General features: G+C 37.5%; 15 protein-coding genes, 4 long non-coding RNA genes, 1 other non-coding gene and 4 pseudogenes across 26 annotated transcripts; 16 read left to right on the forward strand and 8 right to left on the reverse strand.

The window, feature by feature from the left end:
* Positions 1-2,752: 2,752 nt before the first annotated feature.
* On the reverse strand, positions 2,753-3,118 carry LOC147942144 (uncharacterized). The gene has a single exon (XM_087455938.1). It carries the CDS (start codon positions 3,116-3,118, stop codon positions 2,753-2,755), a length of 366 nt encoding a protein of 121 aa, XP_087312064.1.
* A 2,566-nt stretch (positions 3,119-5,684) lies between these two features.
* Positions 5,685-6,284, reverse strand: LOC104793874 (uncharacterized). The gene has a single exon (XM_010520299.2). The coding sequence runs from the start codon at positions 6,282-6,284 to the stop codon at positions 5,685-5,687; it is 600 nt and encodes a 199-aa protein (XP_010518601.1).
* Positions 6,285-8,621: 2,337 nt separating this feature from the next.
* Positions 8,622-9,105, forward strand: LOC109133267 (putative defensin-like protein 56 pseudogene; annotated as a pseudogene).
* Positions 9,106-12,110: 3,005 nt separating this feature from the next.
* On the forward strand, positions 12,111-12,640 carry LOC109133442 (putative defensin-like protein 60). Its single transcript, XM_019246559.2, has 2 exons — positions 12,111-12,223; positions 12,364-12,640. The coding sequence occupies exons 1-2, from the start codon at positions 12,136-12,138 to the stop codon at positions 12,501-12,503; spliced, it is 228 nt and encodes a 75-aa protein (XP_019102104.1). The 5' UTR covers positions 12,111-12,135; the 3' UTR covers positions 12,504-12,640.
* Positions 12,641-14,932: 2,292 nt separating this feature from the next.
* On the reverse strand, positions 14,933-16,300 carry LOC147942145 (uncharacterized). The gene is made up of 2 exons (XM_087455939.1): positions 15,844-16,300; positions 14,933-15,735 (listed from the first exon to the last, which is right to left on the reverse strand). The coding sequence occupies exons 1-2, from the start codon at positions 16,298-16,300 to the stop codon at positions 14,933-14,935; spliced, it is 1,260 nt and encodes a 419-aa protein (XP_087312065.1).
* Positions 16,301-16,386: 86 nt separating this feature from the next.
* LOC147942146 (uncharacterized) lies at positions 16,387-17,911 on the reverse strand. Its single transcript, XM_087455940.1, has 3 exons — positions 17,807-17,911; positions 17,642-17,722; positions 16,387-17,532 (listed from the first exon to the last, which is right to left on the reverse strand). Exons 1-3 carry the CDS (start codon positions 17,909-17,911, stop codon positions 16,387-16,389), a joined length of 1,332 nt encoding a protein of 443 aa, XP_087312066.1.
* A 3,194-nt stretch (positions 17,912-21,105) lies between these two features.
* LOC109133437 (putative defensin-like protein 60) lies at positions 21,106-21,696 on the forward strand (annotated as a pseudogene). The gene is made up of 2 exons (XR_015560360.1): positions 21,106-21,300; positions 21,455-21,696. The product of XR_015560360.1 is annotated as a putative defensin-like protein 60 (transcript).
* A 2,996-nt stretch (positions 21,697-24,692) lies between these two features.
* LOC104790149 (uncharacterized) lies at positions 24,693-25,599 on the forward strand. The gene is made up of 3 exons (XR_768629.3): positions 24,693-25,002; positions 25,247-25,306; positions 25,421-25,599. It is a non-coding gene; the product is annotated as an uncharacterized LOC104790149 (long non-coding RNA).
* Positions 25,600-33,071: 7,472 nt separating this feature from the next.
* LOC104790150 (protein neprosin-like) lies at positions 33,072-37,379 on the reverse strand (annotated as a pseudogene). Its single transcript, XR_768630.2, has 8 exons — positions 37,107-37,379; positions 36,792-36,887; positions 36,535-36,620; positions 36,240-36,407; positions 35,252-35,409; positions 35,093-35,146; positions 33,714-33,859; positions 33,072-33,615 (listed from the first exon to the last, which is right to left on the reverse strand). The product of XR_768630.2 is annotated as a protein neprosin-like (transcript).
* A 3,735-nt stretch (positions 37,380-41,114) lies between these two features.
* LOC147942147 (putative F-box/kelch-repeat protein At1g12870) lies at positions 41,115-41,838 on the reverse strand (annotated as a pseudogene).
* A 3-nt stretch (positions 41,839-41,841) lies between these two features.
* On the forward strand, positions 41,842-43,090 carry LOC147942148 (methylenetetrahydrofolate reductase (NADH) 2-like; the record flags this gene model as incomplete). Its single annotated transcript, XM_087455941.1, has 4 exons — positions 41,842-42,181; positions 42,283-42,365; positions 42,474-42,647; positions 42,821-43,090. Coding segments are annotated over 4 exons (867 nt in total), but the record flags the coding sequence as incomplete, so codon positions are not given.
* A 5,493-nt stretch (positions 43,091-48,583) lies between these two features.
* LOC104793878 (GDSL esterase/lipase At2g03980-like) lies at positions 48,584-52,160 on the forward strand. Of its 2 annotated transcripts, XM_087452915.1 has the most exons (6): positions 48,584-48,752; positions 48,893-48,955; positions 50,193-50,543; positions 50,783-50,913; positions 51,015-51,242; positions 51,527-52,160. In XM_087452915.1, the coding sequence occupies exons 3-6, from the start codon at positions 50,261-50,263 to the stop codon at positions 51,992-51,994; spliced, it is 1,110 nt and encodes a 369-aa protein (XP_087309041.1). In that variant the 5' UTR covers positions 48,584-48,752; positions 48,893-48,955; positions 50,193-50,260; the 3' UTR covers positions 51,995-52,160. The 2 variants fall into 2 exon arrangements, with proteins under 2 accessions (XP_087309041.1, XP_087309040.1); XM_087452914.1 differs by lacking the exons at positions 48,584-48,752; positions 48,893-48,955 and having other exon boundaries at positions 49,950-50,543.
* Positions 52,161-52,795: 635 nt separating this feature from the next.
* Positions 52,796-54,991, forward strand: LOC104790151 (GDSL esterase/lipase At2g04020-like). Of its 2 annotated transcripts, XR_015559594.1 has the most exons (5): positions 52,796-52,981; positions 53,367-53,700; positions 53,816-53,894; positions 53,987-54,211; positions 54,403-54,991. XR_015559594.1 is itself a non-coding variant. In XM_087454069.1 (4 exons), the coding sequence occupies exons 2-4, from the start codon at positions 53,424-53,426 to the stop codon at positions 54,862-54,864; spliced, it is 1,158 nt and encodes a 385-aa protein (XP_087310195.1). In that variant the 5' UTR covers positions 52,798-52,981; positions 53,367-53,423; the 3' UTR covers positions 54,865-54,991. The 2 variants fall into 2 exon arrangements, 1 of the variants encoding a protein (XP_087310195.1); XM_087454069.1 differs by having other exon boundaries at positions 52,798-52,981; positions 53,367-53,894.
* Positions 54,992-55,105: 114 nt separating this feature from the next.
* On the reverse strand, positions 55,106-56,394 carry LOC104790152 (protein GOLVEN 7). Of its 2 annotated transcripts, none has more exons than XM_010515858.3 (3): positions 56,220-56,394; positions 55,843-55,889; positions 55,106-55,553 (listed from the first exon to the last, which is right to left on the reverse strand). In XM_010515858.3, exons 1-3 carry the CDS (start codon positions 56,293-56,295, stop codon positions 55,341-55,343), a joined length of 336 nt encoding a protein of 111 aa, XP_010514160.1. In that variant the 5' UTR covers positions 56,296-56,394; the 3' UTR covers positions 55,106-55,340. The 2 variants fall into 2 exon arrangements, with proteins under 2 accessions (XP_010514160.1, XP_019102041.1); XM_019246496.2 differs by having other exon boundaries at positions 55,843-55,886; positions 56,220-56,380.
* A 5,531-nt stretch (positions 56,395-61,925) lies between these two features.
* LOC104790153 (heat shock protein 90-5, chloroplastic) lies at positions 61,926-66,382 on the forward strand. The gene is made up of 19 exons (XM_010515860.3): positions 61,926-62,446; positions 62,593-62,666; positions 62,778-62,903; positions 63,003-63,096; positions 63,188-63,271; positions 63,362-63,505; positions 63,590-63,706; positions 63,790-63,825; positions 63,929-64,009; positions 64,085-64,189; positions 64,278-64,418; positions 64,510-64,602; positions 64,677-64,754; positions 64,836-65,090; positions 65,191-65,293; positions 65,370-65,544; positions 65,627-65,732; positions 65,825-65,914; positions 66,008-66,382. The coding sequence occupies exons 1-19, from the start codon at positions 62,186-62,188 to the stop codon at positions 66,194-66,196; spliced, it is 2,352 nt and encodes a 783-aa protein (XP_010514162.1). The 5' UTR covers positions 61,926-62,185; the 3' UTR covers positions 66,197-66,382.
* A 1,422-nt stretch (positions 66,383-67,804) lies between these two features.
* Positions 67,805-68,389, forward strand: LOC147942149 (uncharacterized). Its single transcript, XR_015558998.1, has 2 exons — positions 67,805-67,914; positions 68,019-68,389. It is a non-coding gene; the product is annotated as an uncharacterized LOC147942149 (long non-coding RNA).
* A 593-nt stretch (positions 68,390-68,982) lies between these two features.
* On the forward strand, positions 68,983-69,503 carry LOC109133417 (defensin-like protein 293). Its single transcript, XM_019246517.2, has 2 exons — positions 68,983-69,120; positions 69,212-69,503. The coding sequence occupies exons 1-2, from the start codon at positions 69,072-69,074 to the stop codon at positions 69,436-69,438; spliced, it is 276 nt and encodes a 91-aa protein (XP_019102062.1). The 5' UTR covers positions 68,983-69,071; the 3' UTR covers positions 69,439-69,503.
* Positions 69,504-70,130: 627 nt separating this feature from the next.
* Positions 70,131-71,201, forward strand: LOC147942150 (uncharacterized). The gene is made up of 3 exons (XM_087455942.1): positions 70,131-70,692; positions 70,770-70,795; positions 70,839-71,201. The coding sequence occupies exons 1-3, from the start codon at positions 70,131-70,133 to the stop codon at positions 71,199-71,201; spliced, it is 951 nt and encodes a 316-aa protein (XP_087312068.1).
* A 567-nt stretch (positions 71,202-71,768) lies between these two features.
* Positions 71,769-72,964, forward strand: LOC147942151 (uncharacterized). The gene is made up of 2 exons (XM_087455943.1): positions 71,769-72,234; positions 72,474-72,964. Exons 1-2 carry the CDS (start codon positions 71,769-71,771, stop codon positions 72,962-72,964), a joined length of 957 nt encoding a protein of 318 aa, XP_087312069.1.
* A 4,560-nt stretch (positions 72,965-77,524) lies between these two features.
* On the forward strand, positions 77,525-77,710 carry LOC147942152 (uncharacterized). Its single transcript, XM_087455944.1, has one exon. The coding sequence runs from the start codon at positions 77,525-77,527 to the stop codon at positions 77,708-77,710; it is 186 nt and encodes a 61-aa protein (XP_087312070.1).
* A 4,361-nt stretch (positions 77,711-82,071) lies between these two features.
* Positions 82,072-82,178, reverse strand: LOC147942153 (small nucleolar RNA R71). The gene has a single exon (XR_015560521.1). It is a non-coding gene; the product is annotated as a small nucleolar RNA R71 (small nucleolar RNA).
* A 9,427-nt stretch (positions 82,179-91,605) lies between these two features.
* LOC147942154 (uncharacterized) lies at positions 91,606-92,310 on the forward strand. Its single transcript, XR_015559605.1, has 3 exons — positions 91,606-91,820; positions 91,998-92,069; positions 92,233-92,310. It is a non-coding gene; the product is annotated as an uncharacterized LOC147942154 (long non-coding RNA).
* Positions 92,311-98,416: 6,106 nt separating this feature from the next.
* Positions 98,417-98,854, forward strand: LOC109133268 (uncharacterized). The gene has a single exon (XM_087455945.1). It carries the CDS (start codon positions 98,417-98,419, stop codon positions 98,852-98,854), a length of 438 nt encoding a protein of 145 aa, XP_087312071.1.
* A 5,374-nt stretch (positions 98,855-104,228) lies between these two features.
* LOC147942155 (uncharacterized) lies at positions 104,229-106,331 on the forward strand. Of its 2 annotated transcripts, none has more exons than XR_015559552.1 (5): positions 104,229-105,013; positions 105,131-105,165; positions 105,258-105,309; positions 105,468-105,559; positions 106,142-106,331. It is a non-coding gene; the product is annotated as an uncharacterized LOC147942155 (long non-coding RNA). The 2 variants fall into 2 exon arrangements; XR_015559551.1 differs by having other exon boundaries at positions 105,258-105,305.
* Positions 106,332-107,162: the final 831 nt, after the last annotated feature.

The raw sequence follows: 107,162 nt of genomic DNA on the forward strand, positions 1-107,162 counted from the left end.
GCTGAACCAAGCTTTTGGGATTCAAGATATAGTGCGGTATTTGATCGGAAAAGGGATAGTAATTCCTGAGGAGCAAATTGCGAAGATCAACGAAAAGAAGGCAATTGCCCAGGAAGATGTTGATGCGCTGGACGTCATCGAACTAGGAGAGAATGACCTTGTCATGTCTCCTGATCAGCTTGGCTTCGGACTTCTCCGTCCTGGGGTTATGGCTCCGACTTCCGTAAGTCACCAGCACGGATCCAATGCTGCCGCTTTTCAGGCAAATTTGTCGGACGATCTAGATGCTTAACTGCTTTTATTTTTAATTAACTCTAAACTCTTTTGGATCCGTTATTTTGAAAAACCCTTGTAATAATATTACTCCTTTTATTTTCAGTCGGGCTTGGATATATCATTTTGTTTTCTTTTTTTAGCAAATTTCCTTTCGGCATTGCGATGGAATATTTCCTTTCATGTAACAAGGAAACTTCGACGAAGAGAAAAGTTATTTTCCTAATTCGCGAATTGGAAATCCATCCCCGGGGGCTAGTACAAATATCCCAGAATTCTCTCCGATTCTTAAACTCGAAACGAAGCTAAATTCATAAAGAATGTCAAGCTCCGTCAGCAGTGTTGATTCCCCAGTCGAGATTGGTAATAATGTTCCGACGTTTTCGAATTATGAGGCTATCGAAAGGGGAATGCTTTTTTATCCGAACATTCGAGCTCCATGGATGCTGATGTTCCGTGTTAGTTCGGAGGCGAGATCGGAACTGGAAACTTGCCTTCTTCGGATCGAAGAACGTCATGCCGAATATCGCAGCCGACTTCCTATAGTGGAACAAACGCAAAACGATTTGTTATGCAAACTCAAGCTTCTTGAAGCTCATCCAAGATTCTGGATCGAGAATGGTCTCGACAGAGTGGCTGCTATGCCACTGTGCTTGATCGAATATTGCAAAGAAAGCTACTACTCGGCGAATTTGGTGCCAAGTGAGCCAAGTTTTTCTCAGAGCGGTGAATTCATGCCATCCAAAGTGAAACCCCTCTATATGAACAAACGTGCTGATAACATAGAGACCACTGCAGCACATGCTTTTGTTCATCAGGTAACACTCTTATACTTAACTTATAATGTGTATTTTCCTGAATCCATCATAACTAAAAATATTTTGGCATGCAGATCGAATTCGTTCATCGAGAACAGAGCCATAAACTCTATTATCATCGTCTGAAGAAGAACGAGATTGATGACCGTTTAGCTGTACTGGAAGCCGAAGTCGCCACTTTGAAAGTGAAGAAAAAGAGGACCATCAGCCGTCTCGACGAGGCCGAACAGAAGATCAGGACACTAGAATCCCGTCCCGACGCCTGAGGACGGATACTCGAAAAATTGCAGCTGGGATTGCCCTCAGTTCCGAATAACTGATGTACTTGCAATTAGTGATTTGAACCACTTTATATTAACACTATTTTATGAAATACTGTCAAACTTAAGACAGGTTGCATTTGCAATAAATAAAAACTTTCATTCAGTAAATGTACAAGAAGCAGGACATCTCCCGGCTTATATCAAGTCATTTTTTGATGTTTTATATGTGAAAGTAATCACTCTCGGCTTCGAGGAGATGAATTCGTGAGGTGGGACTTTTATCCCTAACGGAATGTGTTTGTTCGGAGGGCGAGATGTTGGGCTCGACTTGTTTCCTTTACCTTAGTTCGGAAGTCGGACTGCGAAATTATTCTTTGGATTCTGCTAACAATTCCGTCCAAACTAAAGGTCGGGTGCAAAATAATAACTATGGGTTTGGCTTATCCCTACAAAAATATAGACGTTGGGTGCGAAGTAAATACTCTGGGTTCAGCTTATCCCTACGTGAATAAGTTTGTGCGCTGTGAGGCACTTTGATCACCTGGCCAGGGTGTCAACGAATGAGTTCGGACCGAACTGAAGTAGATTTATTTTGGATTTGAATATATACATATATATTCTCTTTTTTTTTTTGACACGTGGCGAGGAACATTGAATGCTTGCACGGTCTTTAATAGCGACTCTCGGGACGCATCAAAAAATCTGCGGCACTCTGATTGGTCAATCAATGGCGGTTGTTCGCAAAGTCTAGGTATAAATAGAGGAGGGGTTGGATCTTTGGTAGACATTCGCAACTTCTTTGAAAAATAACCAGAAAAGATGCCACTTACTACCCGAGCTGCATGGTTAAGGAGGGCCCGGGAAAGGATAGCCGCCGCATCTAGCAGTCGGGATCTTAACTTGCCGGATAACCCCCCCCCTTCAAGAAATAGGAGACACGCCCCGATCTCGTGAGTTCGCTCCGAGCTCCGACCCGATCATGCCGTTGGTGTCTCCTTTACAATTGGAGCTCCGAGGGTACCGTGCTCATCGTAAAAGAATGGATGTGTATATCAAGGCGCTTCGCTCGAAGCTTACGGAGCTACATCGACTCTATCATTTGGAAGGGACCATTCCGGTTCTGGACGGGCTTATTGACGAGGGTTTCTTCCTGGCGCAGTGGCGTATGGATCGCTTAACTCATTGAGCATGCAGCGTGTAAAGAACTGGTCGACCGTATGGAGGTGCCTGATCTACCTGAAGGTGACCGCGAACCTCTGGGAGAAACTACCTTCCCGTTCATAACAGACGTCTAGGCCTACCGAGCTTGTCTGCAGAGGCTGATCCGGTTCGTCAATTATCTGTAGTCGGCGGGTCAGGCTTTCCGCGAACATCATCTAGTTGAAGGCCCGTGTGCCTTCATAGAACACATGATGTCCGAGGGTTCCGGGTTGCCAAGTGTGCCGCATTCCACGAGTTCCGTATTCGTTCACCAGACATGGTCATAAGCTCGTAAAAGCCAGGGCAAACTGCTTTGGATATGAGATATGGCCCTTCCCACCGAGCGCCGAGTTTACCGGCGTTGAGTTCTTTGGTATTCTCGTAATCTTCTCGTAGGACCAAATCACCCTCGCTAAAACGCCGTTGACGAACAGTCTTATTATAATACCTAGTTGTTGCATCTTGGTAGTGTTGAATCCGAATTAAGGCCTGGTCGCGTAATTCCTCAGCGATGTTGATATGATCGACAAGCTTGTCATTAAGACTGGGATTATCAACTATCATGGTTCGACAAAGTGTTGGGACACCTACTTCTGCTGGGGCGAGTGCCTCAATCCCATATGCTAGAGAAAAAGGGGATTGTCCTGTAGATCGCCGAGGGGTTGTTCGGTAAGACCATAATACACCATCAAGATGATCTGCCCACGCGCCTTTCTTCCGAACAAGTCGTTTCTTCAGCCCATCAACAATCTATTTGTTCGTTGCCTCGGCTTGACCATTCCCTTGGGGATATCGGGGAGTCTATGTACTTAGGCGAATTTGCCACTTACTCAAGAAACACCTGGTAATGAGCGAAGTGAACTGTGTACCATTATCGGTGACGATCTCGTAAGGTAATTCGTGACGACATATGATGTTTTTCCATATAAAGTTAGTCACGTCCAAAGACTGGATCTTGGTGTATGATTCCGCTTCTAGCCATTTGGTGAAGTAATCAGTGAGTACCAGTCTGAACTTTTTCGATCTTGACGGCGGCAGAGGGCCTACGAGATCCATGGCCTAACGCATGAAAGGATACAGAGCCGTAACAGTGCTTAGCAGTTTGGGTGACGTGTTGTATTGGCTCGTGACGTTGGCAAGCCTCACACTTCGCTGAAAAAGCTTCGCACTCAGCAACCATGGTTGGCCAGTAATGACCATCTTTGATTTTTAAAGCAAGCGCGCGTCCACCGGAGTGGTTACCACCGTCGTCCTCGTGTACCTCCATCATGATTCGCTCGGCTTCTTCGCGACTAACACAAGTAAGGAAAATGTCGGACGAACTGCAATCCAAGAGAATGTATCTAGCACTTCGAGCCTTCAGACGCCGAGCTGCCCAACGATCTAGCGGGAAAATTCCTTTGGAGATATAAAGCTTAATCTCAATTTGCCAATCATCGGGTGGCTTCGTGACATCCGTCAGGTCTTCTATTGGCTCGTCAACCTCCATCGGAACTGAATCGTCGTTGATAACGGAGACCAGGCTAGCTAGATCGATGTTGGGTGTCTCGACGCACTCAACAGGAATTGTGCGCCGTAACTCTGGATCCGAGCAATTTGCTAAGGATGCAAGAGCATCCGCCGATGTGTTCTCGCTTCGCGGAACCTTTGTCAGAGAAAAATAGATGAACTCCTCAGACAATGTCCGGACCAACTGGTGGTATGCTCCCATTCGCTCGTTCTTAGCGTCGAACTCACCACTGAACTGACTTGCAGATGTGTTACTCCGAGTCCCCTTGCTAACCGGAGCCCTGCGAGAACAGCATCATATTCTATTTCCTTATTGGATGCTTTGAAATTGAGCTTCAATGCTTCTTCAAGCACTTCGCCGCTTAAAGATCGGAGAATGAGTCCCACATCAGATCCCTGATGAGATGATGAACCGTCAACGAACGTGGTCCAATGAACAGGGGAAAGCTCGGTAATGAAATCAGCTAGGACTTGTGTTTTCAAGCTTGGTCGAGAACGAAATTCGGTGTCGTACTCGCTCAACTCGACCGCCCATTTTGCCATGCGTCCGGACTAAAGGGGACTATGGAGGATAGTTCGGAGCGGCTGGTCGGTAACACGATGATGGAATGTGACTGGAAGTATGGTCGAAGTTTACGCGCAGCGGTGATCCCAGTGAGAGCCAATTTTTCTAATGTAGGGTATGTTGATTCCGCAACGTTGAGGGCTTTGCTAGTATAAAATATTGGTCTCTGGTCACCGCGGCCGTCTCAGACCAGTACGCCGCTAACTGCCGAGACAGAAACTGAAACGTAAAGGTATAACGTTTCACCGTCCTCCGGTTTGACCAGCACTGGTTGAGTGGTCAGATATTCTTTCAACTGCCGAAAGGCGATCTCGCAATTGTCGTTCCAATGATAGAAGGGAAGGCATTTATTTGTTGATCGGGCGATGAAACGATTAAGGGCAGCGATCCAACCCGTCAGGCGCTGCACCTCCGTTTGTTCGTAGGGGACGGCAGGCCGAGTATTGCTTTAATTTGCTTGGGGTTGGCCTCTATTCCTCGCTCGGTAACGATGTATCCTAGGAATTTGCCCGAAGTGACGCCAAACGTGCACTTCGTCGGATTCAATTTCATCTGGAATCGATCCAAAATGTCGAAGCATTCAGCCAAATGTTGAATGTGCTGCTCCGCGAGCAGAAACTTAACCAACATGTCGTCAATGTAAACTTCCATAGTTTGTCCGCGCCGATCGGCAAACATCATATTGACCAGCCGTTGGTAGGTTTCCCCGGTGTTTTTTATTCCGAATGGCATAACTTTATAACAATATGTCCCTCTGTCGGTGATGAATGCCGTTTTTTCGCGATCCGTTGAAATCATAGCGATCTGGTTGTATCCTGAAAAAGCATCCATGAACGAGAGGAATTGGTTCCCTGTTGTGGCTTCGACGAGTCGGTCTATGTGCGGCAAAGGGAAGCTATCCTTAGGACATGCCTTGTTGAGATCGGTGAAGTCCACACAAACTCTGCATTTTCTGTTCTTCTTTTTTACCACGACCGGCTTGGCCAACCAATCTGGGTATTGGACCTCCAATATTTGATATGCTTTTGCCCGATCTGGACCCAGACGCCTGCGTTTCTACCTAACTGGTTTGAATGTTGGGTCGATATTGAGCTTGTGGCAGATGACGTCGGTTTGATCACCATATAGGGTACAAATCCATGTTGGGCCAGGGAATTTAAGGCAGAGATGGTAGGTTGACGGTACGGCTTGCATTGCGTATATCCATGGTGACCCCAGAAGGGCGTTGTAAATTGGGGGTGCATCGACGACCACGAATCTAGTTTTTCGGGTCACTCCTCTAGCACGAACTTGCAGTTTTACATTGCCCATCGACATTTTGACGATCCCGTCGTAGCCGGTCAATGTTCGGGTCTCGAGTTTGACCTGCTCGGGTGTGATGCCCATCTTCTCCAACGTTTGCCAGAACAGAACATTTACGGTGCTTCCAGTGTCCACCAAGACTCTTTCGACGTCGAATTCGCCCATAGTTATTTCAACGACCAGGGGGTCCGAATGAGGGTGTTGAATCCCTTTGGCGTCTTCCGCGGTGAACGATATGGCATCCGAACAGAGTGGGGGCTCGTCTGAGGCCGCTTGCAGACTGCAAATCTGGCGTGCCCTCTTTTTTAGTTCCCGAACGGAGTCAGCGCAATCCTCTGGCGGGCCAAGTATCATGGTTATTCGACCTCGGTGAGGAGTGTTAGCTCGCTCGAGGTTCTTTCCATGTTGTCTTTTTGGGGGAGCGGGTACCTCGCCTTCCTGGGGCGTCTCTTCTTGATGTTCGACGAACACTTGATTTGCTGGCTACGGAATATGGTTAGTCGGGCCGCCGTTTGCATAACCACGACCGCCTGCCCCGCGACCACCATTAGATCGACCACCCTGCCAGCCTCTACGGCGACCTCTTCCCCCTCGGGAACCTTCCACTTCGCCCGAAAGATATTTTCCAAAGAGATAATTCTTTAAGTGTATACACTCGTGCGTGGAGTGGCCAAGGACCATGTGGAAGTCGCAGTACAATTCCTTTGGATCGGGTGTCAACTTATTTTGTCCGTCGACTTTGGAAACTGTGTGAACTATCCCCTTCTTTTGTTCCTGAGGATCATGGTGTTTTCGGGGATCGTGATATTCCTCCCGATTCCTGACTTTCGTGGGAGCTGGTGGTTCAGGTACACTTTTTGCGGCCAACCGAGCATCTTCATCGTCCACGAGTGCAAATTGGGAGGCTTGATGTAGCGCGTCGTCGAGGTCTTTGGGTTCCCGGATATTGAGGTCTTTTCGTAAGGTCGAACCGGGAATTAGTCCTTTTCTGAAAGCGGCGATTGCGGCATCTTCTGGGATGGAAACGTTTGCCAGCTTTTCTTTAAATCTGCCCAGGAAGCTTCCAATGGGCTCGCCTGGTTCTTGTGCCATCTCCCAGAGGTCCGCACTCGTGACGCCTCGTTCGACAAAAATTCAATATTGCTTGAGGAAAGCTGTCGACAATTGGGTGAAGTTATCGATCGATTTCGGTCCAAGTCTTGTGAACCAAGTTAAGGCGGGACGGGAAAGACTATCGATGAACAGTTGGCAGTATCCAATATCCCTCTGTTCGTCAGTAAACCGCGCATTGGCCACGGTTGCCATGAACGCATCATGAAAAGGACCGCTTGGTCGACCGTCGGTATGTCCGAGAAGTCAAGACAACGTGTGAGATTGCCTGCCCTGGTTGCGGGCGAATGCCCCGCAGAGAGTGGTTACGGGGTTGTCTGAGTTGCGACAGCATCGACTCTTTGGTTGGTGTCAGAGATCATCTGGTAGATCTCCTTGGTCATGGTACCGAACAAGATCTTGAAGTCTTCCATGGAGACAACCTGCGGGATTGGTACTGCCATCGTCGCACGATCGGAGGAATCTTCAGTTCGGACGCCAGGTTGCTGCTCCGTAAGAGGCGTCGTTTCCCCATTTGCAGGGTGTTCGTTCGAGCGCTCTGCTTCGAGATCGTCCGGGTGTTCACGGGCTGACTCCATCCCCTGACCGAGGGCACGTTCGACTCCGGTTTCAGCCGGGGGTTCAGTGCGGCTATCGGTCAGATCTACCAAAGTGGTAGTGTTGCGACGGACATAGACGGCGGTGCCTTGCGTGGTTGGAGCATCACCTCTTGCTACAATATTATCCTGAGAAGACGCGAGGCCCGTGACATCGGATACGTTTGAGGAGGCGCGATTTGCCTCTGTGTTGGTCATCGGAGACATCATTGTTAGTTCTTGAGAAATTGACTTGTAAAGACGATTTTGAGTCCCCACAGACGTCGCCAATTGTAGAAACTGGGTTTCACACAATGAATTTGTTTGAAGGGGGAAACAAATTCAGTAAAGTAATCTCTCTAAGAACTCGAATTAAAGCTAGTAAGCAAAAAAGAATTGAAATCTCTTGGGAAAGAAGTTAGGGTTTTCTCTCAAGAACAATGATAAGCTAGGGTTTTTGTATTAATTGCTGGATGATTTACAATGGAGAAGTCTCTCCCCTTTTATACAGTTTCGTCGATCACAAAATATATTAACTTTCCTTGTAGCCCAAAACGGGATATGGAAAGTTCTCATCTCTTCCTCAAATCGGTCGTCGGGCGAATCAGAAAGTCGGCTTCTCATTGATGGGGCTGGGCCTCTTTGTCTGAACAGGCCTCAAGTAGATCATCAGTTAAGATCTTTAACCGGATTCCCGGTTAAGTAATCAATTTATCTTTCTGGTTTAGATCGGTATGTCGGGGTGCTAAATCCCACACCAAAACACTGTATATTTCCTTTAACAATTATATGTGAATATATTCTTACCACCAAAATAATATTATCAGCATATATGGAAGATTCATATGGTCGAACTAAATAAATAACTAGGTTGAAAAATTAAGACTTCTCGACTAACAAATCCTATATATAAAACATTTCTCTACAGAACTAGAGAATTATCCGCATCTTCTACTTTTTTTCTTTCCTTTTCTATTTGAAAACGAGACTATTTTTTTTTTTACACCACAGAATTTACAGTACGAAAACAAAAAATGAACATCACAAAAGCTTATGTGATTATTTTCCTTGTAGTGATACTAACAAACTCATTGTCCAACTCTAATGTTTTGGCTTAATCGGGTATCTAGTTATTGTCCAGTTGCTTTTGGTCATTCTAAGAGAAACTATTTAATAGTTTCTGTTCAGAAAAATTTGTAAAATCGATTTTATGTATGTGTTTGTATATTTTACCCTAAAATAAGTTGTATGTGTGTTTTCAATGATCGAGACATCAAAAATGATGTATGCTTTGTACCATGCACGATTAGGTATGGAACATTTGAATGCTTTCATGACTGTATTCTCAAGATGTACCGTGATGGAAATTGTGTCCATGGACGATGCTACAAACTGAATTATGTTTGTAACATGTTTGTAACTGAATTATGTTTGTAACGTAATAGATGTACCGTGATGCTCAAAAGGATAGAAATCGATCAGCAATTTGAAACTGAATTATGTTTTTACTAGCACAGAGATGTGTATGCTCTTCAATGAAATAAAACTAATTTTATTATATTATCTTAATTACTTGATTTTTGTTTATAAAACAAACTAATTAAGTTTGTGTGTGATGCAAGTGCCCAAAAATCATTATTGAAATTTAACAGTTAATGTAATAATGTATGATAACTATTATTTCAAAAAACCAAAAACAATTTGATCGGTCTAACCAGCAAGAGAGAAATGGGCGAGTGTGCAGTGCTGCGAATGAGTCATTCAAGGGTTTTGTTATGGTTCTCATCCCTTACAAGATTTTTGTCAAAGCCTCGTTCGTTTTATAAAAGAAGAAAATTAATCCAAGTGAGGAGTAATAAATATCAGTCAAACTCCACATCATTCTTTTTACTCTCATTAATGGTTTTGCAGTTAGTCAAAGACTCAAAATTACTTACTGTACTAGTATTTTATTTTTATTGGTTGTGAAACTCCAAATAATGATAGTCATTAAGTATAATCATAGTCATACTCCAAATTAATAAAATACTGTTGTAAATCACTTAGGATGGATCTCCATAACCATTCCATATATATGTCCAAGTCCACAAAGCCCATCAACCTTGTTCTCTTATTCTAAATCGGTTTAGGAATACCATTGTACTTAGGGCTTTATCCTTTACTATATAATGTACTTATTCGATTGAATCAATAATAAGAAGAAGAGAATATAACCTCTAGTTTAAACTCCACACTCCATTTCCAAATATTAAAAATATGGAGTAGTCATTAAGCATAATTATAGTCAAACTCCAAATCAATATAGTAATTAATTATCGAATAAAGAATAAAGTACTATACTAACATAAGTTGTATATGTGTTTAGTGATCGAGAGATAAAAAAATGATGTATGCTTTCACTACAAGAAATCAGCTTAGAACTCACAAGCATATCCGTCAGTTAGCCGTTGGAAACACCTATTACCGACAAATCACAGATGAAAGCGTCTGTTGGTTCTAGAGCGTCGGTAAAATAAATATGTCGGTAATTACAAACAGATTTCCAACAGGAGTTTATTGTTGGTTGATTTGTTGATATACATCATATTTTTATAAACAATTTTTGAATATTATTTTTATACATTATATTTTGAAACTTTTTTTTAAACATCATATTTTTTATCTATTATAATTTTCATTAATCATATTTTTAAACATTATAATTTTCTGTTTTTCGTTTTTTTATTTTTTTTGAAATTGAAATAATTTTTTTGTAGTTTGTTAGTTTTTCTACATAAAAATTGTGTCATTTTAGTAATTGGATAGGATGAAGTGTTAATCTAGCAAAAAAACAAACAAAGATAGGAAACAAGCGATTATGTAACTGCCTGGTTCTGAGCGTTTTCTTTCCGATTCAATCTGGCCGGTGGCCGATGCATCTATTGTGTCAGTACCGTGTCCTGTTTTCATATTTGTAATTATGTATCTACACATATGTCTCTTCATCTTCTTCAATCCGGACCTGGTTTTTAATATTTTCTCTAGTTTGTCTTCAGTCATCCTTACAAAAATTGAGTGATATTGTTTGTCTTGAGTGCGATGGTGGTTTCCTTGCGATGCAGCGGCTTTGACACACATCCACGGTGGCTTCCTCAAGCAAAATTGTTGGTGGAGTCTCATAGTGACTATTCGTGATGATGCTTTGCAATGGTGGCTACTCCCATATCATTCAAGCGTGGTCGTTTCCACTGGTTTGATGAGTATGGGATCCAAAAATCATCATCATCATAGATAATTTATCCACCAATTGGAAACGTAAGTTGAAGACTAAGAAGACTGAAGATAAAACTCGATATTGGAGTGAAGATTGAAGTCTATGGATTATATTAGTATTAGTAATTATTATTATCAGTTTATGTATCTCTTTCGGTAGAGTTTGGTTCTAGCGAAAGATCTTCTGTCGGTTTCTCTGGTGGTTTGTTAAAAAGCGTTGACAATGTGTGAATCATGAATTATGTAGTTTTTTTCAGATTTATGTTGTTCATGGGGAGGATGGTACAAATCACTACAGAGGCAATAATGTTTTAAAAAGATTCCAAAGTGAATTTGGTATTTTCATAATTGAATCATAGCCAAAAATTGCAATGACTTGGGTTCGAGTACAAAGAAGGAATAACAGATTTTATAATCTGTTAGCGAGTAAGAGTCTTCTGAACAAAGAGCATAGTGTAATTAGCTTATTAAGTTGTATCGTTCCTTAGTTTATTGTTTATGTATCCATGTGTGGATATTCTCAGTAACTTTGTAAACTCGATTTGGAAGAAATAAAAATAGACGTTAAACAAAAAATTACCAAATTTGTGTCAAACCGGTGTATTTTCACTATTTATTATTTGTTTTTTTTGTGTGCTGTACAACTCATACATTTTTTCAAACAAAATTATGATTCTACTCCTTATGTATTTTTGTAATACTAAAATGGTTACCACTTACCAGAAGAAGTTTTGACCATATTTTAATGATTTGGTACCAAAAATCTATAGAATCATGCCATACATGCAAATATACATACATATACATACATATATATATATATATATATATATATATATATGTATATGCTAATGTTGACCCAAAAATAATAATTTTCAGTTCATTTTTTCTTACACTAATTTATGCACTCAGATCTTGCATTGAATATGATGTACTGAATGATAGGAATTGTGTAAGATTTGTTTTGAAAAAACAGAATTTCCATTTTTCTCATATATCTCCCTTACTTTCAAAATCATCTACAGTATATTATTACTTAATTACAAAATAATATTGTTGACTATATATATTTCCATGATTTGGTATCATTGGAATCATGCCATATCTACCACCAAAATAATGTTATCAACATATATGCTCGATTCATTTATGGGAAATAAATAAATAACTAGGTTGAAAATTAAAACTTTTCTTGGCAAAGAATCATATAAATATAATCTCTCTTTGTTTTTTTTTTCTTACAACAGAGAATTAATAGTGAGAAAAAAATGAATATCACCAAAAATTCTGTGATTTTATTTCTTTTAGTGATACTAACAAACTCATTGTCCAACTCTGACGTTTTGGGCTCACCAGGTATGTTGTTATCGTATGTCCAAATGTTTTTGTCAATTTCAAATTAATTATTGAACATTTTACTTAAAGAAAAGAAAAAACTGAAAAACCTATTTTAATGACTATATTTTGTCTAAGTTGTCGTGTCTCACGTGTTACAGTGATGGAAACATCAAAAAATGATGTTTGCTTTATTCCATGTACAACAAGGTACGGAGAGTATGAATGTTGGTGTGACTGTACTCACAAGAGGTACCATGATGGAGGGTGTGTAAATGGACGATGTTGTTGCAAAAAATAATAAAAACCCGTCGACAAAAAAAAAAGAAAAAAATAATAATAATAATAAAAACCGATCAACGATTTGACCAGTTGAAATATGTCTTTTTAGCCTCAAATTTATGTATGGCTTTTCTATGAAATAAAACTAATTTATTATATTGTCGCTTCAAACTAAATGATTTTGCCGTTAGTTAAATTGATAAGTAATGAAACAAAATAGTAATAATATTTTATGTTGTTTTTATTGGTTTGCATTGTAAAACGCAACTTCATAATTTTTCAAAAAAAATTTGATCATACAAATTTTTTTTTTTGTCAACTAAATTTATATTTAACCAACCGGTGAGATTAACTAGTTACCAGATACATTCAGATCAAACACCCTATACCCCCTGTTTTGCCTACTCTAGCCCACTTCCACCGTACGACAAGTGGTCTATACAAAAAACCAACTTCCCCTATACCAAAAACCATAGCTCACAATTCAAACAGAGGGGAAACCTCGTTCTTCCAAGAACAGCGTTCAACCAATCTGGATGCCCTGAAGCAACATAATACTGAATTCTTAGATCCCCTGTGACGCTTTGAGCAATGAGGTTTGCTCCTCTGTTTGTTGCAGCGACTTCCAATTCCAATTTCCACTCCACAAAAGGTCGTAAAAAGCGTTGAAAAGCCACCACCTAGGGTTTAAACGATGGCCATGCTGCCGATGGGTAAATCCTTCAGTGCATAACACGAACAGGAAATGAGATAAGGAATCTCCCTGTCTTAATCCTCTCTGTGGGACAATCATTCCAAAGGGACAATCATTGATTAGAACTGAAAACGTTACCGAGGATACACAGATCATGACCCAATTAACCCATTTTTCATGAAAACCAAGGGCAAGGAGAAGAGATCTCAGATAACTCCATTCTACTCTATCAAAAGCTTTAGACATGTCAGACTTTACCACTGATATGTTACGGTTTTGACTCACTTTGACCCCGTTTATTTGATAGTTTTGTAGTTGTTTGAATCCTTTTCAGGTTATAATAAGAGGCTAGGAAGCTAAAAGCAAGGATTGGAACCGCAGGAGCAATCGGAGCAGAAAGGAGTTAAATTGGAGCAGAAAAGCTGATTTTAGACCCAGGAGCACATGCTCCCAACTCTACGGATTCATGACGACACGTGGCAAGCATCTAGGCGCCGATTCCATGCCTAATTCCCCTTATTTTAGGCGATCCTTTGTGGGAGAAAGAGGGTTGAGATCGCTTTTAATAGGAAGATTTGAATTTGGATTCTTTCCTTATTTTTCTCTACTTGTATGCTATTTAACCTAGGGTTTTTAGGAGAGAGAATATACCTTTTCTTTTTGGTTTTTGAGCGACGTTTTTGTGAGAGGGAGAAGAGCGGCTACCTTGTGAAGCATATTCTGAACCCTTTTTATTTTTATGTCATTGAATTTCTCATCTTATGCTATGATTCATTTCTCTATGTCTGAATAGTTTTCTTTGCTAGATTAGGGGTTTCAAAAGGGGTTTCATGGGTTAGCAACAGAACACAAATAAGGCTTTATATAATCGATTATCTTCACTATTGTTAGACTTAATGCTTAGGTTGATTTGATCACCCAATCTATGATTCTAGGTTTATCTATTCATCAAAAGTGTAATAGGTTGCTAGAAAAGACATTAGTGGTAAATTATCCTAGACCTGCGAAAGTTGATGTGTAGGTGATTTGTGAACTTATCATTCCTGTTCTTTAATGCTTGTCTGCGATTCTGGGCTCAAACGACAGTTTAGGGTTTATGGACCGCCGAGCATGTGCTCCGGATGTCTGAGCATGTGCTCCGCGTTTCCGCACAGAATCGATCAGATAGAGTTATTGATACCACGACAGTGGATCAGTTTTTATTTATGTTTGAGTTCTAGACTGGTACTAATCTATGCCCTGAATAGTTGTTTAGTTGCTATCTCTGAAATTCTTGAGAATTATCCATGATCTAGTGTTTTGCTTATTGCCTTTTTATACCGTTTTAATCGCGTTACTGTTACCAAACAAACCCAACTTCGAATTGTCTTAGCTTGAAATTGAACCAATAGAACCATAGAGTAAAACTTGGTCTTCGTGGGATTCGACCCCTAAGTACTACTTCTTTGCTGTGCACTTGCAGTAGGAAAATAGGGTTTAAAACTCTGTGTATCAACCACCATAAACTCACTTGACATACGAGGATGCACCTTTAAACTATGGATCAACTCGTGAGCCACCAGAATATTATCGGTAATGAGTCTCTCTGATACAAATGCCGATTGCGTGTCAGCCACTATGTCGGGGAGAAATGGTTGAACTCTCTTCACTATAATCTTGGAGACAACCTTATACAGAACTGAGCAAAGACTAATGGGTCTAAGGTTTGCCATCTCAAAAGCTTATGTAGTCTTTGGTATCAAACAAATGTGAGTCTAATTCCATTCATTAGGCATAACCCCATCAGAGAAGAACTTCTTTACCTCTATCGACACCTTTGATCCTACAATATGCCAATACTGCTGGAAAAATAATGCCGACATGCCATCCAGACCAGGAGCACTGGCCGGTTTAATGGAGAAAACCGCCTCCTTGATTTCTTCATCAGAAACCTCATTTAGAAGGCAATCATTCATTGCATCATTGACTTTGGGAGCCATGTCATAAAACCACTCATGGAAGCTAGCAGGGTTAGAAGATTTAAAAAGCTTTTGGAAATAAGCACTGGCTACCTCTCCTTTTGCCGCTTCAGACCTCTGAAAATTCCCATTAATGTCCTTTAGTTTTTCTAGCCTTTTTCTTTGACGATTAGCTTTAACCGAAGCATGAAAGAATTTCGAGTTTCTATTTCCACATCGCAGCCATTTCTGCCTGCTTTTCTGCTTCCAATACGTCTCTTCTTCTCTATAAGCTTTTGCAAGGTCTCTTTTCAGATTTCTCACCTTGAATACCGGAGGCCACACGTCTGTTTGGACTTTTTCTAGTTCTTGTTCCAGGATCTGGATTTTGTCTTGAGAGTTCAAGGAGTTTTGTCTCTTCCACCGACTAAGAGATTTCCTACACTCCCTCATTCTCTCAGCGACTGACACATTTATTCCCATGTGCTCTCCACCCCAAGCAACCGCTATAGCTTCTTTCACTCCTTTTTTCCTCAGAAATCTTTTGTCAAATTTGAAAAGCCCTTTATAGCTCTGCTGAGAATTCATTAGTTTTACATGGAACGGTCTGTGATCAGAACCTTTAAAGTCCAAAAAAGATTGGTTAGATACAGGAAAATGCTTGAACTAGTCACTATTCCCATAAGCCTTATCCAACTTGCATTGAACCCAGTGATCTCCTCTTCTACCTGCCCAGGTGAAATTGTTTCGCTGACTGGTAAGTTCTGCCATATCGCAAGCTTTTATCATATCATTATAACTCTTGCACTCAGTATCACTTCTTCTTGGACCTCCATGTTTTTCTCCATTATGGAGTAGATCATTAAAATCGCCAAGCATACACCATATATCCCTTCTTCCAATCCCTAATGAGGTAATCCTTTCCCACACTTGAGCTCTCGACTTTTTATCAGGATCCCCATAGACATAAGAGATAAAGAAGTTGATAGCTCCAAACTGTACTTGAGCATCCATCAGATTCTTGTCTACATACTTCATATTTACCGCCACACTACTCTTCCAAAAAAGCGCTAAACCTCCACTTTTACCCACGGGGTCCACCGTATATACATGATCATATCCCAACCATACTTGTAAATCCACCAAAACAGTCTTTTTGTGCATTGTTTCCATCAAGAACAACATCTACGGAAAATGCTTTTTACGCATCTCCTTGAGAATTGTCAAGTCATGAGACCGTTCCAGTCCTTGACAATTCCAGCTGATGATGCTCATTGGGTGTTAGGCAATCCTCCCTTTGGGATCACCTCTTGAGGGTTAATCTTAATCGATTTCACAGCGCTTGTACCCACATCAACTGCTTTCCTTTTCTTCTTTGTTCCTTTTTGAAGACTTAATCTCAGATCCTTTTGATCAAATCCCAACACTGGTGCGGAATTCTTTGGCTTCCTCTGACTATTTGGAGGTCTATTCCTGTTGTTACTCTTTACAGATTTCAAACCAATTCCGGTAGGTCCTGCTGCAAAGGAGCAAGAACCCTCCATTGAATTGATCTGAAATGGTTGGGATAAAGCAAATAATTTACCAGGGCCCGCATTATCCGAGAAATAAACGTTTTGAGAAACGACCTGATCCTCCAGTCTTGTCCTTCCCAAGGACTCTGCATAGTTTCCTTCTATTTCGTGATCAGCAACACCTTTCTCTTGGACTGTCTCAGCAACACCTTTCTCTTGGACTGTCTCAGCAACACCTTTCTCTCTGACTGTCTCAATATCAAAGTTGAAAACCACGCCTTTTCCTTTGTTGAGATCTCTATGGAAGATTGGCAATGGTTCAAGCCTTAAGATCAACTTTTGAGGCAAAGGGTTCTTTTCCACCTCCCGAACAGAAGACTTGACCCTATCCTCTCTAATGAGTCTTTCCTCTTCCGTTGACACCCTCAGATACTGCCTCATACTTTTTAGAACTACTGGAGCAATACAAGATCTCCCTATCGCAGGATCCACTCCCACCTGGTTTTCCTTGAGAACTCCAAACAGAGGATCTGTTTCTTTTTGGACCGGATCCTTCCTTGGATTTGCAAGAGGAAGCCCTACTAATCTAGCATCCGCAATCTCTTGTCTTTTCTTCATATAGATAAGACAAGTCTCCCTATCATGAGTCATTCTTTGACATTCAAAACACCTCTTCTGAACTCTTTCATACTCAAAGTTTATCGATGTAGTGCCACCCTTGGGGAGGTTAACAATCTTCGATCTTCTCAAGGGCCTTGAAACATCAAAGATGACCTTTATTCTGATGAAGTCTTGCAGTTGACGCTTCTCCGTGTCAAAGGCCACTTCAGTTACCTGACCAATTAACTCTCCCAAAGCCGTTAGCGCCTGATCTGTGTAGAAATTGATTGGGATGTTCCAGAGCTGGATCCCACATGGGAGTGAATTGTAGATAGTTATCTGGAGGGTCTTCCACCCATCTATCAACGACAATGGTCCAATCGTTGAACGTATGAATCCCTTTTTCTAATACCTCAACCAAATCAAATTCAGACTTGAAGAAGAACTGAAACAGTTCCTTGGATAAGGCGACGCCTCGAACTCTACCAATCTTCTACCATTTGCGAGGCATATGACGAAACAGTTGGTCCATTGGTTGACAATATGGATTTAGCGTGCGACCAACTAAGCTCAGGACACTCCTTTCACATGACGAGAACTCAGGTAGATTCGGCATATTGAAAGGTAAATCCTCTTCCTCAAGAGACATCGCCATCAGAGCTTTATCGATAGCAGACGACATGTTTGAAAAACGGAAACCAAACACAAGATCTGAACCAAAATAACACCCAAACTCTTCAACTTTAACCAGATCCGCTAGCCACAGACAAAGTAACTGGTGAGACTGTTAAAAATTCCTACTTTGGGTAAAAGAAACATTTCAGACGAAGAACACAGCTCAAACCCTAGAGACCAATGGAAAAGATGTTTAGAAACCCGACAAAAACACACTAAAGAGGATAAATCAGCTAAAGGAGAATGTTTTACTCTGGTCAAAACTTTATTCTATCCCTAGGAGAAGACTCTAGATTAGAAAGAGACTCTTAAGCGATTTTTTGCTCTTTTTTTCTGTTCCAACAGTTTTATTCAGGAAAGTAATGAGCTTGCATTTAATTGATAACTAATATTAACTGTAAGAGTTTATTTGACAAGCCTAAATACTAACAATATGTATACGTTGTTTGGCTGGTTGTATAATAATTTGGACAATGCAGAGGATGTTGCGGCCTCGGGTGGTTCACATTATTTGGTATAGGATTGAAAACGTCGGGATAGAGTACAGTTTATATGGAATCTGGCGAGGGAAATTTGTCAAGCTAATCAGGCAGTTCAGGATCAAGAGCCTTCTACAGAACAGATTGTAAGGATGGTTGCCTGGCGGACACCAACCAAGGGATGGATGAAACTAAATTCAGATGGAACATCCCGTGGCAATCCAGGACTTGCAACAACGGGTGGTGTTTCGCGAGATCATTTAAGTAGGTGTTGTGGTGATTTTGTTCTTAACTTAAGTAGCTGCTTAGTCCTGTCCGAGGGTCTACTCGAGGTGGTGCACGAGGATCTAGTTGGGTAGTTCCTCGGGTAGGTCTTCGGGTTGTTCTTCCTGCTCTTAGATCCTCTTTGATCGGGTTGAGGTTTGGACTATTCTTCTTGCACAATTGCTCCTTCGGGTATACGCTCGATTTTGACCTCGTTTTCCCCCATTTTAGGCTCTAAAGCACCTGTTATCATCCAAAATGCATAAATGCAACAATGCAGCACCCTAAATGGCCTAAATGCAAATTCCTACAGTAAAGGACCTAAAAATGCTAAGATTAGGGTATATATAATGCAAAATATGGACAAAAAAGGGTGTCTAAAACATGTAAATTGGAGAGTTGTCAACATTTCAAGAGAGAAAGGAAGAAGAGAGCGTTTCCAGAGAGCGTTCTTGAGATTTTTGGAGATTCTTGTCTCTGTTGGTGAGTTTTCTTCCTGGAGAGTGTGGATTCAAGGCTAGGGACGTGTGGCGAAGGTTGCTGTGGTACTAGCTTCGTCGTTTTGGGCTTAAGATCTCTCTGTATTGGCAAAGATGGGTGCATGAACATGGCTTATCTAAGCTAAGATCTCTGTTTCTGTAACTTTGTGTGTTGTGTGATTATTTTCCTTTGAGTTCTATGTGATTAGTGTGGTTCCCGAGGCTTGGTTTCACTTCTAGAAATGCTTGAGAGGTGTTTGGAAGCGAGATTTGGTGTTTCTGATAGAAGAGATTCGATGTTCGATATCAATGTTGATCGACATAAGGAGTCTGTCGATCGACACTGATGTGAGGACAACGCTCTTAGGTTTCTCGCGTCGATCGAAGCCTTGTGGAGGTGTCGGTCGACGCGAACTAGGGTTTTCGGGAAATATCAAGTATCTGTCGGGCGACACCAAGAGGGTGTCGGTCGATACTAGGGGGCTGTGTCGATCGACACAACCTTCGCCTGGTGTTAGTGTTAGAAAAATTTGTGAAATCGATTTTATCTAAGTGTTCATATATTTTACCCTAACATAAGTTGTATATGTGTTTTAGTGATCGAGACATCAAAAATGATGTATGCTTTCACTATAAAAAAAACAGCTTAGAACTAACAAGCATATCCGTTAGTTAGCCGCCGAAAATACTTATTACCGACAATTAACATATGAAAGCGTCTGCCGATTCTAGAGCATCGGTAAAATAAATATGTCGGTAATTACAGACGGATTTCCGACAGGAGTTTACTGATGGATAGCCGACGACGAACATATTGACGGTCGATTTGTTGGTATACATCATATTTTTATAAACAATTTTTTGAATACTATTTTTGTACATTATATTTTATTTTTATAAATCATATTTTGAAAAATATTTTTTAAACATCATATTTTTTATACATTATAAATTTCATCAATCATATTTTAAATAATATTTTTAAACATAATAATTTTTTTGTTTTTCGTTTTTATTTTTGAAATTGAAACAAAAATTATGTGGTTTGTTAGTCTTTCTACATAAAAATTGTGTCATTTTAGCAATTGGATAGGATGGAGTGTTAATCTAGCAATTAATTGTCAAATTTGTGTCAAACTGGTGTATTCTCACTTTTTATTATTTGTTTTTTGTGTGTGTGTCCAACTTCTTTTTCAACAAAACTATGATTATGCAAAGAAAGCTTTCATTTAATCTGATAAATGAAACTAATTTTAAGACTTAATGCTTAATGAAATCTCTATTTAACAAACACTCTCTCTCTTTCATAAAGAGTGTAATTCTAGAGTTTTTTCTTTGTTTCACAAAGACTGACACTTTATATTTTTAATGTGATTTTTTACATCAAATTTTCTAATTTACCTTTAACCCAAAACTCTTTAATTTATTTAAATGATAAATTACTCATTAAATAGGAGATATATGTATAACTCAACTTTTTCTTAATTTGTGTTCAATGGGTCAAAATGACACTATTTGTAAAACAGAGGAGAGTATGTATTATAATAATATTAAAATTGTTACCAGAAGAAGTTTTGACCATATTTCAATGATTTAGTACCAAAAATCTATAGTTTTAGCCATACATGCAAATATACATACATACAGTATATATATATATATATATATATATATGTTGACCCAAAAATAATAATTTTCAGTTCATTTTTTCTTACACTAATTTATGTACTCAGATCTTGCATTGAATCTGATGTATTGAATGATAGTAATTGTGTAAGATTTTCTTTGAAAAGCAGAATTTCCATTTTTCTCATATATCTCCCTTAATTTCAAAATCATCTACATTATATTATTACTTAATTACAAAATAATATTGTTGACTATATATTTTTCCATGATTTGGTACCCTTGGAATCATGCCATATCTACCACCAAAATAATGTTATCAGCATATATATGGTCGATTCATTTATGGGAAGAAAATAAAATAAATAGGTTAAAAATTAAGACTTTTCTTGGCATTTGGCAAAGATGGAGAGAAGTATTTAGACTCCCTTCTTCTTAAAAGAGAATTACTAGTAAAAAAATGATGATCACCAAAACTTCTGTGATTTTTTTTCTTGTAGTGATATTAACAAACTCACCGTCGAACTCTGACGTTTTAGCCTCACCAGGTATGTAGTCCAACTGTTTTTCGTCAGTTTCAAATTAATTATTGAATATTTTACTTTTAAAAAGGAAAAAATGAACAGCCGATATGAATGAATATGTACGTGTACGCATATAATTTATTTACTTTTGGTTAACATACGTTGTCATGTGTTACAGTATTCGAAACATCAAAAAATGATGAATGCTGATAACATGTTCAACAAGGTACGGAAATTATGAATGCTGGTTTGACTGCACTGACAGGCGGTACAAGGATGGAGAGTGTGTTAATGGACGATGTTGTTGTAAAACATAATAGAAACCGATCGACAATTCTAGCGGTTGATTTATGTTGTTATGGCAATGGCATCATCAAATTTATGTATGCTTTTCTATGAAATAAAACTAATTTTATTATATTATCGCTTCTATGACTACGATATTCTCATACTACTAGTTGTTTTTTTCTTCCTACGAATACCCATTCAAGATAAATATTAGATTTAATATAAGTGTTAATATGTATCGCCTAATTTGTTCTTAAACTTTTGTTTTATGTTGCCAAAAAAAAAAAACTTTTGTTTTACTTGGTCAAAACGAGAAAACTGGCATAATAATAATTAAACCCAAATCGCTTAATCAATTATTATAGTCGAGTAAGGTGTTGACTGATTGTCCCGCTATCTCCTACAAAAGCTGCGTTTGCGGGTAGTAGCGGTTGCTAACGATTAGAATCAATCATACAAACCACTCATGATTGGTCACAACCGTTTCAAACTACTGAATTCCAAAAGTTGCTTTCTGCAAGTGTTTGCGGTTGCGAGCGATTGCGGTTGGAATTTTTTTTTTTTTGTAAAAAAACTTTAAAGAAATCAATGATAATGAAAAAATTTTTTGTTATATTTTCTATCTAATCATTTTACTCATTAAGGATGGGAGAAAATGAAGTACGGATTCGATTGCAGAGATTATAAAGTAAACAATTAGAAGAAAATAATATTCCAATTAACAATAATCCGGAAAACTTGATGTAAATTTAATGGCACATCCCACATAAGTTTAAAAAAATCTAAATAAATATAATATTTCATCAGAAATTTAAGAGAATAAAATTATTTGTGAAAAATATTAAAAAAATCACCAGTGACTCTTCTCAACTCTCACTTGACCATTCCTACCAATGCAACTACAGACCCACGATCTAAGAGAAAAGAGAAAAGATCTATGATCTAAAGCATATGTTTTGTCGTTTATCAAATTACTTGATTAAAATTTTGGTGAAAAACCATATGCATAAAGGAATAAGTATTTCAATATGAATTTTTTTTTGAATAATTATTATTTTAATAAATTTTAATTATAAATCAAGTTTAATAAAAATTTTGGTGTTTTAAAACATTTATATATTAGATATCACATTTGTTATGTTCCAACCGCTATTGCACCCGCTGGTCAACAAGTCATAAACCTCCCGCAAACGCACCAACTTTAAACCGCTAAACCAGTCATTCAAAACGCTTAATAACGCTTGAAACCGCAATCGTCCGCTTCCGCAATCTCCCGCAACCGCAACCGCAGCTTTTGAACCAGTCAAGCCTCAATAACAAGAATCCTCTCGGATCAGCGAATGCAAAAACATCATATGAAACCAAGAGGGGGTATTTAACTCGGTATTTTAAAAGATTTTAGAGTATTCTTAAAATTCTATGTTATTCAATTGATGATTTAAAAAAAAAAATTAAAATCCTATGTTGTTCTTTTTTTTTTTGAACACACAACACCTTACTTTTCATTCAAACTGAACAAAGTAGCATGGTTACAAGGGTGAAAGTTTTCAAAGCAAAGCTTGATAAACATGTTCAACAAAGGTAAAGATAGATAAATCGACAAACATGTCCAAGAGATGTTGGAGACTTGAGCAAAGGAGCATCAAACCGCAAGCTAACTCCGGGGTAGTCGACGCCACACTCACTAATACAGCGGAAGAGTGGCAGATTGTCTTTATCAAAATGACATTGGGACGTTGAGAGGGTTTCCATAGCCGAGAGACTAGATGGTTTGATCTGCTCATTGACAAGGAGGAGGGTGAGTGGTGGGTTAAGGTTGGACATGGCTTACTTGAGGAGGTGTCGGTAACCATATTCCATGGAGCTATGGTCATAATGCCGAAACTCATCAGATTTTGCCAAGGGGGACACACTTCCTGTCATTGATGAATGGAACTTGGGAAGATTCAGGCCGCATGGGAAGTGTGTAGAGAAGACTGGGAAGGTGTCGGTAACATTCTCTTCTTGAAGAGAAGGTCACAATGCCGATCTTCGAATAGCTTCCGGTTTCAACACAAATAAAGCAGAGATGCAATTGAGATAGTTCAGGGAACAGCTGAAACAATGAGGTTAGATCCAAGAGGAGCCGGTAACCATTGCTCGGTTGAGACGAGGTCATAATGCCGGTCCTCATCAATCGTTGACAGTCAAAGGTAAGGAACCTAAACTGAGCTAGAGGCAAGGTTCTCAAACAAACTTCGTAACAACAGAGCATACATGGGTGATTATGTTTCAACTGTAGTCTTCGGACAATTGATTCCATAATTCGACACAGGGGTATGCTACAGGAAGGCGGAGGAGGGTTGGGAACAAACCTGGGACTTTGAGGTACATAGGTTACGGGGCCTTGGCAAAGTCTTGCACAGCTCCAAAGTCAATACAGAGCTCCTGTCCAACTGCAACCGAGCCAAACGCTTGGTGAGGGGATCTAGATCCAAGGAGCAGAGAGATAAAAAGGTTGACATAGAGGGAGGCGCGTGACAAAGGCGAAACGCAAGGTTGAATATGCGTTCTGAAATCTCAGATGTAGCAATGAAAGGCTGGAATCTCGTGAGAATCACCTCATTCAGAGGAACAACCGAGAGAGACGGAGGGGGGGGAGAGGGAATGAAGCTGGAGCATAGCCGGACTTGCAGAGTGGACATGTGGTGAACCTCCGGATTGTTCACCGCCGAAACAAAGAGAAACATGACTTAAGAAGAAGAGGAGGGCATGGGGATGCAGAAACAGTTTCCCAGCGACGCTGATCGGAGTCGACGCCGCCAAGGAAGAAAACATCGGGGATTGTGCCAGAGAGAGCAGCAGCTAGGGCGAACTCCTATACTAAAAAAATGTATATGCTACATATACATTATTTCCTTAAAATCCTATGTTGTTCAACTTGAATTTATGTAAACTTATTTAAACTACTCAAGAATCTCTTGTTATTCAATCAATGATTTATAAAACCTACTTGAAATTTACTGTTATTCAAAATTTCACAACTTTTTTAAAAACTTATACTTTGCATGATTCTATGAGATTTTTTTCTATTTTTTAGTTGAAAAATAAGTCTTATAAAATCACACCTTCTGAGGTAGTTTTTAAAAGGATTTTCGGTTACTACTAAGCTTCATCTGTCGTTTCTCTCTGGGCAATTGAAATTTCTACAGGTTCCTCTTCTTCTCTCCTTCATCATCATCAAAGACGCCTAACAACTGTTCGATATAATTCCTCATAGAGAGAAAAATAAAAATGTACGTGGTGAAACGTGACGGGAAGAAGGAAACTGTTCGCTTCGATAAAATCATTGTGCGGCTAAAGAAGCTTAGCTATGGTTTTAGTATCGATCACTATGACCCTGTCCTCATCGCTGAGACTGCTGCTTCTATGACCACCAACCATCCTGATTACGCCTCCGTTAGTTTTTCTTCTTTGTTTTTTCACCTTTCTTTTTATTTTTTAGTACTATCACTACGATTTGATTTAGTTGGTGTTTTCTTGATTTGATAGATCAGTTTCGGATTTACATGTGAAATTGCATATTTGTGATTGACTGAGATTATTACTTGATCTGATTCATGTTGTGATGCTTTCCAATTTTTAGATTGTTATTGGACATTAGGCAATAATTTAACAATGGTTTCAATGTTTATAATTCCAGCTTGCTGCTAGAATCGCTGTCTCCAGTCTCCACAAGAATTAAGAACTCATTTTCTGAAACGTGAGTGTTCTTTTTTCTGATCTCTAGACGTATCAGTGACTATTAGTTATTCATATGTGTTGTTGACTGTTGTTAAATCTCAACACTAACCTCGATTTGTTTTTTCATTGCAAGTGTTGCCCATATGTTAACGCAAGATGAATACTTGATCATTGGCGTAACATTCTTCATTTTAGAGAGTATTGGGATAAGAGAGCCTGTGACTTGCGTATGACTGGGATAAACAATTTTTTTTTGTGTTGTGAGATATTCTAAAATCACCCAAAGTTTAATAACAAAATCTCATCGATTCACTGTTTTTTAAATATAAAAACTTTAAAAAATAATCAAATTTCCTTAAAACTCAATGAAATCTTTCAAAATTCTAAAATATTAAAATCCTACCAAATACAAGTTCAATATCTCCCTCTTAAGTGTTTAATCATTATACAATAATAGTGTATGTTAAACAAATAGCTACTGTACTAATTATACAGCCTATACACATAGGCTTATGTGTAAGCCACAATTATTATACAGTTTGTCATGTTCTTTTCTCGAAAAAGACAACAGACGATTACACCATCTTCCTCTCGACCTTTTCCTCTTTGAGAAGCCAAGCTTGGTCCTGATAAGAATCAATGTGTAAACTCTTACCTATTACTTCCGATGCACTGTAACAAAGAATAGATCCACCCGCACATCACCGGTTCATCAACTCTATCTCACTCAACATACAACAAACAATGCATACCTTCTACAATCCTTTCTCCTCTGTAGTTATATACAATAATAGTGTGAACTAACTCATCTTCAGCCCCACACTTGCCTCTCATGTGCTTATCAATACTTCCCCCTTTGAAAACAGCTTGAGGGGAACAAAAAAAGAAACCTAATGAACTGTGTCGTATCCTCATATCGCCCTTTCCTAACTCTTTCTTCGCAATGTCTTGCTAAAAGATGTCAAAATATGTTGTCTAGCAAGATTGTATTATTATAAGCAGAGGTTTCCCTGTTCCAAACGCTTCGCTAGTCTCTGTGTTGTATTTTGAACTTATACCACTAGTTCTTGCAAAATTTTCTCTTCCATAAATCAGTTAAACATAAGTGAATGCCACCCAAGCAGAGCATAGAAACAACTTTCATCCTAGTCTCTCCAAACTCTTGAATCTGTTCCAATGCCCTTTGAATGATAACATCATGCTCCAAATTTAGGTAGATAAGCTGTTGCGGAGTTGTTGGGATGATTGGCAGAGCCAATAACATAGATGCAGAATTTGCAGGTTGAATGACTTTTCCAATCTGAAACCACCACACATCAATCTGTTGTTTAATTTGGAACTTGTAAACAAGCACGAATCCATGCTATTTGTTCTGTCCCTTATCTCTCCAACGATGCCACAAAGAAAAATAGTTTTTCCTGGCCCCATTTGTTGAGTATAGTCCTATAAACTTCCCTTCATAACTCTGTTTTGCAGTAATGTTGCCAACACAATGCAGTTTTGATCGAGCGTCAAACGTATACGCAAAGATCTTCATATACCAAGCTTTCCAACAATGCCAAACATGGTAACTTGCAATTCCATGCTGCATCTTTCTACTTTGAACCATAGACTCTTGTACTCTCTCCCTTGATCTCCCCGCTACCTCAGTGTTCTGAATTCCAGCCATGAAAACAACATGATGCTGCTGTATTGACGTGACACTCTGCTTTTGTCTGTTCACACTTAGTCTAAAGCAATCCACCAATATAGACTTCTGCTTCTTCCTTTTGTGCAGCCTATCAACATGAGACAAAGTTTCACCTTCTGGAACATGAATGTGCAGTCTCTTTAATCTCTCTTTAACATGCTTGTATTTCCTAAGCCTTACCTTGTTTGGCTTGTATTTGAACATCCATGATTTAGGAGACAAATTCAGCTTCATCTGCTGATTTAATTTGTTCATTCTCTCACACAATCTGTCGAACGCATGGTGTGTACTTTGCTTGCCACTAACACATTCAAGACATTGTGAACTATTGAACCTCATACTAGCAGATGGCCAATCCCTAAGAACACCTGGATATTCATTTCGAAATCTAAGGCTAGGTTCCAACGTCGGGATTGTTACCTGTAGACGTGAAAGCGCTACAAGCTGATGAGATACTTGTGGAATGGATTCCTGTTGATTACTTTCTCATCCGCCGTGAAATTCTCACGAACAAATAAATCCTCTAATCATGAAAGCCATGGTCGCAATTCACCAGCCACATAATCTTTTGGTGGTACCCATGGCTTTTATGAGGAAGAAGATGAGGTCCAAAGGTAGAAGAGTGAGACAGTGGGAGAAGAAGATACAAGAGAAAAGTGGCTAAGGAAGAAGAACCTGAGAGTGAGACAAAGGGTTTAGGGTTATGGTTATCAAATGAAATAATATCAAGTTTTCCTATCGCCTCCTTATCCTCTTTTCTCTCTTATCTTAATCTTCCTCCTCTCTTCCTTTCTTAATCTTTCTTGGTGACGTTGAGTTAGGACCATCCTAACATTTGGTGCCTTCATTGTTTGAGCTAAGTCGTCGATGGCTTCGCAGAAACAAGTAGACGATTCAGAACTCGGTTCCGCCGCTTCGGAGACCGCGGTTCAACCCCGTTCGCTCGCAGAACGCGTGGATGAGCACGATAAGACCCTGGAGTACCTCAAAACGACGGTTGAGAAGAACCTTCGCAACCAAGTTTTTGGGGTCACCACAGAGTCTCAGATTCCGGGATATTTGAGTCCAGCCGCAGGAGAGTAGAGGCAGGTCACAATATCGCCGACTGTGGATTCGGCTAGTGTTCAGCGTGAGGGGATCCTTCCGTTACCGCCGCGTGAATCCCAGATGCGTCCGATGGAACTCCGCTACAACACACCGCCAACAGACCTAAGAGGGTTATACTCTGTCACCTGGTGGAGGTGGGTACATGGTAGGCTGCGCATAAGGTCGTGGAAGGACTTTTGTGACACATTCAAGAGTAGATTTTGTCCCGGAAGAGGCCAGTCGACCTTGGATCACCTGCTTTCCATAACACAGCAGGGAAGCGTTGCGGAGTACCGTGAGCAATTCGAGGAATTGGCAGTAGAACTACCACATGTGACAGATGATGTTTTCGAGTCCGCCTTCCTAAAGGGATTGAAACGCAGCATCCGAAATCAGGTGGTTTTGCTTCGTCCCATGGATATGACGGAACTGGTGGATAGTGCGAAGTTGGTAGAGTCGCAGGAGAACGAGAAAGCTAGCTATCAAGCAAAAATGGCTCAGCGAAACTTCTCTGGGGGTCATACTAACCACGGTTTTTCTCAGTCGCGTGACACCAAGAAGGTGAGCGAATATAACAAGGAGACAAAGAAAGGATTCCTGGGAGCTGAGTCTCGAAACACTAATCCTTGCCGTAGGTGTGGAGATAAGTGGGTTCCTGGTCACAGATGCCAGCAACAAAAGCTCAAATGCTTAGCTGTGGAAGAAGATGATGAGCAGGAGTTCTATGAGATTGAGGAAGTTGTAGAGGAACCTGAGGAGATTCAGGAAGTGGTTACCATGGGGGCCATGTCAGGTTTCACTGATGAACAGTCTATGAGAGTGATGGAGAAGATTTGTGGACGAGCAGTTGAGGTACTCATAGACTAGGGAGCTACAAGTAACTTTATCTCTGAAACTTTAGTGAAGGAGCTAGGGTTACCACTCTCTGGTAGTAAAGGATTTGGGGTTCGTCTAGCTAGAGGACGAATTCTCAAGGGGCGAGGCAAGTGTGAAGGACACTTGCTAGAAATACAAGGCATTGACATAGTGTAGGAGTTTCGAGTATTTGACTTAGGGACCACAGATGTAATACTCGGTTATGCTTGGCTGGTGACGTTGGGAGATACGAAGATCAATTGGTTAAACCGTACACTGAGTTGGAAGATTGGGGTTCAGTGGGTTACAATAAAAGGTGATCCATCTCTTAGCAAAGCACAGGTGTCTTTAAACTCAATGGAACGGATCATCAAACGTCATGGAGAAGCATACCTTTTGGAACTGACAACACTGTTTGAGAATCAAGGTATAACAACCAGAAGAGCAGAAAACATTGAAGCAGTGGATAAGCTCATTGCTAGATTTGGGGTTGTCTTCAAGATGCCTAATCTGTTGCCACCGTCAAGAAACAGAGAGCATGCGATCAACCTCAAGGAGGGTACAACACCAGTCAAATTACGACCTTACAAGTACTCATTTTCTCAGAAGAACGAGATTGAGAAGCTGGTACAGGAAATGATTGAGGCACAAATCATTCGTCCCAGTGTTAGTCCATTCTCCAGTCCCGTGTTGTTGGTTAAGAAACGAGATGGTGGTTGGCGATTCTGCGTGGACTACAGGGCCTTGAACAAGGCGACCATACCTGACCGTTATCCCATTCCAATCATTGAGGAATTATTGGACGAGTTACAAGGAGCAGCAGTCTTCTCAAAGCTAGACTTAAAGTCCGGATACCATCAAATCAGAATGAAAGAATCAGACATAGAGAAGACAGCTTTTCATACTCATCAGGGCCACTATGAGTTTTTGGTAATGCCATTTGGGCTTACGAATGCACCATCAACGTTTCAGAGCATCATGAATGACCTCTTTCGCCCATATCTGAGAAGGTTTGTTCTGGTGGTTTTTGACGATATCTTGGTGTATAGCTCCACGGTGGAGGAACATTTGGAGCACCTGGAGGTTGTGTTGCGCATTATGCAGGAACATAAGTTTTATGCCAATGCGAAGAAGTGTTCCTTTGGTAACAAGGAGGTTGCATATCTGGGACATGTCATCTCATCAGAGGGAGTAGCTGCTGACCCTGAGAAGGTGGAAGCTATGCTCAGTTGGCCAACTCCTAAGACAATAATAGAACTGCGTGGATTTTTAGGGTTAACTGGCTATTACAAGAGATTTGTGAGAAACTATGGGCAAATCGCAAGACCCTTGACAACCCTATTGAAGAAGGATGGCTTCATCTGGAACACAACTGCTACAATGGCCTTCCTTGACCTTAAACGGGCAGTAACAAGCATACCAGTGCTGGCATTACCAGATTTCACTAAGGAATTTGTGGTGGAGACTCATGCATCTGGATTGGGGATTGGTGCAGTCCTCTCACAAAACCAAAGACCACTGGCTTTCCTCAGCCAAGCATTCTCTCCAACGGGTAGAACAAGATCAGTCTATGAGCGAGAAGTTCTGGCTATCGTGCAAGCAGTTACTAAATGGAAACATTATCTGGCATGTGGCGAGTTTGTGATTAAGATGGATCAGAGAAGCCTCAAACATTTGTTGGACCAGAAAGCGGTATCCACTGTCCTGCAAAGATGGGCCTCGAAATTAATAGGGTTAAACTACAGGATTGAGTATAAGCCTGGTAGTGAGAACAAGGTTGTAGACGCTCTGTCAAGGCGCTCACATGAAATGACAGAGTTAATGCAGCTTACTCTGACAGCTCCTCTCAACCTGGACAAGGAAGAGTTGAAGAAACAGTTGAGAGAGGATTCAGATTAGGACCAATTGCCACAAGCATAGAAGGTGGACAACAACACCCGGTTTATCAGCTGAACAAGGGGTTGTTATACAGACAAGGTGGCTTGGTTTTGCCTTTGGGATCTCCCTTCATTCCAAATATCATTGAGCAGTTCCATGCGGGGTTGGTTGGAGGTCATGAAGGGGCCCTTAAGACGTACAAGCGTTTGCTGCAAGAAGTGTACTGGAAGGGCATGAGGAAGGATGTCATCCAGTACATTACCAGATGTCAGGAAAACAAATACTCCACCTTATCTCCAGCAGGCCTATTAGCCCCATTGCCCATTCCTCAACAAATATGGTCTGATATTAGCATGGACTTCATAGAAGGCCTACCAAACTCAAGAGGGTTCAACTCGGTGCTGGTTGTAGTGGATCGTTTGAGTAAGTACAGCCACTTCATAGGGTTGAAACACCCTTTTACAGCCAAGTCAGTGGCAGAAGCGTTTATCCGGGAAGTGGTAAGGCTTCATGGGTTTCCTGAGTGTCGGATCGTGATCGAGTGTTTCTCAGCAGATTCTGGACGGAGTTGTTTTCTCTGCAAAGCACGACTCTCAAACGTAGCACAGCGTACCACCCCCAAACGGATGGACAAACAGAGGTAATAAATCGCTATTTAGAGACATATCTCAGATGCTTCTCGAGCAGACGACCCTCCTCGTGGGCACAGTGGCTACCGTGGACGGAATACTGGTATAACACTTCATATCACTCCTCCATCAAAATGACTCCCTTCTTTGCTGTATATGGGCGAGAACCTCCTAAGCTGCTCAGGTATGGATATACTCCCACCCCTAATGCTTGTGTTGATGAGTTGCTGAGGGACAGGGACAGTCTACTAGTGGAACTACGTGAAAACATGGAACTCGCTCAAGTGCGAATGCAAAAGGAAGCTAATAAGTATCGCCTCCAGTTGAAATTTGCAGTGAATGACTGGGTTTATCTGAAGCTCCGTCCTTATCGCCAAAGTTCAGTGGTGGAGAGGAGGAAAGTAGAAATTTTCCCAACGCTACTTTGGTCCTTATAAGATTATCCAGAGAGTAGGAAGAGTTGCTTACAAGCTCGAGTTGCCAAAACACAGCAACATTCATCCGGTATTCCACATATCACAACTGAAGCTGGCAGTTCCAGACTCATTCACTCCGCAAGCCTTACCTCCCATTCTAACCCACAATTTGGAATGGGACACGGAACCCGAGACCTTGTTGGACATCTGTAGGTCGGCTGACGGTAACAACACAGAAGTGTTGGTACAGTGGAAGGGCTTACCAACTCTGGAATCGACCTGGGAACCATTGTCGAATCTGATGCAGCAGTTCCTTGAGTTTGACCTTGAGGACAAGGTCTGTCTATTACGGGGGAGTATTGATAGGTTGGTGGTACCTATGGCTTTTACGAGGAAGAAGATGAGGTCCAAAGGTAGAAGAGTGAGACAGTGGGAGAAGAAGATACAAGAGAAAAGTGGCTAAGGAAGAAGAACCTGAGAGTGAGACAGAGGGTTCGAGAATAAGTAATAAAGGCTTTGTTGTGTGTTCCAAAGTGTTGTCGTTTTATTAAACAAATAATATCTTATGTGTATTAAACCTTGAATCCCTACTAGGGTTATGGTTATCAAATGAAATAATATCAAGTTTTCCTATCGCCTCCTTATCCTCTTTTCTCTCTTATCTTAATCTTCCTCCTCTCTTCCTTAATTTTTCTTGGTGAAGTTGAGTTAGGACCATCCTAACATAATCGAAGATGGGAAATCCCTCAAGACACATTGCAATCAAAATCCCCAAATCGTATAATCACCAATTCGTCGAACCCTAGTCCTTCTCTCGCGTTACACCTCCGATCACAGTTTCACCGTACCATTTGATAAGAATCAATGTGTAAACTCTTACCTATTACTTCTGATGCACTGTTACAAAGAATAGAGCCACCGAGTCATCAACGATATCTCCCTAAGCGACACATACGTCACTAAACATACAACAAACAATGCATACCCTCTACAATCCTTTCTCCTCTGTTCTTATAGCAACACGTTTGATATTTCAATCTATTTGTAGCAAAGAATGTGTTTTGTTGACTCGATCGCCCCAAACCATACCGATGGAAGAATCTCGACACAAGTTTGAAGAATGAAACCAAACTGTAGTTATTAAAGACTAATTAAATAGATAGACCATGATTGGAGTGCTTTAAAGTGCAAAGAGATCACTAATAATTATCAACGAAAGATAATTTAGAATTACGAAACTTTACTTTATTCTATCAAATTAAATTCCATTATTCAAATTACATCTAACATCTATTCAACATTTATTTTACAACTTGTGTTAAACTGAAAATAAATATATGGAAATAAATTAGATGATTAAAAACACAATGAATCTTAAGTAAAAGAAAAATGAACTAAATGATAGAGAAGAGACTCCTGATGAGTTCCCACCAAAAAATATGTAAGTACCCCAATCATCTCTAAACATGTGTTTGACGTTGTAGAACTTAGGGTCGGTTGCTTTTACTGATACGTCTTGAACACGCAGGAATTTGTTGTTATTGACGATCTCCAAGTTGCGAAAGTAGCTAGCTTTGCCAAAACCTTCATCCCGAAAATGACCGGATCCCATTTCCGTTGTTGTGTGTCGACCAAAACTTTGCGAGTTCACGATCTCACCTCCCCTTTGCACCTCTGTTGCATAAGTTAGATTTGCAAAAATTTCAGCTGGCCAGTATCCAACCAATGAATGGTTGGATCCCAAACTCAGCCACCAGTTTCCGGACTTTTGATCCTGCATAATAATTTTCCAACGATAATAACTAAATATTACTTGCATATGTCAAATTCGGTAAGTAAAATTAAAAGTTATTCACTAACAAAGTAACGAACCTTCCAAACTGATACCGTGATCTCAAACTGGTTTCCCTCAAATGCAGAGACGGGGTAATAGCGCCTCCAAGAACAATGTTGCTACTTGTTTGTATGAAACCGGGGCACATGAGGTTGTAGCAGCCAGTTACATTGTATGTGTCGCTCTGCATACAGTTTTATATTATTTTTATTAGTAAACTTATCGAAATCATCTTATTGTACATGATTTCAAATTTAGTTATCAATAAAAGCAATGCATTGGAACTTGTTGGCTTTAAACAGTAAATAAAAAATAGTCTAGTTCGTCGCGGATTTATCCGCTCTAACCGTTGTCACCATTCAAACCCTTTGCATATAGAACGGTATGTAGTTGGTTTACATCGGTTTTTTATTTTATTTTTTTTGAACCATACCACAGCAAATTACGATTAATAAATAGTAAATAACAAACGTTCTAATCAGTAGACAGATTTGTATGCCCTATCCGCTGCAACCATTCACACCCTACATCCCTACAAAACCAATTTAAATTTTAAACCAAATAATATCCATTTGAAAACCGTCGTGAGAAGGGGTGAAGTTAAGTATTTTTAACAGAATTTTAGCAACGACGCTTACTTCTGCGCCTTGTATTTTAGTCGGTTAAGCAACTGTTTTTAGTTGACACATTATTCCAAAATTCAGTTTTCTCCGGTAAGTTTCTATAAATTAACTTTTTGCTAATGATTATATATATATAATATATATGTGTATATTATTATAAAAATTAAAGATAAATGAAATTAAAAAAATGATTAAAGAAAAAGCTTAATAAAAGGTTAAATTCATATGAAAATATGATCAGTTCGTAAGTCGTAACCGACGGTAAATCCCTTACTTTTAAAGAAATTTAAGTCAGTGTAGCTTGTGACGTAGATTAACTGACGTATCCCAGCTTTTTCTTTTGTAGTGAAGGTATGTATTACTTTTTATTTAATTTTTGAAATTTCATATTAATATTGTACAAATATTAATATTTTGGGATTTATTGTAGAGTCATTTTCTTATATATAGTCATATAAATTTCAAATAATTTTGAAATATGAATAATACAAATAAAAAAATTCCGTAAACAAATAAGAATTAGCGTCATATAATTTTTCTCTTTTTATTTTGTTAAAGCTGTTTTAATAAATATATTTTTAATTAAAATTTACTAGATTTTCATTAAAAAAAAAATAGGGACATAATTTATGTACACTCGCAAAGATATATTATGACATAATTTATGTACACTCGCGAAGATATATTATGTCTTCATATTAATTAACTTTAAATTTCAGATTAATAATATGTGATTTTTTAAATTTAAAAAATAATAATAATTGATAGCAAATTTCTTATAAAACCATACTTACGGTCCAATATATGAACAGGCGTGGCTTCTTGTCCTGATACAAATCTGGTGAAACCTAAGAAACGAAAAAGTTAAAAGAGTATAAAATGTATTAGTCACTATATAAACATCGACTGATACACTAAAATAAATAAAATAACACTATTGAGTTTGCACATACTTGCCAACCGACTTCTATGCTGTTAAGATTGTTTTGGTCGTAATCCATATTTGTGATAGGCTGAACTCGCCTTCTGTTTCTACAGTTGGGTTCCACACACTCATTGTGCCCTTTGCCCCATATAGTTTCGGCGGTGTTTCAGTCTTTACGATCGCATGCTGTTATTTTTCAAGTCATAATATCAAGAATTACTAAAATATAGACAATATGTATATTGTTTATGATGTTTGTTTAGTAGTAGATATGCTTCTAATCTGTCTCATCATAAACAAAAAAGTAACTCCCTCCGTTTTTAGTTATTTAGATATATCAATAACTACACACAGAAAATTAAAAACTTCCAAATTTCTGAATGGAAAAAAAAAATCGTAAGCATTTATCAGTTAAAAACAGAGTGAAAATATAAACAGTTATGACATTTAAAACATAAAATAAAATTATTTAACTATACGACTTAAAGCAAAATCAGAAATATAAAAATCAAAATTTTAGCATTAAGTTACATATTATACTTACAAACATAAGGGTTTAGTACCACATCTAATTTTTCATAGTCATTCGTAACATTGCATAATCACACAAATTCATAAGTTGTATTTTAATATTACATACGTAAGGTATATAATATTTTCTCACCCAGTGTAAGTGTTTAATAAAAGTTGCCCACACCTCATAAATATATTTGTAAGAAAGATCCATCAATATTTTTCTTTCAAACATGGGTGAAGGGCCTATAACTTAGTCTTATCTATCCACTAATGTCCAGAACTCATTCCCTAAAAAACCATACTTCTTCGTACCCGACTTATTTACTAATCCCAAAAACATCAAAAGCAATTTGATAAAGAGTAATATATATATATGAAAATCGATCTATTGATTAATATATAAATCGATCTACTAAGTAGTAATCAATTGCTTTTTTAAGGATAAAATTTGTTGTCATTGAAAATGTGATTAACTATGTAATGTGTATATATGATAATACCTCATGTGGATATGATAAAACCGTAGTAGATGTAGAACTCCCCATTTCGTAATTTCGAATTGGAACCGTATTTGCTGGACACCGGAAAGTGCTTACGTGGGCTTCAAGTGTTTTCCATTTGCTTTTCTTTTTTATTTGGATCGATTTTGGAATTTCGGATGGTCTTTCCTATTAAAACAAAGAACAATTGACAAAAATATATATATATATATTAGCGGGTTTTTCAAAAAATATTGTTGCAAACTTAAATATTATAAAATAAATTACTAAATAAAATGATAGAAAAAATAATTACCTGAATCTTGTGATGTTTTAAAAGATCTGATCAAACGCCCGTTGGTTATATACATCAACACAATCAACATTATCTTCAGCGGATATCTGTTTAAAAACAAAAAAAATTATAAAAATTATTTCATATCTCATCCTCATATTCTTTTTCCCTCAAGTTTGGAATTTAATTAACAAAAAAAATTAACAGCAAAAATATACGTAAAGGACTATAAATTAAGTTTATTTTTAACTAATTCTACCCAACAAAAAAACATTTACCTTAACGACGGCTAAAATAACTACAATCCATCTAATCAGTGACATCCCGATTTTGCGTTTTTCTTCTCTTTTCAACAGTACTGCCTCGGAGGGATTCTGGAAAATAAAATGAACATTATATATATATATATATATATATATATATATATATATATATTTTGCAAACCCTAAAATCGGATCTTGGTAAAATCGGATCTTGTTTCTACATCAAATTGCGAAGATTACGCTCTTTATATAAAAAAAATTGAAACGAAAATGTTCTGACTCACAAAAAAAAAAGGACATGGTCTCAGAGATATGACTCGCTAAACCCACCTCAGATCTTAGAGATCTATGAACTTCCCACTAAAAATCTCTCCGTCTCCTTCCTCCTTCTCTCTCTGTCCGTCTCCTTCCTCCTCTCTCTCTCTCTCCGTCTCTTTCCTCCTTCCTCCTTTCTCTCTCTCTCTCTCCGTCTCCTTCATCCTTCTCTCTCTCTCTTACACACATACATTAGCTATTCGTTCTTTTCAGTTTTGTTTTTTTGTCCTTTTAGGGCAAACTAGTTATGATTATTAGATTTGAGAGGAGACTTCTTTAATTACGGAAGAAACGAAATGATTTTTTTTATATATGAAAAGGAAAATATATGGTTATAGCTCATGTGAATATTAATGTCATTCTTGGTTTTGGTGATGCTACGAATTTTGTTTTATTTGTTTCTTGGTTACCCATGCGAAGAAGGAGACATATAAAATAGTAGAATTCACTTTCACAACCAAAAAACAAGAATGTTTTTCGAAAATTGTGACGTTCTTTATTATGTTGAATACATGGACTATGAATAGAAAGAGAGAAAATATTCATTCTTTTATAATTTCAGAACATATCCAAAAATAGAAACCTGCGGACACTCTTCTATTATTTGGTGGACCCTTCATTTATATGAAAGAAAACCATTATTTATTTCTTTTAACTGAATAGGTTAGTTGGTAAATGCTAGGTTTTGCAAAATAGTAACACTGTTAAACATAGCTAAATACGGTAAGTGTTATATACAAAAAAAAAAAATTAATGAAGATTTCAAGTTGGTTCATTATAGCATTGGACATTTGGATCTTCGATTATTTATCGGTTTAATACTTTTGGTTTTTTGATTTTTCGGATCTTGAATGTAATTAATATCCATTCAATTTCTTAGAATTAATTGGTTGGATTCTTTCGGTTTTGAATCTTGAATGGAATACTAATCTAGATCAAAAAATATATTTTGATGTATATTTCGGTTTCGGTTATAACAGAAAAAATCCGAATATGTTGGAATATTTTAGTTATTATTATTTGATATTTTCGAGTATTTTTGGGTATTCTGAAATTTTGCATGTTTTCAAATAATTTTGGATACTTTCAGTTCTCATTGTTTTAAATATTATTGGGTTTTTCAATTCAGTAAATTGGATATTTTTGGTTATCCCACTTTTTCAAATATTTTGGATATTCATTCGTTTTTCAATTCAGTATGTTTTATTTTCGGTTGTTGAGTTTATTATCTATTCGATTAGTAAGTCAACTTCGGTTCATTGTTGCCACCTCTCCGATTGGTTTTGGTTCGGTACTTTCCGATCGGAACTTTTGCACAATATTAGTTGGCTTTTTTTTTTTTTTTTTTTGGACAAAGCACAATATTAGTTGGCTGTCACATTAAAATTTCTGTTAAAAGTAAATAAAAACTTGGTTTACATGATTAATATACATTATACCCTAATAAAGTGTTTGAATTAACTTTCTCAACAAAATCTTTTAATCTTAACTGATTCACTATTTAACTAGGCTGTATTGAATTAAATTTAATATTTTAAATGATTTTGAGTTGTAATGAGTTTTATATGATTTTGATGATCTTAGGGAAGATGATATGATCTATTGATAAAAGAAAAAAGTTGATATGCTTTATTATAAAATCTTTTCAATCCCAAATAAAACTATGAGATTTAGATTTCTGTAATTTTAATTAAGAAAATTTTTCAAATATTTTAAAATTATTAAAATCAAATCTTCAAAGTGATTTTTAACAACATTGGGTTTAAAGTAAAATTTTAAATTTATTAGTTATATTCAATGTGGTCTACTCCACACAGTAGGTACCGAAATTTATTATTATTATTTTTTTTTTGTCAACCAAATATTAAATTAGAAAATAATCCTAAGGTTGGTTGCCCAAACCGGAGGGAAAGGGTTTACAAATGAAGTTTCAAAAGATAAAGATCGCGAAGAACGAGCAAGACAGTCGGCCGCGGGATCCGTGAAAGCATGAAGGCCGGAAAGGAGGATCGAAGTAAGCAGAATTCATCCAACAGGTTAGAGAAGGCGGGCTATTCATCAGGAGATTGCACCATCGCCATTAATTCTGCACAATCCGTCTCGAAACTTTGACAATCAACACCTGCCGCCGGAAGGGATTCCATCGCCCAAATCAACGCCTGTACCTCTGAATGTAGGGGGAAGGACTATGTCACAGACTCCGTGCTGCTAATAGCAGAGTGATATCCTCACTGTTATAAAACCACCAGCCCAGACCCACTAAAGGATCAGAGGCCTTCCAAGATCCATCGACCTAACACCGAGGAGAAGGAACCCGAACCTCCACAGGCAAATGCTCTATGGAGTCTGAATAAGAAGACTTGGCCTCTTCCCATAACACTCTATCATTGGTTGCCTGATTGAAATTTATTATTTTTAAAATCAAATAATACTTTTTTTTCAAAGTGAGAAAAGGTTGAATCGGAAATGGGTAAAAGGTGGTCCAGAGTCCAGACATAATTGGTGCTGAAATTATAGCGAAAGATAGGGCCTACTACGACCAGATGGTAAACGAAATTAAAACTGAAAGTGACAAGCAATCAGATATTCTTATTTTTGTTTGGACACCTGATGCTTAATATATGGTTTCACTTTGCACTTTTTAATATATGGTTTGCGTGCGCCGAAAAAAAAAATGGCTTCCTTCCTGTATTTTTTTTTTCCTCAAAAATGAATTTATATCGATGAATTTGGAAAGTCTTCATACAACTGGTTTAGAAGCCAGTACGAGAGAGTACAACATTCAGAATAAAAAGATGTTTGTAAACTACCATATTTAGCAAGTACAGATGTGCTGATGTGTATTACAAGTTCTAGAACAAAAACAAATGATACATTAGCAAACAAACTTGACCAGTAGATAATATTTTGCCATATAGCACCAATAGATATATCAACAAAGATTTTGCTCACAATCTTGATTAAGTTCTCACAATCTCCTTCAAAAATAACATTTCTTAATCTCCCGATCCAACACTGTTGCATTGAAGTTAGCAGCAGTGATAGACAATTCTTTTTGTGACACACTCAAAATCACGACGGACAATTCTTTTAAAAGTCTAATGGAATTTATAATACATTTTGCAACAATACCCGACAAAAAGTCTTGAAACATTTTGATTTCTTGGTCAAAGGGTTCACTTTTCTTTTCTTTTTTAATCCAAAACAAGAGTTGTTTGATTTATTCAATAATGCTTTCGATATCATTGTCCTCTCCTCTCGAAATCATAGTTATTACTCTTAATCATTTAGTGCTATATAAATAGCTTTATATTCTCATCTTTCTTTTTATGCATCTCCTTCAAAGGTTTTGGCTTCTTCATTTTCTTTCTTTGTTTCATCGATACTTCCTTATACTTTCTCGTTTTCATTTTCGAGATTTTTTTTTTAAACAAAATTTCAGAGATTTCTTTGTTCTTAGTGTTCTTACATTATATTTCTTTTACTAAATACTTTCATGATTCATCGTTGTTGTTCATCTCATTTCCTCACGCAGCTCCTAATTCAAACACAACTGCTTTGTTTTGGACTCTTATTTCTTTGGGTTCATGCGATACGGTGAACATTCTGTTTATTTTTAAAAAGAATGTACAGCTAATTAAGCACGCAGACTGATACAACTATAGTCCATCTCTTATTTGTTTGTTTAGATAATGTGAAAATCGTATCCTTAAATTTCGTCTATCAAGTAAATGCAAAGAAGCCTTTCAGGGATATACATACATGATACATTCCACTATAGATTACTTTCACGACTATTTTTAAAATCTGCTTTCTTTTCTTGGTGAAGTAATTAAACTATAGTTTTGTTATCTTGAAAATTAATTTACAAGGGAGAGGCTAAACTTGGGAAATAAGGAAGTAGGCTAAAACTGTCACGAGGACGAGAATTATGAGAATAAGAAAAGATGTGATAGCCAATAGAAGTAGGGTTTAGGGGTTGATGAACTAGAAGAAGGTTTTCAGAAAGGGGTCTTGAGAGCATCACCTTGTCACCGTTCTTGGAAAGTGCCATGACTTCGAGGAGCAAAGAATATTGAGAATCAAACCAAGTGGACGTAATCTACTAATCTCGTTCAAGTCAAAGGTGAACATCTTGCCCACTATCGATAATGTCCCTCCTGTGTTGTGGTTAGTGAGCTTCCAGACGTGTTGCAAGCCATCTCCATTTGTCTCTGAAATCAACACAAGACGACGCTCATCATCTACGCTCTCCATATGCAGATCAACAGATGATGATGACAATGCGTCGATAATGAGGTTTGGAACTATTCGAAACACCTCCATGTGAAGATCAAAAGCAACCAACTTGGTCTTCTCTTGGCAGAAACAATAGAGCCATCCATTTGAAAATTTTGCTGCTCGTTCATGCTCAATCCGATTAGGAGGAGGAGGTGGAATCACCAGCCTCCATAGCTTAGCACCGAAATCGAAAACCTCGCATGATGAGGTCTTGTTAATGTTTTGTAACCAGACTACTTTAATTTGTATGTTCCTGTGACATTTCCTGGAGAATGTTCTAGTTGAGTCTTGGTAAGATGGAGTGTCCAAGACCATCTTGTAGCTGGGTTTATCAGCTTAACTAGTCGTATATATGAAGTCTGTACCGCTACATAAGCAGAATAGACCATCCAGACTCTCAAAAACTAGCAAGATTCTCTCTTCGTACGTGCTCATTACTAATATGATATTCTTCTTCTTCTTCTTCTTGGTCGCTTATGGTCCAACGTTCTGCGATATCACTTGGGGAGCTGGTGGATCTACCGCAGATCTAACCCTTGACATCGCTTCGAGGATGCAGAACGTTGTTTGCGTTGAGAGTATGATGCATCTAACGTGCACTAACATGCCTGTTGAGAAGATTGATCATGCCCTTGAGACGATTAGATCTAATGGGATTCAGAATGTGCTTGCCCTTAGAGGTGATCCGCCTCATGGTCAGGATAAATTTGTTCAGGTTGAAGGTGGTTTCGGTTGTGCTTTGGATCTGGTTAATCATATTCGGACCAAGTATGGTGATTACTTTGGTATCACTGTTGCTGGTTATCCTGGTATTGCTTTGTCTCTCTTTTATCAAAAATTTCGAATTTTGTCTTCTTCGTTTGGTGTTTAGAGAAAAAAGAATCCATTTTTGTGTGTTTGAAAAATTCAGAGGCTCATCCGGATGTTATTGGTGAGAATGGTCTTGCGTCTAATGAAGCTTATCAGAGTGATCTTGAGTATCTCAAGAAAAAGGTTTTTTTTTAATTTTATTTTGTTGTTGTTGTTGGTTTAATGTTTCATCAATTTTTTCTTTTTTTTTGTATGATTGTGTGTTTGAATTTGGGGTTCGTTTTTGAACAGGTTGATGCTGGAGCAGATTTGATTGTTACTCAGCTTTTCTATGATACTGATATATTCCTGAAATTTGTGAACGATTGTCGGCAAATTGGGATAAATTGCCCCATTGTTCCTGGAATTATGCCTATTAATAACTACAGAGGGTTCTTGCGTATGACTGGTTTCTGCAAGACTAAGGTATATTACCTTTCCTGATCTAAAGGTTTCTTATGTTTAGAGTAAACTTGATTCTTAGTTTCTGTTGTAGGATGAAAACTCTCAACAGGAAGAAGAATTAACATATGCTTTTGTTGATGGTGGTGACAGTCACATTATTAATGTAGATTTTAATGTTCCGTTTCATATTGTAGATACCAGTTGAGGTCATGGCTGCCTTGGAGCCTATCAAGGATAATGAAGAAGCTGTGAAAGCCTATGGTATTCACCTTGGAACTGAGATGTGTAAAAAGATGTTGGCTCATGGAATCAAGTCTCTTCATCTCTACACACTGAACATGGAGAAGTCAGCTCTGGCTATATTGATGGTTGGTCTTCTTCTTCTTCTTCGACAAGTCAAAGACCATTCCAATCTCACCGTCTTTAGGGAAAAGTTTAGCATAAACCAGCTTTTGTCTTCATAGTGACAGAGAAATTTGGGTTCTTGGGTTTTCTGATGCAACGAGTATATCTCTTTAAAGACCTTGACGTTATCATACAGTCTCCACTGTTTAGAGACGGTTTGGAATCTAATAAGAGTTTTCACGGGAAGTCTCACCATAATTTCTTCTAATACATTGGTGTTGAGTATTTCATTCACCTCTCTTCGTCTTCTCTTGCTTTCTCTTTCAACTCTCTTCCATGATGCATCATCTCTCCTCTTCTTATTTCAAACTTTGAAACACTGTCTCTTCACTTCTTCTTGTTACTTTCTCTCTAGAAGACGAAGCAATCTTGCCCTTTTCATTGCTCCTCTTCTCCTCCTCCATTGGTGAATGGATCGGTTATCTTTGTGTCTACGTACGAGGGCTTTCGACGAAGTACTATTGCCTTGTTCGTGTCTTCAATTCTCTTCTCTTATGCTTCCTATTTATAGAAACGATTCTCGAGTTTTGGCCTATTTTTTTAATTATCTCCAAATCCCACTTTTATTTGAATAAGGATTTCGATATACATACATTTAGGAAGTTAGGCTTTTTAGGACAGCATGTGTTTGTCGATTACATACACGAAGCTTCTTAGATCAACGTGACGTGGATTCAATACGGACCAAGTGAAGTGCCACGTGGAAAAATATTATAAATAACGTGTAAAACATGAACCGCATCAAATCTAGTTTGTTCTCTAATCGGTTGTTCTAGCTTTTGATTGGATGGATAAGTTCGTATATATTGATACGTTTGTATATCTATTAGGATTAGGTCTCAAAGTTCTGTTGTGCTACTGTTTAGGAGTCTACCTTATTATATAAAATGAGTTTTGAAAGTTAGTCATTAATAAGATTTTAACATGTATCAAGTTATCAATCTTAGATTTTCACATGTGTAAAAGTTAATATTTCATAAAATTCGAAATTATAATATTATTTCCTTATTTTTAATTTTAAGTTATTAATTCTACAAAAATAAATATAGAAAAAAATATTTAGGAAAATACATAGATAATTATTAATTTTAAATTTTAGAAATACTCACATCTATATAAAAATATATTGTCTCATATTTGACTAATCTATTCAAAAACACTGCTTTCCACTTTGCTTAATTGGAATTTTTTTTAATGGAAAGTAAAATATTCTTATTTTTTTATACTAAAATTTTCACCTACTTTATTTTTTTCAGTTGGAAATAGATAAGATTAATATATTTACCACAAAAAAAGATTAATATATGCGTATTCTTTTCCTAATACTGTAATTTAAAATTTATTGTAATATTTTTATATTATATTATTTTATTTATATTTTCATCATTGAATTATCTAGTATTCATATATTATCATGCTTATAATTTTCTATTGTTTCTTAAATTATGCCAATTTTTTTTTCTAATTTCTCAACCTTTATTGGTTGGTCATAAACCATTTTTTTTGCAAACATAATTGTTACCATTATTCATTCAATCACAAAGGAAGATAACGAGTAAAAACTCATCAACCTAATGAATGGATAAAATAGGCTAATCAAACACAATCATACAACAAACATAGATATATAGATTGGAAAAAGATAAATCATTGTTGGTAGATCTATATGAGCTCAAACACTCTGACACCCTGGTTTGCAGAAAGGTTTAAAAGAATTGATTTGGCCATATACGTCACCAAAATGCACTTATTTTTTTGGTCAAGGGTCCTCAGAGAACTTCATGATGGGTGACCTTCATGTAAGTGATTGTCGGAACTGTGCGAGTGATGACAAAACACAGGAAAAGTCATTTGTTGATTTGTAAGGTCGGTAAACAAGTTTTCAAAGCCTCCCATACGTAACAAACCGACCATCGAATATGAGTGGGTCCACGAGCCGGGAATAGATGTTGAGTGCACTTAGGAAGGTGAGCCCATGGACTGAGAATGGACATGGGCTCACTAAGCAATGTGGCGGTTGGGGCGTTACAGAGACAGAGATCTTCGTCATGGTGTGTCAAAGACACTTTCACGAATACATTGGGAAATTTAACATTAGTTACTATCAAAAGATTTTGTGACGTTAGAAAAAGGTTTTTACTTTCATTGGTTGTCGGAACAAGCCATTTTGAGATAGCAAAAAGACGTGAACATTTTCTCTCCACACATAAGGAGGGCAAAGCCAAGGTTCTCGCTATGATGGAGAAGGTTGGACACAAGGTTGTCTACCCAAGAGAAGAAGGTGGAGGAATTTGGACGCAAGGTTATCTACCCAAGAGAGGAAGGTGGAGGAAGTTAGACGCAAGGTTATCTCCCAAAGGGAGGAAGGCGGAACCAAGGTTGTCTCCATGGTGGAGGAGGTTGGACGCAAGGTTCTCTCCTTAACGGATGAGGGCGGAGCCGAGGTTTTTTCCATGGCGATCATACATTATTATGATGATTCATCATTGATTAGTATATTATGTAATATAGAAACACATTAAGCCAACTATTTTACTTTCACTTTGGCATAGTTACTATCACAAATACATTGGAAAATTTAACATTAGTTACTATCAAAAGATTTTGTGTCGTTAGAAAAAAGTTTTTACTTTCATTGGTTGTCGGAGCAAGCCATTTTGATATAGCAAAAGGACATGAACATGTTCTCTTTACATAGGAGGACGAGGTTCTCTTTATGGTGAAGAAGGTTGGACACAAGGTTATCTCCTTAAGTGAGGAAGGTGCAGGAGGTTGGACGCAAAGTTATCTCCCCAAAGGAGGAAGGCGGAGCCAAGGTTCTCTCCATGATGGAGGAAGTTGGACGCAAAATTCTCTCCATAAGAGATGAGGGCGGAGCTGATGTTTTCTTTATGGTGATCATACATTATTGTGATGATGCATCAATGATTAGTATATTATATAATATGTTTTTTGAACCAACAATTTTAGTAATAAAAAAACTACGCAGAAGGGAAAGTAAAGTAATTGGCTTAATGTGTTTATATAGACATTTTCTAGGTGGTGATAAATAATATATTTGTAACATAGAGTATATTTAGGTGTAAAAAATATACTTTTAATAGTATGATACATAAAAGATTTGTAAATAGATATAAATCAGTTTATTATAACAAAAATAAAATTTACAAATAACATATAACAAATTTTAATATATTTTGTTAAATTTAATTTAATTTATATAACTTTAAACCCGCAGTTCTAATAGTTTAGGTGTTTGAGTTTAATGTGATACCTTTGTATATCTATTTCGATTAATGACTTAGTTGTTGTGGTATTTTTTTACGGTTTTTTCTTTTCCTTATTTTCTGATAAGTTTTTAGTTAATATTATGTAGGATAATTAGAAAAAGGCACATGTCAAATCTTATGGGTTTATCGGGTTGACCGGGTCTTTGCAGTGGTTTGGAAAAAGTTATCTATTGGGCCGATCAAAGATATAAACGGAAAAAAAAAAGTTCGGTATTGTGTTATAAATCAGAGCTTCTCTGTCTATATATACACAAATTGTAGAAATGTAAAATCGGATTAGCATTGGCATCCAAACAATCAAATATACATGTTTAAGAATATCTTTATACATTCATGATTTATAGAGTATTAGAAATGATAACCATTCGATCTAATGTAGGTGCATTCATTATATGGATGTGTCACGGCGATTTACACGACGGCAGTTTCCTCTCCTTGACACCATCTTCATCACCTAAGACAATGAACATGATTTGTACAAAGAAATTGTAAAGAGAAATATACCGGAATTGTTAAATAGTACTTACCAACGGAACGCGTGGACGCCTCAATTGAGTTGCTACTTGGAAAGCGTGGGTTTCCAACAAACTTTGTAGTTTGGAGACTTTTTGATCATCCTCCATGTTCCACCCAGAGAAATCGAATTAGCAAATAATAATGAGTTACCGTCATTAATGGCTTCAAGTAGTCTCTCTTCATCTTTCCTATGCCACGACACCATTTTCTTGGTTTCACTCTTTGGTTGTTTCTGGTTTGACTGAAACGACGAGTATTTATAGTAATTATGGAAAAAGATATTAAACTACACATAGTATAGCACATGATCTCACGTTCCAATTTTGAAAATGTATACTTAACTACTAAAATATATAAATATATATATTACATGACCACATATACCAATTATATGATGACATGTGCTTAACATCACATGTCAAAACAGATGCTGTAAAACTAAATAATTAAAAAATTATTAGATAAGGATCCGTTCAGTGTACAGATTTAAAATTGTGTAAATTAAATTAAATTTAACAAAAAAATATTAAAATTTGTTGTAAGTTATTTATAAATATTTCTTTTTGCTATAATACACTAATTTATATTAAACCAGTTTTTATAAAGAGACAGAGAAATCTGGGTTCTTGGGTTTTATGATGCAATGAGTATCTCTCTTTCAAAGACCTTGACGTTATCATACGTCTCCACACACAGTTTGGAATCTAACAAGAGTTTTCACGGGAAGCCTCACCATAATTTCTTCTAACATCGTAGTTGAGTATTTCATTCACCTCTCTTCGATTACGCCTTTTTCTAATTATCCTACATCCCGTACAACCAAGTATACGAGTCAAGCCATCGGTTATGTGATTGTAGCTAAACAAAAGTGAAATTAAACAATATGAAAGTATGAAACTATATGCAAAAAGGTTTAAGAGTATTGCAGAAGATAGCACTGTAAACGATGTATGAGATTATTGTTTACATGAGGTATACATGGAAGGTGGATTATGTGAAGAAACTTGACAACAATCAGAGAGAGAAAGTTTTGGACTAGGTTTATGGAGTATGCATGCATGGTTTGACAAGGCTTAAGTGGAGACTGTTAATTGTGACCATGACAAATCTCATGGGTTTATCGGGTTGACCGGGTCTTTGCAGTGGTTTGGAAGAAGTTGCCTAAGACTTTTCTTTTTTAAGGGTCAATATAAGACCTTACAAGAATAAACGTGAATCGATTGGGCCGAGTATGCATTAAAACTATAAACGGCGAAAGAAACAGTTCGGTCTTGTGTTATATAACAGACCTTCTCTGTCTATATATAAAAATTGTATAGAGAATATAAAATCGGATTAGCACTTTGGCATCCAAACAATAAAAATTAAATATAATGTTTTAATATCTTGATACATTCATCGAGTATTAGAAATGATGACCATTGACCAGTTGATCTAATGTAGTTGCATGCATTATATGGAACTACAGTGAATAGTTTCACGGGCGATTTACACGACGCCAGTTTTCTCTACAGCAACACAAATCTACCGACAATTTAACATGCATTACATTTATGATAGGCAATTCTTTTTGTGACACAAAATCACGACGGACGATTTTTTTTTAAAAAAATGTAATGGAAAATTTTGCATCAAAACACTACAAAAAGTCTTAAATAAATTCCAAATTTGATATGTAAGTCTTTAAACATTTTAATTTTTTGGTCAAGAGGGTCAATATTTTTTTATATATCCAAAACAAGAGTTGTTTGATTTATTCAATTATGTTTTTTTTTTATACCATTGTCCTCTCAAACTCATTTATTACTCTTGAATCATTTAATGCTATAAATAGCTTTATCTTCTTTTCTTTCTTTTTATGCATCTTCATCAAAGGTTTTGGCTAGTTTCTTCATTTTCTTTCTTTGTTCCATCGGTACTTCCTTATACTTTCTTGTTTCCATTTTCGAGATCTCTTTGTTCTTAGTGTTCTTCTTACATCACATTTCTTCTTTTACTAAATACTTTCATGATTCATCATTGTTGTTGATCTATTGCTCTCATTTCCTCACGCAGCTCCTAATCCAACACAAGTGCTTTGTCTTGGACACTTTTATTTCTACGGGTTCTTGCGATAAGGTAAACATTACTGATTATATTGCTTACAATTCATAAATCTTCCTAATATTTAATTAGGATTATCAATGGATTATGAAAAGCTTAATCAATATAGAGGGAAGTAAGTGGGAAGTCAAAAGTTTGTCTAGTTGATGAAAAGTAAATCACATTTAATGTATCACCCATGAAATTACATTACATAACTATATTTCAAATTGACTTTTCTTGTTGCATTTAAATTTTACAGCATTAGACAGCGACAAAGAATTAATATTAAATGACCATTAGACCATTTTATTGTAGCCCCCGTGAACATTCAGAAACAATACTGTATAATACAAAATACTAAACTAATCTAAGAGTTGCATAGAAACTTGAAAACATTCTATATTATGAAACAAAAAACTTTTCTAAAACATCTTATATTTTGAAACGGAGGGAATATATTTTATAGACTAGATTAGGACTCGTGCTAGAGCACGGGTTGAAATTCATTGTATTTATACTGTAATTTTTATAAAAAATATAATTTATGTGATTGTTTTTAAAAGTTGTTGTGAATAAAACATTATGCAATAAAATCATATGCTAAATATGATGATTTTTTTTTTGAAATTTTGTTGCTAATATAATCCACGGAAGAGTGATTAATTTTTGATATTTTGTTGGCTATATATGATTAATTAAATATTCTTTGGAGATTTTATTTTATTTATTTGGAATATCCTTATTAGGAGGATCTGAAATCGAGATTTAACTAATGGTTACAACTCATATAACCTATAACCTATCAAATAATTAAATAATTAATCTTATAACCCATATTATATAGTCTACACAAAAAGTTTGTATACTTTCGTTTTATTATATAGGGGATTTGAAAATGTCATTTGAAAAAATGAATATGTGTTTTTTTTAAATAGAAAATTCACCAATGGTCATATCATCCAAGTTGTTATTTATGGACAATAGAGTTAACTATTTATACTACTTATCTCTCCAACAACGAATATTTAGATTTTAGGATTTTAGTAGTAAAAAATTACAACGAAATGTTGGGTAACAAACTACTAAAAGAACTCCTAAACATTTTCTTTACACAAAAAGCGTTGTCAAATTTTTTTTAATAGGTTAGGTTACAATAATTAGTTTTTCTGCATGGGGTATTATTAGTATTTTAGTCTGTGTGAAAGCTGTACGATACTTTCCAATTCGATTATAATTGACTTTTCCATCACCGTGAATTTTCAATTTGCAGGGTAGCTTCTTCATTTATCCTTTTTTTTTTTCTCTAAACCGGAAAAACATAGAGAAAAAAAAAAGAGAATGGGGTTCCCTTCGTTTCCAAACTCAATGTTTCTCTTGATCCTCCTCTGTCTTGTTAACATTTCCACCATTAGCTCAACGGAACCATTGAAACAAGAAGCAGTGCTTTTTGGAGGGAACTTCCCGGCTTTGTATGTTATTGGAGATTCATTGGTTGATTCAGGAAACAATAACAATCTTGAGACGAAAGTCAAATCAAATTATCCACCTTATGGCTCTGATTTTGAAGGTGGCATAGCCACCGGACGTTTTAGCAATGGCAAAACAATTGCTGATTACATTGGTAAGACCAAAAATAATTATATTTCTAACTTTAATTTATCTTCTATGTCGTGTGATATTAATATATCTGAGAACATGATGATATTGTAATAGAGTTTGTTTATATACTTTTCTGATAACTAAATTTAAATTAAGTTATATTTTAAAATAACTAAATTTAAAATACCTTTCTGATATTTTAAAATAACTAAATTTAAATTAAGTTAATGTTGTCTTGTTATGTTTTTATTTGATTTTCAGCTATTTATTACGGGCTTCCTTTGGTTCCTGCTTATATGGGATTATCTGAAGAACAAAAGAATAATATCTCAACTGGTATTAACTATGCTTCTGCTAGCTGTGGGATTCTTTTAAACACAGGAAAGAAAGCGGTAAGTCTATAAGTAATATTCTACAAAAAAAAAACAAAGAATTTGCCATTTCGGTTTCGAAAAATACCTAATGGGTTTTATTTGTTTCTTTGTATGAACAGGGACAATGTCTCTCGTTGAGTGTCCAAGTCGATCTATTCCAGGAGACTATCGAGAAGAATCTGAAGACGAAGTTAAAGAACCCATCAGAGCTCAGTGAACACTTGGCTCAGTCGTTGTTTATGATTTCGATTGGGGTTAACGATTATGTATTCTCTTTTATTAGGACACCGTCCAATGCGACTGAGTTTGCAGACAAGCTTCTTCAAGAGTACTTGATACAAATCGAGGTAAAAGAGTTTTCATTTTTTTTTTCTTTGCTCACCACAATTTTTTTTTTTTTGGTAATAACGTTTAATCGAATGCTTGTTAAATGCTAAAACAATTATTTGTATAAAAGTAAATATATAAGCTACGCTAACAATCATAATGGGAAAAACCTAAGGCAAAAAATGTGATTGAAAGCTTTTAATTTTATCGATTATAGTCTCAGTATATTTTAATGTTAATCATCACATTTTACTTAAGATTTTGGTTTTTTTTTGTTTGGTTTTTTTTTTTGTTTTTTTTGCAGAGATTGCACACGCTAGGAGCAAAAAAATTCTTCATCAACAATGTTAAACCATTAGGATGTTACCCAAATATTATAGCAAAGACCGTGCCACCTGGAAGCTGCAACGAACCTTTAAACCTTGCCATTGGCCTTTTCAACACTAAGCTCAGAAACAGCCTGTCTCAGATGAAGCAAAAATTCAACGACACGTCCTTTTTATACTCCGATTACTACAACTACATGTTGGGACTAAGAGGAGGAACTTCAAGCAATCAAGCTGGTTCGAGTCAGTTGAACACGACAGCCCCATGTTGTCCTGAGGTTTATGATGGAGGTTCAACCACAAATTGCTGGCCCAGTTCGATCGCGTGTAAGGAACCAGACACTCATATTTTCTTTGACCCGTTTCATCCCACTCAATTGGCGAATTACAAGTACTCGATTGCGTGTTTCAACGAGAGAAGTATCTGCCATGTTGTGAATAATTAAGTCATTTTACTTTTGTGAGCAACAATCTCTTTTTCTTTCAAAGACATCAATTTAGTTGTCGTTTTCTTGCCTTTTTTTTTTTTTTTTTTTTTTGGTCAAAGTTTTCTTGCCTTTATCACCAGATCTTTCTATATACAATTTCCGATATAAACTTTTACATTTTCCACTTTGGCATACTCATTTCTTTTTTGCTTCTTCTGTTGTATTTTCTTATTCCATACTCTTCCTTTGTATCAGAAAAAAAATCTTCACAAGTGTATATTCAAAGCTAAATAAATAACTGGAAACCATGATAAAAAATGCATTTGACTAGTTTGTTCCATGTCTCTACCCGAACATCTTCATGGTGCTATCTTCATGGTGCCCCTCTAAGGCTCTAACGGGACGATATTAGAAAACCTGACCATAAATATATTAGGCGAACCAAAAGTTGGAAAAAATCTTAAACCTTGGTAGTATAGTGCTATATCCTCGTTCATATACGCGGATTGTAAATTTGGCTTCTAGCTAGTTCTATACTATATGAAAGACCATGTCCAATGGTATGTGGGTATTTGTAGCTCAATTACTCTCTTGTTTGGCATCCAAAACAAGAGTTGTTGAAATATTCAGACACACTAACTATTCGGCTCCAGGTTCTATCAAGATCCAAGGTATGTGGTATTGAACTCGGTCATTAATTCTACTCTTTTGTTTTTTTAATGCTATAAATAGCTTTTATCTTCTCCATCATTCTTTTATTTAAAGATTTTGGATTTTTACTTTTGCTTTCACTTCTATTCCACTGGTAACTAACTCCTTAGTCTTTATTGGTTTCATTTTTTTATTATTTTTCTTTGTTTTTAGTGTTCTTTCATTATATTTCTGTTTGATACTCACAAAATATATTCATCTTTGTTGTTTATCTAGTGATATCATTTCCTTACGTAGCGCCAAATTCAAACACAAGTGCTTTCTCTTAGTAGACTGTATCGATCGTGCGATAAGGTAACGTTGCAGAATATTTTGAAACATAAATTTCTAGAAGATTCTTTTCGGCAGATTAAAACCTTGAATGATACTAATAGAAGTACGTATGTTAAAAAATTTGTTTTATAATAGTTATCGTTTTAGATTTTTAATGCATATTTTTGGTAAAAGTATCAATTTTATTCTAACTGTTTTAATGTTTTGACCAATAAAAAAATAAAAATATATATTAAAGAATGGTTAAATAGAAAAATTTAGTTAGTCGTTTTCTTAATCTGACAAACTAATTTAAACTGGAGGGAGTAGCTAATTTTGCATGATGTATTTCTATTATTTTAGTTTGTTTGATGATTTCTAAATCCTTCGCAACTAACTTTTCATCGTCGTGATTTTCATTTCGCAGGGTTTGTTTCTTTTAAACTATTTTCTCTTAAACCGGGGAGAGAAAAAAAATAAAGAAATGGGTTTGCCTTCTTCTCAAAAGTCGTATATTCTTTTGCTCCTCTCTTTTCTCAATGTCTCCACCATTTACTCACGGAAGCAATCAAAAGAAGACGTGCTTTTTGGCGGGAACTTTCCGGCTATGTATGTTATTGGAGATTCATTGGTCGATCCAGGAAATAATAACCATCTTCCGACGTTGATCAAAGCGAATTATCCACCTTATGGTTCTGACTTTGAAGGGGGCAAAGCTACCGGACGTTTTAGCAATGGCAAAACAATTGCTGACTACATTGGTATAAGAACAAAATGTTTTGTATCTCTAATTTTTTCTTTTAGGGGGATTATATTTTTAACAAGAAAATATTATAAGCTTCCTTTGGTTCCTGCTTATTTGGGATTATCTGACAGCCGGAAGGACATTATCTCAACTGGTTTTAATTATGCTTCTGCTGGCTGTGGGATTCTTCATCTCACAGGAAAGATTGCGGTAAGTTTCGATATTCTGCAAAAAAGATATTCGCAGTTTCGGTTTCGAAAATTATAACTAATGGATTTTATTTTGATTCATTACATGAACAGGGAAGATGTCTCTCGTTGAGGACCCAAGTTGATATGTTCGAGGAGACCATCGAAAATAATCTGAAGACGAATTTTAAAGCGCCATTTGCGCTGAGAGAACACTTGGAGCAATCTTTGTTCATGACCGTGATTGGGGTTAACGACTATGCAAACTTCTATACTAGGTTAACCGATGCAAATAATTTCGCGGACAAGCTTCTTCATAAGTTCTTGGAACAAATAGAGGTAAAAGGGTGTTCACATTTTTTTCCTTGAGCATTACATTATTTGGTTAATAACGTTTAATCTATAATTCAGATCAACCGAATCAAACGGATCCAAACCATACTTATAAACCAATATTCTAACCGAGAACCGAAACGATTATACAAGTTAATCAAGATTAATTCTACTAAATATTTTAATTTTTGCTGCAGAAATTGCATGAGTTAGGAGCAAGAAAGTTCTTCGTCAACAACATTAAACCATTAGGATGTTACCCGAATATGATAGCAAAAACCGTGCCACGCGGAAGCTGCAACGAACGTGTAAACCTTGCGATCAGCATTTACAACGAGAAGCTTAGAAATAGCCTACCTGTTATGAAGAAAAAATTAAACAACACTTCTTTTTTGTACTCCGATTACTTCAAGTTCATGTTGGGACTAAGAGGACCGTCAAAAAACCAAGTTAGTTCGAATCTATTGAACACGACAGGCCCGTGTTGTCCTTTAGATTACGATGGAAGTTTAACCTCAAGTTGCAAGCGCAGTTCGGTTTCGTGTAAGGCACCAGACACTACTCATATTTTCTTTGATCCGCGTCATCCGACTCAGTTGGCGAATCTCATGTACTCCATTGCATGTTTCGACGAGAGAACTATTTGCCATGTGGTGTGATTGAGCAATCTTTAGAACAACACCTATGTGGTTGTTGTTTATTTCTTTTATCATCAATTCTTGAAACATTTTGTTACCAAGTCTTGACGTGTTTCTCAATATTCAACTCAACGTAATTACTTTTTAATTGATTTCTAGGATCGAGGTGATCCTATCAATGTTCTAAAGAATCCGGACCCTCCGATTCAAACCCGGTTTGGAAATCGATCAAGGTTACGTTATATATATTTTATTTAATTCGTTTTGATAAGAACAAAGTCATAATTCATATCCATACGAAAGCTTCAAAGGTTCAAAATTTTGGTATACATGTAAACCATTAAATAAGCCGTTACAACGTAATAAAAAAAAAACTACAAAAGCAAATTAAACACACCATAAAACAAACATATTGACTTTAAACTATAAGGTTATATATCTATAAAAATATTTTTATATGTAGAAGCTGGCATGTTATTATTATTATTATTCTAGAATTAGTTGTTCTTGGGAGGATGATGCTTAGCTCTCCAATAATCAGCAGTGTAAGCAACGAGACCATCCTCTTCAACACTTTTGCTCGAGTTTCTCTCTGTCTCTCCAGCTCCTCTCTTCAGTGTTGTTTCTTCTTCTTCTTCTTCTCCATTTGTCATCATCATCAGTTTTCTTCCTCCTATGATCTTCTTCATTACATCACCATATTCAGTCGCCTGTTTAATAGTTATCCAACGGGTTTAGGGAATAACTTGTTTGTTTATAGGAAGAAAACAACATAGAAACTTACTTTGATAACGTGAGAAATAGTAAAAATGTAAAATTCATCGAATGAAAGTTTTTTTTTTTTGAATATGCGTTATGGAATGAAAGATATGATCATAGAAAGAAAACAAAAATAACGGCATAATAAAAATAATATATTATTTTTCAATGAAAATAGGAGCATTGAATATAAATGGGAAAATAAAATTGCATGATTGATAAGAAACTACTATTATATACCTTAGCAGTTGAAACGAAGTCACCGCTTGATTGTTGATTCCCATCTTCTAATGATGAAGAAAACAAAGAACAAATTAGGTTACTATTTGAATTTGACCAAGTGATTATAGCTATTAAGACTAGAATTTTCATGCATGCATGTGTATATAATTATGCATGCAAAGTAAAAGTAAAATAAATCTTAACGAAATATGTTTTTTTTTGTGATGCTTTATTGGTTTGAGTAACGAAAGTAAAAGGCTATATAGGCTTTATGATTTTTTCTCTATTATGGATAGGCTTATGATTTTTTCTCTATTATGGATAGGCTTTATGATTTTTGTTCTGTTAATGCAAATTCGAGAAGATAGTGTGAGGAGAGAGAGAGAGACACTAACCATGAAGTGAATATCGAAAGGAGAAACATAAAAGAAGAATGATCAACACACATAGAATCTTTGACAAAGTAGTCATGAGTCTTTTCTATTCGCTCCTTCACCTCCCTTCAAAACTAGGTATATTCCTTTAGTTTTCTGATAATATATCCTTACAATTTAATTTAAGCAGGAGGTCGAATTATAAACAGAAAGAGATGGGTCTATATATAGGAGATTGTTGACGATGTGTTTTAAGTTCGTGTCCATAACCATGTGTCTCAATTAACGTGTAATGTATGGATTCCTAAGATAAAAATTGTACTTGAACATATTTACGATGTCTGCCATAACGTCCATATTCAAACCACTTGAATTTTTATGTATTGACAGTGACACACACACATTACACATTTACACGTACATATATATGTGACAACCCGTCCCGCGGACTCCACTAGCCCACCATTAGATGTTCCAACGGACCGTCCGTGGATTCTGCTAACCCACCGCTCATATCAATTGGTGACAATTTGTCATGTGGGAATGTTGTAAAAAAGTGGAGACCAGAGTTCGAGGAACGCCTGACGCACCAATAACCAACTGGTGGATTGGTATATCCACAGTGATGGGTTATGATCGATGCCCTGCAGAGCCAACTTGGAGTCCGTTTGGGCGGCTAGCAGTGGGCTAGCAGAGTCCAAGGACGGTCCATTGGGGCAGCTAGCAGTGGGCTAGTGGGGTCCGTAGGATGGGTTGTCACATAAAAATCAATTTTTATGTAACAACCCGTCCCGTGGACCCTACTAGCCTCACTGCTAGCTTGCCCCCATGGGCTAAAAGCTGGTCCTGCAGGGCATCGATCCTAACCCCTCACTGTGGCAAATAGAACTACTCATCCAAATCCACAGTAGGTTATTGGTGCGCCAGGCGTTCCTCGAACCCTGGTCCTCACTCTTTATCAACATTTCCACAGGACAAGTTGCCACCAATTGATCTGAATGTCCCCTACGACACGGGACGGGTTGTCACCTACTAAAACGACTTGACCCGTTTTTTGTTAATAAATAATAAATACACTACAACTAGTGGTCCCATACCCACTAGCCATCTAACCACAAACACAACCAACCGCGGAAATAACAGATACCAATAACCAATAAATAATCCAATCATAATCCAATAACCGATATTAATTCCAAATCATAAACTAATGATCCAAACAGCATAAACCAGAGAACCAGCAATCCTAAACAACATTCTAGGACTCAACTCTAGCAACCTAACAGAAGCTAGACAACCAAGCGAACCACTAGAACATCCTCCTCTTCATTGCCTTGATTCCACGATCACACTTTGCCTTTACCTGCACCACAAACGCAAATTGCAATGCATGACTATTTTATATACACTCAGTAAGGCAATCCTCCCATCTACTGGGCTATACACACAAGTAATAGAGACATCTCTAACCATCAATAAACAATCAACAATCAACAATAACAAACCAAGACTCAGCATCGACCGACACCAACATGCATAGACCGACACCAGATGGATGTTGTGTCGACCAACGCACGATCTGCATCGACCTACGCAAGATCTGCATCGACCGATGCTCCCATTGCATCGACCGATGCTCCCATTGCATCGACCGATGCTCCCATTGCATCGACCGACGCATGCTCGACATAGCACAAAAACCCTAGATTTTACGCGCCGTCCTCGCATTTGCGTCGACCGACGCACAAAGTACATCGACCGATGCAATGCCGAGCATCGTTTTCCCCCGAAGCTTCTCGCCGGATCTTCGTTCCTACAACCACAAAACTCGATCCCAAGCCACAAGAAAACTTCCTAACGTCCCAAATATCAATCTAACATGTCTAACAACACATAACACGCAAATTAGAGAGATCTCTAGCTTAGATAAGCCATGGTCATGCACTTACCTTTGCCAAGAAGTTTTTGAACCTTAAACAATCAAGAACACGCTCCTAGGAAGCTCCTACAACGTCCTAAGTCTCAGATCTCACCAGAAAAAGCCATCAATCCACAAAAAATCACCAAGAACACCAAGATCACTCTTTCTCTCTTTTCTCTCTCTCAAAAGCGGCCAAAACAACTAATGAGACAAAAGAAACGACTTAAGGGTTTCTCCACTTTTTCTTTGCCCAAAACGCAGCGTTCACTTAAACTCGTCTGCAAAAAACAACCTTGCATCGACCGATGCAATCCCTAAACCGAGATTTCGGTTCGCGGATGTTACAATATCTTAGTACATAATTTTTAAATAAACTAGAATCGGTAATAAAGTCAAATAATATTAATTTTCAAAACCTTTTAGATTTTTTTCTACTGTTTAATTTCTATTTTGATCAAATAAATCTTATAATCTAGTAATATTTGTAAATGTTAGGACCTAGGAGGTCAAAAGGACTCATAACCTATGTCAAAAAATATATTCTTTTCCCACGTCAAATATATATATACTCTCGCAAATTTAGACAAACAAAGGGACGAGTCTGCATGAATGCTCGAGTCTGCACATGCTTTTCTATTTAGTGGAAAGCAATTTCTCAATCTCAATGCCTTAACTTTCTATTCATGCTTGATAGTTCATAGTAATATCTCATAAATCATTTATTTATCTGAAAGAATAAACCGAAATAAATGGTAATTATTGTACGGACAACATAGAAGAGTAAACAGAAATAAATTCCCTTTTTCTCTGACCCTATGAACTTATGAATGGCATGTATACAAAACAATAAAAACATTTATTCATCTCTGATATTTTTTTACCAGAAACCATTACATCTAGTTTGTAAGAGTTTCACTTTTAATTAATTTATTCTTTAGAAAGATGGCCGTGTTACAGACACTTTCAGAATTTTAATGTTACTTCTACTATACATTGAATTCTAATTAGTAACAATTCTAAATATTCATCAACATATTTTTTAAGAAAAAATGAAATTAACTTGTTTATACGTACATATATATAACAACTTAAGAAGTATCAAAGCTATTTCATGTTGTTATACGAACTTAATTACCCTTAGTTACCACCAAGAAAAACTTTCATGGCCAATATATAATATACATAAAGGTTATAATAAATACAAATAATCAGTAATTTTTAAAAAAACCTTCCCTATTTTCTTATTATAAGAAGATTAAAAAATATAGAAAAATAATCTAAGGTTCGATAAACAAGAAGTTGCTTTGAAAAGTCCCTAATTAAACATCGAAGAACGGAGAGTAAAAATTGTGGTCCGTTGAATAAAGATTTGTAAACAAGAAAACAACATTGGCGTAAACTGTAATTTATGAATTTGCGTGCTTTGTGCTTGTTGTCGACCTCCATATCGGTTTACGATGAGCCACACTCTTTAAAAACATTCAAGATTTACATTCATTTCTATATTTATATTTTTGTGTTACTAAACTTACTATATATAGATATTATATTATACACAATACAAAAGCCCATATAGTTATCTAACTTAAGTGGTTTTTCATTTACCAATATAAAATTTGTAGATATCTTACATGGTTTTATTTTCAAACAATTCCAAAACTTTTACACCTTGTTCTGATAATACTTTTGATCAATAGACCATTCATAAATTCGAAGTTTGGATACAAAAATAAGACAAATTAACACCATTTACATAATTTTGTCATTCTTAAAAGAAAATCGCAATTTTTGTTTTTTTTTTTCTTTCTTTTATATGCAGAACCACATATTATAGTCACGAAGAAGGTAAGAATTGCAAAATAAGTAGAGGACGGTGAGAAGTCGGTAACTATATAAGTTTTAGTTAAAATTAGTTAATGGGTATGGAGTGTATAACCTTTGATTTGGATTTTTCCAATAATTGGCAATCGTGTAGCTTCGTTAGACCAAGTATGATTGTAGTAGTTTATTTAGTCCAGATGACCCCTTCCACCAAAGACCTTCACATCACTTCAAAATTCTAAACAGTTTTATTTTGCCTTGGTGTATGCATGTGAGTCTTACACTTTTACTAACCCTATGTTCAGGCTCAGTATAGGCCTCTTTCATCCTCAAATCTCTAGTTAAATTATTACGGGCCGTAACATATAGGCCCAATAAGCTTATACGTATGAATTTTAAAGTAATTAAATAAATTCGCACCACTGAGCGCGTGAGTTCAGTGTTCAGACATATATTAGGTGTGATTTTCTGTAAACAACCCCGTTTAAAATCCTTTGGTTTTGGTTTTGTTAATGTACCATAAATTTAAAACCTCTATAAATTAATAAAGTAATAAAATTCGATAAAATAATAAGATAATATTTTTTTTGAAATCTTCAAGTAAAATATAGTCTCAATAATATTATAAATTAATAATCATGTAAATTTTTATATATATATATATATATGTTGATATAATAAAGTATGTTACTCCTAAACCTCATATCTATAAAACAATTGTTATGTTATATCTTCAAACTATAATGATATAAATTATTCTATAACATTTCATAAAAATAGCTAAACCTTTTTAAGGTTTTCAATATCTAAATATACATCATTTACATTTTGATAGTTTGATAGACTATTAAAATACGACAATTGATATTCTTATTCATAAATTGGAATTTATGTACATCTTGTGTATAAGTGAATTTATCTACAATATTTATAATTTACTGTCAATAATGTTTTTTAAGTATTTCAAATTCAATTCCAATACCATAAAATTATGTATAGGACCCGTGCGTTGCACATGAGTATAATTAATTAAAATTTATTTTCATATAATTTGATGTTAAATTTTATTTTATTTAACCTATACTTTTTATTCTTATTTTCTTAGAAGGTCAATATTATCTTCTACATTTGTAGTAACTTCAAAAAGTGTAGAAATGATTGTCGTGTCTTGTCTTGTCTCGTCTGAGCCATGACTAATTTTTAGTAGGTCAGTATTATCCAAAAAATTGTTGAAAGAAGCCATGAGAAAATAAAAGGTAGAATGTTTGTAACTTTTGAATATGAATTATGGTGAACTGGTGGAAATGATGATGATAGGAAGATCATATAACTGGGGTAGTAATTTTAATCATGGTTTTTGTATTAAATTTTTTAAAAATTCACTTCCCTCCAAGTAAGTTTTTAGAACCAAAAATATGAATCCGTAGTAGGTTTTAAGTTTAACCAAAAATAATATAATTCTTTTTTGGGTTTATTTATTTTATTTTTTAAATATAAATACATTGGCATAGACTTATAAATAATTATATGTTTTGAGGATTAAATGATTAAAGGTGCTTTGAGCTCTGTAATGTTGACACATTAGCTTTTTAGTGAGAATGTTTCTCTTTAAATATATAGGGGATTAACAACATCCGAAATTTTAATCTTATTTTGCTAAAATTGTCTCAATTCAAAATTTTTTAAAAAATAAAAAAAATATCTATAGATTAATAATTATATTTATACTATAAAATAATAATTATTAATTTATAGATAAATTAATATCACTATAAATTAATAAAATGTTTTGGTCCAAGCATTATTAATTTATAGAGGTTTTTACTGTAAAGTTAAAAAGCTATCTGTAATTACGGTTTAATTTTTTTTAATATAAAGTTGTAATTGATTCCGATCGCCAATTATTGGAAAACCAATCGGGTTTAGAGTTGTTTAGTTTGGTTTGGTATTGTTTTATTTTTCCGTCTACACTGAAAGAGGCGCGTGTGAAACAAACGGATAATCCTACGGTATTGATGAAATGGCTTATCGTAGACCTCACAAAATCTCTCTTACTCTATACACCGCCTTCTTCTAGAAACCTCTACTACAGCCCACTCTCCTTAAACCTTTAACCTTTTAATAGGGTTTTTAGGTTACTCTTTGTTCAACTACTCACTCTCTACGAACTCTTTTTCTTATTCTCTCTTTTAAGAGATAGAGAGAGATTGTGAAAATCTCAAATCTTTTCACCGTTTCGAATCTAATGGCTCCTGCTTTGAGTAGAAGTCTATACACGACTCCTTTGACTTCAGTTCCCATCACTCCGCTCTCTTCTTCTTCCTCTCGTCTCTCTCATCTCAGAACCTCGTTTCTGCCTCGTGGCGGCGCTCTTAGAACCGGCGTTTCGTGTACCTGGAATCTCGAGAAGAGATGTGAACGATTCGCTGTGAAGTGTGACGCCGCCGTGGCTGAGAAAGAGACGACTGAGGAAGGCTCCGGTGAGAAGTTTGAGTACCAAGCCGAGGTTGGCTTCTCTCTTTTCATTTCTTTAAAGTTTCAATTTTTATTTTGTGGGCATCTCTCATTTTAATTGTACAAATCGAATTCTCATGTGTCGTTGCAGTGGATATAAAGATTTAAGATTTGATTGTTGAAATCTCGATTTTGCAGGTTAGTAGATTGTTGGATTTGATTGTTCATAGCTTATACAGTCACAAGGAGGTGTTTCTCAGGGAACTTGTAAGGTGAGTTCAAATTTTTTTTGTGATATATACTAATGGATTTGTTTTTTTAGAATTGATTTGTGTGTTTATGTTAAAAATCTGGTTTTTTGGATGTATTTTGTATGTATTCAGTAATGCAAGTGATGCTTTGGATAAGTTGAGGTTTATGAGTGTAACAGAGCCTGCTTTGCTTGGTGATGGTGGAGAGCTTGAAATTAGGATTAAGCCTGATCCTGACAACGGAACCATTACCATAACGTATGGAGTGAATTCTTATCCTTTATTTTCATTTTGTTACATGAGTATTGACAATGATGTAGAACTGTTACTTTAACGAGTTTTGATGTGAATATGCAGCGATACTGGTATTGGTATGACAAAGGAAGAACTTATAGACTGCCTTGGAACTATTGCTCAAAGTGGTACTTCGAAATTCTTGAAGGCTCTAAAGGTTATATATAATATCCATCTCTTTGAATACTTGTTGCTAGCAATGTCAGAGTTTACTGACTGATTATACTAATACTTCTATCTTTATTCAGGAAAACAAGGACCTTGGTGCTGACAATGGTTTGATAGGACAGTTTGGTGTTGGGTTTTACTCTGCTTTCTTAGTTGCGGAAAGGGTGAAGACTTTAAACTTTTGTTTTTTGTTAGTGTCTTCTTGTTAGTATATTTGTTATGAGGAGTGGGCTTATAGTTTTCTCTTCTTTCAGATTGTTGTTTCCACCAAAAGCCCCAAATCTGACAAGCAATATGTTTGGGAATCGGTAGCTGATAGTAGCTCATATGTGATCAGAGAAGAAACAGACCCTGATAACATTCTACGACGTGGAACGCAAATCACCTTGTATTTGAGGGTACTTTTCAATCATTCTTCCCATTGATGTGTTGGATATTGAGATCTCTTATAGTTTATTTGTATTTTTATTTTCTGGCTGCAGGACGATGACAAATACGAATTCGCGGAGTCTACGAGAATCAAGAACCTTGTGAAGAATTACTCTCAGTTCGTTGGGTTTCCCATCTATACATGGCAGGAAAAATCTAGGACTGTAGAGGTGAGGATGGTAGTTTTGTTTTCATAACTGTAACAGTGTTTTCACGTTGCTAATGTGTTTTGAAAATTTGTAAATTGGTGTAGGTTGAAGAGGAAGAACCAGTGAAGGAAGGAGAAGAGGTAAAATCATTATGTTTTTGATTGTCTGTATAAGCTGTTTAAAACCAAGTACTGTCGTAGACTTTTGTTTGCTGAGTTGATTTTGTTACTTGTTTGTTTCCAGGGTGAGCCAAAGAAAAAGAAGACAACTAAAACTGAGAAGTACTGGGATTGGGAACTAGCCAACGAGACTAAACCGCTTTGGGTAAGCCTGATAGCTTTAACATGTGTTTTGTTTTCGTTCAAAATGTTTGCTGATTATTTTGTGTCTTTTGAATAGATGCGCAATTCAAAGGAAGTGGAAAAGGAAGAGTACAATGAGTTCTACAAAAAGGCTTTCAATGAGTTCTTGGATCCACTTGCTAACACACACTTCACAACTGAGGTCCTTGTCCTTTATTAGACTATTTACATATATATCAACTTATGAATTCTTTTGGTTCTTACTAATTATATCATCTTGATTCTTAAAGGGTGAGGTTGAGTTCAGGAGCATTTTGTACATTCCTGGGATGGGTCCTCTTAATAACGAAGACGTGACAAACCCTAAGACAAAGAACATTCGTCTCTACGTGAAGCGTGTGTTTATCTCTGACGATTTTGATGGAGAACTTGTGAGTCTTCTGTATATATTAGTTCTTTCTTTTGTAGAACCTTCTTTTGATTTCCATTTTTGTCTGACCATGTTTCGTAATCTGTTCGCAGTTCCCGAGATACTTGAGCTTTGTGAAGGGTGTGGTAGACTCAGATGATCTTCCTCTTAACGTTTCCCGTGAAATTCTCCAAGAAAGCAGGATTGTAAGTGGTCAACAGTTAGTAAGACAACTGTTTATTATATAAGAGTCTCACTGTTTTCTTGATGATGTTCACAGGTAAGAATCATGAGAAAGAGGCTCATTAGGAAAACTTTTGACATGATTCAAGAAATCTCAGAAAGTGAAAACAAAGAGGTATGTATTTCCCTAATCCAATTTTGTTCACTTAAGCTCTTTTGAAGATCAGAGATACTAATGTGGTACAAATGATTCCAGGATTACAAAAAATTCTGGGAGAACTTTGGTAGATTCCTTAAATTGGGTTGTATCGAAGACACTGGTAACCACAAACGTATTACACCGCTTCTTAGATTCTTCAGTTCCAAGAATGAAGAGGAGTTGACAAGCTTGGATGAATATATCGAGAACATGGGAGAGAACCAAAAGGCGATCTACTACCTTGCAACCGATAGTCTAAAAAGTGCCAAGTCTGCCCCTTTCTTGGAGAAACTAATCCAAAAAGACATCGAGGTATATGCTTCAAGATTAGGTTTTCATCTTCAAATAATATTGTCTTGGTGCATGATTCTGGTTTGATTTGCTTTCTTACCGCTGGCTTTTTGAATGATAGGTTTTGTACTTGGTTGAACCAATTGATGAGGTTGCAATTCAGAATTTACAAACCTACAAAGAAAAGAAGTTTGTTGATATCAGCAAAGAAGATTTGGAACTCGGTAAGTATTGTTTTCATCAAATCTGGTGCGTTTCTCTTGACCATTTGTTTGTAACAAATTCTGTCTATTCTCGCAGGAGATGAAGATGAAGTAAAGGAGAGGGAAGCTAAACAAGAGTTTAACCTTCTCTGTGACTGGATAAAACAGCAGCTCGGTGAAAAAGTTGCTAAAGTCCAAGTCTCAAATCGTTTGAGCTCTTCTCCTTGTGTGCTTGTCTCAGGCAAATTCGGATGGTCAGCTAACATGGAAAGGTTTGTACTTTAGCAAAAGCTATATTAAAACCGAAATTAACATCATCAAACTCAAACTTATTGTGGCTGTTTATGGTGACAGATTAATGAAGGCACAAGCTCTTGGAGACACTTCAAGCTTGGAGTTCATGAGAGGTAGGAGAATCCTAGAGATCAATCCAGATCATCCCATCATCAAAGACTTGAATGTAAGTGCATGCTATATATTCATTCCTTAAGGAATCTCTCGTCTCAGAGATCTCTAAAAATGCCATTAATATTTGTAAATTTTCTGGTGTAGGCTGCTTGTAAGAATGCACCAGAGAGCGCTGAAGCAACAAGAGTGGTTGACCTCTTATATGACACTGCTATAATCTCAAGTGGATTTACTGTAAGAAATCCAATAGCTCTTTAGCTTTGATGTGTTTCCAAGTATAATGTCAAATGGATCTTTTGACTCACTTTTGATGTGTTTGTTGAACAGCCTGATAGCCCGGCTGAGCTGGGGAACAAGATATATGAGATGATGGCAATGGCGGTTGGAGGAAGATGGGGTAGAGTTGAAGAAGAAGAAGAAAGCTCGACTGTGAATGGAGGAGATGACAAAAGTGGAGAAGCAGAAGTAATTGAACCATCTGAAGTTAGGGCAGAGAGCGATCCTTGGCAAGATTGATCCTCTTTTTTATTTACCTTCTTTTGTCTGCCGGTGAATTTTTGACACAATGCTTTATATTTCCATTAGCAGTATCATGGGCCTATGAAAGCCCATTACTAAATCAACCGTGAACAAGATCTATCCAGTATTTGTAGTTTTTTTTTTCAATAGCTAAAATAATTTTGGGAGGAATTACACACAAAAGAAGTTTCTCAAGAAAGTCTTCTCTGAAGTCTGACTCTGAATTATGTGTAAAACTACAAATGTAACATATTTACAAATCCAACAATAGGTCATCATCAGCATATGTATCTTTTAGATATGGTTGGTATTAACATTATTTTGCTCTTCTAGATATTACGCAGCGTTAATACTGATGCTGATTATGCTGTAAATGATGTCCGTCTCGCACATCAGCAAAACGTTCTGATCAACCCCCGACCGGCGACGGTGCATAAGAAATTGATTTTCTTAGAAAATTTATTTCTCTCTTTGTATTTATTAATTGAAAAAGGAGTTTTATCCCCTCTATTTCAATTTTTTCTTAATATTCGTAGGTTTGATGAGTTAATTGAAATTATAGACTGGTTTGAAATATGTTTTAGAAAATACGTTTTACTTGAATGGTGCTGAAATTTTTACCTAGAGTAAATTGGAATAATAATACATAATTATTTATAAGGAAAAATGAGTTTTAAAAGTTCCAAAATTTTGCTATCTCGAAATGGTTTCATTCTCAAAAAAATTTACAATCTTAAAAATAAATTCACATTTTTAAAAGTCTCCAATGTTCGCTAGGATCATACTTTTTTCTGTTTTTTTTTTTAATTACTAACCCGATTAATATCCAAACCCTATTACGCGGGGTAACGCGATTTAGTGAAATCGAACTCCTGTGATCAGTTGTAGATATGATGCTATAACCACTTGACGAAATACATTTTCAATATCATACATTTTTTTTTTTGTCAACCATTGGGCCACAATGGTGTGATGGTGAATTATGCATTAAGAACTTATCATTGATCATTGCACTAAGGTCACTTCACAATATCATACATTTTTATATGGAAGATTATAGAAAAAGTATGATTCATCAATTTAGTGAGAAACAATCAGAGCAAATATATTTACAAAATAGAAAATAAATATCTATAAAACTAATTTCAAAATTTAAATATATTCTGAACGATAAGTTGCATAAATAATAAAATCTATTATATTTATATTAAATTCTTAAGAAGGTTATTAACAAAATTTTGTTTTCAAATGAAATTAAAATAGATACTATAATTTTATTATGAATGAAATTAATAAAAAAATTATTTTTAAAAATAGATTTCTATATGAAATAAAATTTATGAGTTTTCAGTGATATAATTACATAAGTATTATATATTGATTTAAATTAAATATTATACATTTCTATTTGAATAATTTTTCTAAAAAGGTAAATTATGATATCCAAATTAGTATGAAATCGTTTTAGATGCCATTCTCATATTTTAATTTAATCTAGAAAATAAATTCATTACCATTCTTACTGTTCATTCCTAACTAAATTTATTTTATTCCTTTTATTCCTTAATTAAATAATTTATATATGTTTCCTTTCAACATTTTTGTATTTTCACTCATATTTATTAGTTTTATCTTGTTAAACCATCAATTACCCTCACCAAATCAAATGGCATCTAAAGCGATTTCTCTCATGCTCGTTTCGCTAATTCTTACATGTAAGTCTATATATATTATCATGAAACATCGATTCACATGCTAATTAAATGTACTGAATAAATTTGGTTTGCAATCACTAATGAAATCGATCTCTCGATATTAGGCATCAGATCAGTGACCATACCTGTAGCTGAAGCTCAAGTCAAATATCATAGCTGCTCGACCATAGATGATTGCCAAGATGTTCATTGTTTAATCGCATCGGTAAAGTGTATAGATTCTCATTGTCAATGTTCGCCGATTTCACCACCTTCAATCAGAAAAAATCTTAATCTACTACCAGCTGAGACTCCATTACCGTGCAAGACAGCAAGTGATTGTGAGGATAAGCTTACTTGTGTTTTTGGAAAATTTATTTGCGAAAACTCACAATGTCGTTGCTTAGTTAAATAAATGGTTAGTGAACTTACAAAACTGAAAATTTTATGTTATGTCTTTGTGATTTTGATGATAAAATAAAACGAATTTAATAAAGAACTTTTTTTTTGTTTGTTTTGGATTTGTATGAAACTGTCACTATTTTTTTTTATCAAAATATTAATAGTAATTAAAAACTTATGAAATTGAGGATGTATTATAAGTTAAGGAATTTCACCGTCAACAATCAACATGTATTCTTTACGAAAAATACTTAAATGTAATCAATCACCATATTCAAATTATTTCATAAGTATAAATTTTGAGAAATATATATATCTATATTTTGGTGGAAAAAATAATATCTACCATAAATGAAACATGGACTTATCCATCCTATTGCTTTATAACTTATAAGTAACTTTCAATTTGATTTCTAAGTAACAGAAAAATAAATTTAGATTAATTTTGTTCTGATTCACTTCAGAAAGTGGTGTTGCCACTAGCTAGTCACCTTTGCATGACTTTCCATTTTTTCTGCTAATATTTAAAAAACTTGGAAGGACATGTTGACCAAAAAATCTTATATTAATTAAGTGGTCAATGAGAAAACAATAATCAATGAGAAAACAATAAAAACATTTCAAAGACCACAATAAATGTTTGAACAAGCAAACACTGAAAATACGCGTCAAAGAACACAATAAAAAAGTTACAATATATAGTCATCAAAATCATTCCTCTAAACACACAAAATCTGAAGAGAAAAAAAAAAATTTTTCCATCTTCTATTCTATCAATGGCGTCTAAACCAACATCGCTTTTCCTCTTCTTCTTTCTCATCTCTTGTAAGTTTCCCTCTTTAGAATTCTATTACATGCATCTGCAACAACATCAATTTTGCAACATGTTTAAAAAATTCGTTTGAATATCATGTAGGCACATTTTTGTTGCATGAAACCAATGCATCAAGAAAAATGGGTACAAGCTATATTCCACTGTGCGGATCAAGAGATGATTGTGATGGCATATGGTGTAAAGGAAGAGGAGGAAAGACTGGACAGTGTAACATGTGGCCTTGTAACTTTGATGAATATTGTCGTAAGATTGTTCGTTGCAAAGACTTGCCAGGACCATATTGTATGGAAGGAATATGTACTTGTTAAAAAAATACTTTGTTTTTTTTTAAAATGCATAGTGCATTACTAAAATAAAGTAGTTTATTAGATAATTCGTTTTCCTGCTGTTACGTTGTAGTCACTATACAAACACCATGTTTACTATTATATATGTTAGCAAATTTTGCTGAATTTAGCAAATTTAGAGGGGTTTTATCTTTTCTACTTGTGAACAGTCAAGAATTTAAACATCTTCTCTTATGTAACGATTATCGTCATTTATATAACCAAGTCTTTAGAAACCATGCATTCACCTTTTTAATACGGTAATAGTGATTTATGTTTTATTTTATTTTATTTTAATTTGTTTCGATGCTTGGTCCATTGCAATCGCTATGACACATTAATATAATCATCAAAATGTAAGGACCACCAATTTGTTTTTCGTCAAATTGTAAGGACAACCAATTAACATTTTATTAATACATTATATAACGAAACACACGTTTTTAGTGAATAAAATAAAATTAGATCATGTAACCGAAAGAGTTGGATGTCAAATGAATGAAAAGAATAAAATATTAAAATATATGAATCTCTAACAGTTATGGTATTATATATACAATATTGATCCTCCTCCTTTTAATAAAAAGTTAAAAAAAAAAAAAAGAAAAAAAAAGGAAGGTTAACAGTATGGACGATTTGGAGGTGACAAAAGTTTCTGGTGACCAGATGCGACTATGACTGATGTTGGGGAGAAAGGTCAACCACTGGGAGATCTGTCGGATGTGCCGGGAGTATGGGTGAGGAAGGTGACAGGGAGTATTAGTGGGGGGATGCCGTGTCCGGAGAAGGTCCTAGCAGATGAGTTTGTGACAAAGAGGCTAAGGTTGAACTTTCCGGATAGTGAGGATGGAGAACCGGTGGTCACTATTGCAAAGGAGGTGATGGATGCGATGAATAGTTTGAGGCAGAAGTGTATGATTGTAAAAGTGTTTGGTCGGAGTGTTCTTGCTGTGATGAATAGGAAACTACGAGAACTTTGGAAACCAAAAGGTGTTTTCTTTGTTTTGGATCTTCCAAGGCAATTTTTTCTGATCATGTTTGAAAATGAGGAGGAATACTTGGCGGCTTTAACAGGTGGTTCATGGAAGGCGTTCGGGAGCTGTCTTATGACCCAAGCATGGTCTCCGGACTTTGATCCTTTGAAGGATGATATTGAAACAACTCCTGTTTGTGTTAGGTTGTCGAATATTCCAGTCAATTTGTACTATAGAGCCATTATGATGGGGATTGCTGGAGGTTTGGGAACACCGATTAGGGTGGATTTGACTACTCTAAGTTTTGCGAGAGCTAGGTTTGCACGTATCTGTGTGTAGGTAAACATGAAGAAGCTATTGAAAGGGTCAGTGGTCATTAATGGTTAACGGTACTTTGTGTCATATGAGGGGCTCACGAACATATGTTCTAAATGTGGGATCTACGGCCACACGAATCATGGGTGTCCGAAAGGGGCGCGGGAGAGGGTAGAACTGGAGAGGGTAGAATCGGAGAGGGAGGTGGATCAGACAATAGCACCTGCTTGTCGGGTGTCTAGTGGTGAGAATAATGAGTCGGATGGTTTCACGGTGGTTCAAGGGACAAGGAGGAGGTCGGAGCAGCGAGGTTCCTTGTCGGTTGAGAGATCAAGCGAGAATATTGATCAGAATCTACAGGATATTACAGGAAGGAAAGTTTCCGAAAATGTTGAGATTGCGAACAGTTTTGGAAGCCTGGGGGAAGATATTGGATCTCTAGAGGGAAGGAAATGAGATATGCGTTCAGTGGGAAATAAGGAAAATGTTAATATTTCAACTAAAGTTAGTGATGGAAAGAGTATGGCACAAGCAAAAGGAGCGGAGGGGGATCAAAATTTGACGAAGAATACATGTATGGATCGATTTAGTTTTAAGGCCCAGTGGGCTGGACCTAGAAAAGATAATAACCTTAATAGGCTTAAAGTGAAGTCTGGTAAAGTTACCAGGCCTAGTAGAGGGTTTGTCTTTGGTCCATCAAGTGGTTCTATGGAGCTATCCGCATCGGGAAAGAGATTGCGGGTGGAGAAGGCGAATGTTGGCCGTCCGAGAGGTTTAGTCGATCGGAGTAGGGATGTTGTCGGGGTTGGGCAAACTAACCAGAGTGATGTTTTGGTGGATGTGCCAATATCGGATGGAGGCGAGGACAGTATACGACCTTTCGTCGGAATGTTGACAGAGACGCATATTGCATAACGGTCTTCCCCAATGGTTCTTGTCGAGTGGAGAGTATTAAGGATGAATTGCCTATTTTGGAATTGCCGGGGGGCTAACAAACCTAATTTTAGACGATCGATCAGATATATGTTGAAGAGATATAGTACGGATGTTCTTGCGATTTTTGAGACGCATGGAGGAGGAGACCGAGCCAAACGGATTTGCCAAGGTCTGGGGTTTGAGAATTCAGTTCGTGTGGACGCAGTTGGTCAGAGTGGCGGAATTTGGATGCTATGGAGGTCAAGTGTGGGGGTGGTTACCATTGTCCAAGCTGTTGATCAGTTTATTCATGCTAGAATTGAGACTGGTGAGGAGATTCTTCATTTGGTGATTGTTTACGCGGCTCCAACAGTTAGTCGAAGGAGTGGGTTATGGAGCATGTTGAAGGATACAGTTTCTGATATAGATGGCCCTTTAGTGATTGGAGGAGATTTTTATACTATTGTGCGGTTAGATGAAAGAACTCGGGGTAATGGCAGCTTGTCACCAGATTCTGTGGCTTTTGGGAATTGGATAAATGAGCTGGCTTTAATTGACTTGGGGTTCAGAGGAAGTAAGTATACCTGGAAACGAGGATGTGTGGCAAATCATTTTGTGGCTAAAAGGTTGGATATGATCTTATGTTGTGCCCACTCAAGGATAAAATGGCAAGAGGCGTCGGTGACCCATTTACCGTTTATGTCATCGGATCACTTGCCACTGAATCTGCAGTTTGTTCTAGAGGGGAAAGGAGACCCGCGTAGATGCCCATTCCGGTTTGAAGCTGCATGGTTGGAGTATAGTGGGTTTAAGGATCTACTCGCAACTTCTTGGAATGGTCTTTAACAACATCTGAGGCGCTTCAGCACCATAAGGTAAAACTCAAACAATGTAGTAGAGAGGTCTTCGGTAATATTCAGAGACGAAAAGAGCAGTTGATGCTTGATATTGCAGCTGCTCAGGCTGAGTCGGAAGTGACTCAAACGGATGCTCTGCTAATAAGGGAGGCTGAGTTAAATAAGGAGTTTGATAGAGTGTTGGAGCAAGAAGAGATACTTTGGTTTCAGAAGTCGCGGGAGAAACTGATTACTTTAGGAGACAGAAATACCAAGTACTTCCATACACAGACTATTATTCGGAGGAGGTGGAATAGAATCGAAATGTTACAGGACACTGAGGAGAGATGGGTGTCTGACTCTAATCAGCTAGAGAAGTTAGCTGTGAACTATTTTCCAGGTTATATTCCATGGAGGATGTTGAGCCTGTGGCTCCGAAGTTATCTCATGTGGGGTTTACAACTCTGAGTCAGGGGAGATCACTGAGTTACACAAACCAGTTTTAGCTCTGGAAGTGGAAGGTGCGGTTAGAAGCATGGGACAGTTTAAAGCACCCGGAACCGATGGCTTTCAACCGATTGGGAAGTAGTGGGGGATTCGTCATCCGGTTTGCTTTGGAGTTTTTTGAGTCAGGTAAATTGCCTGCTGGAACTAATAATGCGTTGGTTGTTCTTATTGCCAAGGTGTTGAAACCAAAGAGGATCACTCAATTTCGACCCATCAGTCGATGTAATGTTTTATTCAAAACAATTACTAAGATCATGATAGTTAGATTGAAGAAGGTGATTATCAATCTTATTGGTCCTGCACATGCTAGTTTTATCCCGGGACGTTTGAGCTCTGATAATATTGTCATTGTCCAAGAGGCGGTGCATTCCATGAGACGGAAGAAGGGACGGAAAGGCTGGATGTTGTTAAAATTAGACTTGGAGAAAACCTATGACCGTATTTGCTGGTATTATATCGAGGATACACTGGTAGCTGCAGGTTTTTCTGCAGTTTGGGTGGAATGGATCATGGGTTGTGTGACGAGTCCGACTATGAATATTCTCTGGAATGGTGAAAAAAACTGAAGGATTTAAGCCAGCTACAGGGCTTAGGCAGGGTGATCCCCTGTCGCCTTACTTGTTTGTGCTCTGTATGGAGCGATTGTGTCATCAGATTGAGTTTTCTGTAGCTTCGAAGGAGTGGAAGCCAATCAGGTTATCTCAAGGAGGTCCTCTTTTGTCACATATTTGCTTTGCTGATGATATCATTTTGTTTGCGGAGGCTTCAGTGGTGCAAATTCGTGTTATTAGACGGGTGTTGGAGCGGTTCTGTAGTGCGTCTGGTCAGAAAGTGAGTTTGGATAAGTCCAAAATCTTCTTCTCGTCAAATGTAAGTCGGGAGTTGGCCAGTTTGATCAGTGTAGAGAGTGGGATCAAGGTAACTACGAATTTAGGCAAATATTTGGGAATGCCTGTCTTGCATAAACAAATCAATAAGGAGACCTTTGGAGAAGTGGTGGAGAGAGTAGGTTCATGGCTTGCTGGATGGAGGGGAAGATTTCTGAGTGTTGCGGAAAGGTTAACTCTAACGAAGTCAATACTATCATCTATCCCGGTGTATTCGATGTCTACAATAATATTAGCGAGTTTGACAGTTAAGATGTTGGACAAGTTATCACGTAATTTTTTGTGAGGAAGTACCAAGGAGAAGAGAAAGCATCGCCTTGTTGCCTAGAATCGTGTCTATACTCCGAAGAAAGAGGGAGGACTTGGAGTTCGGTCCGTGAAAAAAATGAATAAAGCATTAATTGCTAAGGTGGGCTGGAGGTTGCTACAGAAGAAAGATAGTTTATGGGCAAAAGTGCTAAGAAGTAAATACAAAGTGGGGAGTGTACAAGATCTGAGGTGGCTCGTTGTTAAGAGCCATTGGTCCTCTACCTGGAGGAGTGTAGGAGTGGGGTTGCGTGAGGTGGTATGCTTGGGGTTGAGTTGGGTGATGGGCAATGGAAGGACTAGCAGATTTTGGAAAGATACTTGGTTACTTGGTGAACCGCTAGAGGGGTTGGTAATAAGGACACTGCCGGCTGGATATGAGCATCTCACTGCCTATGATATGTGGAGAGAGGGGGGGGGGGGGAGGGTGGGATCTAAATCGAATTATGCCTTTTCTCCCTGACTATGTTCGGTTGTCCCTTGCGGCTATAGTGGTGGACACAATAACATGAGCTTGTGATAGAATGTCTTGGAGTGGTAGTGCGGATGGCAGGTTCTCTGTTAAATCTGCATATGCATTTATAACTCAAGATCCTCTACCTGGACATCGATGGGGAAATTTCTTTGAGCGGGTATGGAAAGTAGTTGCTCCAGAGCGTGTCAAGACTTTTCTGTGGCTGACAGGGAACCAGGCTTTGATGACGAACATGGAGCGCTATCGCCGACATTTAAGTGATATGAGTGTTTGTACTGTTTGAAGGGGAGGGGAAGAAACCATAATTCATATACTGAGAGATTGTCCTGCAATTATGGGAGTTTGGCAGCGGCTGGTCCCCTCACGGCCAAGGGTTGAGTTCTATTCAAAGTCGATTCTTGAATGGTTATTTGAAAATCTGGGAAGTAGGAAATGAGTGGGTAATATTGAGTGGGCTACGCTGTTTTCTGTGGTTGTTTGGTGGAGTTGGAAGTGGCGATGTGGAGATGTATATGGGGAAAATCGAAAATGCAGGGATCGGGTGAAGTTTGTGAAGGATATAGAACGTGAGGTTCTATCTGCTCAGTCACAACAGGGAGGTCAACAGCGACAAAGCTCACGGTTGAGAGACTTATTTTGTGGAGTTTTCCGTCAGTTTGTTGGATGAAGCTTAATATTGATGGAGCATCAAGGGGGAATCCGGGTCTGGCAACAGCTGGTGGTGTTCTACGCGATAGTGCAGGGAACTGGTGTGTGGACTTTATATTAAATATTGGAGTGTGCTCAGCACCACTAGCTGAATTGTGGGGAGTATATTATGGGTTGGACTTGGCTAGGTAGCATCGTGTGCCATGTTTGGAGGTGGAGATAGACTCAGGCATGGTGGTGGGCTTTCTACGGACAGGGATTTGTGATTCACATCCACTGTCCTTCCTAGCACGTTTGTGCTACGTCTTTATTTCAAGGGACTGGATAGTCCGGGTAAAACATGTTTACCGGGAGGCTAATCGTCTTGCCGATGGGTTAGCTAACACGCTTTTTCTTTACCGTTGGGGTTTCAGAGATTAGATACTTGTCCTACTGTTGTGAACTCCATCCTTTTGGAGGACTTGAACGGGGCTGTGTATTCGCGTAATGTTCGTGTTTAATTTTTTGCTTTAATAATATGGGAGACATTGTCTCCCCTCTCTTACCAAAAAAAAAAACAGTTATGATATTATAATCAGCCAGAAAAAGAGTAATATAATCAATTGAGTAAAAGTAAAATGTTTATATGTGTTATAAAAAACATCTTAATCATTAGATCTTGATAAATGTTAGATGGATTTAGTTACTCTTTTTGATAACACATATGATAATTAAGGTCCATCCAGTATTAAAGAAAAAAATCAGTGTACTTTTACCAAAAAGATGTGCAATAATAGGCACCATATATTATTTAATTACAGATATTTTTTTCTTTAATCTCTTGACCATATCAATATTTATATGACACACTTTCTATTATTTATGACGCTTTTCATGCATGTACAATACTTATAAAAAGTTGCAGGTAGATTCTTTGTTTTTAAAATCCCCGCCTAGTACCGATTATGCCCCGTAAAATCGCTATGCCCACCCTCTCCGCCTCGATTAATGATTAATTCCCGCCTAGCATCAATTATCCGATTATACCGCCTAATCCAATTAATTCTGCATAATTTTGTATATATTGATTATTTTTGGAACCAAATATAACTAATGTACGAACTTTTAATTAAAATCATTTTTTTTTAAATTAAGTTTTTATGTTTTAGTCAATCAAACATAAATTGTTCAGTTGTTCAAACAATTTAACCTCGTTTGTAAATTAGTTTGTAATTAGCCTTGTTCTCATATAATTAGTTTGTTAAACAACTCAGTTAGAATAATATAATGTAGAATATATATTTCAGCAAAATTCATGTAAAAAGATGCTTTTTTGTTAGGTTTGCTTTCTTTTCACCTTTTGTCTCGACTATAAATTTCGATCATTGTCTACGTTCTTAGAACACAATTCACTATCTTCTTTAGAATCCAAAATCGTAAGCCACTTTTTCATCGTACACATGTGATATACTGATATATATATATATATATATTTAAACACCTATATAGCTATATGTACAGACACGAAACTATGCATGCACAACATGATGATCACATAAACACATAAAGATGCATTATAACTCCATATTGTTTAATTTCTTATTTAACTTGCTTCCTTTTAATTGGGATATGAGTATAATCATATCCCATATGTTTAGGGAAACATAATCGAATATAATCAAGGCAGTGATCCTCCACCACGACGGCAATGCATCTTTCGACGAAATGCCCGAGAGGGATGGTGTTTCGGTACAATTAATGATCTTAGCTTGCTTACCAAATAGACAATTGAAGTGGCTCGCTCATCATTACACTATTCAACTTCCTCTTTGATATAGTTTATTTTATGTGCTTTGTTGGTTTTAATTAGGCAACTAAGATGCTAAGAGAAATGAAAGTGACGTCAATGATCGTTGGCGTGACTTCACTAGCTGACCATGAAGAGGAGCGTAGGGCTTTTATGGAAGCTGGACTTAACCATTGCTTAGCAAAACCCTTATCCAAGGAAACTCTCCTCCCTCTCATTAACCACATCTTGGATGCTTAATGGTTGACGTCGTTTCATCATGGATCTATGCAGGTTTTCTATCCTAAGAAAATATAATAATGTCTATACATACACGTGTCTATTATATATATATATATATATATATATATATATATATATATATATCTGTATGTGTTTCTTTTAAAATTTAGTGGAGAAGTGTTTCAATAGAAAAATCAATGACAAAGATAAAAGAATCGAGAGGAGATCATCAAATTGGGAAGAACATGTCGATGATATATAAGAAGAAACTAACGGTGCTGATCGTTGACGATGATCCATATCGCCGTGCACATCACATGGGAGTCATTCAAATGGCTGGAGGATTTGCGTACATGGCAAGAAACGCCGAGGATGCGCGGTGAACCTCCAACGTAATTGTGACTCTTTCAACCTTATTATCAATTTATCATGGATAATGATATGCCTCTCATCGTTGGAGTTCCCGTAAGTATCATCATGGTAATCCTAATTAACTAGGTGTAGGATATATTATAAACCCTCATTAATTAATGACTGTTTTGATCGTTCACTAATCACTAGTACTAGTATTGTATGATACTAAAAACTAGTAGTATAGTATGATACTAATTCACATAATGTGATTATTAATTTGTTTTATAATTTCACTCTAATTATAATAAACTAAAATATAATTTAATTTATAGAGAAATAGCTGAATACATACTTCATTTTAAGAGAGAACAAAATGTATATTTAAAATTACAATTTGATTAGTTTGAAGTTCCTGGCATATATTTATATTTATAGTAATTTAAATTTTTTATATTCAAACCAAAAATCAGTTATATATTCACAATAAATTTATTTTTATGATTTTTCACATATTTTATTAACTTACATATTCAATCAAATATTTTGTAACTATTGTATTTGTAATTATATCCATATTTTAAGGTACTAAATATTAATTAATTGCAATTATTTATCTATAATAGTATTTTTGCAGCAGTTTTTGCTCAAAAATATTTTTTAGAAAGTTTTTACATTGAATGTTATTTAATGCTTATATTCATATCCAAACATTTTTAGTTAACTTTCTCTACTATCCTTATAACCAAACACAATTAAAATATTTTAAATATCTATATATATATAATGTTTTATAATTAATATAAATATTTAGAAAATTTATTCCAGATTAAAAAAATATTCTCCTATCATCTCTTTTTTATTTTAAATTTTAAATGTAGTGAATCATCATATAATACATAAAATTAATAAAAAAGGTGTATTTTTCTGCATATATTATGATTTGAATTTTTTAAAACAAACAGATATTACTCAATTAATATAAAAAGGGTGTGTATACATATATAGTAAATTTACTGTATATAGTAAGTTATAAAATTTTAAGAAGTTTATAATTTATAACTTATATATCTAAACTTAATAAAATGGTTAAATTTATAAATATTTAAACATATTAAATTTTAAAAATTACACAAACGAGTTATATTACATAACGGGTTATATGATATTACATGATTGAATTAATAATACTAAATATAAACTATCAGTAATATGATATTTCAATACGGGTTAAATCCTCATTTTAATGTTTTAACAACACCAATATAAAATGTCTCGAATCAAATTGATTTAATTAAGATTGCAGTAAAAAATATTATTGTGTATTATACCACGATTTACGATTTATATATTAAATCACTAAAATTAACAAAATAGTATATTAGCAAAATTAGTATAAAAATAGTACATTAACAAAAAAAAAATTAAAAAAAAAACTTATCCCGCGGTACACGACGGGTCATAATCTAGTTTGTTAGAAAATCTTAGTTGTTGTAATCAAATCTTAGTGGTTAAGTTTTAAAATATCAGTATGTCAATTATTTATTACTTCATTATCAACCTAATACTATCAACTTCATCATGATAATACCAACATCATCATACTATCATCATCATCATTCTACCATCATCATATCAACATCATCATACTATCATCGTCATCATAATACCAACATCATCATACTATCAACATCATCCTACCATCATCATAATATCATCATCATCATACTACCATCATGTAACTATCATCATCATCATCAACATTGTCATACTATCATTATCATCATCATACTTTCATAATCATATTAAAATCACCATTGATATGTATATATTTTACCTTGTTTAATCACTGTTTATTTACATCTTTTACATGTTTTATCAACCTATCTTGTCACTAACATATAGTTTAAGGACTGTTTGTGCATTAGAGTAGGATTTGCATTGCATTTGCATTGTTCCTTGTTTGAACAGGTGAATTGGACTCAAGAAGCATGGAAATAGCATCTGGGATGAGGAGAGTGCAATCAATGGAGTGAATAGGAGATGAATCAAGAAGAAACCAACAAAACATAGAGCACTCGACCACCTATTCAACCATGCACTCGACCGTCTGACTCTGAAGCACTCGACCGTTTGGATGGAAGACACTCGACCGTATGGAACTCAAGACTCGACCGGTGGGAAGCAGAAGGAAACCCACTCGACCAAGGCCACTCGACCACATCTGGTCGAGTACATCGAGCCGCCTTGCTATTTTGTCTGGTAGCCAAATCAGGGCTTCCTTCCCCCTCTATATATACTCTTTGTACCCCATGGCCGCAAAAAGTCCTCTTTTAGCCAAAAAAGTCTCTGTAGCCACCAAAAAACCTAGTTCTTACCCCTTAAGGGTTTTTAGGATTTATTTACTGCTTTGCACCTTTTATTTACTGTTTCTCTCAGATTTCTGTACTTTGTAAGTTTCATAACTTTCAGTGTATTGAGAATCTGAGTTTGCTTCTTTATATTAAGTTGTTGTTCATCATTTCATCTTGCTTATCATGCTAGTTTCATCATTTTCTGGGTTTATGTTCATCATCATCATGTTTTGTTCATATGAGTAATGATTTAGGATTCTGGAGATGGATTAGGTTGGTTTAGGACCGTCCTAGTCTGGAATGGTTAAGCTTGCTTGTTTAAATATCTCTTTTGGGTTGGGTGTGCTCTAAGCTGTTCTTATATCTGAGAGGGTAAGAGCAGATCTTAAACTTACTAGCATCACACCAATGTCTAGGTTGTTAGATAAAGCCAATAATAGAGATTATCATGCTTGTCCCAAGAGATTGGTTGCACAAGGTGGTCTTTGACAAATAATGTTCTGGTGTTTAAGACCTGTTCAATATGGTTTCACCAATGAGAGTTGGGTTAGGATGTTAATGTAACTTGATCACTTTTGTCATGAGAGTGGATTAGTGAGTCATTAAGATCATTGTCTAGAGATAGCTCATGTTTGATTGAGAATTGTTGACCAGTTTAGATAGCCACAGCCTGAACACTACCCCATGAATCCATCTCTAGAAGCCTTCTTGACAATTGGATTTTTTACTTATCGCATATCATCCTGTTTCATTGCAATTGTCTCAGTTTAAGTTTGTCAAGATTGCATCTGTTCTTCGTCAAAACCCACTCGACCTAGTCACTCGACCAGTCACTCGACCAGTCACACGGTCGAGTGCTTGATCGAGCACCTTCGGGTTGTTCCTTTATTTTCTGTTCCATTTTAATTCCGCACCTTTACTGTTTTATCTACTGCTTTTACTTATGTTGGTTTGATTTCAGCATTGCTTACTTGCATTTAATTTCTATTTCAAGCATTTTCCTTTCTGCATCTTACTTTCTGCATTTTTATTATTTTCATCAAACTGTTTTACCAAAACCACTTTCATACTTGGCTTAACTTGGATTACTGTTCACATTCTGATTGCATGCACATCACAAACTTTATGGATTGACATCTCTTATACTACAACTGCATAAGAGAATTGAAACCTCTTCCACTGCATTTCATCATCTTAGCCTATGTTTGTTTGTCTGTTCATCACACTTTCACTCATAGGGTTATCCACAGAAAAAGATATGTTTCAATTGGCGCTGTTGCCATTAGTGTGTTGATTTGTTTCATTTAGGATTTACATAGATCCAAGATTAAGTTATGTTACTAATTGTTCACCACTGTCACAGTTTTGGTTGTTTATTTTGAGTTTCAGGTACACCACTCGAGCTTACACTCGATCGAGTGACCTTCGACCCAGTGATCGAGTACAAGTCAGTCAGTTAGCCAAACGACCACGCCACTCGGGAAAGCACACAATCGAGTGCTAAACTGAGCAGTAGGTCGAGTTAGTTGATGCAGACAAGATCAAAGGGTAATCAGAACTTGCAGAAGTATATAGATCACATCAATCGCCTACCAAGAGACTTGCGACAGTAGAAAACCAGGATCCTTCAAGAACAAGAGCAACAAGTACTGATGGATCCACCCATGCTGAGACCAAGACAGATTGGAGCAGGAGATGCTCCAAACACTCACACACAATGGGCAAGAATAGTTCCATCTATAGTAGCAAATAATAATTTTGAGATAAAAAGTGGGCTCATCACAATGATTCAGGCCAACAAGTTCCATGGTCTACCAATGGAAGATCCTTTAGACCACCTTGATGAATTTAACAGGCTCTGTGGCCTAACCAAGATCAATGGTGTAAGTGAAGACAGTTTCAAACTCAGACTGTTTCCTTTTTCACTTGGAGACAAGGCTCACTTGTGGGAGAAGACCTTACCAACATGAGCCATCACCACATGGGATGGATGCAAGAAAGCCTTCTTAGCTAAGTTCTTCTCCAATGCAAGGACAACAAGGTTGAGGAATGAGATTTCTGGTTTTGCACAGAAGAACAATGAAACTTTTTGTGAACCTTGGGAAAGGTTCAAGGGTTATCAAACTCAGTGTCCACACCATGATTCAACAATGAGTCCCTACTTAGCACACTATACAGAGGAGTTCTACCAAAGATCAGAATGTTGCTGGACACTGCATCAAATGGGAATTTTCTCAACAAACATGTGGATGAAGGATGGGAACTGGTAGAAAATTTGGCCCAGTCAGATGGCAACTATAATGAAGACTATGATAGAACTGTCAAATTTGTGGATTCAGCCCCATATGAGAAATACAAGAAGGATCTGAAGATTGTGAATGAGAAGTTAGACAAGACTCTGCTCAGTCAACAGAAAAACATTCATTTTCTTGCTGAGGAAGACACAACAATTCAAGATAGGGAGAATGAGGTAGTTGAGCTATATTACATCCAGAACCAAGGAGGATTCAAGCCCTATAACCAGTTCAAGAACAACAATCTGTCTTATAGGAGTACAAATGTGGCCAATCCACAGGACCAAGTCTATCCACCACAACAAGCACATCAGCAGCACAATTATGTGCCTAAACAACAGAACCAAGGTTACCAGGGTCAAATGTGTCCCCCACCAGGGTTTCAGACCATCCAAGCCCAGGAACCAGACTTAAGAACATTGATGCAACAACTGTTGCTTAACCAAGCCACTGGTCAGATGGAAACCTCCAAGAAGTTTGCTGAAATAAACTAGAGAATAGATTCCACTTATAATGACCAAGGGAGAGCACTATGGCATCAACTCCAAGGTTAAATTCATGGAGAGCACTATGGCCTCTACTTCAGCTCCAAAACCTAATCAACTGCCTGAAAAAGTAATTCAAAACCCAAGGGAGTTCACTGCCAAGACTATCTATGTTACAAAGGATGTTGTCACTGTGGACAGTGCGATTCAAGATGGGGAGGGTATTCAACAAGTTTCAGCTCAGAATGAAGCAGGATACCAAGAAGAGAAGGCACTCGACAGTGCACTCAACTCAGCACACGATCGTCCACTCGATTGAGTGACTGATCGAGCTAGTGGTCGAGTAGACTCCATCGAGTCTGTTACACCTACCAAGTACATTCCTCCAGCTTATAAACCACCTATGTCATTCCCAGGACGTTTCAAGGCACAGAAGCTGAAGGAACTCAGGGAGATAATTGAAAGGAAGAAAGTGATGGCTTTGAAAGAAGAGGTTGTCATTGCATTTCAAGAAGAAGAGAGAGGCTCTGCTTTGGAACAGTATACTCCATATCCTCTCTACCAGAATATGTTACTTGAGATGTCCAAGACGAAGGCTCAAAATCAAGACAAGAAGGATCTTGAGGAGACTGAAGGAATTATTATCCCAACCAAACTTGAAGATCCATGTCTATTCAATTTGCCTTGCTCCTTTAGCTATCTACACTTCAACAAGTGCTTGTGTGATTTGGGAGCATCTATTAGTGTAATGCCTTATTTTGTAGCACAAAAGCTTGGGCATACTGAATTCAAGTCTGGTAACCTCCACATAAGTTTAGCTGATGGATCAGACAAGGAAATGGTTGGTAAATTGGAAAGCTTACCAGTCAAGATAGGCAAGGCCAGAATTCCTACTGATTTTGTGGTTATAGAGATGGATAAGGAGCAAGAAGATCCTATCATCCTAGGGAGACCATTCCTAGCCACTGCTGGAGCTGTCATTGATGTAAAGGAAGGGCTGGTAACCTTGAACATAGCTGAGGGTTTAACCATGAAATTTGATATTAATAACCCAACCAACTTGCCCTCCATTCAGGGTCAACCTTTTTCTGTTAAGGACATGAGTGACTATGAGATCTCAAGAGAAGTGGAAACTGCAAAAGCTAAGCTCTCTTCTCATGAGGAATCTGTTAAAGAGCTCAAGGATTCAGTTCAAGTGTTAACTGGTTTAGTGAAGGATCTGCAAGTTCAACTCAAGAAGAGGTCTTTGAAGAAGGTAAGACCAAGACTCAAGATCAAGAGTAAACAAGCTGTAAATGTAGTGACTATTTTGACCAACAACAAGGACCATGGTGACCAATTTGAACCAGGGGGAACTCATCACCTCTCTGGTCTCCAAACCAAGTTTAAGGAGGAACCAAAAGTCAAGCTCAGTGACTTTAAACAAGCTCACTAGGGAGGAAGTCCCTCAGGTATCTTTGTATATAAGTTAAATTTCCCTTGTGTTTTTGATGTTTTTCTTTTATGCTTGTTTGGGTAGGCTTTTATATGGGGCTTGTACATGGACTTAAGTGAGCTTGGACTCATGGGGAAGGAATTTAAAGGCCACTCGACCAGCCCACTAAGGAGCACACGATCGAGTGCCCAATCGAGCCCAAGCCCAGTCGATTCATTCTCATTGCCCACTCGATCGAATGAGGGAGAAACAATTTTGAAATTCAAATTTGGTCAAGCACTCGACCATGGGGGGTCGAGTGGTGGGGTCGAGCATGTGCCAAAGTGAGTCAAAGATTCCAATTTCGAATTTTGAATGGTATACACGCTCCACCCTTGTCTCTTTGTCCCCTCCACCTCTTTATAAGCATAAGAAATCGACTCTAAGTTCTCCACACTCTCTCATTTGCATAAACATTTCAAATTCTTGATAGAAGTCTCTTTTAAAAGCTAAAAGCTCATTTTTTTCTATCTTGTTGGTTCACTAACCTATTGATTTTGAGTTTTGAGTTTGTTCTTCCAAAGTTTCTTTCAAAATGACTTCCCAAGAAAGAACTGCTGCTCGCCGAACAGCCACTAAGCTTGTAGCTGCCAGCTTTCCTGAGCTCCAAAAGGTGCCTTATAATCCAAGAGAAGCTGGGAAGACACTCGACCTGGAACTCGACCACGTACACGGTCGAGTGGCCGGTCGAATGTCTCGTCGAGTAGGAGAATGCGGCAGAGTCAACCTGAGGAAGAAGACTGGGTCATGAGTGAGGAAGAAGGCAAATTGGTGTTCGATTTTTCTGAGCATAGGAGGAACATTTCAAGAGGGAAGAGGCCAGCTGAAGAACCATCACAAGCTGAGGAGCCACATCAAGAAGAGAATGATGAAGAAGAGATAGAAGAAGATGCTGAGAAGTTTTCCACAACCCAACTCTATGAAGCCTTCATGAGCATGAAGTTCCAAGGGACAAGATATCTACACAAGGAGACTATGTTGGAACTTGGTATAGCTGAGGATGTGGAGCTTCTTTTCAATAAGTGCAACATAGCCAAATTCATGGAGATGCACATGGAGGGTTACAGGGAGATGAGCTGTGAATTCTTAGAAACTCTCCAAAGGCATAGCTATGAAGACCAAATGGAGCAAGAAGAAGAGCCTGGATACATCACTTTCTCAATCAAGGGCAGGAGTTATGAGCTTTCCCTTGCACAGATTGCTGAACTTTTTGGGTTTGACCAGGGAGCTGCCAACAATCTTGTCATACCAAAAGAAGAATTGCAATCTGTATGGCAAACCATAGGAGAAGATAGGCCATACTCTTCCTATACCACCAAGGGTTCCAAGATTAGAAGCCCAGTTTTAAGATATTTCCACAAGGTTTTGGCAAATACCCTCTTTGCTAGAAAAGAGACTGGCAATTTGAATGAGGGGGAGCTAAAGATGCTAGATGTGGCACTCTACAACATCGTCACAACATCAAGAGATGGGACCATCATTCTTGGGAATAATGTGGAAACAAACCTAGCTATGGTCCTCATTGACCAATTTATCTACTACATAAGTTGGGTCAGCAAGCTATACAAGAGGGGCTCAACTGGAGTCCTAACCATTGTAGGCATCATTACTCCAATACTTAAAGCTGCAAATGTCCCATTTAGAGGTAAAAAGACCCAGTCAAGATGGATTGACATCCCATATCTCACCTCCACTCTCATTCTTGCCAAAGAGAAGCATCATGGGAAATACCTGTTCAATTTTGACCACCCAACATGGGCAAGGATCAATTTGTGCTGCCAAACCAAGGAGCTACATCAATAAGTCAAGGGCTCAACATTGATTTTTGGCCAGCAGTTGAGCTACTGTTTGATGGGTCAGCCCCTTATGTTGAAGAACAAGCTGGTGATGTTAATATGGCTGATGGGGAAGAACATTTCTACTTTGAAGACTATGAGCCTCAACCAAGAGATAGTAGAGGAGTAAGAGAGACAGCCAAAAGGGTGACACTACTCCAAAAGTGGAACAAGTGGCATGGTAAGACAACTGAGAAGCTGAAGAAGAAGTTGGCTAAGATGTCCAAGTCCATCAAGGGTATGAAAAAGGAAATTGCTGAATTGAAGAGTGGAAACACATTCCCAGCACCAGCTGAGCAATTGAGAAGGAGCAGCTCAACCAGGGTACCATCTAGAGCTGGAAACACTTTGGAGCCTTCCAGAGCATCGTCATTTGAGCCATCACAAAGGAGAAGAGGTACAATCCGTGCAGAACAGCCCAATCCGAGGCACTCAACCAGTGTACTCGAACCAACACTCGACCGAGTGCCTCAAATGCACTCGGCCGAGCACTTCTCCATGCCTCAATACAACTTCCCAGCTCCTCAGGGTTATCCACCTTAACCCTATGACCAAGTTTACCCTCCCTTCCCACCGCAATATTTCATGGACCCATCACTCATGCAGCAATATTTTGGGCAACAAGGACAGCACTTCCCAACATGCATGCACTTCCCAATATTTTGGGTAATATTTTGAGCACTCGATCGAGTGCATGTCCGGTGCCATAGTCGAGTACCCCCCATCTCCTTCAGCAAGTCAGAATCAAGCCCAAGGCTCAAGCTACACATATGACAGCATGGCTGAAGATGTGGACAGCTTCTTTAACAACCCTTGAGGTACCAATATCACCTTATCCACTGTTTATACCATTTAGTTGCATGTTTTCTCTGTTTCAGTTCTTAAATTCTCTTTCAAATTTTTATTACACAGGGGACTGTGTAATTTAAGTTTGGGGGAGAGTTTAAGACATCATTTAACATAGTTTGCTGTTTTCTTATTTTTCATTCCACATTAATACTTGCATTGCATCTAAGGCATCGAAAAACCAAAAAAATTTGAAATTTGTTCACAAAAATCTTTAAAAAACAGAGTGTTCATGTAGTTTGCATTGCATATTAGGATCTTGTTAGCATGTTTCATATAGGATTGCTTCACATTTGCATTAGGGATCAATGATGAGTTTAGCGTTGTTAACACTGTTTGAATTCACTAAACTAGGATCAATGCCCAAGTTAATAGTACTTTGATGCTAGTTGAGTGGCTAGAAACATAAGATTGAACCAAGTATAGAATTCCTATATTGCATTCTGTCTAAACTGAAGCATGTTGTGATTTGAAGTCATTTCCTATTTATAAGAACCTAATTTTGACTTTTAAATATCAGTTTGTGCAATGTTTTTAAACTCATGGATACTTTATACATATTTGGATCATCTTTCCCATTTTTACCACTCTTGTTGATCCAAGTAGCTGATTTCATCATTGAATCAGTTTTCCCCACCCATAACCAACCTTTCTTTCAAGCCTTGTTTATTCTTGAGTGTGTGAGGCCTATTTTGGGATTGAGCTTGGTAGAAAGTGTTAGGTTTGAACTGACAAGAATAAAACCTTGTGTAGTTCTAGTTTGCATTTTTCAAACTAGATAGGACTAGGAGGTTTAATTTCTGGGTTTGGGACTTGGTGTGTTCAAAAAGAAAAGAAAAGAGTGAAAAGGGAAAGAAAAGGGTAAAGTCCTTAGGAGAGAAGTATTTTCAAGTAAATTCAAGCTCTAAGTGAAAGAATGGGGTGTAGTAAAAGTTCCAATTAAGGTTCTGGTCAAAGAAAAGAAAGAAAGAAAAGAAGAGTCTAGTAAAAAGCTTTATGACTTGGGAAACAAGTAAGAAATAGAACCTTAGCATTTAAGAAAGAAACCCCCATTCCACTAGAGAAAATTAGTAAGAAACCTCTCCTAGGACTGAAAAACAAAAGAGAAAAAAAGGCAAAAGAGAAAAAATGAAGCTTAAGGGTAGAATTAGGACATTATGGGATTAGAATGATTAGGAACAAACACTTTGGGTACCTTTGGGTAGACAAGGTTCTGTTCTTGTATGTGTCTAAGTGATCTTACCTTTAGCCTTCTTCTAAAGCTCAATCCATTTTTTGTGAGAGAACCCTTGTGTTTGATCACTCAAAACAGAGACCATTTTTGTCTCTAACCCTTATCACCAAGCCAAATGAGTTTAAACATTGCATAATCTGATTCATGTTATTGCTTAATGAATGTTAAAGGAAATGACTGATTTGAATGCATGTGGAAGTCTAAGGCTTGAATCAGTTGAGGTTGAGAAAGGCTTGTCTAAAATCTTTAAGTATAGCTCATTCACCTTGCATCATAGTACTAATAACTTGGACATTGATTCTAGCTAGTCTATTTGCATGTTTAAGGTTCTGAGATCCCACTTTCAAACCTCTCTTCCTTCTTGTGACTTGTTTGCTTGAGGGCAAGCAAAGACTAAGTTTGGGAGAGTTGATATGTATATATTTTACCTTGTTTAACCACTGTTTATTTACATGTTTTATCAACCTATCTTGTCACTTTCATATAGTTTAAGGACTGTTTGTGCATTAGAGTAGGATTTGCATTGCATTTGCATTGCTCCTTGTTTGAATAGGTGAATTGGACTCAAGAAGCATGGAAATAGCATCTGGGATGAGGAGAGTGCAATCAATGGAGTGAATAGGAGATGAATCAAGAAGAAAACCAACAAAACATAGAGCACTCGACCACCTATTCAACCATGCACTCGACCGTCTGACTCTAAAGCACTCGACCGTCTGACTCTGAAGCACTCGACTGTTTGGATGGAAGACACTCGACCGTGTGGAACTTAAGACTCGACCGGTGGGAAGCAGAAGGAAACCCACTCGACCAAGGCCACTCGACCACATCTGGTCGAGTACATCGAGCCGCCTTGCTATTTTGTCTGGTAGCCAAATCAGGGCTTCCTTCCCCCTCTATATATACTCTTTGTACTCCATGGCCGCAAAAAGTCCTCTTTTAGCCAAAAAAAGTATTTGTAGCCACCAAAAAACCTAGTTCTTACCTGTTAAGGGTTTTTAGGATTTATTTACTGCTTTGCACCTTTTATTTACTGTTTCTCTCAGATTTCTGTACTTTGTAAGTTCCATAACTTTCAGTGTATTGAGAATCTGAGCTTGCTTCTTTATATTAAGTTGTTGTTCATCATTTCATCTTGCTTATCATGCTAGTTTCATCATTTTCTGGGTTTATGTTCATCATCATCATGTTTTTTTCATCTGAGTAGTGATTTAGGATTCTGGAGATGGATTAGGCTGGTTTAGGGATGTGGTAGTCTGGAATGGTGAAGCTTGCTTGTTTAAATATCTCTTCTGGGTTGGGTGTGCTCTAAGTTATTGTTATATCTGAGAGGGTAAGAGCAGATCTTAAGCTTCCTAGCATCACACCAATGTCTAGGTTGTTAGATAAAACTAATACTGGAGATTATCATGCTTGTCCCAAGAGATTGGTTGCACAAGGTGGTCTTTGACAAATAATGGTCTGGTGTTTAAGGCCTGTTCAGTATGGTTTCACCAATGAGAGTTGGGTTAGGATGTTACTGTAACTTAATCACTTCTGTCATGAGAGTGGATTAGTGAGTCATTAAGATCATTGTCTAGAGATAGCTCATGTTTGATTGAGAATTGTTGACCAGTTTAGATAGCCACAACCTGAACACTAGCCCATGAATCCATCTCTAGAAGCCTTCTTTACCATTTGATTTTTTACTTATCGCATATCATCATGTTTCATTGCATTTGTCTCAGTTTAAGTTTGTCAAGATTGCATCTGTTCTTCGTCAAAACCCACTCGACCTAGTCACTCGACCAGTCACACGGTCAAGTGCTTGATCGAGCACCTTCGGTTTGTTAAGTTTGTTAAGTTTCCCAAAATGAGTTGATGAACTCATACAATGGCATTTTTCCCTTATGCATAGAGCTTCCTTGCTTGTTCCATTGGCGGCAGCATTGTATTCTTCTCTGGTCTTGCAAGGGGCAAACGTTTGAGCAACTGTGTTACGTATCAGTCCACAATAATTAAATATGCTATATGTAAAAATCCAACAAATATTTAGCTAAAAGACTTGTGAGAGATTTAGAGACTTACAAGGTATCAAGAGTGAGAGGAGGAAGAGAAATACTACTTTTGATGTCATTTTTTTATGATTTGAGTAAGATATCATAATATTTTTAAAGGAATTATGACTTGGGTCTTGCAATTTATAGTGTACCTCATTAGATTTTCTCATTTGATAAGAAATCTAACTTATATCAAAAAAAATATTATACACAACAAAAATTAAAAAGAAAAAAATTTCCAAAACTTTATCAATTAGAATATCCAAACTTTATTACATATATTCATTCTTAAGGTTTCTAAAAACAAAACAAAAAAAACAATTAGAAAAACTTAAGTCCTATTTTCATACAAGAAAAGCTAATCAGTTTAATAATAAATAACGCAACTAATTAAAGACAACATACACTAAATATTAAATCTACGGCCTGCAACTTTTTATAACTATTGTACATGCATGAGAAGCTTTATAAATAATAGAAAGTGTGTCATATAAATATTGAGATGGTCAAGAGATTAAAGAAAAAATATCTTTAATTAAATAATATATGGTGCCTATTATTGCACATCTTTTTGGGTAAAAGAACACTGATTTTTTCTTTAATACTGGATGGACCTTAATTATCATATGTGTTATCAAAAAGAGTAACTAAATTCATCTAACATTTATCAAGATTTAATGATTAAGATGTTTTTTTATAACACATATAAACATTTTACTTAAACTCAATTTAGTCTATTACTCTTTTTCTGGCTGCATTGGATTGTATTTTCTACGCTGCATTGGATTTGAACTCAAATTTTTTATCAACTCAAAAAATTTGAACAAGTATTTGGTTCGGAGCATTCTGGAAGAGTTCGATGTGTGGGACGTGGTCCAACACCGTCCAAGTACTTTCAGAATTTGGAATTGCAGATAAGAAGTAACTCTGAGATACTTGAGCTGAAGTCTCGCATGAAAGGATTTGAAGATAAACTTGATATGGTGGCTAACGCTCTTCAGATTATTATTTCAAGCAATCAATTTCAAAAGTGCATACTTCACTTATGTTACATAAGCTATGTCATAGGTCTGTAACTAAAAAGGAGTTTTGAAGTAGTTACTTGCTTACATGAGCTTGAAATATAGAACTGTTGTGTGTAGTTAAAATGCATATATTCTAACTTGTTCTCATGTTCTAACTTATCTTGATCTACGATTTCAGACTCGTATGACAGAGACTAAGATTGACTAGAATGATCAAAACGTAATTAGTTATTACAGAGACTAAATAATATTTCATCTCCTTCTTTGCTTCATCTCTTTCACAGTTCAACGAGTATAGAAATTTTTTTCCACGGATGTCGAAATCGAAAGCGGAAAACTCAAAAAATTTGAACAAGTATTTGGTTCGGAGCATTCTGGAAGAGTTCGATGTGTGGGACGTGGTCCAACACCGTCCAAATACTTTCAGAATTTGGAATCACAGATAAGAAGTAACTCTGAGATACTTGAGCTGAAGTCTCACATGAAAGGATTTGAAGATAAACTTGATATCATGGCTAACGCTCTTCAGATTATTATTTCAAACAATCAATTTCAAGTAAGTGCATATTTCACTTATGTTACATAATCTATGTCATAGGTCTGTAACTAAAAAGGAGTTTTGAAGTAGTTACTTGCTTACATGAGCTTGAAATCTAGAACTGTTGTGTGTCGTTAAAATGCCTATATCTTAACTTGTTCTCATGTTCTAACTTATCTTGATCTACAATTTCAGACTCGTATGACAAAGACTAAGATTGACTAGAATGATCATAAAGTGACGTGATATGGAATTTAGTGAAGTATGGTACATTTATCTTTACTTCTTATAGCAGCTATGCATAATATGTTAAGCCATGAATGATGCATTTGGTTAAGATTGTGCAATTGGTTCATTTTCATCGGATCATCAATCTAAAAGAATTCTCTTATGGTAATTGAATCTAAGTCTATTTACTTTGTTTTTTCAGGAGACAATGATTTCATCTAGCCTTTTGATAGAAGATGAAGGACAAGAAAATATAGAAGAGGATATATAAAAGATAGATTTTAATACAATGTTATTTACTTTTACATTTTTTATTATCATACACATAAGAACACAAGAATATTTGAGACAGATTAATTGATTTTTTATCACTTGAATATTATGTTCTGATTACGTTTTCTATTGTTTTTTTTGTTCTTTTTATATTTTTAAAATTAAATGCTAAAATTAAATAATTGATTATGTGTAACTTATGTCGGTTGTAAAAGTGTTTTAATTGACGTTAAAGAAATAAAAACCGACGTTAGTTTAATGTTGTTTGACTTAACGTTACTTTATTAACTGAAGCGTAAAAATCTAACGACGCTCGATGATACGTCGGTTTGGTAAGTGACGTTTTGTTTTTCACGTCAATTTTAAAATGACGTTAACCCAATAAAAACTGACTTTAAGTGCCGCATTTCTTGTAGTAACTAAAACACACTCAATCATATAAATTTAACTCACACTTTTATATAAAACTGGAAAAAAATATTTTCTATAAACCACAAATAAAATCCATTTAGTCATATAAATTTAACTAACACTTTAATATAAAGCTAAGATGAATTTTTTTTTTATCTATTGTCCCTATTGTCTTAAAACAAATATTCTCAAAATCAATCTATTCTCAAAAATATAATGATGGCACTGGCCAATGCATTTCAGATATGGAAACCTTAAAAACCAAAATGAAGAAGAAGAAGAATAAGCCAACCTTGTGTTTTCTAAAAAAAGTTTTCTCTCTCTTTCCTACTACCTCTATAGTTTAATTATCATCATTTATAAGAAAATCAATATTAGTTATAATAAAATAAATTATTTCTTACAATTCTCTAATTTTACGAGATTGTGACCTTTGCTCCGGTATGTTGTCAAAGCTGGTTGAGGTGATGAATGTGAATCGAAATTTACAACCTCTTAATATAACAGATAACTTTTATACCACATAACATAGCATGAATGTTTTCTTCTAGCATGACTTGAAAATCATATATAACAGATATCTTTATACCACATAACATAACACAAATGTTTTTTTCTAGCATGACTAGAAAATCATCAACACAAATATTTTAGACCACTTATTCACAACCCACATACCAAGTGGTAACGTGGCTTGATGTTGTTATGGTGCTTTCCTGAATTGGCTGAACGTACACAAATTTTAAATTTAAAAATAGTGAAAAGAGTTCATGTTTGTTGTGTTGTTAATCAAAATATTAATTTTCTTAGAAAGAGTATATGTCAGATTACCAAATAAATAACAAAATAGATGAATTATGAAATAGTGGAATCAATTTTCATTATGCTATATATTGTGTATTATATGAAATATATACAAATTTGCCTCCCACACACAGACTCATGTATGTAGTAAGAACACATATATACACACATATAAACTTTCCTCTTTCCATTTCTTTGTTGAGTCTTTGTACTCACTTCGATTCTATTAGCCGTTAGCGGATACATGACTTATACTAATACTGAATTTTTTGTAATTGGTAAACCGGAAAATGTTACAATGTCAAATTTATACACCTAAATGTCAATTATCTACATAAATAACATATATGTAATTTGTTATCAACAAGCAAACACCTCTAAATATGTAAAACAATGATATTATTAAACTATTTTGCAATGTCATTTTAGTAAATGTATAGTTCTCTTATGTTGAGTTTCGTCTCTCACTTTATTGGTGCATTAGAAATTAGTTTTTAATTTTAATCAATATATATATATATATATATATTAATCTTTCTATTAATTGTACAATTAAGTCATTTAACCCACTAACAATAACCTACACATTTGTTATTAACAATTTTTCTATAAATAGCAAACACCTCACTAAAGACCATCATCAATCAAATCCCTCATAAAAAATATAATTTAATTTTATCATATTTTATAAGAAATTAATAATTTTTTTTGTTTCTTATCTTTAGTTATCTTCATAATTGTTGGTGTTGGGTTTCGTCAGATATGGGCCGGAAGGCAAAGCCCGTTAAAAGGCAATTAATGGGGATTTTGAGATCGGCCCGCGAGAGGCCCAATAAGCATAATACGGTTGAAGAGGATTCTGAGTCAAGCGAAGAGGGAGAGCTCGAAGTGGTGGAGGAGATCTCGGAGCGATGAGACGATATTCAAGGAGGAAATTCAGGACGTCGTTAGGCATTACCTTTTGATATATAATAGGCTTCTCTCTCGAGGGAAAGGGCACTTGACGTAACACGAATCAAACTTACTTAATACAAAATCCAGTTCGCAGATCTTACAGTTTCAATCGATTTAAACCGAAAGTCTGCCCAGATCTTATTTCCTAATCAAATCAATTTAGTTGTTGTTTCTTGATCCAACAATTTGATGCCGTCTGTGGGGACTTAGGTCTTTCTATTCTCAAAAATCGATCACTTTAAAGATATCTAGGTGAAATGGATCCATCTACAACTGACGCAATCGCTTCTGAATCCAGCCACGAACACACCAGCGTCATCACGCCGCCAGCGACTCTCCGAGAACATACAGTCGCTCCCGCTCCGAGATCATACAGTCGCTCCCGCTCCGAGAACATACAGTCGCTCCCACTCTGATCGAGAGATCCAAAATTCAGCCAGATCTGGGACGGACCCGCTGCCTAGCGACACCCAGACGCCGGACCAGGATTCCTCGGGTCAGTCGGATCTCGCCCGCCAGAGATTCGTTCCGCCCCAGGATCCTGGCATCCCAAACCACGGGATCCCCATCGGGGTTATACCTGTGATCCCCATGATCCCGTCGGGAAGCAGAATCCAGTCTCGGGTGTCGATTCGCTCTGAGAACAATATAACGAATCGACCCGGGCAACATCTGACGCCCCTACCATCCTCAGGGGCTCCCAGCGGGACCGATCTCTCAGAGATACGAGGGATGCTCGCCGTTTTGATCGTCGTCAGGTCAACGACACGCGATGTCATCAATTCAAACGCTCCAATAAATCCCCCAGTAAGGACAAAACCAGGTTCTACCGAGGAATTCGTGGACGGAATGCCTCGCCACGCGGCGGCCGGCAACTTCGGCATCCCCGGCCCCCCGAGAAACGACACAGTCAGCGCCCAATTCCTCACCGAATACATGAATAAAGCAAGCGCCGAGATGGCCCAAATCCGTTTAAAGGTCCACTTAGCCACGAGCGTTGCGCCGAATATCGATCGCGTGATCGCAGAAACAAGGCGCACCTCATTTACCGATCGAATTGTGAAAGTTCGCCTTCGAGACGTGGGTAAACTACGCCTCCCCGAGTATGTGGGCACGTCTGATCCTGGAGCACACCTCCGGGCTTTCAGATTGGCTATAACCAAGGCTTAACTCACCGACGATGAATGTGAGACTGGCTACTATCGATATTTCGCCGAAAACCTAGTTGGACCGGCACTGTAGTGGTTCGCGTCTTTGGAATATAATTCCATCAACCTCCTTCGACCAACTCGCCGCCGTTTTCTTGAAGCAATACTTAATTTTCTTCCAAGCCAAGGTGACCGAATCTGACCTATGGCTTTTGGTGCAAGGGAAGGACGAGTCGCTTTGCGAGTACGTGACCCGCTTCAAGGAAGTCAAGGCCAGGATATCAAACTTGAACGACGAGGTTGCCCTAGCGGCCCTCCGACAAGGCTTATGGTACACGTCAAAATTTCGGCAGGAGCTTACTGTCCGGCAGCCTCCCTCGCTTGACGACGCTCTTCATAGGTCAATAAACTTTGCTAGAGCCAAAGAGGAGCAAGCTGCCATGGCCGAACTCCATAAGTCAGCGAAAAGTCCCTTCAACCCCTCTAAGATACCGTTCCGGAGAGATCCGCTCGACTCCGCGTCCAGACCCAAAAATCCAAACCTCGATCCCGAAAAGTTTTGCAAGTATCACAAGATACCGGGTCACTCGACCGAGGAATGCAGAACTGTAGGACGCCTCCTCGCAAGAAAACACGAAGCAAGGGAGCTCGGCCAAATCGACCTTGAAAAAGAGGGAGAGAAAGCCAGGGAAGCAAACGCAAATGCAAATGCAAAAGATGTCGTTGCGAAACGAGAAAGAACTGATGATGCTGAGGGATCATCACCCCCTCCGGCCCCGAAGAAACGTATCAAAGAGTGAACAAGATCACGTCTCCCAACTCAAAGAATGTTTTAAAATCCTAAACCAATACGGGATGAAACTCAACCCGACCAAGTGCACATTCGGCGTTGCGTCTGGTGAATTCTTGGGATACCTGGTCACCGAGCGCGGGATCGAGGCAAACCCCAAGCAGATCATCACCTTCCTCGAAAAGCCCTCCCCAAAAACTACCCGGGAGGTGCAAAGGCTCACAGCGCGGATCGCAGCCCTAAATCGCTTCATTGCACGGTCAACGGACCGCTGCCTCCCGTTCTACCAAATACTAAATGGCAACCGGAAGTTCGAGTGGGACGGTAGGTGCGAGGATGCATTCAACGGACCAAGCCTCCCGTGCTCTCAAAGCCGGCGGACGGGGAACACCTTTTCCTCTACATCGCAATCTCCGACTTCGCGGTAAGCGGAGTACTAGTGCGCGAACAGAAACCTGTCTACTACGTCAGCAAAACTTTGGTCGACGCCGAAACACGATACCCTGCCATGGAAAAACTAGCCTTGGCGGTCGTAATGTCCGCTCAAAAGCTATAACCTTATTTCCAATCGCACACAATCGTAGTAATGACGTCCCAACCTATACGCTCTATCCTCCACAGTCCTAGCCAGTACGAAAGATTGGCCAAATGGGAAATAGAACTAAGCGAATACGATATCGAGTACTGGCCTAGAATCTGCGCTAAGGCATAGGTCCTTGCCGATTTTGTAATTGAGCTTGCTGCGAACAGCTACCACGAGGGGAATAATCCGACGAAATGGTCACTATACGCGGACGGAGCATCATCTAGGTTAGGATGCGGGATCGGGATTCAACTCATCTCCCCCACCAAAGAGGTCATAGAGCAATCCTTTCGGCTCGGATTTACGTCTTCAAATAATGAACCGAGTACGAGGCTCTAATAACCGGCCTCCGACTCACAATAGGCTTGGGCGTAAAAGAGCTTGCAGCGTTCAGCGAATCGCAACTCCTCACTAGCCAGTTCCATGGGAAATACGATACGAATAACAAACGGATGGACGCGTATCTTCGGGTTGTTCGATCTCTGACAGAACAGTTCTCATCGTTCGAGCTCACCAAAATCCCACGTGGGGAAAACTCAACAACCGACGCCCTAGCCGCACTCGCTTCTGTCTCTGACCCATTGGTCAAACGGGTCATACCCGTAGAAGGGATAAACAAGCTTAGCATTCCCATTTCCCTCAAAGCTCAGAGCATCCATCAGGTCGAGAGCGGCATTACACCCAAAGAGGAGAATCTTGAGCAGGTTCCCGAGTAGGATGATGAGCTCCTAGACGAGCACTTACCGGAAGACGAACACAACGCAGGACCAAAGAAGGATTGGCGAATCTTAGATGCGTTCACGGAGGCGAGACTGAGAGCATCATGAAAGAAGCTCACGAGGGACCCTGTGGAAATTATTCTGGAGATCGATCATTAGCCCTCAGGATTAAATGGCAAGGGTACTTCCGGCCGACCATGCTCGCAGATTGCGACACGCATGCCAAAAGCTACGACAGATGTCAACGCCAAGCTCCCATGATCAATCAACCCGCCGAGCTGATGAGCTCGGTCTCTGCCCCTTATCCCTTCATGCGATGGTCGATGGATGCCATCGGCCCACTCGAGCAGTCAAGAAGGCGACGCGTAAAGCACCTTTTGGTCGTAACTGACTATTTTACCAAGTGGATCGAGGCTGAATTCTACCAATCAATTATTGGGGAACACGTGAAAGATTTCCTCTGGAAAAACATGGTGTGCCGTCATGGTATCCCCTATGAGATCGTAACAGACAACAGAACCAACCTGATGTCATATGTAGTGCAAACGTTTTGCGATGACTGGGGCATCCGGCTCACCCCGGCCACACCCCGATACCCTCAGGGGAACGGGCAGGCCGAGGCGGCCAATAAGCTAATCCTACACGACCTAAAATGACGGTTAGGCGCCGCGAAGTCTGGCTGGGATGCTCAGCTTCCCGGAGTCATGTGGGCCCCCCGAACTACACCGCGAGGGAGCACAGGCGAAACCACCTTCTCCCTAGCTTACGGAATCGTAGCCGTTGTACCAGCAGAGATCTCCGTAGGCAGTATCCGCCGGGTTATCTCCCCTGAAAACGAGACTATAAACGACGGGGCATTGCTCGAAAACATGACTCTTATTGATGAAAAGAGAGAGCAAGCCCTAACGCGAGCTCAAAACTACCAGAACTCTATAGCCCGCTTCTATAACTCTAAAGTCCGACCCCGGAATTTCGTTATTGGAGAACGCGTACTCCGCAAAGTATTCGATCAAAAGAAGGAGAAGAACGCCGGGAAGATGGAAATGAAGTGGGAAGGCCCCTACAAGATCACAGAGGTCATTCGCAACGGCGTCTATCGCATTATTGACGAAAGTAACGAAAAGGCCGAGCCACGACCTTAGAATATCATGAATCTAAAGAAGTACTTCCAATAAGTACTCATAATAACTGAACTACGATTTGGCTTGATCCCTTTACGGGGTACGTAGGCAGCTCAGTTCACGAGCGCAGCCACCCTCCTATTCTTTCTCTTCATATCGAGAACTCTCTCACCAATGGAATCATCCCACCAAATTCTACTTGGTAAAGAGTAAACAACACCAACTCAGACAAAGAAAATTAAAAAAAAAAAAAAAGAGGAAGGAACCTCTCACTATTTAACCTCGACTTCGAGTATCCTTTAAAACGACCCCCTGAGGTCTTAACGGGAAGCCATTAGCGCCCCCACACAAGTATCATAAAGCCTTGCTACTCAAACACCTACATACGATACTATCAAACAAATTCCCTCCTAAAAACAAAATTGGAAGAGAACCCAACAAGGTCGTAACCGGTGTACCCTAGCTCGTGACAGCGAGCTCGTGTAAATCAAAGACTTGAACTCTTTTTGCTTAAAGCAAAGCGGGTAATAACCAAGAAAATAAAAAGGTTCAAGGATTTAAAGGCCTTCCCAGGCAAAACCACCAGTCTTTGATAAAAACCCTCCCGGGCAAACCAAACGAAGTCTTAAAAACAAAAACAAAAAAAGAATAACAAAAGAAGAGGACATAAAAACATCAATCACTTGTCCTCACCCTCCCCTTCAACTCCCGAGACCGTCAGCCCAACAGAATTGCTCCCATGCTTGTCCAGACCTTGCGGGATTCCAGTTCCAGCATCAACCTCCATCGGGGCAACCGAGTCCTCCGAAATCTGAGAAAGGTCGAGTTTGCTCACCAAGAAGTCCGATACCGCAAGGGAATCAGATCGAATGGCGAGTACTGCCTTCTGAGAACCCAGAATCCGCAGCTCGTCTTCCATTGTGGTTTTTCCCTCTCCTATCTGCTGTATCAGCAGAAGATTAGACTCTATTTCCGCCAAGTCGTCGTCCACGTCTGTCTTTGCCTTCTTCCGCTCCCACTTGTGCTTGATGGAATCCAGGATCACCCGATAGTCCTGAGCTAACTTGGTCTTCGTGTCGTGAACCGCCCTCCAAGTCGCCTCGGCGTGTCGCTGCTCAGCCCCCGTGGCGTTATCTTTCAACCATCGTTTCTCTTTCAGCAACAGCTCGCGGTCCTCGATGGCCTTGGCCTGAGCAATCCCTGCCATCGGCGGCTGCTTCTCTCTCCTGGGCGACCTTCAAGGATGTCGTAAGCTAATGGACTACCCGCGTTGTGTTCTCTAGTTCAGCAGCTTGCGGGACGTCTTTTAGCCTCCGCTCATAGCGTGCAGCCAGTTTGTTGTTGGCGGCTATGGCTTGCAAGCCAAAGATTCGTGTCAGATGAAGGGCACGTGGAGTCGCCAAAAAAAAAAGAGTAAAGTTATAGTAAAATATATATATAAGAAGAGGAGGTTCGTCACAAGAATCCCTAGTTTGACTTACCAAGGCATGCGACGCCATTGCCTTGACATAAGCATCTCGTTTGCCGAGGTCTTTGACCAGCGGAATCTGGCACTTGGCGGGATTCAGATGCCTGAAGAGTAACGCCATTCCCAGATGATCCTCCACCGTCGGGAAATCGCGGGGTTGAGCGAACTTCCAATGAAACGGACGGCTTGTCGACGAGCCGCTCCCTGAGACAGCAGGATCCTGGTCGGGTAGCTCAGCACGATGGTCAAAGGACGGCTTACTCGGCTCTCGCGTCCCCTATCCTCACCAGTCTGGGGCGGCTTAGTCCGCGCTCTCTTGGGAAGTGGCGGGGGCTTGCTGTGAGTCGACTGCGAACTCACCAACATCACCTCCCGAGCCGGTCCCGAAGGTCCCGCTGGGGTTGTAAGGGCATGGTTGACCTCTTCAATCCCGGCCCGAGCAGGATCGGGATGAACAGCTCGAAGAGCGGAAGCCAAAGTGGCATCCACATCACTAGCGCAAACTCGGCGGGAGGGTTGAGATTGCTTTCGTAGTTCGCGGAGAGTCGGCTTCCTAGTCATGATGAGTGCAACGTAGTTCGATGACGAGCTGGAAGATTGTAATTGAGCGGGAAAATCTGTTCGGAAAAATAAGAGCAATTGCAAATTAGCATGGCGTGCAGGTCAGAGTTCGTCAAAAGAAAAAATAAAAACGAATAAACCAATTCAAGAAACGACGCAATAGTTAATAGTAGTATGTTCCTATACCCAGACGAGCAGGAGAGCGTGCGGCAGAACCAATCTCAGGGCGAACAGCGGGAACTGGCGGGTTCAGATTCTCGGGTGGAGCTAAAGCCTGAACGATCGAGGCGTTGAGCGCTGCGATGATGCGGGCTCGCGTGAACGAACTCCACCTGACTTCTCCTCCCTATAACCTATCAGGGAGTGCTTGTGTTGACGGAGTGTTCGGATGGTCTCCTGAATCTGCAAATTAAACGCACAACAGGGTAAAAAACGTTTGCAAATTAAACTACGAGTTGGATTTGCAGAGGTCATAAGTCGTGCTGACCCACACAAACGGCCCACTGCGTCGGGAGGCGGGAGAACTTGAACCGCCCCACTGAGGCGGGAGTTATGCGGAAATAAAAATATTTTTGACGCCACCTGTCGTCTTTTCCAGGAATCCCTTGGATGATCTCCTGATCTTGACGCCGGGACAAGTAGAATGTCCCTTGGAATCCCGAGTTGTGTTTGATCTGACACAGCTTCAGAATATCATCAACCCCCAAGTCAAGCCCTACCTCTCGTCCCCGGACGTAGAGACCGATAACATGTTGAACGAAGCTTGGACACATCTGGGGAAACGACATCCGTAGTCGTTGAAGGATTAGCATAACGATCTCCGGGATGGGGAACACGAGCCCGCATCACTCAAAATACGTGGTGTAGGTGCAACAGAAACCGTCTGGAAAGGTCTCAGGCGAGAATGAGTCTCCGGGGGAGAGCATCATCTCGATATCGGGAGGGACGGCGTGCTTCTGACGGAGTTCTGTGAGATGTTTCTCCGTGTTAATCGGAGGTATGTGGTTGCCCCATAGCTCGAGTTGACGCATGGTTTAGATTGCCCACTTTGAAATCGATTGGGGATAATCAGAGAAATCTAACGATTCAAGTACAGGGAGGCAAGTACGAAAAAGTAAAGAAAAAATAATTGAACCCCTAGAACAGTTAAAAGTGAAGGGGAAGAAGGAAATATTACCTTGATGTAGTGGATGAGTGCGCGGGTATGACGAGACGTGTGACTAATGACTTATAAGTCATAATTGCTTCGGTTTTCATAATCCCACGAATCTCTCCCTCTTCGATCTTGGCAGTCTAATAAAATTAGCTCTGCTCGATCTGGACCGTTGGTGAGAACTATATCTACCGTCGGATCTCGAAGAAGATAAAAGCAATCATCACGGATCTCGGGAACTAGGATCTGGCGTGTCCGTCTCGAAGTAGATCGTGAAACCGAAACGTCAGGAGATTCCCCGAATATTCGCCTTTAACTCGACCTTCGAGTTAAAAGGCTGGTGGGCAATTGTTGGTGTTGGGTTTTGCCAAATATGGGCCGGAAGGCAAAGCCCGTTAATAGGCAATTAATGGGGATTTTGAGATCGGACCGCGAGAGGCCCAATAAGCATAAGACGGTGAAGAGGATTCCGAGTCAAGCGAAGAGAGAGAGCTCGAAGTGGTGGAGGAGATCTCGGAGCGATGAGACGAGATTCAAGGAGGAAATTCAGGGCGTCGTTAGGCATTACCTTTTGATATATAATAGGCTTCTCTCTCGAGGGAGAGGGCACTTGATGTAACACGAATCAAACTTACTTAATACAAAATTCAGTTCGCAGATCTTACAGTTTCAATCGTTTTAAACAGAAAGTCCGCCCAGATTTTATTTCCTAATCAAATCAATTTAGTTGTTGTTTCTTGATCAATACTATTTTATTTTTGTATATTTTTTTATATTGTTTTATGCTCTTAGAAGCTCCCTAATGATTCCCAAAATTTATTCATGTGTAATTTTTTCAATTTTAATGAATAATATTAATTAATATTATTTAATGACATAATTTCTGACTTGTGTTTTAATTACCTGTTGAGCATAGAAATATTCCTGTATATTTTTCTCTATATTGAGGTAATCTTTTGTCTTCTACATATGCAAGAGGAAACCAAGAATAAAAATGAGCATATTGATTTTTTTTACGATGATGGTGAAAATTTTAAATTATTTTTATTGTCCAAGCACTTATTTTCAAAATATGTTGCATGAAAGCGAAGGAAATTTTGAATCTCCATTTTCAAAAAACTGAAAATATAAAACAATAGTCATGGCATGCGTACAAGAGTGTTATGGTAAGAGAATATGTCTAGGAATGTGGTTGTGAGATCTTACAAAAACTTCATATGTTCATTTCATATATTAAAGCAAATTTGTATATAATAAAAAATGGTCTCTCCCACTAACAATCAAAAAGTGCTCTCTCATATAGAACAATGTATATGTCTAATAGTTAGTTTTTTATAGGTGTATTTAATAGTTTGTCATAAGGCTATAGTTTAGATATATTATAAATTAGTTAATAAAATAACAAATTTATGTAATACGACAAAGAAGTTCATAAATTGAAAATATAACAAAATAAATAATTTTACGTAACTACATAACTAAACAAGTAAACAATTAAAAGAATAAAAAAAAAACAAACCCGCCTGACGGGCGGGCCTTTAACTAGTATAAAATACGTAAAGCTTGGTGCATTTCTAGAAAATAGTAATTCCAATTGAAAATGCGTTTTGTTTTTGACGGGTGAAAGACTTTGCATCTATGATAATTGTATCTTTATTAAACCAAGTGATTTATATGCTCAACGACAACGTCATCATGTAATACTAGTTAATTAAAATAAAAGTGAATATACAGTATGATCGCAGTGGAATGTTTATAACTTAACTATACTAAACATTTTTAATATGTTTAATTTACCTTAAATTTTGATCTTTTGGATTTCCAACAACAAAAAATGTACTTCCCGTATTGCTTAGATGATTTTACAACCTCATTCTTGCAAACATCTAGATAATTCCATGTGTTTTTTTTTGGAAAAAATCTGAATAATTGCTCAATAACTAGATTTTTATAATTTAAACGAAATATGTTTAACCAAGAAAAAGGAGGTGGGCGTAAACGTTGTCGTTTAGTCTTTTATTATAGCCGTTGGATTCAAAGAATTAGAAGAAAGTAACGGTTATGAATTTGGGGTTTAATCGAAGAATGGTGCGGTTAAAAAAATGTAAGTTTGGTTGTTTAGTTGAATTGACGACACGTCACTCTTCAAAACGGTCACAAATTGTGGACGTGAAACTTCATTTAAATCTGAAAAAGTAATCAATTTCGAAACAGAGAGAGAGAGAGAGAGAGAGAGAGATTGATCAATTTTGTGACCGTTGTTTGGGGTTCTCAATTGATAAACCCAGAAGAGACTTCTCAATCAATTTTGTGACCGTTGTTTGGGTTCTCCTCTTCCTTCTCTAAAAGTCCGAGAGAGAGAGCCATCTCCGATCCGATCAGGTTATGTTGTTATCATCTTCTCTCTCTGAATCTTTCAATTTTACCAATCTTTCTCTCTCTCACTCTATGATTCTCATATATGTTGCTTCTCCGTCATCGAAATTGTCAGCGCGATCAGGTTATGTTATCTTCTCTCTCTCTCTCTCTCTTTCAATTTCATCTCTCTCACGCTCCGCCATTGATGATTCTCATATATGTTGGTACTAGGGTTTTGATAGGTCCCCTCTTCAAAGAACAACAAGATCGATAGTTTGTGTCATAGGTAATATGATTCTCACATCTGGTTTAATCAAGGACGACGATTCTCCTAAAGAACAAAGATGATTTCGTATCCTTCAATTTAAAATTGTTTTGAGATTTCTGATTCTGATTCGTTGGCTCTTCGGCTCATAAAAAGGATTTCTATGGTATTGTGATTTCGGTAGGACATGTATTTTCTATTACTATGAAATTCATAAATGAAATAGTTAATCGTGGGGGTTACCATTACTATGAAATTGTTTTGAGATTTCTGATTCTCTGATTCATAAAAAGGATTTTCTTGTTTTGTTTTCCGACGGGACTTGATGGCACATCGCACGAAGACACGCATAGTACTAGTCTCGTCTCTTCTATGGTATTGTATCTTCTTTTATGTTTCTTCTGTGTTCTGAATCTTTGTCTACTGTTTCGTATACCTTTGGGGTCCTTGGTTATAATACCGGATTGTTTCTTTGTTTAATATCTTAATTAGGTTTCTCACGGGTTAAGGGGAGCAATTCGTCTCAGGTTCCCTTTTTACTTACATGTTAAATGATTTTGAATTTTTTTGATGGATTTGAACTACTGCTTCCTTACATATTCATGCTTTTGATCTGCAGATTCAGTTTTCTTCCCAAGAAGATGAAATAAACTCCATGGTTCTAATGGTCTGTAAGTGTAGTTAGTTTGACAGCTGAATATTACCTTGATTTTTATTACACTATGCCAACAACTTTCTTGAAGATAAGCTTGAGTGACACTGCTCCAGAAAAGTGGTAGAGCTTATTACTGAGAGAAGTTTGTAAGTTGCTGTTGGTCTCCTCTTGCAGGTTGCAAAGATGAACGAATAAGAATGAAAGAACTTGTCTGTGGAACCTAAGGATCCCTAAGAAGTTGCTGACAAAAAGCTGAATAGAGCCATGTATGTAACGGTATATTTCTCCAAGTTTACTTATACAATTCTGATTGAGTTTGTTCAAGCTACTCATAACATAAGTCTCGTATATTCTAAATCCTTGACCTTTTTGGTGGCTTCCTTATATTCTTTCTTAATTCCTTGATGACCTTCTAGCTTCCTTGCATACATGTTTAATTTATTTCTTAATTCCTTAATGACCTTCTTATTTCCTTGCATACATGTTTAATTTCTCTCCATATTTACTGAGTTTTTATTCTTTGCTCCTTACTTTCTATCCTTAACTTGCTTGCTAGAATCAAATTAAATGCACACCGATCGACCTCACCTGAAGAACGGTATTTTATAGAAACAGAGAATTTAGATCTTTAGTCTTTTGTTATCTCTGTCTATTTCTGTCATTAAGTTCTTGTATCGACTAGTATGATTTTGGATATTATTGTTCCAGAGAGAACAAATGATTTAAGGATTGTGAGCATATTTATGCCTTTAAACTGAAGATAAAACGACCTGCAGGATTCTCATGGCTTGTTTCACTTTCGCTGGTTCTAACTACAGATTTTTGCTTTTTTTTTTTTGTTGTTGCAGCCATTCGAGTCCGACGTCAAAAGCTAGTTGCAAAACTAAAAGAATGCGTTCTAAATACAACAGTTTCACAAAATAATATCTTCTGTTTTTTTTTTTTTGTTTGTTTCTTGCAACTGCAAAACTGAGAATATACTAGAATATTTTTCTTGTCTTCTCTGACAGCGAAATTTTTATTTTGAAGGTCTAGTCATTTCCAATCTCTTTCACCCTCTCACAATCCATGAGAAGAATATCTATGGTTCCCGCTTTTGGAACAATTTTCACCGTCCAGGTTTTCACTTTCAACTTTATCATTCTTAGAAATCTTTGTGCTACTATGATGATGAATTTCTGCTGTTTACATTAAATTTTGAACCAATACAACATTTTCAGTAGAGAACGACATGATTTAGTAAGAGAAATATGAGTGAATCAAGGTATTGTAAATTTGATGCTCTTGTTTTTTATATTATCAGATATTAGCAGTATCTCGACTTTAGTTGATAAATATGCATTTTCATGATCGTTGATCAGAACATATGAAAGGCTGAAGGTAAAAGAAGCCATGAGCGAGGCGAAGAGAACAAATAAGCTCTCTAGATTCTCTCTTAAATGTCACCTCACATGTTTTTAGCGAGTAGTAGAAAATAATTTTGGGGCCAGCCAGTCAATAACGAAGACACATATTTCTTGTAAGAAAGATACGAGATAGGAAAAGGTAGCTAATCAATCTAAAATCTTTTGCAGTTCTTTGCTTTTGGGTATAAAAGTAAGTCAACGTTACATGATCTTTTGTCAGTTCTTTGTTGCTTTTTAGTTCAAAGATATAGACAATGTGGGTTCCTAACATATTATCTTTGATTTAGATGTCTTGGAGACTGAAGACGTGAATAAACATGCCTAACCTTATCAAAAACTTGATGCCTCTAGTACTTATATCTCTTGGGACAGGGAGAGAGATTGAAAACCGTTCAGAGACATGAAACTAACTAGCAGTCGAAGTTGTGGAGCAGGAATTAGTCAAAACAGCTGGGAGAAGGAT

The sequence above is a fragment of the Camelina sativa genome, chromosome 6 (assembly GCF_030686135.1).
Source record: "Camelina sativa cultivar CO46 ecotype springtype chromosome 6, ASM3068613v1".
Taxonomy (NCBI): Eukaryota; Viridiplantae; Streptophyta; class Magnoliopsida; order Brassicales; family Brassicaceae; genus Camelina; species Camelina sativa.

What these genes read in the sequence shown, in the direction of transcription:
- LOC147942144 (XM_087455938.1), bottom strand. Translation starts at nt 3,118, where the DNA reads ATGATAGTTGATAATCCCAGTCTTAATGACAAGCTTGTCGATCATATC.
- LOC104793874 (XM_010520299.2), bottom strand. Translation starts at nt 6,284, where the DNA reads ATGATACTTGGCCCGCCAGAGGATTGCGCTGACTCCGTTCGGGAACTA.
- LOC109133442 (XM_019246559.2), top strand. Translation starts at nt 12,136, where the DNA reads ATGAATATCACCAAAAATTCTGTGATTTTATTTCTTTTAGTGATACTA. An exon ending in TGACGTTTTGGGCTCACCAG is followed by an intron (nt 12,224 to 12,363) that starts GTATGTTGTTAT and finishes CACGTGTTACAG; the next exon opens with TGATGGAAACATCAAAAAAT.
- LOC147942145 (XM_087455939.1), bottom strand. Translation starts at nt 16,300, where the DNA reads ATGTTGTTCTTGATGGAAACAATGCACAAAAAGACTGTTTTGGTGGAT. An exon ending in AAACAATTTCACCTGGGCAG is followed by an intron (nt 15,736 to 15,843) that starts GTAGAAGAGGAG and finishes TGGACTTTAAAG; the next exon opens with GTTCTGATCACAGACCGTTC.
- LOC147942146 (XM_087455940.1), bottom strand. Translation starts at nt 17,911, where the DNA reads ATGTCGTCTGCTATCGATAAAGCTCTGATGGCGATGTCTCTTGAGGAA. An exon ending in TCTCGTCATGTGAAAGGAGT is followed by an intron (nt 17,723 to 17,806) that starts GTCCTGAGCTTA and finishes CGCAAATGGTAG; the next exon opens with AAGATTGGTAGAGTTCGAGG. An exon ending in CTGAATTTGATTTGGTTGAG is followed by an intron (nt 17,533 to 17,641) that starts GTATTAGAAAAA and finishes TGTGGGATCCAG; the next exon opens with CTCTGGAACATCCCAATCAA.
- LOC104793878 (XM_087452915.1), top strand. Translation starts at nt 50,261, where the DNA reads ATGGGGTTCCCTTCGTTTCCAAACTCAATGTTTCTCTTGATCCTCCTC. An exon ending in AACAATTGCTGATTACATTG is followed by an intron (nt 50,544 to 50,782) that starts GTAAGACCAAAA and finishes TTTGATTTTCAG; the next exon opens with CTATTTATTACGGGCTTCCT. An exon ending in TAAACACAGGAAAGAAAGCG is followed by an intron (nt 50,914 to 51,014) that starts GTAAGTCTATAA and finishes TTGTATGAACAG; the next exon opens with GGACAATGTCTCTCGTTGAG.
- LOC104790151 (XM_087454069.1), top strand. Translation starts at nt 53,424, where the DNA reads ATGGGTTTGCCTTCTTCTCAAAAGTCGTATATTCTTTTGCTCCTCTCT. An exon ending in ATCTCACAGGAAAGATTGCG is followed by an intron (nt 53,895 to 53,986) that starts GTAAGTTTCGAT and finishes TTACATGAACAG; the next exon opens with GGAAGATGTCTCTCGTTGAG. An exon ending in AGTTCTTGGAACAAATAGAG is followed by an intron (nt 54,212 to 54,402) that starts GTAAAAGGGTGT and finishes TTTTTGCTGCAG; the next exon opens with AAATTGCATGAGTTAGGAGC.
- LOC104790152 (XM_010515858.3), bottom strand. Translation starts at nt 56,295, where the DNA reads ATGACTACTTTGTCAAAGATTCTATGTGTGTTGATCATTCTTCTTTTA. An exon ending in CTTTCGATATTCACTTCATG is followed by an intron (nt 55,890 to 56,219) that starts GTTAGTGTCTCT and finishes CTTCATCATTAG; the next exon opens with AAGATGGGAATCAACAATCA. An exon ending in ACTTCGTTTCAACTGCTAAG is followed by an intron (nt 55,554 to 55,842) that starts GTATATAATAGT and finishes ACTATTAAACAG; the next exon opens with GCGACTGAATATGGTGATGT.
- LOC104790153 (XM_010515860.3), top strand. Translation starts at nt 62,186, where the DNA reads ATGGCTCCTGCTTTGAGTAGAAGTCTATACACGACTCCTTTGACTTCA. An exon ending in AGTTTGAGTACCAAGCCGAG is followed by an intron (nt 62,447 to 62,592) that starts GTTGGCTTCTCT and finishes TCGATTTTGCAG; the next exon opens with GTTAGTAGATTGTTGGATTT. An exon ending in TTTCTCAGGGAACTTGTAAG is followed by an intron (nt 62,667 to 62,777) that starts GTGAGTTCAAAT and finishes GTATGTATTCAG; the next exon opens with TAATGCAAGTGATGCTTTGG.
- LOC109133417 (XM_019246517.2), top strand. Translation starts at nt 69,072, where the DNA reads ATGGCGTCTAAACCAACATCGCTTTTCCTCTTCTTCTTTCTCATCTCT. An exon ending in CTTCTTCTTTCTCATCTCTT is followed by an intron (nt 69,121 to 69,211) that starts GTAAGTTTCCCT and finishes AATATCATGTAG; the next exon opens with GCACATTTTTGTTGCATGAA.
- LOC147942150 (XM_087455942.1), top strand. Translation starts at nt 70,131, where the DNA reads ATGACTGATGTTGGGGAGAAAGGTCAACCACTGGGAGATCTGTCGGAT. An exon ending in TATGATGGGGATTGCTGGAG is followed by an intron (nt 70,693 to 70,769) that starts GTTTGGGAACAC and finishes ATCTGTGTGTAG; the next exon opens with GTAAACATGAAGAAGCTATT. An exon ending in ATGAAGAAGCTATTGAAAGG is followed by an intron (nt 70,796 to 70,838) that starts GTCAGTGGTCAT and finishes GTGTCATATGAG; the next exon opens with GGGCTCACGAACATATGTTC.
- LOC147942151 (XM_087455943.1), top strand. Translation starts at nt 71,769, where the DNA reads ATGTTGAAGAGATATAGTACGGATGTTCTTGCGATTTTTGAGACGCAT. An exon ending in TGACTTGGGGTTCAGAGGAA is followed by an intron (nt 72,235 to 72,473) that starts GTAAGTATACCT and finishes AGTGGGTTTAAG; the next exon opens with GATCTACTCGCAACTTCTTG.
- LOC147942152 (XM_087455944.1), top strand. Translation starts at nt 77,525, where the DNA reads ATGACAAAGATAAAAGAATCGAGAGGAGATCATCAAATTGGGAAGAAC.
- LOC109133268 (XM_087455945.1), top strand. Translation starts at nt 98,417, where the DNA reads ATGTGGGCCCCCCGAACTACACCGCGAGGGAGCACAGGCGAAACCACC.